Here is a 129,070-nt window from a genome sequence, read left to right as displayed (position 1 = left end):
CTCTCTCTCTCTCTCTCTCTCTCCTCTCTGCTCTCTGTCTCTCTCTCTCTCTCTCTCTCTCTCTCTCTCTCTCTCTCTCTCTCAATTCAATTCAATTCAATTCAATTCAATAGCTTTATTAGCATGACCATAGTTACATACAGTATTGCCAAAGCTCTGTATAGTTGCAACATATACACACAAAAAGTTTTTTACAAGGAATACAGATTAATTTCATTCATATAATACATTAATACAAAATAGAATATGATATATATATACATAAGATGTGAGACCTGGTGTATCAGCTCAGTCCGATTCCCTCAAACTGTGGCAGGCAGAGACAAACTGTCCCGCAACAATGCAGCTCTCTTTATATTCCCCGAGAAGTCTTTTTAGATTTTCATTTTTAAATATTTGAGGATGCTTATGATTGAGTTTTGGGAAGAATTGTTTCCGTATAGGTTCAAAAGTTAGGCATTGTGTGAGGAAGTGCTGCTCTTGTCTCCAAAGCAGTTCCTCCACACTCTCTGTCTCTGTGATTTCATTATGCTCACAGTGTTTCTAGGTCTGTGTGTCAGTGGCGCTGCAGACAGAAGAGAGATTAGCTTTGCAGTGTTTGAGAAAAATCATCTTCACACATGTGCATGAATTCACAGTCCGGTCCAGTTCAGCCTGGTTTGAATTAACCACACACAGGACACAAAATAAACCACATGCTGTCGACGAAGAAATAGGATATCTTCACTTTATTGATACAGGAAAAGCACCTGTGTTTTATGTATGGCCTCACCGCTTTCTATCAGTGAAACCAGAGGATAAGAAGAGTTGTAACCACAGTGAAAGTGGCTATATAGATGTAGGTCACAAGAGGTGGAGGTGACTCTCTGGGAGTCTGGCACTCTGGGTGTTGCCTATGACTTGTGTCTAAACTAATAGATGACTGTAAGAAGGGAATTGATAGATTACCTGTCCGGAAGTAGTTATGGTTTGGTCCCTGTTATGTCTCTTAGTTGGCAGAATTTCACAAAAAGGTTAAGAAGAAATGAATAGACAGTTAGCCAGTTGGCTTAGGATCAGCTATTGCTGCAGATCAAGCATCATCTGAAGTATATGCTTGATTGTTTTCAAGGATTTTCTAAACATTTTTCTATTGTGTATTATTTTTTTCATACGGAGGGTCAGGTACGCATGCTCTGTGTAAGAGATTCCCTTCTTGGGTCCTATCCCTCACGCTGGCCTGCCTCCGAGTGCGCACCCCATGGCCGGCTCTAGATTTATTTTTGCAAGCAAAGTAGTTGAGCTCATGTCCAACTTTCGTAATAATGCTCCAGTTTATTGCCCAGCGAAGGTACCTATAGGGTACCACTGCACCCTATGGATATCACACGAGGCTCCCATCAGTCTGAAGGCTGGAGAAGTCATTTCCAGCCTGCCATAAAGAGTGTGACAACATTCAGCTCGGCTCTACAGAGTTGTGCTTCGGTCCCTTTTAACAAGGATTCTGGGAGGTGCGGCCAATCTCCAAACTCTCTCCAGATATGGGTTTATTTGTTTGTTTGCCCCCAGAGTGTGCACTGAAAAATGTAATGCACTGCCAGAGATCGTACTGCTTGCTTTCCCCCCCACTTTCCTGTCCTCCTGTTACTCTTTTCCCCCTCTGTCCTTCATTCCCGTGTGTAGGGAGGCCTGAGTAATGAGGAGCAGCCTATCTGTTTGGCCTGCACATCTCTCTCTCTCCCTCTCTCTCCCCTCCCTCCCATGTCCTCCCATGCTAATTTGACCTACAAATTCTGACCAAGTGTGACAAACAAGAGCGTTGTTGAACTCCGGCCAAACAGCTTCCTCCTGCATGGGATACCGTCCTCCTGTCTGTGTTTTCCCTCCCTCCTTGTTGTACTCTTCACATTTCTCCCTTTTTCACATCTGATTCTATAACCTAGATCCCTAGCAGGAATCCAGACACGAATCACCAGTGACATTTATTTCCTGTGTCTAACAAAAGCATTTAGCTTTTGTGCTCTGGGCCCAGCTGTTGTGTTTGTGTAACCCAGTTGGAAAGCGTGGGATGGGGAACCAACGCTTCTTCTGCAGCTGTCCAGTCCTCAACATGGTGAGGGGAATTGTTTCGAGGCGTTCATAAGAGTTTTGTTTGTTAGACCCGAATGTTTCTTATGCGTCTCGATTTGCACTTATTTTCCTCTTGCAGTCTCAAGTCTTTGCACTGAGCTCAGAGTCGTCTCTCCAAGTGAGAGCGGTTGTGGAGGGGGAAATAAATCTCAGTTCTTTTTGTTGCGTCAAACCTGGGCACAAGCAATGAGAAGTTTTTTTTTTTAAATGTGGTAAACTGCTCCACATTGCTTGTCTGGCTTATTGCCATTACCCTTGACAACATCTTAAACACATTTACACACACACACACATCGCACACTACACATGAATACTCCTCCAGGGGTTTTGTGTACAGCCGGCCACATAAAACCAGACCAGCTTTTGGCCTGTTCCTCAACCAGTGATTACAGGACTTAAGTCATTACAGAGGCATTACACCATTACTCTTCACTCTTGTCTGCCTGTTTTTTTATATTTTTGTGTTATTCTTCCACTATAGCTGCTCGTTCTCAACATTTCTCACCCATTCTGCTGCCTTCCTCCACTTGTGTCTGTATAACCAAGCCACCAACCACGCTGTTTTTTTTCTATCTTGGGAAAGAAACCCAGCTGGTTGTTTTTTTTGTTTTTTTTTCAGAAGACCTAATTTTCCTCAGAGAGGTCTGTTTTAACTTAGTTAGACCCACGTGACATTACAACTTTCCTTTTAAGATCTGTTGCCAAAGTGGGATTTTACAAGATAACATCTCTTTGCATGTCACCACTGTATTTAAAAACTGGCTGTCTGTCATCATTCCTATCATGTGGCAGAATTAATTTAAACTTGTGCATACACTAACACGCTCTCTTATTTTTCCATCTCCTGACATCGCATTGCTTGAACCTTGAATGTTAGTGTGAGCCTTGCGATGCTTTTTTCTTTTGAGGTAGTGATGCTCTGTGATTGCTGCGTTTGGAGGATTTGTTGTGCAGCCACATATATGCATAAGTGGATTTAGTGAGGTTCTCAATGATGAAAAATAAAATAGAATCGTGCTGGGTACATGCATAGCAGCAGACTGGAGCATGCCAAAGAAAGTGCCACCACTTTTCTCTAAAGTCGGTTTGTTTACCTTTTTTCTACTTGATGACAGGGTTTATATGGAAAGTGGCAAAGCAGGGAGAAATGTGTGACCCGTGCAAAAGGTCATGTTTTGTATTTCAACCTGGCATTTCACACATCACAGTATATATATAATGAGGCCAAAACAGACCATCCTTTTCTTTGCCTTCTGATAAATCCTGAGCCCATTTGCTGCATTTTTCTAACCACAAAGCCTTGTTTTTATTCTTCCTTCCTTACTCTCTGTTTTCACCGGATGAATTTGACCAGCATTTCCTGTAAGAGAATGAAATCTAAATTCTGCTCTTCCTCTTTCATTGTTAGATTGTTTGTACATTTTTTTTTTCTCAGAGAGGGGGAAGCAAACGCCGAGGCTTTTGTCCCTATTGATGCCGTTTCCTCCAGAGCAGGCAGACACACACACACACACACACACACACACATTACACATACACATACACATACACATACACATACACGTGCAGCGGCCTGCCTGATGACAACGGCCTTCCTGTTAATGGAGGTGTCACTATATTTTCAGGCTGTTTTCTCTCCTGCTTAATTTGATCCTTGAGTACATTTCCATTCCCACAATGCAACCTGCCCCTTACCTCAACTGCTTTGTTCAGACAGAAATACCTCCCAGTGCTGCAGGGGAACTGTGAAAGTAGGTTGTGGCAGAGGGCCATTATGTTCATTTAAAGAGCCAAAGCACGATGACACAAATTGCAAATCTTCTGAAATAATTTGGTGTGACAGTGATGACAAACAGGATGGGTTTAATGTCACCCAACATATGGCATGTCTAGACAAACTCATACACACCGTTTTTTATTCCGTTGAGGTTGAAATAAGTTCATGCTTCCCCTTGTGGTTCTGTCCAGAGGTCATTTAAAGTTGTTTTGCAAGCTTTTAATGAAACAGAATAGGCTTAAAGAAGAAGAGACAGACACAAAAACAGTACTCTACAGAGAGAGTCAAGTTCAGAGAGGGAGCTCACAGTGGAAGTGAAGTTCCTGCTCTTTGTGTTAACCAGGAGAGACCCTCAGCCTTGTGGTACCCCCCCCTAGAGTGAATTTTAAGAGGGTCAACTTTAACAAGAGCCGTATTGATTCTCTGTGTTTGAGGGAGGAGAGGGTGTCTGTTTTTGAATAGTAGGATGAGGACAAGCAGGCGCTGCTTTTTGTCTCCATGTTTAAGCCTCCATTCAGCCAAGACACAGGGGGCAACGTTTGGTGGTCTGGACTCCAAGGGGTCTGCACACTTTTTCACAATACATTTTATTGGGCAACAGTTGCATAAGGAACCCATTGTTTCAATTTCCCCCCAAAAATATATAATTTAGAAAAAGAAAATGTGTTTTCTTTGTCCAGGTTTATGTAGTGCTGCTTACATTTACGTCACAAACACGGCTGGTTTAGCAGGGTCCCTGGGAAAGTGAGTATAACAGCGGTTATTGAGTTAGGCTTAGAGCTGAAGCAATTAGTCTAATATTTCATTAGTACGTTGACAGAAACTGAAGGTCATTCAGTACGACAGCCCTAGTGGCAGCACTTGTACTAGTCACACGTGGCTGATGTCTGCACATGGTTGGCTAGGCTACAGAGAAATACTTTAACATGAATAACGGTGACCTAAGCCAACAGTTATTTTCTTTGATTAAAGGTCACCTAGTATGCCGAATCCACTTTTTCAAGTCTTTTCTACATCAACATGTGTCCCCTCTGTGAAAAGAGACTCTGAAAGTTTCAGGAAAAAAGATTCTCTCTCTTTTTGTCCTGATCCATTATATAAAAACCTGTCTGAAAATCAGCTGATCAGATTTTGGCCAATTTATGATGTCAACACGATTTTTTTGGCTTGTGTAACCATTAGCCAATCACCAACCAAGGTAACCCCCCCCACCACCTTATCACCTGAATCTCCTCCTAGAGCACCATTGTGTTCTTTTTAACCAAATCTCTCTCAGAGGGGCGTGGGGAGTGGCTCCTTATTTTCATCTAAAGTAACAGACAGAGAATCAGCACTTTTGAAACAGGGCTGAAACAGAGGGGATTATGGGTAATGCTGCAATGATCTGTTTGGTGTTTGGAGCCAAACACTTCAGAGACATGTTTTGTATATATCTGAGACCTATAATATATTGATGAAAAACTGTGTAATAGGGGACCTTTAGTATATATATTTATATATATATATATATATTTATTTTTAGCTGGAATCACAGAACATTTGACATTTCTGCTTCTACTTATTGGGATCAAATGATCAGCTATCCTTTCAGCACTAGCAGGTTTGTCAAGAAACGGATGAAATGTAAAATGATTCCAGTAACCTGAATGCAAAAAATGTAACTAATACTTTGCATGACAGTAAGAAGCAGTCTGCAATGAGCCTAAAGCTGAATGGATTATTCTATAATTTAGTCAATGGACACAGCTTGTAAATTGTAAATAATTGCAGTTTTTTCTTTGTCTTCTGTGAAACTAAATTGTGTTTTAAACTTATTGGGCAAACCAAGACATTTGATTAAGTCCTTATCTTGAGTTGCCCTTCAACCCTAGATCATTTTATAAACACTTTTGCAGGCAGTTGATAGGTTAAACGACTAATTCATCTTAGCTGTAGCCCTAAAATAACTTGTGTTTCTACTGCATGTACTCTGGCTTTCTAAATCAAAGTAATTCTTGTGACTTATGGTACTCATTTCAAGTCTCTAACCTTGGTGTTGTTTTTATTTGCGTTATCCCTTGGTCTCTGTGGTCAGATAAGACATTGGTCTCTGTGTGAATTCCCTGTGTCCGTGTTTAACATTTGCCTTTTCTCAGAGAAATCTCAAGGCTGTTGAATATTAACACACTCAGGTTCACACACTCCCAAAAACAACCCAAATCTTTTTCAGGTTGCTTTCACAAGGCCGGGGACTTTCTGGAGAGCTTTTAACAGCATCCAACGTAAACCTCTTCCCACCGCTTTGTAAACCTAGAGTATACACGGGCTAAGCTCCAGGTTCTCGCTTCTCCTGTCAGTCGTTTGTAGTCACACACATGGGAGGTATGTTCAATGATTCCCGTGGAGGTCGTTGTATCTTTGAAAGCGTTCCTCCCCTCTCCTCTGTGTACTTACCCACCAGTATCCTGAGCCCAGGGGCTAGGGGAGTCGACCCCCACTGATCCCCAAGGTGTTTTGGTTCTGCAGGGGAATGTGCTGTGTCTCAGGTCTGGTCCAGATCAGGTTGTTTGGCCCCCCCCTCAAGGCATGTGTTACATTTGGATGGAGCTTTTGGATTGCTGACAGGGCCTTCAAGGTTCAAGGCTTTTATTTGTCATACGTACGTAGCTACAGTGTAGTTATGTCGATGAAAATCTTAGGTCACAGGCTCCTCCAACAGGGCAACACAATAAAACAGAACAAATTGTGCATGTAAATACAAAAATAATTGTGAAATAGTGCAATAAGAGTCTATATACAAGTGATTGGAATATGATATATTGTATGTCCCAAGGCACTCATTCTGATGAAGTTTCCAGTGTTAAACAATGGAAACATAACAATAGAGAAGAATGATCATGTTTCCATTTGCCTGACCTCATACCAGTCACATGTCCACACACTGAAAGTGCTAAAGTCACTGCTGAGCTATAATAACGACAATAAGGGGAGATCACCCATAATGCTCACCATTCACAATGTGTCGTGTGCAGAAAGGTGTTTCATTATTCGTCAGTTCTTATCACAATACAAAGATATTTCACTTCTTAAACGTTAATGTGAAGATAAGTATCTGTAAATACTCCGCCTCTGTGATGCCGTGGAAAAACAGGTTGGCTGCCACTTCTTCCCCGGGAACTTATAATAGGCTGGTTGGATGTTTGTCAGCTCTAAAAGTGAATTGGGTCCATATTTCGCCCCTAGCACCAGTTATGTTGCCAAATATAGAGCTGGAATAATTAATCAACCACACACTAAAGCTGCAGCCTGCAAAATCCCCATAAAGTGGAATCATCACCTCAATAAAACGGCAACATCTGAACAGTACAACCTTGATGTTGGTAGGATTTATAATAATGTTGTATTAAGTTTGGTGTTGTTTTGTCCTTACTACAACTAATTTCTTACTGCAAACATTTGGAAACACTCACTTTTCACAGATTTGTTTTGCACTAGTTTAAAGTGGACCTATCATGCTATATTTGAATAATATAGTGTAGGACCATACCTATATAAGGCATATTTATACTTTTTTTTTTTTTCAAAATACCAAACAGATCATGCATTTTAGCCATGCCTCATTTTGCTCAATTTGACATTTTTTAGATCTGTTTTTAGCAAGGGCTGTGAGAACAGCACCATCTACTGGCCTGGCATATGTACTACAGTGTCTCCAGCGCTTTCGAACAGCAATGGCCGTGGTTGTCTCCTCCTGATTGGTGGAGTTGGCCCAATAGCCGTAGCGCCACCGTCCTGACGTCAGGACAGTGTTCAAATCTGGATCAGTTTTTATCAGATCCGTTGCAGCCCCTTTTTTAGAGATTTGGGCATGGAGGAAAATAGAGAGGGTTGTGTTTTCTGACACTTGGTGAGTTCCCTGGAACACCGGGGACACATATTCATGTACAAAAGACGTACAAAGGTGCATTTTGCATGATGGGTCCCCTTTAACTTCTCACATAGAAAAAGGCAGACTTGTGCTAATAATCTGCAGCCTCTCAGTTGAAGACACACAGAGAATGAAAACAAGACCCTCAATTGATTATTTTCAGTGGGACTCTCCTGGATCCCCGTCTCACCACCTGGCTTTTATGCAAGGTTTATTTTCCTGACCCAGTCGCTTTTCAAAGTCTTGTTACTCTCACATTTGATTCTCTCACACACATTCTGCAAAGTTGTTTACCCAGAGTATTAACTGACCTCCCTGCTCCTTAGCCAAACACCTCAGCAGGAAGCAACATTACCTCCCCAACACTGGCCCGCTGCCACAGCATTGTAATGGAGAAACCTTGGCGTAAATCTACACTCATGTCAAAACTAAAAACACAATGCATGTTAGATCAAGGACATCGGCTTACACTGGAAACACCCAACAGCCATGAGAGCAACTACTTTTTTAATAAAACACTTTCACATGTGTTTGCAGGTATCAAAGTCAAAGTCAACTTTATTGTCAATCTTCCAGTTTGTGTGGACAGACAGAGAGATCGCAATACTGTTTCCCACAATCCCGAATATAAAAACAAATGTATATAAAATATAAAAATATGTGTGCAAATATGTATATATATATATACACAGTCAAAGACACATTTTTACATGTGCACACATTAAGACCTAAATAAAAACACAACAATCAACATATACAACATAACGGTCACTTCAATATTTTGAGAATGTGCATTAGTGCAGATTGTCCATCGAATGTGCATTATTGTCCATGGCAGCGTAAAAAGTGTCTGGTGCTGGATCTGAGTGTGTGGGAGTTATAGTCCAGTGGGGGCAGGGGCGGAGAGGGGGCAGATTTCAGCCTCCTGACAGCCTGGTGGAAAAACTATTGCCATGAACTGATTGATTGATTGATTGAATTAGCATCCAGCGCAGTGGGCTGTGCGTTGATCGTCAGATCAAGGGTGGCGTTGGGGAACTCCAGTTCGAAACCCGCCCTCGCCGCCACTGCGTCAGGCCGTTGTGTCCTTGGGCAAGACACTTCACTCGAATTTGCTCCTGTGGGTACTGTCCACAGTACATGACCGTTACATGTATGATATGTGTGTAATGTGTACTTGTAAAGCATTTTTGTAAAGCACCTTGAATTGCCTTTTGTTGAAAGGTGCTATATAAATAAACTTGCCTTGCCTTGATGACTTCGAGGTGTGAAGATGGGCAGAGTGGCGCAGTGGGCTGTGCGTTGATCATCAGATCAAGGGGGCGTTGGGGAACACCAGTTCGAAACCCGCTGCGTCTGTAAAGCCGCTATGTTACGGCTTACACTTCACCTGAATTTGCTCCTGTGGGTACTGTCCACAGTACATGACCGTTACATGTATGATATGTGTGTATTGTGTATTGTGTATTTGTAAAGCGCTTTGAGCATCTGGAAAAGTGCTATAATAAATGTAAGGAATTATTCATTATGAATTACTATGAACTCCCAGTTATTAATTCATAGTCAGTCTTTGTTTGTGTGTTTCTGATTTAGTGTGTTAATGTTCCTCAGATGTTCCAGGACCTGGGTGTGTTGGTGCTGTCCGGAGCCTCTGAGGGCTACAACGTGTGTCTATTTGCTTACGGACAAACAGGATCTGGAAAGACGTACACCATGATGGGGACACCGGTGAGGAATCACTGCACGGCATTATGTACATATCTCACAATGCACATTCAATACAAAGCAACTGTTACACAAATTGTAAAAACATGCTCTGCTGCAAATAGGCAAATGTGAATATTCTGTAATTATTAGGTAAGGTAAGTTACATTTATTTATATAGCACATTTTCAGACACAGAGGCAAGTGCTTTACATCATTATTAACACTTAATAAGAAAGACATGAGAAAGGAACACAGTAAATAAACATAATGGAATAACAGATTCATAAAACCCATGCTTAAAAGAGATACAGAATAGTTTAAAAACAACATTGTAAATACGGTAGGTGCCAAAAGTAGTGTCATCGACTTAAAATAACTCGGTGTTGGTGAAGACCTCAGGTTTTCTGCGACCTAATTCTACATGGAAACTGTCAAAACGTATCTGTACACTCACTTTCTGTTTCTTTGTATCATCTCAGGACTCCATTGGCTTGACTCCTCGGATCTGTCAGGTAAGATAAGATAAGATAAGATAAGACTTTATTCATCCCGAAGGAAATTGTTGTGCCAGAGTTACAAAAATACCCTTCATTAGATTGTTTGATCAATGTAAAGAGCACCAGGGTTGGGTGAGAATTCAAGTTATTTCCAACCGGTAACTGTCAGCCCAACAACTGACGTTCCTTTTCACCTCCGTTTTCACATTCGATCGTACAGCCACCACTATAGCCTATTCTTATAGTGCTTTTTTTCAGGCATAAGGGCGCTGGGGAGCCCTCTGTTCTTCCTGAAAATCTTCCACTGCAAAAATAAGTCAGAGCATCATGAAAAAGATGCTTGGTGCAGCACTTTTTCTATATACGCTCTCTCCTCAATGGTTACAATTGATAAAAAGATGCTGGCACACAGAAAATAAATGCTATTTGGACACCTTTCCAATTACCCTGTTGTGTGAAAGACTCTTTGGAAATGATTCTAACAAGAACATGCATAATATGGCCAAACTCCAGCTGCCCGTTCCTATTTGCCCTTGAGTTGAATTCAGCTTTTTCAGGTTATTTTATACCGAGTTACATTTTTTTGCAGGAAGACCATTGAATTAGCTTATTAAAATGACAATCATATAAAGATCCCCAGGCGATGGACAAAGCCAATCACCAAAAGGCCAAATATCAATCAAATCGCCGAACCCTGGTGAGCTCACTAATAACTGAACTACTTGAATATTTGATGTTTTAGTGTCAAGTAAATTTCAACTTTTCTGACAGGGTCTCTTTAGGTCTGAAGACACTTTTCCTGATGAGCAAAACTCAAGCAGAGTGGAGATCAGGTACTGATGTTCATTAAAATGTTTATTTTTAATTACTGCATTTTTTTATTGGTTTTCCCTGTGTTGACATTCAAATTTCACGAGTACTTGCTGCAAAGCTTCAGGCAAAACAATGCAAATCAGAAACTGGATTTTCTTGTCAGTGTTGGATGGATCAATTCACTTCTTGTAGGCAATGAGGGCAGATTTGATACCTTACCTACCATTCATCAGAAAGTAAAATGCTTTGTTTTAAAGATTTGAATACTATTGTGTACATCATGTAGTCTATGTTTCTGGGTCATTTGGTTGGCAAAAGCAGACAATGTACTGTAACCATGACTACGACCCGGTTCTCATAAAGCCAGGGTCCATTGAGTTATTTTGACCCCCCCCCGCTTCTTTGTCTCTCTGTACTTTCAACTTCCACTAAAGGCTAAATGCCAGGAAGGTAAAGTTGTTTTGGAAAATGCCACATGATGGATTTCCAAAAACAACAAACATGATGTGATATGACATAGGTTGCTGACATGAAATGATCCTCATTGACATGTCGTCTTATCCCTGCAGCTTCCTGGAGATCTATAACGAGCGTGTGCGAGACCTGCTGAGAGGAGGCGAGCAGAAGAAGAGATCCTCCCTGAGAGTGAGAGAACACCCTGAGAAAGGACCGTATGTACAAGGTGAGTGTTTGTGCCATCTGCACATGTACTTTGTAAAGTGGGAGATGGCAAAGACAGACTGTCATTCCCAGGAGTAAACTCTGCTGGACTTTAAAAAGCACACTTTATTTGCCTTTCCCATTACTATATGATCCATAAAATGATGATTCTCCCAATACAACGCTTGCAGTAGAATCACCATCACACTTTCCCACACATTTTGCACTGTAAAAGACAAGTACCTGTACACCTCCATACAGGATATGCACTTACAGTACACAGGGAAATACAAAGGCATCATTAAACACAAAGCAAGTCAAAATAATGAATTGTGATTTAAATTAATTTCATTTGCAATTGCACAAAAATATTGAGCTCAAAATTAACAGATTAATTACGCTTTTTGACTTTTTCTGTCTGTCTTACTGATTAATACTCAACTACACAAGGCTTTCAAATCCCTTTACCTCAGTCAAAGGAGAATTAACCTAAGAAACTAAGATAACAAAGCTGTGCACAGGAAAAAATAAATATTCTTGCAGCAACTGTATGTCTAAGACATCAATTAGGACTGCATACTTGAGTATTATGGTCTGGCCGTGAGCTTTATGAAATATCCATTTATCATTTAAGAAGTGTATACAAACACTCAGCAGGATCATATAGTTGGGGCATTTGTCTAAAGCACTTAGCTTTGAAGGGTCTGAAGATGAGATTGGAAATGAAAGCTTAAAGGTCCCCTATTATACTGTTTTTCATCAATATATTATGGGTCTCAGATATATACAGAACATGTCTCTGAAGTGTTTGGCTCCAAACACCAAACAGATCATTGCAGCATTACCCATAATCCCCTCTGTTTCAGCCCTGTTTCAAAAGTGCTGATTCTCTGTCTGTTACTTTAGATGAAAATAAGGAGCCACTCCCCACGCCCCTCTGAGAGATATTTGGTTAAAAATAACACATGTAGTAGTATTAGTAGTATAGTAGTATTCGTTTATTTGTCCCCGAGGGGAAAATGGGTTGCAGCACATCACAAAGGCATTTCAAAAGATAAGACAATACGTCACTGACAACAACATACACAGATTAAAACAAACAGACATAAGAAAACCAGATATCGGCAGACATGACAAGGGGCCTAGGCCCTCACAATGGTGCTCTAGGAGGAGATTCAGGTGATAAGGTGTGGGGGGGGGGGGTTACCTTGGTTGGTGATTGGCTAATGGTTACACAAGCCAAAACATCGTTATGACATCATAAAGTGTCCAAAATCTGATCAGCTCGTTTTCAGACAGGTTTTTATATAAATGGATCAGGACAAAAAGAGAGAGAATCTTTTTTCCTGAAACTTCCAGAATCTCTTCTATCACATGTTTGTGTATAAAAGACATGAAAAAGTGGATTTTGCAGAATAGGTCCCCTTTAAATCTTCTTCTCCCTACACTATCATAAACACTCAGGCACATCATTTTGTCAAATTATGGACTTGGACTTGTAACATGGTGTGCAGTATTTTGAGTAATGCTCGTGTCTTGTAAGTTTAGTTTACAAGTCACTGTGGTATGTGGTCAGGGATGGGATATGTTCCTCTCGTCCAGAAGCGTCCGTCCTGGCTCTACACCCACACTGTAGCTTGTCTCTCTCTCTTTTTTATTTCTTCCCATGTCTCTTTATCCGCTTTTTTTCCCTCTCCCTCTCATCCGCCCCCATCTCTATGTATAAAGCCCTGCATCCACTCATTGTCAGTTGCACGAGAAATCCCAGTTGACCAGAGGAAGTGAAGTCATTTCCTGGTGGCTCAGAGGAGAACACTCAGGACCCATTTAGGCCTTAACTCCTCCATCAACACATGGCCATCAAACAGGGTTTCACTGCCACTCAATTCTGCTAACGTAATTCAAATATTTGTGTGCAATGTTCATATTTAAAACAAGGAATAAGTAACCCACATGTTCCAGCACAATGAGGCTCTGTGGTAATGGGAGAGAGGATGCGTTTAACAGCCTGTTAAATTGATGTGATTCACGCATGGAAGCAGAACATTGTTGCTGGTTCTTTTTCAACGCTGTGGGAAAATGTTACAGATCAAGCGTGACAAAGCATTGATGAGACATTTCCTGTTTTGTCTTTTCACATTTCTATCTCCCTGTTTTATCCAAATGTGTTTTTCATGTTTGCTGAAGTATTATCAGTGTCGGGTCCCTTTCAGTTTCATGTTTTGTTTGGGAGATATCTCTACAATCTGCTTGTGTCACATAGTGGTTCAAGGTTCTTTATTGTCAAACTGACATAGCTACAGAGCAATTATGTAGTTGAAAATCTTATGTCACAGGCTTCTCCAACAATGCAACAAGATCTCTGCATTTGATCCATCCTAGTGTTAGGAGCAGTGAGCAGCCATTAGGTTGGCGCTCGGGGAGCGGTGTGGGGACAGCACCTTGCTCAGGGGCACCTCGGTAGTTACTTGGTCGTTCCGAGATTCGAACCGGTAACCTTCCGGTTCCCAGGCCGAGTCCCTACGGACTGAGCCACCACCGCCCTACATAGTGAACCTTTATTTATTTTGTTTATTTACTACTTTTGGTGTATCCTTATTACAATGGCAGACAAGCCTAACCAACACATTTGAAACATACTGTATATCCTATTTTATCTTTTTAGATTCATACTTTTCAATTTCTTTAAGAAGATTCTGTAAAATGCAGTTTTTCTAACTCTGAAAACGTTGTTTTATATGCATCTTGATACACAATGTTACACTTAGAAGGAGTTTTCCATCACATTTCCCCTCTAGAAATCAAGTCAAACAATAAACATTGAGGTTGTTTTAAAAACGTAACTCTCTTGGCCTATGTGCTTTTAGTTTTCTCAACGTTTTGTTTCTCTTTTTGTTTCCATCAGACCTGTCACAGCACGTTGTCTCGGACTGCAAGCAGGCCATGGATCTTTTGGAGGAAGGCATCGCCAACCGGATCACCGCGGCAACCCACAACCACGACGCCAGCAGCCGGTCCCACGCCATCTTCACCATCCAGTACACACAGGTCCTCCTCTCGCTTACATAGAGCTATCAGTTAATAATCAATCTGCTAATAGTTTTGCCAAATAGTGCTCCTTTGGGTGCAGATCATATTTTTAGTATCTGTTTTCAGGTGAAATGTTTATCAATATTTGTAGATTCCAGTCTGAATACTCTCGCCCTTTCTCCACAGGCGATCCTTGAAAATAACCTTCCTTCAGAAACTGTCAGCAAGATTAACCTGGTGGATCTGGCTGGGAGGTAAACTGTTATTTCCTTTGTTGTGTTATTTTCTCAACATGCTTTCAGTCAAAGTCATTGACTAAACTGCCCCCTAGTGGATAGTTGCTACTGCCCTTAGGTTTTAAAAAAATCTTCACTTCCACATTTATTTTTGGGATAATAATAATAATAATACATTTATAAAGCGCTTTTCCTGGTGCTCAAAGCGCTTACAAGCAAGTAAAACAAAATAACAACAACAGTAGAAAGTGCTAAGCTAGGTGGAATAAGGGTTAGGGTTAGGGATAGTGGTGGTCTAATGGATAGTGAGGTGGGCTGAAGGTTGTGAGTTCGAATCCCACCAGGAACATCACCACTAGTGTGCCCTTGAGTAAGGCACTTGGTCCTTAGTTACTCCAGGGAGAATGTCCTTGTAATTGGTCATTGTAAGTTGCTTTGGATAAAAGCGTCAGCTAAATGAAATGTAATGTAATGTTAGTTGATTAGGAGTTGAAGGCAAGAGTGAAAAGGTGAGTTTTGAGGGATTGTTTGAATGATGTGAGAGTGTTGGCGGATCTGACGTGGCTGGGGAGGGAGTTCCAGAGTGGGGGGGAGGCTGCTGCGAAGGCCCTGTCACCCCAGGTCCGGAGCTTTGTCCTGATGGGCTGCGGTAGGTTAGCTTCAGCAGACCTGAGGCGACGGGTGGGGGTGTGTCGTTGGATGAGGTCACAGAGGTAGGGGGGAGGGGGGGCAAGGTTGTTGAGGGCTTTGAAAGTGAAAAGTAATATTTTAAAGTCAATGCGGTGTTTGATGGGGAGCCAGTGGAGGTCATGGAGGACAGGGGTGATGTGGTCGGGTGGAGGTGAGCAAGCGGGCAGCTGAGTTTTGGACATATTGAAGTTTTTTTAGTATGAATGCAGCTGATCCAAAATAGTAATAATATAATAATAATAATAATAGTAATAATGTTTCTTTAATCATTGTGACTGACATGAACCTCATGTTGTGTTTGTGTTGTGTTTCTCAGTGAGAGAGCAGACCCTCACTACTGCAGGGACAGACTCACAGAGGGCTCCAACATCAACAAGTCTCTGGTCACTTTGGGTATCGTCATATCTGCTCTTGGTAAATTCACATACTACTTATGATTTACATTTGAAGTTCAAGTGACGCTGTCTGGAAAACAAAGCAGTTCTTACTCCGAAATGAATCTAGCGTTGACCTCCAAAATTCTTTATACTTTTCCTTGATCTCGACAGTATTCACTTCTCTTCTGTGACACGCTCTTCTTAAATCCCCTCATCCTTTGTTCCTCCTACTCCCTCTGTCTCCGCAGCCCAGAACTCCCAGATGTCCAGCAGCTGCCAGAGTATCAACAGCATGGCCTCTGAGGGCGATGGCAGCACAGGGGGAAGCCACAGCAGCTCCCTGTCTGGAGGAGGGGGAGGAGGAGGAGGGAGGAGGCACTGCTTCATCCCATACAGAGACTCAGTCCTCACCTGGCTACTGAAAGACAGCCTGGGCGGCAACTCCAAAACCATCATGATTGCAAGTGAGTACAAGAGATTTTTTGAATTGTTATTGTTATTTTATTATATCGGACCCAGTGTGATTTCAGAGAAAATGCAACACATCAATTATAAAAGGATAGTTGTATTATGACAAGCAGAAACCTGAGCAAATCCAATTAATTTAAATATCTGTGTTTATTAGGATCATAAGTTGTTTTGTTAAAGTAGAGGCTTGTATGTGAAAATTATTTCAAATATAATCAGTACAACTTACTTTGGAGTAAATTAATTAACTTAAGTTTAAGTCGGTTTTGATTCCATTACCCTTAAATGAGTGACTTAACACATAGTAAGAGTGTATGGAGTACAAGAGATGTAACTATTGTAAAAGGACCTTGGCTTTGATTTTTCAATCTCAAAACAAAAAATGTATTTAAAGTAAAAAATGAAAGGAATAATCGATAGTGAAAATTCAATTGTACAAATAATGTTAATAAAAGGCGAGAAATGTCTGCATACAATGTCTGAAAGGTGTTTTTTGTAATGTTTTTGTCTCAATCTTATTACATGTGATTAATGTGTGTTCTAATTTCTATGTGTAACTTTTGCTTGTGAATTTCTGTGTGTGTGTGTGTGTTTGTGTTGCAGCGGTCTCTCCCTCTGCTAACAGCTACAACGAGACCCTTAGCACCCTGCGCTATGCTGCACATGCCAGAAATATTGTCAACAAGCCCCGGGTTAATGAGGTCAGTGGCTGTTAATAGTGCGGTGCCAACACTCAATGTTTGATATAAAAGCTTTCAGCAGGTTAATGTGTGCTGTGCTCTGTGTGCAGGATGCCAGTGTTCGGCTGATCAGGGAGCTGAGAGAGGAGATTGACAGGCTGAAGAGCATGCTGCTCAGCTTTGAAATGGTATGGAGGCTTTTTATCGTTACAGTATAGCACTTACTCTCCAGGGGATAAACCCACTCCCTTTCTTAGTACTGTAAGGCTTTCAATAAGAGAGATTCCCACATTACACGTTTTTTTTAGCGATGGCTTAATACAGTTCTTTGTGTCTTTGTGAGACTTTTCTTCCCCTGGGTGGTAACGATTGAATTGAATTGTGACACTTGTGACATTTCCCTAAGGCGCAGTATTTTTTACTGATCATTTTTCTCCCTCTTGACTGACAGCAACGTAATCCCAGTCCATCCCTGAGCGATGAGAGGGATGGAAATCTCTCTGACATCGTGCTACAGAACGAACTGAAGGTAACACAGGGTGGACATGCATGGTTTCATCCACTGACAGATACAGTCGTCCGTGACGCATCATCGTGTGACACTCATTTCACTATAAAGAAGTACAGGGCAACATATAATAGGAAGGCTGGGGACAGTGCGCCCCACATAAAGCCTCTCTCCACAATGACTACACCATCTTAACCATCACTTCCTATAAGTCTGTCATCACAAATGCCTGTACGTCCAAGCATTGTTATCTAGCAGGTGACATTGACATTGATTTCAAACCCTAGTCAATTCACAAGGTTTAAGACATGTGAAAGGTGCATGATAAACACTTAGAGCAGGGGTGTCAAACTCAAATACACAGTGGGCCAAAATAAAAAAATCGGTACTAGTCGAGGGCCGGACTGGTTCAATGTTTATTGCAAAACTTATTGAAATGAACTTCTTGCACATATTAAACCTGGAACTAACAAAGCTTAAATGATTGCCTATAAAAACAACATTAAACATGAAATAATCAGTTGCATTCATTTCTTATGGCTCTATCTGCAGCTTTTCCTCAGTCATTTCTTATGATTACATTTTTCCACAGGCCAACAACAGCTTCAACAAAACTATTTCCCTCAAAGAAAAAACCAAACATGCCCTGTTGTTGTGAGAAACAAAGTGCAGAAGGAAACATGTAAACTCAGTGTGCTGCTCTGTGATGCTAGTTCAAGCCAGATACTTGGCATCTCATCTTGGGTGCAAGTTCATCAATGTTTGGGGTCAGGCTCTGAGCTGAGGAGACCCTCAGGATTGAGTGAAGGTGTGCGTGCAATATACCGGCGGGCCAGATCTAAAAGTAATTAGAAATTATCCTGCGGGCCGAAATGAAATCCACCAAGGGCCTGATTTGGCCCCCGGGCCTTAAGTTTGACACATGTGACTTAAAGGACCAGTTTACACAAGCTATGTTGAACACATTTTCCAACTCAATATGTTTCTTTGTAGAAAATGTTAAAAAAAAAGAAGGTCTGTGGATTGTCTAGGACGTCTTTTCCTAAAAAATAAACCACACAAAAGAACCATCACATAAGCTCCGGTTCAATTTCCTCTGCTGTATTGGTATGGCAGCAGATGTCTCAGCAGTGAATATCACAAACACTTTGGGTAGGAATAATTGTGGATCTTCCTCTGACACATTGTCACTGTTTGTTTTACTTTGAAACCTCTCTGGAAATGTAAGGGAAATATTGCGGTTTAAACTGTAAACATGTATTATGTAACACAGTTAGATATTGTAAATTACAATACAGTTTATCCTATTTTTTTTATACAGGTACAATGACATGAGTAGAGCTACTCCTTTTTTTTTAAGGTGCCATCAAAAATACAAAAAAACAAACAAGAGACGTACAACATTCAGGAGAAGACAACATACAAACAACAAGCATTCATACTTCAATATGCAGAACAAGTTAAAGTGCAGGAATTGATTGGTTTAAGTAAAATAAATAGGTTTGAATGTGTATTAAAAAATATATATATATATATATATATATATATACATATTATTTCCTTGACCACAGATATTTACCCCCCTGGTTTTAACCTCCTCTCGTAATCTCCTTAATCCCCCTCCCCTACACACACCACAACACAGACTATATCACCCCTTGCTGCTAAATACCAATCAACTATGTGCAATATATATATATGCCGTTAATAACTGTGTAATTTATAACTGGCTGCTAATCCTTAGAACCGTTACAAGGTGTGTTGTTTTGCATTTTGTATCTTGTAAATTGTGTAACTTGCTGTAGTTAAATACCATCAAACTATGTGCTATATGTGCAATATATACATTTTATAAAACGGACAAGTAAAATCAAGCAATCTGATTGGTTCTTAGCCGTGGTATACTGAGCGTATACCACGGGTAGAATTGTAAGTTACTTTTCACAACAACTCAGTATCCCTCCGCGTCTGAGATAAACAGTATACAGTTGGGCTGAAAAGCAAACTGCCTGCTTCACGTCGGGCCGAACCACGCCCCTTAGCTGTGATATAATGAGCATATACCACGGCCTGTCGTGAGCTATTGCTTAAATATACATATGCCATTAATAACTGTGTAATATATACCTGGCTGCTAAATCCTAAGAACTGTTACAGGCTTTGTATTTTGGAAAGTATTTTTTTTTTATATAATATTTTTATTATATCATAACTTAGTACTTTTTTCTTAACATAGGTAACATTAAGCTGTCTGTGGCTCTTTCCTGCTGTAACGATGCTAATAAACTAATAAAGGTATTCTGATTCTGATTCTAATCCCCATCCTCCTCAGGTGGAGCAGCTGACGAAGGACTGGTCGGAGAGCTGGAGAGACAAGAAGGAGCTGCTGGAGCAGTACAGCGTGGACATCAACCGAGACCGGGCAGGATTCCTCATCAACTCCCTCCGACCGCACCTGGTGACTCTCGATGGGGACGTCCTCAGCACCGGGGTCGTCTTCTATCACCTCAGGGTAACAGGAAAACAAAGACAAGTCGATGTGTTCGGCCCCTTCTGTGTGTCTTTTTGAATTGTGTGCAGTGCAGTGTGAATATTACAATGTAATTATTAGCTATCAAAATTGCTAGTATACGTGTAGCACTTAATATAAATATTAATAGTGTTATGCATGCTTGCTGCATTCGATGGTATTAAATGTGTACTTTCACCCGGTCTCTCTCTTTGTACGTTTCCTTTCATCCCCACAGACGCATGACTTGTTTGAACTACATCACGCAAACTCCCACAAACTGACATTCTTTCCATTTGCTCTACTTTTCTCCAACTCTGAAGTTACTGGTTTGTCAGCTGCCTTGACTAAAACCATCTCTTTTCTTTCTACTAGATTCTTCCCCCTCCTCCTCCGCCTCCTAATATTTCTCTTTGTACTGCTAGAAAAACTCTTGAGAAAAGGTGCGTTTCTTCTGTATTATTCAAAATAACCTCAAACTGGTGTGTGTGTGTGTGTGTGTGTGTGTGTGTGTGTGTGTGTGTGTGTGTGTGTGTGTGTGTGTGTGTGTGTGTGTGTGTGTGTGTGTGTGTGTGTGTGTGTGTGTGTGTGTGTGTGGTGTGTGTGTGTGTGTGTGTGTGTGTGTGTGTGTGTGTGTGTGTGTGTGTGTGTGTGTGTGTGTGTGTGTGTGTGTGTGTGTGTGTGTGTGTGTGTGTGTGTGTGTGTGTGTGTGTGTGTGTGTGTGTGTGTGTGTGTGTGTGTGTGTGTGTGTGTGTGTGTGTGTGTGTGTGTGTGTGTGTGTGTGTGTGTGTGTGTGTGTTCTTAGTTCTGAGGCTAGGACTCGGGGAGCTTAAGCCGTCCTGATTCTGACAATGACAAGCATACCCTTAGGCCTGACAATTACACTGCTTCCTGCATTTGAAGAGGGGAAGCCACCTGGGAACACATGTGGTCCTGACATATAAGAAAGCCTTTAATCCCATTAGATAAGAATTCAAAGTAAACAAATTATATTTTTTCTGTCAGCTTCGGGGGAGATTAAAAGTGAAAGGACAATAGTTATCTGAATCATTGTGTAAAAGTCCTGTCATTATAACCACTTGTGTTTTGAGCCCATTTAGCTAATATCAACAATGCACAATAGTTATTTTGTTTATGTAGATTTTGAATATATGTTTAGACAATGCTTTTTTTTCTTACAGGAAGGAGTTACCCACATAGGACCTCAGGAACAGTATAAAGAACCACAAATAGGTATTATTAATTCATTCCTTGTCCATGTTTCTCCATCCAGCTTCCTTTTCAAACTGTATAACCAGACTATTTTGAATGAATTGTTTCACATTACCATCTTACAGCAACACTGTCTTATCGCAGAGTAGAAATGCAGCATACTGGATGCTGTAGAGACAAAACATGCTTTGAATGTTCACTTTTAATTAAATGCTGCATGTTGTGCTGAATATATTTAGCAGTACAGTAGCTACATCTGTAAAGCTTTCTCAATCCGTAAGTGCAATTGTGTTTCTTGTGCGCTTTGCTTGTAGTTCTGCAGGGAAGTGCCAGCTGTGAGATTGAAAACCACGGAGGTGTGGTGACACTCAGGCCGCTGCCCGGCTGCGTCTGCCTGCTCAACGACAGAGAGGTCACTGAGCCCTGCAGACTGGCTCAAGGTCAGCTCCACAGTTTGTTCCCACTGCATTTTGAGTCAAAGCACACAGCAAAAGGGAGCTGTCGCAAGTTTTTTTATTATATCTGATCTAAGCCTGTGAACTTGCATACCACTTTTATTTGGCTCATAATAAACACACATTTTTATGTTATCATCCTAATGCAGCTATCGTCACACTCGTGCCTTTGGAAGATTAGCTCAGTTATGGCATGTTTAAGAGGGAAGAAGATAACTTGTTTTTGTGTTGCCAAGAACACAAGTCCCAGAATTCCCTTCAAAATGGCGCATTTATCTGTCACTGCATGGCAATAGCAGACTGTTATTTCAAACTACCACATAGACGGGTCTGTAATGAGTGTATATTAATTAATTGAATCATTGCAAAACATGTATCGAAACTGCATACACAATTATATAGCAGATAGAAAAACAGCTGATTGCGTCATTGACACAAACATTCAGTGATGCGCAAAATCAGACCTAAGCAGACTTGACACTGAGCATTAAGGCTGTCGTGTAATAAGTGCACTATGTTAAATATCACATATAGGTTAATGTACAATTATATACACACACTGAACAGATAACATATAGGGGTTAATGGATAATGTTATACTGCATATGCATGCATATTTAAAGGGGCACGGATAGATTCCTTCCAAGGGTAAACATATAAACACGCACTGCTACACTGCAGCCATACACACCCTGTCCTCGGCTTGCAGCTACAGGATGAGCACAGCTTCAGATGTCTCTCTGTCTCCAGGGACGGTGATCACCTTGGGAGGAGAGCATAAGTTCCGCTTCAACCACCCGGCGGAGGCAGCCGTCCTCCGGGAACGCAGACGGGTGGGTGCTGCTCCTCTGACAATACAAATGATGCTGTGGTTAAGATGGCAATCTGGATAATATTAATGATAAGCAGATGAATGAGAGGCAGCAGTAGATGATAATGTGAAGCTCTTGATACATAATATAGGGCGCTCAACATAGGGAAGTGGCCTGTGTGGGTGTGTGTGAATGTTTATCACTCCTGATTAGCAGGTGAAACCTTGTATGGTAGCCCGTGTGTGTGTGTTGGTAAGATTGGAAAAGCCAATTTCAATTAACATAATTGTTTCTGATAAAAAAATTACCTGTTTAAAGGAGAGGTGTCATGCTTTTCCGGTTATTACCCGTCCCCTTGTGTGTTATGAAGGTTTTTATGCATGTAAACGGTGTGCAGAGTCAAAACCCTCAAAGTACACCCTATAGCGAGTAAAACTCTAACACAGAAAATACCTCCCCAAAACGCCTCGTTGGAGATACGTCATTGTCCATTTGATTCTTCCGGGACAGCATGATGTCAAGCTGTACCCGGAACGAAATGGACCAATCCGTGGAGCCGTTACGTTACGTCCGCGGAGCCGTTACGTTAAGCCCCCGCTGATTGGTCCAAATTGACCAATCCACGGACTTCCTCACACACACATCTGTGTGCAGGGAGCAGGCAGCTCAGCTGATTTCTCCTCCCTGGCTGCAGGCTGATAACAGACAGTTGGGATCGCGGCGAAATTCTCTCTGCAGACCCATTCTCACAGCGTTTATCAACCTTTTTCTTACTCAATATCAAGCCACACTTATTGTTTTTACTTCGGATGTGAGTTTGTGTGTGCTCGGGATGAGTTTGGCTGTGTTTCACTATGTATCCTAAACAAGGAAACAACACCTCCACGGAGCTCAGCGCGATTCACAACGTCCCGACCAATCAGAGCACACTGTGCTCACAGGGAGGGTGGGGGCTGGAGCTATTGGAGCTACAACGAGCCGTTAAAGGCAGAGAGTGAAATTCAGTGAATACACGTAGTTTACAGAGATGCTGTATGAGAAACCAATGTGAGTTTGGAAAAATGCACAGTATAAATCTATTTTAGTAGACCTCAACAATGGAATTATGATCAGTGGAAATGGCCATGACACCTCTCCTTTAAAAGATTTAGCTGGAACATTATTATTTTTTCATTTCTGGTGAATATTAAAGTTGATATTTTCTTTGCTATTTTTAGGCAAGTGAAGGTGGGATGAGCTGCACCTACATTGATCTATGTCCCTTGACCCCTGACCAAAGGTAAACGCTGCATCCAGAAATACAAAAACAAATGTATCACTCTGTTACTGTATGTGTATTGTGAGAGCTTATTCTGCCAACTCACAGCACACATATTTGATAACAGATACATGTGGTTTGAAATGTTCACGCTTCAGAAATGGGTCAATGCTTCAAACGTATTCAGTTGGTTATTTGGCATGTGTTTGCATTTGCCACCATCATGGTGAAGAATCCCAGTTAGCTTTTTACAGTGCGAGTCAGTTGTTGCTTGGTAACTGCTAAGACCCTGAACTGAAAACCAGCAACAGTAGCATTTACTTTAAACCTGCCACCACCTAACTATTTAATTCTAGACATGAAATTGTTCCAAGGTGAGGTGAGGTTACAATTCTTCCACTATCAGGTTCTCACTTTATATTCTCACCTGGATCTATGTGTCTGTGTTATAGTGTTGAAGAAGAGAATCTCCAAGGCCAGCTGGGTGCCTGTCTCTCCCCCAGCGAGGAGCCCGCTGCCAGGCAGAGTGTGCAGGAGCAGCAGAGCTACGTGGAGAGCTTGCGTCAGGAGATTCAGGCAGAACAAAGACGGGCTGAGAGAGAGCTGGAGAGGGAGCAGGCCCTCCTCCGACAGCAGCACACTGAGAGTAAGTCGTCTCTACACACTCTCAAAGAAAGTTATTGCACACACAGAAACCTGTCAGCTTTTTGAAGTTCAAGATAGTTTTAAAGCAACTGGATAGTTTTGGTGGATATATTTTGTGCAGGTTTAAAGGTCCCCTCTTTTTCATCAATATATTATAGGTCTCGGATATCTACAAAACATGTCTCTGAAGTGTTTGGCTCCAAACACCAAACAGATCTTTGCAGCATCCCATAATCCCCTCTGTTTCAGCCAGGGGCGTCGCCTGGACCTGAAAACATTCGGGGCTTAGCCCACAGTGGCGGCGGCACTACAGTGGCATTTTTTACTGCAACACTCCTCACACGCACACACACAGTACACCCGCGACTGTTACAATGAAGGCTCGATAATCAGCTCACGGCATATAGGCAGGGGTAAAGTGGTATTTTTTATGAGTCGGGGGCTCACCTCCTCGAGGGGGGTCCGGGGGGATGCTCCCCCGGGAAGATTTTTTTTTAAATATTGAAGTTAAATGCATCAATCTGGTGCACTTTGAGAGCAAAATGAAGAGATCTATGGATACCTCTCTCAACACCCATATGAAGCAGAACTGTAAACAGATGTACTTTTTCTTTATGGATATTTTACTAATCACTCCCTTTTTAAACTCTATTCTTGTTTTACTGCCATATAGTATTTCATGACTGTTTTTCCTTTATTCTCTTTTTTTTAATAACTATAATGATCATATGAAGGTGTGCCGCGGAAATAATCTTTTGAATAATTTGTGACCAAACCGTTTGAGACCCACTGAGATAACTTAGACTAAAGTTATGTATCTCAACACTCGAAGAGTCCTTTAGCTCACCTGAGTCTCTCAGTCTGAGAGGAGAGGACTCTCCTCCAGCTTCTTGTGGAACAAACAGCTCCTTATGTCCGTTAGTGCAGCTAGCTAACCAGATGCTAACAACACGGTCCATGCTGACACCGGTCCCTCCCTCCCCCTCTCTCCCTCTCTCTCTCTCTCTCTCACATGCGCTATTGCCACACACACACAGAGCGGAGCTTGAATGACACACGTTTATTTCCATGCAACTCTCTGATTGGTCTGGTGTCATGCCTCTGTTGCATTCACTGAACACGGGAAATTACAGTGGTGCCGTCCTCTCGTGTCATGATGAGGTTCACGTAAAGCACGGTTAATGTATTATATTATTGAGGGAGAATTGTCCGGGGCTACAGAAAAAACATTCGGGGCTAAAGCCCCGGATGCCCAGGCCAGGCGACGCCACTGGTTTCAGCCCTGTTTCCAAAGTGCTGATTCTCTGTCTGTTACTTTAGATGAAAATAAGGAGCCCCTCCCCACGCCCCTCTGAGAGATATTTGGTTAAAAAGAACACAATGGTGCTCTAGGAGGAGATTCAGGTGATAAGGGGGGGGGGGGGGGGGTTACCTTGGTTGGTGATTGGCTAATGGTTACACAAGCCAAAACATCGTTATGACATCATAAAGTGGCCAAAATCTGATCAGCTCATTTTCAGACAGGTTGTTATATAAATGGATCAGGACAAAAAGAGAGAATCTTTTTTCCTGAAACTTTCAGAATCTCTTTACACAGAGGGGACACATGTTGATGTAGAAGAGACATGAAGAAGTGGATTTTGCATAATAGGTGACCTTTTAAAATATCCACCACTTATGGTTCCCTTCTGTTGATCTTTACCCAACAGTCCAGCAGTGGATTTTGCAGGAGAAGCAGCACCTAACAACTGTTGAGCAGAAAGTCACCCAAGAGTCTGGGGTACAGGCAGATCTGATCCCTGCATCCCTCCTGGAGCGAGTGGCAAGTCAGGCGTTTCGTGATCAGGAGGATCAGACAGGATACCGTCTGTCTCACGTGGTTCGGGCGAGGAAGAAGTCGATGCAGGAGGAACTGCTGAAGCATCACGCCCTCTGCCGTGCCGAAAGCCGAATCCGAAGGAAAAAGTTACACTACCAGCTGGAGAGGATTGCACGCAAGCGGCATATGTTGGAAGCTAAGAAGGAATTGCAACGGCTGGAAAAGTCTCTGCCTCCAGGACCAGAGAGCCCCGAGTCTCCTGAGCTGGTGACCCCCACAAAGCTCACGGAGAGAGAGTTTGTCCCTCGTAGACACTCATTCTCCGCAGACCTTCTTTCCCGGCTTTACCCCCAGAACACACCGATCTTCAGGTAAACGCATAAAACATGTGACGTGTGTCAATTGCATGGATGGAAATGAGCTGACTTTTTTGCTTAACTAATGTTGGCTATTGTACTTTGAAAATTATTGTGGACGTTTTTGGCTTTTGAAGGGTTGAACAGTTTGGAAAAAGTATATATATAAAAAAGCGACTTTTTGGTTTTTTAATTGCGATATTTGAGGTAATGATAGTTTTTGCATCATAAGTCACATTCATTTTTCTTTTTCTTTTTTAGTATTGACTTTTTACTTAAAGTGGACCTATCATGCTATATTTGAATAATATAGTATAGGACCATACCTATATAAGGCATATTTATACTTTTTTTTTTTCAAAATACCAAACAGATCATGCATTTTAGCCATGCCTCATTTTGCTCAATTTGACATTTTTTAGATCTGTTTTAGCAAGGGCAGATTCAGTGAGAACAGCACCACCTACAGGCCTGGCATATGTACTACAGCATCTCCAGCGCTTTCGAACGGCAATGGCCGTGGCTGTCTCCTCCTGATTGGTGGAGTTGGCCCAATAGCCGTAGCGCCACCGTCCTGACGTCAGGACAGTGTTCAAATCTGGATCAGTTTTTATCAGATCCGTTGCAGCCCCTTTTTTTTTAGAGATTTGGGTATGGAGGAAAATAGAGAGGGTTGTGTTTCCTGACACTTGGTGAGTTCCCTGGAACACCGGGGACACATATTCATGTATAAAAGACGTACAAAAGTGCATTTTGCATGATAGGTCCCCTTTAAGTCTGTAGAGTTCTATTCCGACATTTTGCCTTACACCTTATTGTGTATCCTGTGATTTTGATATTACCATAGTCCAACTGTAATAAAATTACAATAAATGTGTTGGCCCTAAATATTTTAGATATTAAAACAAAAGAAAAACATTTAAAAACATTTTTTTTCTTTCCTCAACAGACACTTCCTCAAGAGAAACAGATCCACAGAACTGATGCCGAATTCCTTCACAACCTCTGACTCCAGTAGCCACCAGGAGTGGGTTTCTGATGAACGCCTTCCCCGGGAAAGATCCCAGAGTTGTTCTGGTAAACTCTTCTCAGGACAAAGTCAAGCCTGCCGGAGTAGAGTAGGTTCCTCTGAAAACCTCATGCTAACACCCAAAGAGGGGCCCCAAGCTCAGCGCTGCAGGGAACGACCAGAAAGAAAACCTCTTTTGCCAAACCGAGACCTGAATTTTAAGAACAGATCGGATCAACTCTCAACGTTTTCTCTTAAGTCGCCACTTGGAACTACAGTGCAGCCCAGCAGCAAAGAAAATATACAAGAACCCAAAACACGCAAAATGAGCTCTCAGACTGTCCCGTGCATGAATGCAGTAACTCAACCCCATGCCGGTAACAGCGGACTAGAAACCATCAAGAAGACTTTCTCTCACTCTGTGGGGCCCAGGTTAAAAACAGCTCTTTCCAAAGTGTTCAGAAAACCAACATCAGGTGTGAATGGAGCACAAGGCCACAAACGTCCGGGGAGGATAGCGAGCAAGTTTCACTGGAGTCAAAGAAGAGACAAGAGCCTAAAAGATGCGAAGAGCAGAAGCAAATGTGCCGTTAAAACAGCTGTCTCATGCGAGGAGCTTGACCAAAAAACTCAGTTTGAAGACATCAAAAAGAAGCGCTGGCATAGTGCAGAGGCTCTGATGAGCAAGACCAGCAGGTGGATAGAGACACAGCAGGGACTGATGCAATGGGAGGAAGAGCAAGAGGACAGAGATGAAGTGACGTCAGACTGTGAGAGCCTTTTCTCTCTCGATTCGCTGTCCTCTGCTTATGTGACGGCCCTCACAGAGCAGCTGAGACACGAGGAAGCAGCTCAGAGCGAACCAGAGAGCGAAGACAGTCAGATGTCTAGAGATTCATTAGCTGTGGACAGCAGTGGGAAATACAAAACTGCGGAAAAACGTAGCGAAACAGTAGTGCCAACAAACTCATTTGTGACATATTCAACCATGAAGCTAAATAAAAATGCAGGAATCAGTTTGGATCGAGACGACCGTCATAAACCTCAGGTAATCCCAGCAGAGACGTACTCTCCAAAATTAAGACTGGGAGCTACGAGAAAGCCTCCTTCCCACAGCCCATTAGTAGCAGATTCCAGAGGCAGAGACACTGTACACAAATTGATTGAGGACTTTGGGAACATGCAGACCACTTCCACTGTTAGCCCACGCTCCCTGAGCAGCTGGCGTGTGACGGAGCCAGAAAACATGCTGGCACTCACTGATGCCTGGTCCTCCACTGATGCAGCAGACAGTCCCAGGATTCATCCAGATGCTCTGCCTTTCCAAAGTAAATTGATTTTTAAAGGTGAAGAGAGCAGTAGCAGTCCCAGTCCAACCAGCCTAAACCAGCGCGGATCTAGAAGCTGTAGCTCACCATCCACCAGCACTGAGAGTGTGAATGTAACAGTGCTAAAACATGGTCTTGAAGTTGCAATTAGCACATCAGAAACATTGGATTTGAAAGACTCTTGGATACTAACAACACCAGATGAAGCACTAGGAGCTTATGAGAGGCAATCAGAGGAAGAAATATCCCAAATCGCAAAGTCAGTCATAGATACTCCTGACTACAGGTGCATCAAAAGTCCAGCCACCTTATTAACCTTAAACCAAACCACTTGTTTGTCACCCTCTGAGATCCAGTACACCAAAAAACAAGCATCACAAGTAAATAAGGTATTTAACGATGTACCTGAGACGGTGTCCTCTGACCTTGAATCACGTGTGTCAGGTGGTCCTACGAACCGAGGTCAAATATTGAGCAATTTATCGAACGCTGCAGATGCCTTCAAACCATCCATCGAAGATAAGGTACTATGCAGTTTTGATGGTGCTGAAAAGCTGACAAATGTTCAGCAATATGAGTTTGGGAACACCAAATACGTGTCTTTTACAAGGGACACACTGTTGGATGAGGCTGGAACCAAAGTCACTGAGCAGCACATTTCACTACAGCAGGAACTCGTTAAATCTGCTTGTAAAAATTCCAGGAAGAGGAACAAAGACGAAAAGGAGGCTTTCATCGGCAGCCTGAAAATTCCAAAAAGGAGCGACGGCGGAGAGCTCGTCACTTTCTGCTCCGCTCCAGTTGGCAGCCAGGATGATTCTTGGCCTGATGACAATAATAACACCAGTGACTCAAACGGGGAACAGTCTGCCGCGGAAGCTGACAGCCCCGGATTTGATTCTGTTTGTATTGATGGCAGCTTAATCCAAGAGACAATGGCTTCAGAGGCGTCGCCAGTTTCTGATCCCATGAGCAGGAAACTTGGACGTGTCTTTGAGGACTCTGAATGTCGTGACAAGAGTCCACAGAGAGGTAGCTCAGCGGGGGAGAGGGAAGTAGTTGAAAAGAAAGATGTATCAATACCAACAAATACCAAAGGTGGGGAATCACAAATAGATAACCCCAGGAAACATCAAGAAAGTACAAAACACATATGCAAGTCAGATGCTATTTGTAGCGCCATTGACCTGAGAATCTCAGAAGTGGTCAAAGAACACATGAAATTGTCTTTGATTGGCAGCGATGATCGCGGGAAGAGTAGGACTCAAAACACGAAGGTCTTGTCATTCACTGCATGTCATGTTGGCTGTAATACTGATGAAAATAGATGGATAGAAAGAGAGAGTAGAGATGAAGTGAGTGAGGAGGTGAAAGAAGGAGCCATCCTTAACAGATGCCTTTCACTGGAAAGGATGGTGAGTGAAAACATGATGGACAAAAGTGGACAGCTTGCATCAGAACTGCCAGCTGAATTGAAGATTTGCCATGAGAGCAACAGGCTCAAATCTAGTATAGGAACACAGAAGATCGACCATGCTCATAATTTGTCTGATGTGACATCCAACAAGCCAGCCATGGATCCTTATGTTTTCCAAAAGTCCTCTTCCGATAACAGCATGCTATCAAATCTGGCAATGAATGGCCATGGAGGGTCTGAGCACTCTTGCAACCCGGCCTTGCAGCCAATTGGTTCGTCCTCAATGAGTAATTCCTCTATTCATTCTCAAGGCAACATTGTGGAAAAAGATGCTTTGTGTCAAGAAATGAATAATTCAGCGAAACAAAAAGTACCATCCCAACTTAATCCGGTCATCGGTACTACATGCTTGAATCAAGTGGACACTCAGAGCTGTTATAGTGTAAATGATGTCCGTATGGGAGCCTCAATCACCGTTGAAGACAAACACAGTCGTTCGCACAAACAGAACTTGCAAGGGACCATACAAGAACAATTGCAAAATAGTCCAGACTCATCTGAAGCCATTCAATTATTATCGGATGGTCGAAGTCAATTAAAACCTGACAAACGCAACAGCAGCCAGAACACATCCACTAATGAGCTTTCCTCTATGAAATTGCTGGCTGTTTCTCCTGGCTGTAATGGAGATGGTGAAACAGTCAACCCGACAGGAGTCAAACCACGTTTAACAGCAGAGGACGAGATCATCTGTCCACACACTCATGCAAGTAACCTGTCTCAGACGTGTGTGGTCAACATGAACTATAACAACAAATTGCAAAATGTAACACTATGCAAACAAGATATTGTAGCGAAAAATGACAAAGAGACAGGATCTAAATATGAACTAAGAATGTCTGGTTCTATGCAGCCTCAACAAAATGTACCAAAGGGGGTTGCCATCCGAAGTAAAAGCTGCCATGGATCTTTTATGTCCAACCAGGTGGAGCTAAAAACACCTGGTGATGAAAAAGATAATTCTGCTCTCATGTCTAAAAAGGCCAAATCGAAGCGGTTCAGAAAGACTAAGATCCAGACCTATCCCACCTCTTCCTCTGAGTCCTCTCCTAAATCGTCAGATGGGGATGAGGAGGATGATACATCTGCCAGACAGCCTCACAGCCGGCTCTCCTCTAAATGGGTAAAGCTTGGTAATGGAAAACAGGAAATCCATCAGAGTACAGGTGAAGATGCAGATTTCTCTACTGCTGTGTGTGTCAGTAAATTTCAAATGCAGGCTGGTTTGGCTGGAACTCAGGGTAAAAGTGAAGTAATAGCGAGTAGAGACTACATCCAAAAAACACACTCTTTACCCCCTCGAGCAATGTCACAGAGGACAAATGCAGAACAAATCATCCCAAAGAAAAGTGACCCGCAGCAGGACTCCTCTATGCATTTTGCCTCCAGTGACATCAACCCTTTTGTTCACCAGTGGCAAGGCGGTGACTCGGACCAACACTGTTATAAGAACCCAGCTTTCGGAAGTGCCGCTGACCTCTCCTGTAAATCTCCACTTCTGAACAGCACTGAGAAACGTATAACGAGATGCTGCAGTGTGGAGAATGGATTGAATGGGCAGAACTCGCCTTTCTATTCCCATCTGAGCACTTACGCCACCAACAAGGGGCTCTCCAGTACGCTCAGCAGTATCGAAGATTACAAGGAACAGGAAAGCGAAACATCTCAGCTATCGCCCCGTCAACAAGCTCCCGCTGATATTCACAATCATCTAGCCAATCTTTCAGTGAGCGGCAATTCTTCGAGTAACGATGTTCAAAATGGTTTCAACTCCACTCGGGTGGAGGAAATGATGGTTGTGCACTCGTCTGAGCAAGAGTGCCAGACAAGCAAAACACACGCCCACAGAAGAAGAACATGTGAGCACAGCACTCAAACCGAGCGTGGCCTTCAGACAGTAAATATTGTTCCAAAGAGAAGAGAGCGGCACAAAAGAAGTTACACTGATGAACCTGCAAAAACCAAAGACATTAAAGAATCTCCAACATGGGCCAGTATGGAAAGCATGTCGGCTCACCTCTCAAAGCTGATCGACAGCACCTCCGACCTGCTGGGGGACGTCCAGGAAATGAGAACAGGCGAAGCCCTCAAGTCCAGTCTGCGGAGGAGTGTTAACGTGTCAGATATCAGCCTCTCTTACAGCGAGTCTAATGGCCACATACAGAGAGACTGCTCGACTCAAACAGCCGTAGATATTGGGATCCAAACGGAGAGGTGTTCAGCAGCAGCAGCAGCAGCAGCAGCAGCAGAGAGGGAAATCGCTGCTCATCAAACGCCAAGTGAAAGGTCCAAATCTCATGAAGTCAATGTCATTGTCAAAGTGATCGGTTCTGAGGTTTTCAGTGTTTCCCAAGACAGAAATGTGCACTGTGCTGTGAAGAGAACAGATGAAAAGATGCAGAGCATGCCTGACCTGAGCGCTAACACCTCTGCTGCAGCACAAAGGTCCGCCTCACACTCGGAGAATGCCCCTCAGAAAACGTCTCCTTTAAAGTCCGCGGGTGAAAGTCAAAGACATGTAAGATCTGCTTTCTCTAGAAGCTCAAAGCTAAACACGCCCGAGGCACTCTGCCACAAAGGTGCTGCGATATCTGAAGTCTCAAACAGATTATCGAAAAACGGCTGCCAAGGAAATCACAGTCCCTCTTTGAGAAATGACCCACTGCTTTCTATAAAGAAACAAGCAACATACACAGACCGGGCATCATCCCCCATACGCACTGTGGGAACAAGATTACATTTGAAACCGAAGGGAAAGCAATCAACACTAAATAAACACCCTAGTTCTGAGAAAGATAACCTTACTTTGTCTTCTAGCAAACAATCTGCTCGCACGACTGTTTCACAAAATGGTCAAACGCGCAGACAGGATTGCGATGTTTCCTCTTGGAAATCAGAATCTGTATCACTAGAGAAGGTGAGTGAAATGAGCGGCTTAAGCCCTAAAAGCTCAGATAAGTGTTCTTTGAGTGTTATTTCATCACGGGGTAGATATTCAGACACTGACAGGAGAGATGTTTCCTATGAAGACTCCAAATGGCAGATGAGATCTCACCAGTGGAAGACGTCTGCATTAACAAAAGACTCAGCAATGCCGAACAACATCTCTCCCATTTTAAGACCCACTGATATGCACAAACAAGCTCAAGCTACACATGGAAAAACATCAAGAGCTGCAGTGGACTCTTTAGATATTTGCCATGATTCTTACAACCTATCACAGGTCAGTTACAGGACTGATGAACTTCAGGAGGATGATGCGTTGTCACTGGCACCCAGCGAGTGCAACACAGACATCCTTGTAAACATCAAACCGATCACCAGCCTGTCCACGTCTCATCCCCACCCGATAGCCCCAGAAGACCTGCCAATGCACAATAAGTTCACTAACTGGTCCGGCATCAGCCTACGACAATCAAAGCACTCCAACAAACCGGCCACGTGTCTTACCAAAGAGCACTTAAAGAGCAGAAACTGCGCTGAGTGGGGCGAGATGGAGAGCTTCGGCTCAAATGAAGAGTCCATGGTGCAGAGCGACAGAAGGACGAGAGAGATAGAGAGGCTGCGACAGGAGAGGGAGCAGGTGATGGCGACGGTCAGCCTCAACATGAAGCAGACCCCGCTGACTGTGGAGCTGACGGAGGCAAAGCTGCACTACGGCCTGGGAGAGACAGACACGATGTTAAAAATGTTGTCCCCGAGGAACAGAGAAGAGATGGAGCCACCAGCTTCTGAGAACACCAAACAGCAGCTGTATGAAAGGTATGGATACATCTACTTCAAATAGTCTTTGTGATAACATTGCTTGAGTTTCTTCAAAAACGTTTTAAAAGAATCATAATGTTTATTTTCCACAACCATTTTGTAATTTAACAAAATAGGTATCATGTCTTATAGTTTAAAAGCGGTTAAACAATGAAACTGATTTAGATTAGATGAGGAAATATCTGATCAATGTTAACAAGAATACAAATCAGAACACAAATCAATGCTAGCTTTTAAAACCTGTTGTTTCTACAAATCGTTGTGGGTTGTAAATGAACAGGTAGTGTCATCTTAGTCCTCGAAATGACATAAATTAAATGCACATTTTGGAAAAAGCTTCATCAAAAATGTCTATAATGTTTTTTTACCTCAAAATGCATTCTTGTCGTTATTATATTTCTGTGAATCTCTCCTCTCAGACACCGCAGGAGTATTGAGGGTTTGAGGCAGGACAGGGAGGAACGTCTCCATATTTCCCGCAGAGCTCGCAGTCTGAGTCCAAGCAAACATCCTCGCTCCTCCCCACCAGAGGCCGTCTCCACCAAGGTGTCTGCCGCCATGCCCAGTCAGCGTAAAGAGTCCCTGCAACAGAGCACTCTACCAGAGCCTCCAAAAGCAGAGGGCCAGTGTCCGTCTGACATTGAGCAGCTGTTGCGTGACTACGGCCGAGCCCGAGAGGAAGCCAGGACGGAGATTGCGAAGGCACGAGAACGACTGCGAGAAAGAACTGAGCAGGAGAAGAGGAGGCTTCAGCAGCAGGCCGTTTCTCAGGAAGCCAAGGTCAGTTTTTGTGTCTTTACACTCGTAACATGTAGCTTTATTGGCAGAAATAATAATGTTATCATGTTAATATGAGATTCTGCCCATTTGGCAATAAATGAGGGAGAAAATAATTAAATATGAATGATTCAGTTTCATTTACGACACCACGGTATTTAAAAAATGTCAACGTCCCATCTCCGCTGTGTGTGGCAGGATGACTCGAGGCACCGGACCAGAGTCAGTAACAGCACCCTGTGCACCGGATCCAGCCTGAGCCTTTCCTCTGGACCAACGTCCGGGTACAACAGCGGCAACACCGCACAGCTGCTGCCCGGCAACAGGCCTCTTCTGACGGGACAGGTTGGTACACTTAAATCTTAAAGGGGACCTATTCTGCAAAATCCACTTTTTCATGTCTCTTCTACATCAACATGTGTCCCCTCTGTGTAAAGAGACTCTGAACGTTTCAGGAAAAAAGATTCTCTCACTTTTTGTCCTGATCCATTTATATAAAAACCTGTCTGAAAATGAGCTGATCAGATTTTGGCCACTTTATGATGTCATAACGATTTTTTGGCTTGTGTAACCATTAGCCAATCACCAACCAAGGTAACCCCCCCCCACTTTATCACCTGAATCTCCTCCTAGAGCACCATTAGGCGCGTTCACACCGGAGTACTTTTCCCCGTACTTTTCCCGTTTAGTTCCGTAAGTACCCCTTATGTCGCGTTCACACCAAAAAGAGTACTTAGTGCCGGGAACTTTTACCCCCATTTTTAGTGCTGGGCGAATTCTATTGGCTGGGCGAATTGCAAACCACGCCCCGTAAAACTCTGAAAAGTTTTTTGAAGCCGCCATTGTATTTGCTGGCATTAGCATTATTAGCATTAGCCCCGCGCACCAACGGAGAGAGAATAACTTATGGCAACACAAAAAAAAAACGCCCCCCCCCTTATCACCTGAATCTCCTCCTAGAGCACCATTGTGTTCTTTTTAACCAAATCTCTCTCAGAGGGGCGTGGGGAGGGGCTCCTTATTTTCATCTAAAGTAACAGACAGAGAATCAGCACTTTGGAAACAGGGCTGAAACAGAGGGGATTATGGGATGCTGCAATGATCTGTTTGGAGTTTGGAGCCAAACACTTCAGAGACATGTTTTGTATATATCTGAGACCTATAATATATTGATGAAAAACAGTATAATAGGGGACCTTTAAATGTTAAATACTTAGTCTTAACCCTAAAGTAACTGTTAAGAGAACATCTTGGATTGTTATTACACTGCAAGTACCTTCTTTGAGGTTTTGTCGTCATTTTCTTTTTGAATGAGCTGCAGATAAATGTGACATTATTGATTTCCTTCAGATCACAGCGGTACAGGATGAAGAGCTGAAGGTCCGGACACGTCCTCCTATATGTGGTCCTCAGAGTGTGAAGTCACAGAGAGCCTGGCTGTCTGCCCATGGTAAGGACTGGACTATGATCATAACACCCAATTTCACTATTCACTCTTCCACTCTTGATTCACAAAGACTTTGGAGATCCTTTCCAAAGTCTTTATCCCCCGTCTGTGACTCGTGCATCCCTTAACACTGTACATTCTCTGTATTGAACTTCCATGTTAACATCCACGTCTTTTCTAGATGTTCGTCTTGAGCCTCCTGTCAGCGGGTTTGATCCCCTCATGACTTCATCTCCATCCCCCACATCTACACGTCAACGCACCGCTTCTTTTGGCTCATCCTCTTCCATATCCTCAACCTATCAAGACATCACATCCGGTCTCCTCGGTCGAGCTCTGGCTGAGGTAACACAGACTTACATTTAAAGTGGACCTATCATGCTATATTTGAATAATATAGTGTAGGGCCATACCTATATAAGGCATATTTATACTTTTTTTTTTTTCAAAATACCAAACAGATCATGCATTTTAGCCATGCCTCATTTTGCTCAATTTGACATTTTTTAGATCTGTTTTAGCAAGGGCAGATTCAGTGAGAACAGCACCATCTAGAGGCCTGGCATATGTACTACAGCGTCTCCAGCGCTTTCGAACGGCAATGGCCGTGGCTGTCTCCTCCTGATTGGTGGAGTTGGCCCAATAGCCGTAGCGCCACCGTCTTGACGTCAGGACAGTGTTCAAATCTGGATCAGTTTTTATCAGATCCGTTGCAGCCCCTTTTTTAGAGATTTGGGTATGGAGGAAAATAGAGAGGGTTGTGTTTTCTGACACTTGGTGAGTTCCCTGGAACACCGGGGACACATATTCATGTATAAAAGACGTACAAAAGTGCATTTTGCATGATAGGTCCCCTTTAAATGACTTCTTTGTGCTTTGGATTTCACTGTAATTGGTTAATCTTTATAATGATTGCCCCTTTTTTTGACTACTCTCTCAGATGTTTGCATCAGGTTGAATTGTAAATGTGTTTCTCGACAGGTGCGACTAGCTTCCTCTGGAGATTTGAGCAACCTGCTAATGGGCAAGGCCACGGCAGGCTGGAGGTATGATCAGTCATTCTCTTTGATAGACTCATCTAGAGTCAGATTCAGAATCGCCTTACTTTTCTAAATGTACAATGTAGGCTAGGATTTGAGTTGATGATACAGCGCAGTGAAACAAAACAAGAAAGTTTAAAGGTTTATTTAAAGAAAGTTTAGTACATTAATTATATATAATAAAGAATGATAAGAGTGCTATGTTAAGCTGGTTACTTTTGGGCCTCATGTTAACACTTATGTTGTGTTCGGGTCTCCCGTGACCCGTTTCAAGTTAAAATTATATAATAACTACGCTCTAGTTTTTTTTATGGGACCAAGGCTTCATGATATCCTCCACAGCAGCTATATCAACACTACAAAACTGATTTTGAAATGTTTAGCCAAGTCTGAAGGTCTCTAAAAGAAAAAGTGTATAATTTGGTGTTCGGGTCTGGGGAGACCCAGCAGAATTGTTTTGGGTGACTCGAGGTCAAATTTGGCCCAATCAAGATTCATCTTTGACTTTAGAGACCCCTCCCCCTTCATCAACTGTAACAATAATTGTTCGCAACACGCACCTGGTCTCCCCTCCCCCCACGGGAACTCCACCTTTCTCAAAGAATATGTACACTAACACTTGAACCTGAACTCACATATGCACGTGTGCAATATGTGGTGTAATGTGTTTTGGGGCCATAACGTTAAATTACAACAGGATTGTACGGTTATGAATGCATTATAAGTTAGTTATGATGTAGTTAAAACAATATTGGATGATAGTCATTTTTTTGTTGTGTTTTGGACTGAGATAAATCATGGGTCAAAATTGACCCGCGAACACCATGAACAGTAACAGCTTTTGAACACAACACAAGGGTTAAGAAGGCCATTGCAGAGGGTGTGTGGTGGATGGTGGGGAAGAGTAAATGCCTTAGAAGAAAATAAGTCAAGGACTGTCTCTATCGAGAATAATCAGCTGCAAAGTCGAGGAATTAATAAAGATCTCAAATCACAAACATCATTCATTTTCAAGTGTTTTTACTCCGTGTTTATATAGGCACCAGGGAGAAGAAAGAGGGGTCCAGGCTTTCTACAAGCCCTCCGCCAGCCCGTCTGTGCACAGTTTCCTGGCGGTCGGGGAGCTGGACAGACCCCTGCTCAGTCTGTGGAAGATAATCCGCCAGCTGTCGAGGAGCCACATGTTCCATCAGTCCGTGCGCTCTGTGTGGACTCGACCACTAGATGACAGCACTCAGCTGGGTGAGCGCACTGTCTGCTCTGTCAAAATCCACACATGGTACAGTACGGGTGGAGCAATGTATCAGAGTCAATTAAGTCAAGAGCTACACTTAAAGGTAGGGTAGGTAAGAATGTAGAAACCAGCTCGAGTGCGCTAGAATTTGAAAAAATCTGCCCCTTCCTTCAGACTTCCTTACAGAGCCCCTCCTCCAACACACACGAACGCGCACATGACCAATGAGGGCACGAGATAAGTTTGTGCACGAGATGGAAGGCTGACAGGCAGGTAGGCCATCCAGTTATTTTAGCCGGGCCGGCTCAGATGATTGGTCGTGCTTTTTACAGCGCTACGACTTCCACAGATGACATTTTTTTTATGTATTTATTGTCAAAGCATTTCATGTATTCATTGCTATCGGGATGTTAAGAGCATTCCATGGAATATAACAAAAAGTGTTTCTGAAGTGAATTACCTACCCCACCTTTAAGTGCACATTTAGAGTAGATGTACTTTACCTCATTATCTTTGTGTTATGCCACTTTAAATGTCTATTCCGCTACAACTCTGCAGGCCTTACGCCACATTTATCTGACAAATATAGTAACTTAACTTCTTTGTAAAAAACATACAGTATTTTAAGGGATTATTAATCTAAATTATTGAATAAACCACATCTCATCCATCTACAAAAGTAACATTCTGCTTAAAGGTTAATTGATCATTGTAATAGTTAATTATATAATATATATGTACAGTAATTTTTTCACTTTAAGAACATTTTGCACATTTATACTCATACTGTTCCCTAGGTAACAATATGTCTCAGTGCCTTCACTTGTTAAGGAGTTTATTTGCATAGTAGAAATACTACCTTTACTGAGTTAATATATCTGACCACTCCTCCCCTAGTTAGTACAGCGTTGCTTAAATGTGAGATGATGCATGTTAATAATGTTGTGAGTACATTTCTTACATCCCAGTAGATTTGTATAATCAGTAGACATTAAACAGTAAGATAACACACTCCTCAAGAAAGTGTGAAATAAGTTATTTTGCAATGGGAGAATCTCTGAAGCATGTGAGGAAATAGTCAACCTTGCAGATCATATTTGTGTCGTTGCAAGAATACGAATATAGAAAAGTATTTACAAGTTTGTTTTTGCTGCCAAACTATTTATATTTTTGCAAGCTGTTTCTGTACGTATTTTTGCTCCAAGTCTTGCGTCTGCATGCATTAGCTATGAATAGTACAGTAGAGTACAGTCCCATTCATCACTGACTACTGTGTTGTTAAGCATGTCGTACTCTACTCTCACACCTGCGCTACAGTATGATGCATTAAATACGTTTGAAGCATCATCGCCCTCTCCTACGTCACCTACTCTGCTCTCATTAAAAGTAGTATTTGTGTTTACACAGTGACGCAGATTATATCATAAGAGATAAGAGCCTTTTCTCTGAAGTTGTGAAATAAATTCCTTTTTCTAACCTTGTTAAGCAATAACTTGTTATTCCATTGCCTTGGTTCTTTTATATTTCCTTTATTTGAAGGTTTCATCACTTATTTTCCACACATTCTGACCCTTCTCTCTGTGTTACTGTTCAGTTTATGTACTAACAGATCCGTCCTCCTGCCACCTCAGCCAGCCGCGGGACTTCTGCTGCATCAGCACTGAATCCAAACAGGTAAGCACAGCTGCAAAATAAACCAGCCGTCCCTATGATTACTGCTGGTCGCACTTGTTCAATATCCACTCAGTGTTTGCAGCATAGTTGTACAGAAAAATCACGCTTCACTTTAAGGGATAACATTCTATTAAGTGTCATATTAGTGTGGCTGGAACACAGGATACAGTGCTGTCTTTTTTGAATGAAGAACAATTCATGATAAATAGCGTAGCATTGAGTTTGTCATCCACAACATGTAGAAAATACTCTTTAAGCAGTACTCGTGCCCCTTAAAAAAACAATACCCCTGAGGCGGAGGGTGACTCAGCTGCTGGTTATCAGTGTCAGATTCTCTTGGCTGATCAAAAGGCTGCGCTGCCTGTTTTATTGATGATTTTTTATATTGCTATCTGCCTCAGGGTGGCTTGTGCGTGCTGGCAATGCAGTCCGTGTTCGAGGAGTCTCTGCCTCGACCCAGTGTGGACGCCGTTCGGGGGGAGATGATGCCCAGCTGCTGGGTCCTGCAGCCAATTACACGTAACGGACAGGAAGCCACCAGGGTCATCTACCTGCTGCAGGTGAGCGATGCTAGCTATAAACTAATCTGCAGGCTGATATGTGTGTTGGGCTCGCTAGCAACATCTGCACATTTGAAGAGATGGATAGATAGATAGATAGATAGATAGATAGATGGTCTTCGTTAATGTCTCAACACTTGTATGGAAATGTTTCAGACACAGGTTTTTTCTAAATTAACATTAACTCCAGGCAAACCTCCGAAGAGCGGATGTGAAAGTGCTGTGCAGGAATTAAACTGGTATTATCTGGTAGATTAATTATTATTTATTCAACAAACTTGCAATTCATGGTTTTTTGTATGGCAATAAGATTAAGTGCAAGAGCATTTGTTCCCCAGACTCCAGCTAAGAGAAGCAAATCAGACATCAGTACTCTACACCCACATGATAATTCCACTTCTGCAGGCTGGACATTTGCCAGAACAAAAAACAATCACAGATGTTCCTGCTCAAAAATAGAATGAGTTCTTCCTTGGGCCTTGTTGCATCCTCCCACCAAGTTTAATGAAAATCGGGCCAATCTTTTCATGTAATCCTGCTGACTAACAAACTGAAGTGAAATCTAACCTCCTAGGATGCGGAGGTAATGGAAATCTGATACACATCAAACAGCTAATAACCTCACAGCCCAGTAGTTTGTGAATTGCAATTTATAAGAGGTCAGGAGTCCTATATATTAGCACATTGGGATTGCTAGCACCTTGGGATTTTGCTTTTAGCAATGAAAGGTGATTTACAAATCAAATGTAATATTATTATTATATACTGTAACACATTAAAGGAAAGGGAACATCTGAAAAGCATAATAGGGCCGATTCAAGATGACCATATAGGCTCAATTTGAAAGGTCCCCTATTATACTGTTTTTCATCAATATATTACAGGTCTCAGATATATACAGAACATGTCTCTGAAGTGTTTGGCTCCAAACACCAAACAGATCTTTGCAGCATCCCATAATCCCCTCTGTTTCAGCCCTGTTTCCAAAGTGCTGATTCTCTGTCTGTTACTTTAGATGAAAATAAGGAGCCCCTCCCCACGCCCCTCTGAGAGATATTTGGTTAAAAAGAACACATTGGTGCTCTAGGAGGAGATTCAGGTGATAAGGGGGGGGGGGGGGGGTTACCTTGGTTGGTGATTGGCTAATGGTTACACAAGCCAAAAAAACGTTATGACATCATAAAGTGGCCAAAATCTGATCAGCTCATTTTCAGACAGGTTTTTATATAAATGGATCAGGACAAAAAGAGAGAGAATCTTTTTTCCTGAAACTTTCAGAGTCTCTTTACACAGAGGGGACACATGGTGATGTAGAAGAGACATGAAGAAGAGGGGACACATGTTGATGTAGAAGAGACATGAAGAAGAGGGGACACATGGTGATGTAGAAGAGACATGAAGAAGAGGGGACACATGTTGATGTAGAAGAGACATGAAGAAGAGGGGACACATGTTGATGTAGAAGAGACATGAAGAAGAGGGGACACATGTTGATGTAGAAGAGACATGAAAAAGTGGATTTTGCATAATAGGTCCCCTTTAAGTGAAGTGAATCTTTGCCGTATCATTTTGTTGTTCTCCAGGTGGACCTAGGGACTCCATCTTTCCCCCCCCGCCTGTTGAACACTGTTGCCAGGAGACATGCAGCTGTCGTCGCTGATCTGGATGTTTTCCTCACAAAATCCACAGGACTCATGAAGACGCCTCAGCAGTGAGCACTTCGACTAAAACCGTCTCCAGCTTGGAGTTAGTCTGACTTTTACATTTGCACCTGAGATTTGTTTACTTGACTTGTTCTGGTATACTCTAAAAGCACTGTTAATGTATATTGATGCCCAGTTACAAAGTTGAAGCAGCTTTTTTTTATATGAAGGTATTTTTTATAAAATATTGAAACTGTATTTTTGTATTTGTAATGTACATAAAAGCTTGTAACAATCATACACCTATTTGACCAAAGATAGATTAGAAGCCAAAAAGAAAGAACTTTGCAGGACACATTTAATGTACTGCATTTAGATTTAGACAGCTTTTTTTAATTAATTATCCAAGGCTACAAAGTTGATCCAACTTTTCAACATCATTTATGTGCTGAAATAGTTTTATAATAATCTAATAGGTATCAGCCCTTAATGCCTGTTTGCAATATGGAGTCTTGATTTCTACCATATTGTAAGGTGGACATCCACATTTTTGTAAACAAAGTCACAGCTAGACAACCTTTAAATTGAAGTTAAAGAGTCGGTCAACACATAATCTAAGGTTACACTGATTTGATGTTCATTTACAACTCAAGTGTGATTTGGCTAGTGTTTACTTTCTATGTATCGCTATAAGATAGATGAATACATATGCTTTCTGTCAGCATAGATGCATGATGAAGGGGATTTGTCAGATATGATAATGAAATTAACGGTGAATGACTGAGACGTACTTACAAGGGGAAGTATTTGAAGGTCAGTTTATATCCTATTATTGTCAAGGGAAGGAAAACCACATCCAAACATATGAAGGAAATATTTGCAAACTTTGTTTAACCCTGATTTGTTACAGTACAGTATATGTATTTATTTCCTCAAGCATATTCAACCACTCACAAAAGATTATTTTATTGCAGGAAATAACCATTTTATTGTCCTTCATCTGTTTTTGTAGCAAAAGGATTAAGGCAAATGTATTTAAGGGACCGGAACATATTAAGGGGGAGAAGAGGTCAGAAAAATGTGAGAGGAGGGGGAAAAGTAAGATACTCTGAGCAGGGCGAATATTTATTTCACTGTTTTTATATATGCCTCTAAAATGAATAGTTACAATAAAAAGACAGCTTTTAAAAAAATCTAACAAAACATTGAGAACCCTGGGGGCGTGCCTTTCTTCCTTGACAATATATGTAAATATATATATTCACACCCCCTTCTCATTTCCCCATATCTTTCCTACAGTCCCTAAGCTATGTGTTGAACAGTAAGGTGGTGTATTGAAGGAATCCTAATAACCATTTTTCTTACTCTTTATCCGTTATATTTAATGTATGTGTTTGTCTGCACATTTGAAACCACTCGACCAAACTCACTGCAAAAACAAGTCATAAAACAGTTTTGTGCCTAAGAAGTGGGTTAGAAAAAGAAACCAAAGCTCTCTGGTTCATTCTGTGTCCTTCAGCAAGAATAATCCAGAGAAAAAGATAAGAGAATCCAGGAATGATGCTCTACAACGGACTGTACCCTCCTTTAACTTCATTGTGAAAGCCGCATTAAGATATGACCGCAATATGGTACCTGAATCTGTAAAAGCTGAGTTTAACGCCCTTTTTGTTTCTGAAGTCTATTTATTTTGTTCCTCTTGCCTTCTGTTTGAGAAATGCTGTTGAATGTGTTTTATAATAGTGATGGAGTTTTTATTTTTGTTATGAGCACAGCATGGTGCTGTGTTTACAGCTGCTTGCACAAAACCCTTAATGCATTTATTGACGTTACGTGTTTGAAACGTGTTTTTGTTTGTAGTTAAATGCTATGCAGACGCTGATCGAAGGCAGCACTGTTCACTGGGTCAGCTGTACCCAGATATGAAGCCATATTATATACAGTAGTCTGAGGTGGAGGACCGTTTTGGCAGCGCTCAGTTTGATACCAAAGATGTTCCCAAGGCAACCAAAGACAAAGACACAAGTACTGAGGACACGCAGGGAAGGATGACTTTTTGTAATTATGTTTTTTTATATGTTCCCAAGTGCTCAATTCATTTTGTAAAAAGCATGTTATTTATGTTTTGACTTTGTGTTGTAAATGTATTTTATTATAAACGCCTTGCTTCCTGTTGCTAAGTGTTTTTAACGAATACAATATTTAAAATGAATTGTTGTGTTTCTCTTTTTGTATCCATCTTTCTGTGTGAATAATTCTCCTTAAGTGTCAACAGTATATCAGAATCTTGAATCCCTTAATTTAATCATTTGCAATTAGTGTAAGTAGGCCTGGGTATTGAGCCCCTGTGTCTTTAGTGCTGATTTAAAGTGTCTGAAGCTCAGAGTATCGAAAACTGTCTATTACCCAAAGCTGACATTGCATGCTTGCTAAGATTCATCCTCTTCTTTCCAATTTGACATCTTTGCAGTGTTTAATTAACATGAAAATGCAGAAAGAAAACACATTATGCCTCTGAAATGTTTATATTTTTGTTCTATATAGTGATACTGTAAATATCCAATCTATTTTAAGAAGTGATAACTTAAAGTGGACCTACAGTATCATGCTATATTCAAATGATATATTGTAGGGCCATACCTATATAAGGTATATTTATACGTTTCTGTTTTCAAAATACCAAACAGATCATGCATTTTAGCCATGCCTCATTTCGCTCTATGTGCTGTTTGCTGTCTACGGGTCTGATTCTGCTGACCACGCCCCCCTGCAGGAGAGGTGAGCCGTGCTCTGATCAGCTGCTGGGCTGTCAGAAGAGGGGGAGAAAAATAGATCTCCGTCCTCCGTGTTTTATTATATAGAGTCGTTATTCATTTGTTTTAAAGCTCAATAAATAACAAAGACGACCTTTGACCGGCACTTTTCTAATTTTGTCCGGAAGATTTAAACTTTAACGGACATCTTGACCGGCGAAAGAAACTGAAACTGAAACTCTGCCGCACGGTCCCCTCGTTCCTTGGAAGAGGCGGAGAGGTGGGTGTTTGTCATCTGCTGGTGGACTAACCGGAGATAATTACAGTGCTTGCCTCGACGGGGAGGGATTGCATTGAATTAAAGGCAGCGGGAGCAAACGCTTGCCTCGAGGAGGGAGGAAAAAAAGCCACAGCGGAGAATAAACATAAGGGTAACCATGGTAACTATGGGCGGGAAGTCTTCTTCGCTGCTTTTGTGGCAGACTACAGCGCCACTTACAGGCCTGGCATATGTACTACAGCGTCTCCAGCGCTTTCGAGCGGCAATGGCCGGCCGTGGCCCAACCCCACATTCCCCTGATAGGTGGAGAGTTGGCCCAATAGCCATAACGCCACTTCTGTGACGACATAGAAGTGTTCAAATCTGGATCAGTCTGTACAGTATCAGATCCGTTGCAGCCCCTTTTTTAGAGATTTGGGTATGGAGGAAAATAGAGAGGGTTGTGTTTTCTGACACTTGGTGAGTTCCCTGGAACACCGGGGACACATATTCATGTATAAAAGACGTACAAAAGTGCATTTTGCATGATAGGTCCCCTTTAAGGAGCCTGCAATGCATCCTCTGGAAACTTGTCACAAGCTTTTAAGCACAAAGTGTGGAGAAGTATTTTTGTGTTTTGATTATTTTTCCCATGTTTCATCAGTCCAGTGAAGTACATCTAAATATATTAAAAGTACTTTTGCTTTCCCCCACTGATTATCCGACAGGTGTTTCCCCACTGTCTGTAATGGATGGGTATATTTTGTAATGTGAGGCTCTTTTCTCCAGGATCTGTCTGCCTACAGGCCTCTGCTCTGTGTTCAGCATGTGAATGGCACGCCAGAGGCAGCAGTGGAGGTGACAATTCTGAGAGGGTCTCGGTGGGTGTTGTGTGTGCGATTAGATCCCGGTGGGGCGGGGTGGACTGCATAGTATGTGTGTGGGGGTGGGTGGTGTACAAGAGATCACAAGTGTCTCTGCCATTTAGAGTCACCAGCTCTGTCAGGAATGTCCGTCCCCTGCGCGCACAGATCATGTACTGGATGCGCCCTCTTTATTTTTAACCCGGCAGGGTGGGTCAGACTCTGGCTCTCGGGAATGACCGTGGAGCGCGCGGCGCCTACAGCCCCTATTCCCTCGTCCCCCGTGCAGGACCTCCTCGCGCTGTGGAGACCTCCCCCCGCTCTGACCAGGACCCCCGCTGCTTCAATGGGATTATAATTGCTTTATTGGCAGGGAAGAAGACTCAACATAAACACTTTCGGACAAGACAACATCCAGAAGCAACAGTAAGTGCGCTGTTGTTAAATGAAGTTATTGATCTTTGGCCAAATACTTTCTGTTAGCGGTCACTGAAAGGCTCTCCTTCCATTAGCCTGCTATAGTGTTCCGTTGTTTAAAGTGGAGGCACAAGTTTCCTCCAAACCACCTGTTGGACCGGGCTGCCATGTTTGACCGTGACGTCGTTTCCAAAAAGCTTTTTTTTAAGAAATGTGCCATGGCTTTAAACATACTCCCGTTTCTTTGGTTTTACTTGAGTCACATTTTGAGTTATCAGTTTGTTATCTTTTAGTGCTTTGAGCAGAGAGTCGTTGAAAGTGCGCACAATGACGTCACTGCGCATGTCTGCGCGTGGAGAAGGTCGTTCTCCAAAAGTTATCTCTAATGCCAAGGAGTGGTGGAAACACTTTTGAGATACTTTACGAGAGTAAAATTGTCAGTAATACAATTTAAATACTTAATTATTTATAAAGTCCTGAATAGAAATTGCACTTGACAAAAAATAAAATACTTGTTGATACTTTTAAACTTTAAAGTATCAACAAGTATTTTATTTTTTGTCGAGTACTTTAAAGTTTAAAGTACTCAAAATGTACTTACTATATGTTAACTATTCCTCTTATTGTATTATTATTTTCAATGATGTATTTAGGTGTATGTAACATTTTAGATTTCCAGTTGTCCATGTTGGGGCTATTTTCTGTTTTTTAAGGACTTTTATATACTTTGGAATACTTAAGTGTACATTATCTTATAAAAACTGCTATGCATTTTTATGTAAAATGTAAACTGTGAAAGAGCTAGTTACTAAAGCTGGCAAAGGAATGTAATGTATAGATAGTACACTATTTCCCTTGAATGTAGCAGGAGAGTATGGCAGCATCAAAAGGAATACTGGCACCCTCAAATGTATACTTAGTTTCATGAGTAAAGTACTTTTACTGTTACATTTCATCACTGATAGTGAAGCACATACTTTCCATATTTTCACATCTGCTTCTCTTCTTCTTTCTTAAAGCACCTACTGTAACAATCTGTATTGCCTCGTTGATCGGAAACAGTCTGGTAGCTTATGAAATAACAAATAAATCAAATGTTCCTTGAGCATAAGAGACGCTCCCCTAAAAGGACAAGTGTGTGTGAGTGTGTGTCGCCATGTCTGGACGAACTGGTTTTTGTGTAAACACACTACAGGAATAGTTTACTATTGATTCCCTTATTACCAGGCTAAGTGTCGCTGCAGTCAAAACGATATTGACCACAACAAAGGAACCTTTTCTCTCACAGCTTGTGTACATAGCTGTATGGATTATGTTACAGAGTTGAATGCTCAGTTTTCCCCATGTCTCTTATTCTGTTAATGTACATCAGGAGTTAGGGCTGTGCGATAATGCCAAAAATCATAATCACGATTATATGGGTCAATAATTGATATCACGATTATTAAATACGATTATTCATTGACTTTGAAAAAATCCATTTATTGAACTTTAAAACAAATACAAATAATAATTTGAACAGTATCTTTTTAACTGTTGATTACCCTGAACGTATAATTCAACTGAAAAACCAATACAAAAATAAATGATACATTTAAATAAATAATATCAAAATAATAAATACCAATAAACAAGATCAACAAATATTTGGAGCGCACTTCCACAAGCTACTAAACATATATAAATATGATAAATACAAATAAATGAGACCAAAATGAATTAGATCAAATATGTTGCAGTGCACTGTCACAACCTAGCAAAGCAAAATAATTGTTTTTTTCGATTATGTTGTTTTCGTAATTGTGGCAGGCCAAAATCGTAATCGCGATTAAAATACGATTAATTGCACAGCCCTATCAGGAGTAGTTGGTTTGATGTTGTTTTGGCATTTTCAAAGAATTTAAGGGCAGCACATTTTGATATTGATCTCTGTCCACTTTGTGTTTATGTCTCAGATTTACTCTCTCCTGGACCTCAGTCAGGTTGCTGCTACAGTTTCACACACACTGTAGGTCACACATCTCCACCACACCCATCTCTTATTTCATCCCCTCCATCGGACTCTCTGTATAATGTGCTCACTCCCTTCCAGATAATGTGTTTGTGCAGAGTGCATGTTTCTGCACACAGGTTACTTACAGCTGGGAGCATTGTTCCCACTTTTATTATTCATCTCAGGTGCTGACTCGACGTTAACAGTGAACCTATTTGTTTAACAATGTCGGTTCTGAGTGTCAACAAAAGAGGCTGCAGTAGTCCATTAAAATCACAAGAAGTAGAAATGCATCGAATTACAAGTTTAATTTAACACCTGTGAAACAAGAAATGTTATTATTCTAACTCCAAAACCTTTTGTGAAATATTTTAATTCACACCTTTTTATAATTTCCCTCCAAACTTTATGTGCAGGGCTCCATCTACGGAAAATAACGGTATCTCTGAAGAACATCTATCTGACATTTTCATTATTCCCTTTTACTTTTATAAGACTTCTAGGAAATTAACCAGCCCTTCTTCGTCATCATCTCACAATGTGCAGCCACCAAAATGATGAAATAGCAGACCATGTGCTCAGGTCTTTATCTCGAGGTGATAGCAACAGCAACACGTTATTATTGGACTATAATTTCTATTATGGGCCAATAACAACTTAAACGTTTGTTATTTGTTCCACATCTACCAATACCTCATAGTGCTAACAACGTATAATATGAGTTATTTTAAGATTACATCCTTTAAAGGTGGGGTAGGTAAGTTTGAGAAACCGGCTCGAGATACACTTTTTGTTATATTCAATGGAATGCTCTTAACATCCCGATAGCAATGAATATCTTAAGTGCTTTGACAAAAAATCCATAACAAAATGTCATCTGTGGAAGCCGTAGTACTGTAAAAAGCACGACCAATCATTTTAGCTGGCCCGGCTAAAATAACTGGATGGCCTACCTGCCTGTCAGCCTTCCATCTGTGCACAAACTTATCTCGTGCCCTCATTGGTCATGTGCGCGTTCGTGTGTGTTGGAGGAGGGGCTCTATAAGGAAGTGGCAGATTTTCTCCGGTTGTGTATTTTCAAACGATCTCAAGCCGGTTTCTCAAACGTACCTACCCTACCTTTAAGTGTTGGTAATGTTATCTTTGTGGATTTCAGACATTCAGACGAATCAAACATTTTGATAATCAATTCATTATTTAAATAATTTTACAAGAAACCTTTTTACTACCTCTTTTCTACTTTTTTAAATCCATATTTCACATTTTATAGACTTACTAATTAGTCAGTTAATTAGTGCAGTACCTGAAGTCAATTCTTAAAAATGTAAAAAAGGATTATTGTGAAGACCAACAATCCAAAACTCAAAGACTTTCAGTTTAATAAGATAAAGAAAAGTAGAAAATTATCACGTTTTGCATTTTTTATGGAAATAATTTAAACCAATATCACAATATCTAAAGATTTTTTTCGATTGATAAACTAATTAATTTATAACCCAATGTTCAGTAGTGACTGTACTGAGATCTGCATGTGCACCAGGCAATGTACGCATTTGCATTTACACATACTCAGCACTCTAATTATAGCCTAGTGATTTAATCTTATCTTGGGACTTTTATTCGGCATTAAAGGAGCTCCTCGCTGACACGGTGACCCTCTCCTAGCTCTGTGTTTTCTTCAAGGACACCACAAGAGGACAGCTCACTATTGACACACACACACTTCCTGTGGCAGGCGCTGAACTCTCTGTCACAGGACTGTCTGTGAGGCCTGCCTTTAATACAGCTCTAAATGCTGCCTAGTAAACTCTCACTGTGTACAATCCCAGCTCACACACTTAATTTGTGTTTGGAGGCAATCAGCCCTTTGACATGATTAGAGTCTGCAAGGTTTCTGTAAACAGCTGACGGTTTGTGGATACGGCTTTGTACGGCGTGTAAAAAAGGGTTTGTGCAGTTTGAGTGTGTTGTGCGGTGGTCCTGTCCAGGTTGTGTGTGAGGTGATAAGGGGATCCCCGACGGTGGGTGGAGCGTCCCCGGGCCGATAAGAGCCCTCTGCACAGGACTGATACTGAGCAGCAGGAGGAGGGAGACCTGCAGGCTGCCATCATTGTGCTTCTTCTCTGAGGGCCTCTGTAGTGAAGCCATATCAGCAGGGATGGAAATTAACGGCATTTATCTCAAGTACTGCACTCACGTACAATTTTGAGTCCCTTGTACCTTAGTCAATTATTTCCATTTCCTGCTTAGTGTTCCACTATTCTATAACTATTGCTTTCTCCCACTGTACAATCATAAATATTAAGTAGAATAAATGCTAAATATTTGCCCTATTTCTACTTAAAGTGTTATTTATACTTTTCTATTTGATTTTACATGTGACTCAGACAGATAGACCAGGGTGCCGAGTATGCAGATAATGAGATACAGTACAGACAATTAAAGCAAAGTAAGAGATACAAATCAATTATACTAACAGTAAAATCTAAAATCCCAATAATAACAGCAGTTACAAAAATGTTGGGGAAAGCAAAATAATATATGATAATAAGGACATTAGCAGATAATAAGGACATTAGCAGCTGTCTGGACCAACGGCTTTGTGTGGTAGTCTAATTATAATATTAATGTCATCACTTAAATATCTCAAATATTAAAAAAAAACATGTCGTGTTCAGCAACTGTTGTAGTGCTACATGATGGCCCTGCAATGTTTTCTCTATTATTTTCACTTCAGTACCAATGCAAGTTGTATTTCCCGCCTCATTTGGCATCCCGCGCTTATTCTCAGAAAAAGAAAACACCAACGTAAACGCCCCAAACACACACTCACTGGCAGTTCAAACTACGTGAGCTGCATCATTCAACAGAAGACGTTTTCGTAATGTTCTGCAGTACAGAGGGGTTGCCCCCCCCCCCCCCCGCCTCCCCTGTGTGTCATGATAAGAGAGCTATGCTGCACACAGATAGAGAGCTATCTGAGCTGCTACCCTTCAACCCGCCATCACACACACAAAGAGCACACACACTGCAGTGACAGTTGAGCACAGTTACACACACAAAATGGAGATTGTAAGGGGCACAGGGGCTTAAAGGGAACATTTGAAAGCTACAGGCGAGATTTCGGTGTAAAAAAAATATACATAAACCACATCTGAGATCACAAAGATGTATTCAAATCTCATGCCAGGTAAAGTACAACCCCTTTCTCAATGGGGTTCATAAATTAAAACTCTACACCAAAATAAAAACCAACCTGCAGTGAGATGGTGAAGCTTACAGGGAAAGCTTGATTCACAAATCAGTCATCTTTACCCTGTTTTGTCCCTCGATTTGGGTAACAAATACACATTTTCATTATCAATAAATCTGCTTATTGTTTCTTGGTAATTGGTTGGTCTTTAAAACTGTGACAAATGTTCATAACAATGTTCTCAAATGCATTTTCTTCCACTTTTTGCATCGGCTTTTACATCACAACCCAACTGGAATAACCACTGAGTAGAGGTTAAAGGCCTCATGCTGCCATGTGGCTCATGTGTCAGAAAATGAATGTACAATTGCAATGAATTGTCATTTAGAGCAAGGATAAGCAATTACTTGATCAACAGAAACAAACGAGCGACTCATTTGATCATCTTATCATCTTTATAGTCAGTTTCCATCCTCTCAGATTTGAGGATTATATACTTTACCTTATGATGTTCGTCAGACAAAACATTACAATCAGATGTCACCTTACTCTGTGTGCAATTATAACAAGCTATTTCATACTCAAAAAGATTAACGATCGATCAAGAAATACACCACATCAATATGTGTTGTCAATGTTAGTTGCAGTCAGTGAGTCGCTCATTAATTGTTATTTGTATGGCCTAGATGGCTAATCATCCATTTCATCAAACCTCCACAAGTAAGATTAAGCAGATTGTGCCTAACATTATCTTTCTTATCAAAAAAAGTGGCATCTACTCCCTTCAGCCATCTTATTTCTAGTCTCGTACGTGTTGAACCCCAGGTAGTCATTATAATAAATCAAAACAACACCTTCACTGTCTGTCTTTCACCTCTGTTTCAGACGACCTCCAGTATTCCAGATCCATCCTGTCATTTCGTCCTCTGCACTCATCCCCCCCCCCCCCCCCAGCACACCTGAGGACACCGCTGGCCGTCCCCTCAGCCGCTCGCCAAGCTGGCCACCGCCATGACTTCCACCACAGACTTTGACAATGCGGAGATCTCGCAGCAGTACAGCCGCATCAACACCCGCTTCGCCATCACCGACGAGGAAATCGACAATGACAACTGCTCAGCGCGGCTGTTTGAGCGCTCGCGCATCAAGGCCCTCGCAGGTGAGTGTGTGCATAGTAAACAGGCTGTGTCCTTTCTCAGGCATTTGGGTGACACATTTTTGAGATGACGGTGTCTTTTTAGAAACAGTGAGCTATATTTAGTGTAACTATTGGGGGTTTGAATGTGCTTGAATGTGTAACTGACCTTAGTTTTGGTCAAAAATGCACACTCCAGGTGACCCTTGATTTTGTTTCAAAGCTCTCACATTCTGCAGGGTTGTTGTGTGTGTACATGTTACTCGTGGTGTCATGAACCTCCAGCAGCTGAGCCCTGAACCTCCACAAGTAACTGTGATCGCTTGCACATTCCCAGAATGGCCATCGTCTGAGCGAGTTGGACAGCTGCCCTGCATATCTTCCTCCCATAGCACAGATCTCTGGCATTTCGGGGCTAAGCTAGTAAGCAGGGTCTCCAGCTGTGGGTCTTGGGGTTTTTAAATAGCAGCATTTCTGTGGGGGAAGAACAGAGGGCCACACCGTGGTTGTTTCCGTAAAGCCTTAGACACAAGAGAGGTCAACGGCAAGGTGGAGAAACACAAGTTCAGCTCTGTGGAGAAGGGAATTATGGGTAACACTGGGAATCTTAAGGTATCTTCTGAAACTAGTGTGGATATGATAGCTGGGTTTCCATACTGACACCAAAATACAACGTTTTATTAATACCTAACTTTAGGAAATGTTAACTTTACAAACACTGTTTTGGATTTAGCAAATACTCTTAGGCCCCACTCACACGGGAACGTTTGCGTTTATGCACAGTATGCGTATTCAAAAAAGTCTTCCGTTCACATGCATTCGTTTCATTTAACGTGTCTGTTCAAACGAGGCCGCTGGAAACGCTGTAGTACATATGCCGGGACTGTAAGTGGCGCTGTAACTTCTGCCAAAATACACCAAAAGCAGCGAAGAAGAGCAGCCCAAGCAGCCCCGCCGCAATGTTGCCATGGCTACCCTTCTGTTTAAGCCCCGCGGTGTATTTAGCAACATGTAGTTCATGTAATTCTCCATGTCCACTTGTTGCTGATGGTTGTGGTAGAGGAGCTGTAGATTTTGCACTAATATCTGTAGCATGGTCAGTAGCAGTAGCACTAGCAGTAGCTACTGACAGGAGGAAGTGTGTGTGGCGATTGCTGGTATTCAGCGGGATATAGTCATTTCCTCAGCATATGGATAAATGCAACGGGGAAGTTAACTGAAAGAAACCGAATCTGTGGATATTGCATCGATCGACCGACCAAGAAGCACGTCTCAGAAAGAGAGATATTCTCTACAAACACCGGGTGAGATCGCACCTTTGTCAATATAATGGATCAATGCATGAAATCTGACTCTGTTTATTTTGTTTAAGGAGTATATTGGGCGTTAACAATTCTGGTTTGCCTTTTATAATATTATTTCATTCAAGAACCCCTTGTGCGTTTAATTAACACAGCTATTTTTGATAGTTGATACAGCAGTGAGCAGGAGAGGTGGGGCTATCGTTATTTTTTCAGGAAATATTCGTATAGAGGTGATTACACGGACTCGGTTGACCCCCCAGAGCGTTTTGTTTGCAAATCTATCCACCTTGGGACCCGTTATCGTTTGTGGGGTCAGTTTCTATCGGCCTCGTGTAAATAATAGGGCTATACGCACGCGAAACTATGCAGATACAAGCAGTTTTCTCCTCGTGTAAACGGCGCCTTAATGTCTCAACTCAAGCAGCCGTTTAAGAATGTTGCATAACAAAGGCAACATTTTGCAAACTTTTTATTTTAAGTTAACATCCTTACAGACGTCCTATTATGCTTTTTGGGGTTTTCCATTTAGGTTTTTGTGCATGTAAATGGTCTGTATAGGCTTAATCCCACACACTCCCCCCCCCCCATGCCTGAAACGCCTCCATTGGACTCCTTTGTTTACTTCAGTAACAGAGTGACATCACTACGTAACATGTGCTCTTTTATTGGCTTGTGCTCCAACACACAGTATTATAATGTTGGGGCGGGACATCTTTAAGTGGTTGACCAATCACAACAGAGCCGGCCAGCTAACCAATCAGAGCATCAGAGAGTCTGGTTTCAGACAGAGGGTGAAAAGAGGTGCTGCAAAATAAAGAGCTTTTTGAACATTAAAGCATGGAGACGTGTCCCAGTAAAGACACAACAGTGACCAGCTGTTGTAGATATTTACCCATACTCTTTTGAAAATGAAAAACTGCATTGACAAGTTGTTTTGAAATATTTGTTTGTTCACAAGGAACATTTTTCATGATCAAATCCTTGTCCTTCAAGATTTCAAAGCGATTTGATTCGATTGTTCCTGTGGTCTTCTGCGTGTTTGAATAGATCAGGTCCCAGAGTCTATTAACCACTCCGGGCAGAAAAAATGACCTTTGTGGAGAGGAAATTAATCTTTTGATTACAGCATGCTCAAAGACACTGTAGTACTTGAACTTTGTTTCTTGTCTTCCACTTACATGAAAGCTATACACTAGCTGGAGCGTTGTGTTCATGTGAATGCATTGTTTCCTGTCAATCACTTGGGACTCCTGTAGAAATGATACTTTTTTCTGGCAGATTTGCATCATCTCAGCTGCTCTGCAATGCCAGACATTGTCTCACTGCGTAACACAATTTAGCCATACATCACATTCTTCTAAAGGCAGAGGTGAGCAGAGGGGTATTAAGACAAGTAATGCTAGATGCCGCCAAATCATAAACACTTCCCTTTAAAGCTCATGAACATGAAGGAAGGACTTCCCAAAATGGGGTGATTGGGACCATCTGAGGTGGCACATGAATGCACCTTTGGGTTTTGCTATGTCTCCGCTCTCCGAGTGCCACTCTCTTTGTTCCTGTGTTCATTTGTTCAAAGAAGGAGGGGGAAGTTCTACCCCAGAGAGCAGAGCCTTTTCCCGCTGTAAATGGTTTATACCTTTATGTGAGTGTGCTTGATTTATATGAGGTAGGAATTACAGATTGTTATTACAATAAATGACTATTGCTGAAAAATTGCTGGTCATAAATACTATTAATTTAAGACTCAATACAATTTAAGCATTTACTTTACAGGAAGTTCAAGAACTGTCTGATTTGATACCAGTACACGATTCTACGAAGTCTGTGAAGACGGATTAAAGTATTGAGCTTTGATTTCCAGCCGATCTTCTGTGTGGCCAACATTTTAAAAGTTGTGTCCAGAGCGTTTATCGGGCAGCGCTCTCACCACTTTTGGTTCTGTCTCTTTCTGTCTCTTTAAGCGGTGAAGGCTTCTGTGTGGGGGTTTGTGATATTGTGTTAGAGTGCTGCTGCACTGATGTTTCTGTAATGCAATCAGTGTTTCCTGTCAGAGAGAGAGAATGAGAAAGAGAGAGTGGTAGAAGAAGGGAGGAAAGTCGTGAGAGAGGCAGGAGATGAGAGAGGCTGTGAATGACGCCCGCTGCTGATTTACAGCTTGTAAACTCAGAGATATGCACCCAGCGTGTTTGCTAAGCACATACATAACATATCGAATACCCGGTCATTTACTCTGCTCCTAACATACATGTAAAAGAAGGAAGGTGCGTTCCTAAGAGGTGGACAGTTTTATGTTGGATTATTGGCTCAGGAGATACACTTCACATTCAGTGATGCACCGACTGTGTGGGAGTGCTGGGCTGAGGGAGGGAGTCTTGCTCGCACGTGGACGTATTGAAAACATATCGTATGCATGGATGGGGCTAGAGAAACCAGTCTAAACCGAAAGCTGGCTGAGCCCCCGTGCCGCCTGCGAGTGGAGGCACGGCATCATCACGGCAGCAGTGAGGAGAGAGTGAGGAAGAAAGAAAGAAGAAGGAAGGAGGGAGGGAGGGAGGGAGGGAGTGAGTGAACACGAGAGGGATCTGGAAAGGAGGACAGAGAGCCAAGAGACAGAGAAGAGGAGAGACGTGGAGTGCCAAGCTCCTCTGCCGGCTCCAGGCGCTGTTGTTGTTGTCGTTTCGGGGTCAAGATGAGCAGCCCCTGCCTGCTGCGCGCCACCCCTTTAAGCCAACCCCGGCTCAGAGAGGTCAACATCAGCCTGAAGGCCAGCAGCAGGGAGACCCCCACCCCCCGGACCAGCAGCAGTGGGGGCACTAAGGAGGCTGCCAGCCGGCCCTACACCCTAATGGAGAAAGAGCCCCCTGTCCGGGTCGGCATGAGCATCAGCCGGAGCAGGAGCACCCCCCCGGTCCACCGGGCCCAGAGAGCTGAGAGCAGGAAGACCTCCAGGGGGGGCAGCAGCATCAACAGGAAGCAGCAGGACCCCGACCCCAACAAACTGGAGAGGAACGGCACAGTCCTGCATGTCCCGCTCTCCGTGGCTCCAGCGGGACCCCCCACCTTCTCCTCGTCCTCTTCCTCATCCTCCTCCTGTACCCCCAGACGTCAGCGGGCCTCTCACCCCCACCACCCCCCCGCCCTCCTCTCCACCTCCTCATCCTCCTCGGCTAAAAGTATGAAGCGGGCGCGCTGGCTGAGTTACAGCACCTCCAACATCTGCTTCAACTCCATCCTGGATGGACGCTTCAGGCAGCTGCAAGGTAACAGGGGTCCTGATGGAGGTGGGTGTGTGTGTGCGTGTGCGTGTGCGTGTGTGTGTGTGTGTGTGTGTGTGTGTGTGTGTGTGTGTGTGTGTGTGTGTGTGTGTGTGTGTGTGGTGTGTGTGTGTGTGTGTGTGTGTGGGTGTGCTTGTGGGACGGGATCACAGGGAGGTTTGAGGTTAGTTTGCGAACCTGTTTTGAGAACTGTGAAAAGTGTGAGCCTCTGAAGCGGCGGCCCTTTCATTGAACGTATAGGGGTGGTAATTTATTTATTTTTCAGGAAGCTGTGGCTCTGCCCCAATTGTTCACTGACTTGGCTTTGAATAATTCATGAGCAAACTCCTAAAAAGGTTGTGATGTGTTTCCCTCCAAAGGTAGTGTTATGTGCTCCCTTGTGAGCTCCATTTTCTTTATAATAACAATATTTTAGCTTGTCGCCTATTCTCCATATGGCCCTAACCTTTCACAAACTGTTCCCAAGAACAAAGCATAAGTATTTTTCTGTACCTCCCTTCATCCTGCTGTATGAAGGCGTAGGCGGTGTTAAAAGATAATCAATTTCTCTGGCGGTTTTACTTCTCCCTGCCCGAGTTATTACGGTTTTAAGAGAGAGGTTTGCCGTCACTGTGGATTTTTGTTAGCTTGCACTATGCTCTCCAACCCCCTGATGACAGGAGTGCATTAGTGAGAGCAGGAAAATGGAGGAGACGTTGCAGGAACAGAGAGGGAAACATGCTTTTTTTTTTTCTTCCTCTGCTGGATTTAAAGTATAGACTGATTGTGAAGACTGCAGAGTCAACTGTTACGTGAAGCAGCAAACTTCCGAAGCTTTCCCAAATTAGAGTGGTTGTGCGGAGCCAAGTGTATCGATCCACCAACTGCATTTCATGGGATTCTTTTTACTTTTTATTTACCCGTTATTAGGGAGATCTGGTCAAGCCTGCAGAATGAGGTTAGACAGAATAACAATAACAAGTATTACATTGATTTGCATTTATTGATTTCAACCATTCGCCCATTTCCGTATGTCTTTCTTGGAATTTGACATACTCAGTGGCGAAGAGTATTTCTGCCATGCTTGCAGTAAATTCATTTTTTTCAAGTCCTTTCATGTTTTTTTGTGAGATGTTGACCTCTGACCTTTGACATTTTTGCCTTTTTCCGCCAAGTATGAACACATTTTCTTCCACTATAATTTACCGTTTCAATCTCTTAATGAGTTTTACCCTCAGATTATTCTGAATGTAGCTTTTACTCCTGTAATCCAACATTGCTCTAAACAGATATTGCATTTTTTTTATCAAAACCTGCTGCCTAGAATACCAATAATTCAACGTTGTTGTTGTTGACAGTCTGGTCCTTGAATGTATTGTGTTATGCTAATAGCGGCTAATGTATCATAGAGCAGCTAGCCTCAAGCGTTTTGAATTTTCAAACTTGAAGACTTCACACTTTCTCCCTACCTCACTTTCCGGCAGTGGCTCAGTCAGTAGGGGCTTGGACTGGGAGCCGTAGGGTCGCTGGTCCAAGTCCCCGACCAGACCTAAATATGGAGTGTGGACTGCTACTTGGAGAGGTCCCAGTTCACCTCCTGCCCTGCCGTGGTGCCCTTGAGCAAGGCACCGGACACCCCCCTTCCCCCCTCACTCCCATTGCTCCCCGGGCGCTGTACAATAGCTGCCCACTGCTCCTAGTACTAGACTCCTGGTACTAGGATGGGTTAAATGCAGAGGCCAAATTTCACTGTGTGTGCTGTGTGCTCTGCATGTGTGACCATTAAAGAGGGGTTCATCCCTCCCAATTCTATTCTATCTGTATGACTTGAGGCAGTTTGTAAGCAAAGCTCCATTTGATGCCACACAATGCTTTACACAACTTATTTTCATATTTGCAATAGTTCTCTTTTAAAACAGACATTAGTGGAGTCGCAATACCTGTATTTGCTTTGCTCTTTACAACATCTAGAAACCTTGACAGCCTCCAATGTTTGTAATCCAATGTTTGGCTTCTGCTGAATGTGAGTCCATTTAAAAAGCGGAGGTAATTCATCTAGTTATAAGAAAGCGTGCAAATAAGATGTTGCCACAATGTGTTACCAGAACACATGTTGGTGTCATGGCTGTTGGACAGGTAGCGCTGGCGGGGCCATGACTCGGGCCTGTGGCTGCACTGGTCCACATCCAGTAAGAGCTGACTGTGGGAAAAGACGTATCAGCTTGTATACAGGGAAAACCCATCAGCATAAATAAGTGATTGGGCCTTCACCGGAGTCAAAGAGTGGAGGAGAGATTACACAGTGAAGGCATGTGAAACAGAGAAATGTTTAGTAAAGTTGGCACTGATATGCAGGAGGATGAAGAAGCCGGGAAGTTGAAAATAATCGTTGAGGAGTGCAATGTGATGGAAAACTGTCAGAAAAGTTACTGCTGCACTTGTTCAGAAATATTTAATTCATGTTAAAAGACTTGGCAGCTTCTGTTACAGCACCACAAAGTACAACTGAAACATTAAACATACAGTAAAGTTGTGGTCAAGCCTTGTATGAACTATTAATACTGCTTTTGTATTTATGAACAGTACCTAAAGTGAAAGTGGTAAAAAGACAAGCTTCCTTTACAGCTTCAGTTCAACCGCAAAAAGTTTAGAAAAAGTGTGGCTTTCATTTAAATCATTTAAAGTCATATATAAGGACTGGTTGTACACCAAGTTTGATACACACACTTCATATAGATATATTTATTGATGTTTAACACACATTACTGGGTTAGTTTTTCTGACTTTAAAACCATTTTCTACTTTTCTACCAACTGCTGCTTGTTGTTCCATTTGACTTGCTATCAGTCAGGTTTCTTTATGTTGATGTCTTTATAGAAAGTCTCTTCATAAAGAAAGGAAATTCAATGGGTTCAGGAGAGTATTTTATACCACAAAAGTTATATATTTAACATATATTCATTGAACATTTTCAGGCAATTCAATTGAGAAACTTTTATATACTCAAAAAGATGGTAGAACCAAATAATTCAATATCAACAAAGAAATACTTCATATATGGTTTACAATGTGAATCTGATGATTAAGGAAGTAGAATAATCTACTGCGTGTTATTGAACCCAAATACGTTAACTGAACTGAACGAAGCTTGAAGATCTTGATATACCAATAATTACATCTCGAGTGGTATTCAATATTATTTCACTAATAGTTTACATGATTTTCTGCCCACCAAAGTTTGAGTTCAGACCATATAATCCAGACTTAAGGCTTTTTGAGCGCAGACACTGATGTCACATTGAGTTTGTTGAACTTCACATCTGGAGACGGCTCAGCGGGATGCACCCAGAAAACAAACCTCACTCCCCCCCCCCCCCCTCTATTATCCAATGCTTCCTAAAAGCCCGGGAGCATCACTGTGCACCGTGTCTCCTCTCAAGGGCTCTTCTTGTGAGACGATACAGGAGCTTGTAATTGTCCTCTTCTTCTGCCTCTACTGTAAGTCCTCTGCAGGCAGCACCCCAAATACTTCAGGAAGAATCTGTCACAGGTTTCACTGCATATCTTGTTGGATCTTTGTGTCCGTGCTGACAGATTGTGCTAAATCTACACTGACATTCCTGTTGGAGCTTTCAGTTACGTGCATGTTTTAATTGCCATTACTTTTTGATGCCGTGTTAATCCGTGACGACATAGCGTGCTGTTGTTCTGCTGAGGGGAGCAGAAAAAGCATGATTTATTTACTGTTCTCTGCTGCACCATGTGTTTTACATACAATAACCCCTGATTTCCTCTCTTTACTGATGCTGAGAGTATAGCTGCATTTTTTAGTCGGTGCTTACTAGGCCATTTTTAGAAACTGTATGTAATGTATCTTGTTCTGTTTTCCTGTTGGGTCTCTGTTAAACCTGAAAGCCTGCATCTCAAGTCCTGCTCTCCATTACTTCCTGTCTGATCTGTCTTGGCCTCCATATCCTCTTTTCTCTCTTCCTCATCTTCTTCACCTTTGCTCCAGTCTCTCCTCTTCTCATACTCTGTTTTGCTATCTTCGCTTGAACCTTTAAACAGAAATCTTTAACCTTTTCTCTCTCTCTGCCATCAGTTCCTTCCTTTCTCCCTCTTCTTCTCTTCCTCCTCTTGTTCCTCGCTTGTTCTCCACCGCCTCGGGGTCTGAATCATTTATCACACGAGTCATTAAGGATGCACTCCTTTGCACTCCATAGTTTGGAGTCATATTTGGGTTGAGGAATAAATAGGGCAAACTGTATCTGGCAGACCGAGGGGGAATTGGCCAAATTGTGCAGCATGACAGGAATGAGAGAGCAATGTCTCACCGGTGGTTGACCTGATAAACTTAAAGGAGATGTGCGTGTGTGTGTGTGTGTGTGTGTGTGTGTGTGTGTGCGTGTGTGTGTGTGTGTGTGTGGGTGTGTGGGTGTGGGTGTGGGTGTCAGTGTGTCGGTGTGTGTGTGTGTGTGTGTGTGTGTGTGTGTGTCTGCTGGGAGCTGTGGGTACAATCAAGATAACTGTAGCCAGGTTGTCTTGTCCTCCTTGCTCCAGATTATTCTAAAAAAAACTCTTCTAAGAGCTTCAGTTCAAAAACAAAACATCTACTAGGGCTGCCACTATGATTATGATGATTATTTTCACGATTTATTTGGTGTACTAAATGTCAGAAATAGTAAAAAAATGTCTAGGTTTTCAAGTGATATCTTCAAATATGAATAAAAGCCTTTTTCTGTCAATCAAACAATCAACTAATCGCTTTAATATCCAGGACCAAAAAACAATAGCATGTATAAATCTACATATTCTGGACACACTTTCCATCCTGCTTAATATTCTGTGATTAATAAGTGAAGGTTAAAATGCAGACACTTTATATGCATACTAAATGCAGATTCAAGCACACACCCACTCACAACTCCCCCGTTCCCCTTCACATTAAGTGTGTCCACAAACAGTATCAACAGAGAGGAGGACATCGGGTCACATATAATAATAATAATAATAATAATAAATGATATTTATATAGCGCCTTTCAAGGGACCCAAGGTCGCTGTACATGGTGGAGAAACAAAACAAACAGACAATCAAAGGGCAAACAGAAAATAAAGGAAGCCGGGGGACCAAGAAAGGGCTAGGGCCCGAAGGCCACGGTGAACAGGTGTGTTTTTAATGATGATTTGAAGATGTCCAGGGAGGCAGCATTACGGATCTCGGCAGGAAGTGCATTCCAGAGGGTGGGGGGCCGCAACACTGAACGCCCTGTCACCAACAGTTCTGAGGCGAGAGCGGGGGATGGAGAGCAGGCCCGTGTCTGAGGACCGCAGACTCCGAGAAAGGGGTGTAGGGATGGAGGAGGTCCGACCGGCAGCCAGTGTAGGTGGATGAGGGTCGGGGTGATATGTTGCCATGGCTTGGTGCGGGTGAGATATGCTAACATACGGTCCCAGAAAGATTGGTTTTATTTTAGCTGCTGAGTAGGAGGCATTTCTGCCATGCACTGAGATATGATTTTTAAGTGTGAGGAAGATGTGTCACAGCGTGGGCACATCTCATCCTCCCAAAACCTGTCCAAGTCTGACACCAGATCTCTGCTTCTCTCCGCCCGGTCGAGCCTGAGTTTTCAGACAGAATTTAAGTCAAGGAATCTCAGCATAAGTACTGTACACCTACACTTAACTCTGCAGCGACCTAGTTTACTTTTTATGTATGTGATGTTATTATGCAGAAGTACTTTGACTCAGCAAACAGGATGAGAAGACATAGATGGTTCAATTCAATCTTTTCCTCGAGGTGTATTTATTTGAGAGGTTTATTACCAAATTTGTAAGATCCCATACGATAATACCTTTTTGTTAAATCAAGTCTAAAATGTTTTTTCACAGCTGCACCATTTGCTACATCAACAAGGAGAACTGGAGCTGCTGTCATGCAAGGGAAAAAATCACACTCGAAAGTATTTTAAGATGTTTGAGCAGGAGTCAGAAATAACTCCCCTCCCCCGCTCCAATTATTTAGAACATTAACATTTAAATTCAGCTATTTTGTATTAATAATATAACGTTTTAGTACATTTTATAGGAGCTAAAATCAAAAAGAAAGAAAGTAAAACGCACATTATCATAAAGTAGGACTCACTCATAATGAGAAGTTTAATAATTTAACATTTGATTGCCTTTTGTGATAATAAGGAATATGTAACATTAGACACTGAGAAAACGGGTAGGTAACCAAACAGGTATTGATATAAGAAAAAGCATTTCATGAGGTCATTAGTACATAACAACAATCGTAGATGTATAATATTAAAACCTTCATATTATTATCAAAGTGAATGACTCCCATCCGCTAACTGTCCCATTGTTTTGTTATCATATCATATTTTAAACTTCATAGCATCTTCTAACATTAAACAAAGAACACAATTTGTTATATTTCACTATTTTAGTGGCATTTATTGATATGCTGTTCTAATTAAAATAACATTCACTTCACAGCTGTGTTGGACTAGATATTTGAAAGTGGCCTATTTGAACTTCTACCCACAATGACCCAAGTGTAACATTAAATCTGCTTTTGGCAGCAGGCCGCAGTGTGACGAGGTTTAATTGACTTTAATTGAAGTTTTAGTTTGGGACATTGATGGATTATTCAATAGGTCCAAGGAGAATGTTAACATTTCTCTATGGAGAGTCACATTTCTGTCAGGGTCTTTTAATATTGACCTGCCAATCCAATACAAGATTTTTAAATAATGTATTTCTTTATACAGTATAACAGCTGCACAGCATACTGAGGCTACAGTACCTGAAAATATGTGCTTCAAGAAAATACAGGTTACATCTCATGTGTTCTTTAATGGATGATTCCTATAATACTGTGAAGTGTGTTGAAGCGTTTTGCATATCATCTTCTTAGAGGAGTGTCAGTGTTGATCTGCTGTGGTGCAAACTAAATAAATGTATGCTTACAAGGTGCTAGTAACTATCTGAACCCCTGTTAATACAAGAATACATAGTTATATTCTAAATAAAATGTATGTTATTTAAAAGATTACTCTTTCTCTTTGTCTTAACAAGAATGTGCTCATTTAACTCTTAAAACGTAATGAAACTCAAATATGTAACGCCCTTTGCGGTGTTGAATAAATGACACATTGGTAAATGATGGCGAACCTCATTGATTTGCATTCTGCATTCTCTCAAGTCTCTCCCTCACATATTGTTTTTTGCTCTAATAGAAATTGTATTTTGTTGAAACAATGTTATTACGTTTGGAAACAATCTGTTTCAGAGGAAATAAAACTGCTTTTGTCCTGACCTGGTTTTTTATTGTACGCTGCTGTCACAGAAATAAAAGTCAGTCCTCCTCGGTCTATTTCTGCTCCTGCATTTAAATGTCCAGGGCCCATAGTCTCACTCTTGGTCCTTGGTTATGTAAACTATATATTTTTTAGGCTGATCTAATAGGATGGTAGAAAATGATGATGTCATGTTTTGCTGTAGACAAAGCTGACTAGCCAAAATACATAACTGAGTTAGCCCAGGCTGTATTTTCTCAGTAACATTCATAAACACAAGGCTTAACTCTGCACTGGAGATTAATTAAAACTTGTCTGTGTTCAGAGCAGATTCTACTTCATCAGAAGAGCCCTTTGGCAGGACTTTGGCATCTCCGCCATCTGAAGTGGTGCTGCTTCTTAGATGTGAAGTTATTTCATTATTCATGCAGCTCATGTTCTCTCTTAAACTTTGCGCTCCTGTCAGATGAGCGCGAGGCGGTTCAGAAGAAGACCTTCACTAAATGGGTCAACTCCATCCTGTCCCGGGTCGGCTGTCGAATCTCTGACCTCTACCTGGACCTGCGAGACGGACGCATGCTCATCAAACTGCTGGAGGTGCTGTCCGGAGAACGGCTGGTAAGAAGCTCCTTCGTTACCGTTTTATACTTATCTCTCCTTTGAACTCTTTGCATTATCCCTCTGTCGCTTTTGAACGCTCTTCCTCTAACTCTACTATAGCCAAAACCCACTAAGGGCCGGATGCGTATCCACTGCCTGGAGAACGTGGACAAGGCTCTGCAGTTCCTCAAAGAGCAGAGGGTCCACCTGGAGAACATGGGCTCCCACGACATCGTCGACGGCAACCATCGCCTCATCCTCGGCCTCATCTGGACCATCATCCTTCGCTTTCAGGTAAATTGAGACATCGGCCACGCTGAGTGCTCATATTTATCATATATATCATATTTTTATACTTTTTGCTGATTTAAAACACTGTATGACACATGTGTGTAATGTTGAGTCGTATCATAAAATGAAGTGCATTGATTTCAGGTTGTGTGTTATAGTAAAGCAATATTTCCGATAAAATACAGATACTGTAAGTCTATAGGCGCTTTCAAATCAAATCAAATCAAATCAGGTTTTATTTATAAAGCACATTTTAAAAGCGATTTTTGGTCGAGCCAAAGTGCTGTACATGTAATAAAAAACACATTACTACAAAACACAATAAACAACAATAAATTACAACAGATATAACTATAACAGATATAAAACACACGGAAAAGTCAGGAGTCATGCTCCGCTCTAATTAATCCGGCTTTCACACCGGAGTACTTTTCCCAGGAATAGTTCCGATAGTTCCTGGGATTTTGCGTTCACACCAAAAAGATCTGGAACTAGAACTTTCTTTGCGAACCTTTTCACCCCTTTCAGGGACTTTCTTGGGGAGAAAAAGGTTCAAATTTCTGATTGGCTGGGCGAATTACAAACCACGCCCCGTAAACCTCTGAAAAGCTTTTGTGAAGCCGCCATTTTATTTGCTCGCATTAGCATTATTAGCATTAGCATTAGCCCAGCGCACCAACGGAGAGAGACTAACTTACAGTATGGCAACACAAAAGAAAACATGGGAGCGGTGGAGTGATGAGGAGGTGTCGGCGCTTCTAGCGATTTACTCGGAAGGCTTCAGTAGAAGCTGCTGGGAGTCCCAGCAGCTTCTACTGAAGCCAGTCCCCAACTCCGGGGACTTCCAGCCAGGTACTTCGGGTGGCAGCGCCGTGAAGTTGTTTGCGGCCTGCCAGTAAACCCAAAGCAGAAGAAGAAGAATAAGTGACGTCAGCGGCTCCCTCTGGGACTTATTCCGGTGTAAACGCGATTTACTAGATAGTTCCAGGAAATAAAAGTTCCGGGGAAAAGTTCCGGGAACTATTCCTGGGAAAAGTACTTGGTGCGAAAGCGCCTTATGGGTATTGTTGTCTATATGCACATATTAGGTAAGTATGAGTCAATAGATTAGGAGTCAATACATAGTTTTTTACTACACAAGCCTAATAAAACTACATTTGCCAACTTACCTTGCAGAAGGAACCTATTTGTATCAAGAAATATTGACTCGAGGAAAGACAGGACATTTTCTTTCCAACAAATGTTTGCCCAAACATGTTACGCTTTAGAAATAGAGACCAAATCATTATTTTCTTTACCTCAGTTACAATCTGGTTCAACGTTCTTCTAATTATTAATTTGTGTTACCATGTCAGTTCTGGTCTCACTTTACTATGGAAACATACAGTAGATAATTATGTAAATAACATGTATTTGCCTTTAGTGTACAACATGCTGTTTTATAGACAAGTCTCTAAAGAACTGATTAGTGTTATTTGGGCGTGCAGCACAGAAGCATCGTGCAGCCTCGGGATGTTTTTGTCTCTTTACTCGAATTCAGGTTCAAAACATTATCATCTGTTGTAAGAAGCACATCGAAACATCAGAACACGTCTGTTTGACTCTTTTAACTTCCTGGAAGGGCATATATTTATTTTTAATTTGACAGCAACACTGTTATTTTTAGACACGTTACTTCAAACAATATGGCCTCCTGCAGTATTCAGGCTTTTTTCAAACAAAATGAAAGACTCAATCCTGCTGTATCTTTTCAGTCTGAATAAACCAAGGAGGACCAAAGCTGGCTAAATGTAGCCGTCTCTCAGGGCCTGTCAGATCAACCAATGCTCTAATTACTGGCCCACTGTGTGAGGAAATAGGGACTTCAGTAATGACTAACCATCCTTCTATTAACAGAATATAAATGGCTAGTAACATCGATGATATACCACATGAGATTGTACACAAACAAAAACCTCCTAGTATCTCTGTGAGCTATAATAAATTATGTATTTCCAAGGGGTTTTTGTGCCAAAAATGTTTCCCATCTGATGCATCCTATTAGCGACATGTTGCTATCACTGAGGTTTTGTTCTCTGCTGTGCATTGTTCTTGTTTGATCGCAAAGCTCGCAGTCATTAGTTACGTTTCATTATTTATCATGCAGCTGTGTGTGTTGTTTGTAATCAGATCCAGGACATTGTTGTGGAAACGGGCCAGGCGGACCAGAAGGAGACGCGCTCAGCCAAGGACGCTCTTCTTCTGTGGTGTCAGATGAAGACGACGGGGTAAGTGGGATGTTTAAACTTTACCATCGCCAAGCTGTTTTTAACATCTTTTGGGAATTAGTTTGGGAATCCATTAATCCGAACAGCTGTAAATATTTTAGTGGTTAGAAAAGTGTTTCACGTGTCTTCAAACCCAAAACATTTTTTAAAGCTTTTCATATTTTATTCTACGTCCTGTGAAACTCCACACATATATTGTTTTGGTTTCTAGGTTATTTTTTATATATTTAATTTGTTATATAAAGCATCTCTGAGTATCCTGAAAAGTGTTCTATAAATAAAATTAGTTCCTATTTTTAGTATTCACATTTTTATTGTCGAAAATGAGATTGCAAAAAGACACATTTGTCCGGTACAGACATAAACCGAGGTTTTGATCTTCTCATTTGAAAAGCATATAAGCTAATTTCCCAAAATGTGTTTAAGGTTTTTTGCAGTGTCATGATTTGTCCTATTTCAAGATCATTCCTCTACATTTTGTGATCTTTTGAGCAGATTACAAAGTGCCACTGGTCTGCTCAGGTCTGAAGCTGCAGAAATACCATCATCATATTGTCACATGTTTATAAAGCAGTTCCCAGATGTTGATTTAAAGCAGGAGCTTCTCAGCTATGTCCTTTATGTCCCAGTTAATGACGCCTCCTGTCCGTTGTTTTACAGATATCCCAATGTCAACATCAGAAACTTCACCACCAGCTGGAAGGACGGCATGGCCTTCAACGCTCTCATACACAAACACCGGTAAGGAGAGATGAATGGCTGAATCCACTCTCACCAGCTCTGAGATGTAAACACTCAGGAAACCGTCTGCTCAGTGTCTCTCCTCCTCATTCTGCTCCTTCCCTGTCTCATTTCCCTCTTTTGCTCTTTTACTCTCTCCATCTTTCTGTCTCAGGCCAGATTTGGTAGACTTTACCAAACTGAAAAAGTCAAACCCGTCGCACAACCTCCAGAGCGCCTTCAACGTGGCAGAGCAGCAGCTTGGCGTGCACAAACTGTTGGACCCTGAAGGCGAGTGACTGACGGAGGCAGTGCCTTCATGTAGAAATAAATGTTTATGAGCTTTAAGCCTGGTGGAAAAAAAGAGCTCAGGAGTAGAGATGGTGTCTGGCTTGGCTGTGACTGACTCGTCTGCCCTTTGTTTTGTAGATGTGTTCACAGAGAACCCAGATGAAAAGTCCATCATCACGTACGTAGTTGCATTTTACCACTACTTCTCCAAGATGAAGCAGCTCGCGGTCGAGGGAAAGAGAGTTGGAAAGGTGGGATGGAAAGATGACGCACACTTATGATGAATTTGTTAATGTTAGTTTGTTCCCTGATTAGCTTTGATGTCCTTCTTCAGGTTCTGGATCACGCCATCGAGACAGAGAAGATGATTGATAAATACGAGACGCTGTCCTCAGACCTGCTTACGTGGATCGAGCAGACCATCATCGTGCTGAACAACCGGAAGCTCGCCAACTCTCTGACGGGAGTCCAGCAGCAGCTCCAGGCCTTCAACACCTACCGCACGGTGGAGAAGCCACCCAAGTGAGTGGAGCCAACACACCTTCCCATTACATCTCACTGGTCTGTTTCAATCCCAATGCATTCTGTATATACATACTCTTCCAGTGTTGTTTAATCTGCAAAACTCACATTTATGATATTCTGCACAATTCATTCAATATCACAACAATAGCAATCAAGAACAAACTTAAAGTGAACCTATCATGCTATATTTAAATGATATATTGTAGGGCCATACCTATATAAGGTATATTCATACGTTTCTGTTTTCAAAATACCAAACAGATCATGCATTTTAGCCATGCCTCATTTCGCTCTATGTGCTGTTTGCTGTCTACGGGTCTGATCTCTGTGAGCTGCAGCTGACCACGCCCCCCTGCAGGAGAGGGGAGCCGTGCTCTGATCAAGTCAAGAGGGGGAGAAAAAGAGATCTCCGTCCTCCGTGTTTTATTATATAGAGTCGTTATTCATTTGTTTTAAAGCTCAATAAATAACAAAGAAGACCTTTGACCGGCACTTTTCTAATTTTGTCCGGAAGATTTAAACTTTAACGGACATCTTGACCGGCGAAACAAACTGAAACTGAAACTCTGCCGCACGGTCCCCTCGTTCCTTGGAAGAGGCGGAGAGGTGGGTGTTTGTCATCTGCTGGTGGACTAACCGGAGATAATTACAGTGCTTGCCTCGACGGGGAGGGATTGCATTGAATTAAAGCAGCGGGAGCAAACGCTTGCCTCGAGGAGGGAGAAAAAAAGCCACAGCGGAGAATAAACAGAAGGGTAACCATGGTAACTATGGGCGGGAAGTCTTCTTCGCTGCTTTTGTGGCAGACTACAGCGCCACTTACAGGCCTGGCATATGTACTACAGCGTCTCCAGCGCTTTCGAGTGGCAATGGCCGGCCGTGGCCCAACCCCACATTCCCCTGATAGGTGGAGAGTTGGCCCAATAGCCGTAGCGCCACTTCTGTGACGTCATAGAAGTGTTCAAATCTGGATCAGTTTGTATCAGATCCGTTGCAGCCCCTTTTTTAGAGATTTGGGTATGGAGGAAAATAGAGAGGGTTGTGTTTTTTGACACTTGGTGAGTTCCCTGGAACACCGGGGACACATATTCATGTATAAAAGACGTACAAAAGTGCATTTTCCATGATAGGTCCCCTTTCAACACAACCTCTGAGAAGCTGGAAATAATCATAATCATATAAAAAATCAAGTATCAACCCCAAACTTAAAATTGACCGGATCTTTTCTTTAATAACTTATTATATTTTTCACATAGCGCATAGAATACCAAACTGATACAGCAGAGGAGCACCTTTTTAGCAGTTTTACCTAAACTTACTGGCTGGGGTTAAGGCTTACATTTAGTATATTATCTAATATTTTCTTTTGTTTGATTTGTTTTTGGTAAGGCCTCTATCTACCTAAAAATCCAACATAAATGTACAGTTAAAATGAATGGAAATCAGCTATATATTGATCTTAAAAATAAATATTATTTCATATTAGAATACATATTGTAATTTCCGTATTCAGTGTAATCCAATCCATTCAAATTGTGTTTGTTCTCTTTCAGGTTCCAGGAGAAGGGGAACCTGGAGGTTCTGCTGTTCACCATCCAGAGTCGAATGAGAGCCAACAACCAGAGGGTGTACACGCCTAAAGAGGGAGCCCTGGTGGCTGATATCAACAGGGTGAGACGGATCATGTGTCTTCTTAATCTGATGAATCTTATTATTATTTTATCTATTAAGTGAGGCATCATTTGGTCCATGAAATATCAGGAAAATAACGAAAAATAGCCTATCAAATTAAACATGATAAGACACTTTTATTCAGAAAGATACATTTTATTAACTTATTAATTATGAACATATTGACTAACCAACCAGTTGACTTCATATAAAGAGTGTCTCTCTTTTGACCCCAGCATAAAGTCAGTGTTTTGAAGCCCAAGCATACACAACGGGTCACAATGCATTCACTCGGCAGATGCCAGTCCAGAGGCAACAATTAAACCACAAATGAATTGAATTATACTCGTTATACTATACTATAATGCAACTCAGTAAACTGTAAAAAAAACAAAAAACATGGGCTCTTTGAAGCAGTGACAGGCGGTTTTTACAATTAGCTTGACATTTCACAGACCAAACACATTGTAAAAAATACAATAATTAAGGCAATGACCAACAAAATAACCACACTAAAAACATCTTTAGTTACGGCCCTCTTATGTAATTGGATCATCAAACATTAACATACAGTATTGTTGAACTTAAAACTGAAATACCAACCAACTTCAGGAGTTGTTTTGTGACTGACCGATCCTCTAACATATTTATTGATGGGATAAAAGGAGCTCAAGCAAAGAATTTCATAAAAGTGAACAAATAAAGTGACTTTTACCACCTAAACTACAAACATCAACAAACATCCTCTCCTGATCTGCGCGCAGGCCTGGGAGCATCTGGAGGGGGCGGAGCACGAGCGGGAGCGCGTCCTGAGAGACGAGCTGATCCGACAGGAGAAGCTGGAGCAGATGGCCAGGAGATTCGACAGGAAGGCGGCCATGAGGGAGACCTGGCTGCTGGAGAACCAGAGGCTGGTGGCTCAGGTAACACATCCAAAAACAACACTGTAGGCATCATATCATCTTATTATCTGATATTTATTATGACGGGAATCTTGGAGAAGTTCTTAATCGCAACTAGACAATCTGATTGGATACAATGACATGTATAATAGTGCAGAGTTTTACAGTATTTTCATTCATTTAATGACACAGCAGGTTGTATGCACATGACTATTGATGATTCAACAGACGGCCGTTAAAAAAAGGAGATATGGCACCAAATAAAAAGTGACAAGGAACTTTTTTCTGCAGAAAGTTAGTCAGAGGAAATTAAAAATACATAATTTGGATGTTGTTGTAGAAGTATTTATATCCTTTCCCCTTACGTTTCTTTTGAAGTTGTTGATCTACTTATTTTGATGCACGCAGAGAAGTATGCACATGCCTGATATGTCCTGCCAGTTGTTTAACAGTATAAGACTGACCTACAGTTGGCAGTAATGCACCAAATGACACTGCAATGGGCCAGAAAAGGCAGGGCAGAAGAAGACAGCAAGCTAGTAAACATGGATCTAAACAATGCTGAGTTTGAATTAAGGTTTAATGAGAAAGGATACTCAATGATCACCCTCATTAGAGCTCAAGCATGCATGCTCTGCATTAAATGTAAACTTACCACAAGGTTTCTTGTTCTCTGAGCCCCTCTCCTCTCCTCTCCTCTCCTCTCCTCTCCTCTCCTCAGGATAACTTTGGTTATGACCTGCCAGCAGTGGAGGCAGCGAAGAAGAAGCACGATGCCATTGAGACGGATATCGCTGCGTATGAGGAGCGTGTTAAGGTCCTGGTGGACATCTCCAAGGTGCTGGAGTCTGAGAGGTACCACGACGCCAAACGCATCGACGTGCGGAAAGACAACATCCTGCGCATGTGGGACTACCTGCAGGAGCTGCTGAAGGCTCGCAGGGCGCGTCTGGAGAAGAACCTGATGCTGCAGAGGATCTTCCAGGAGATGCTGTACATCATCAGCTGGATGGACGACATGAAGGTACAACACATTCGTCACCTAATGACATTTATTCTATAGACTCCAAACTGATCAGATCACTGCCGTCTCTCTCTAGGCCCGCCTTCTGTCTCCTGACTTTGGGAAACACCTGCTGGAAGTGGAAGACCTGTTGCAGAAACACGCTCTGCTGGAGAACGACATCGCTCTGCAGGCAAACCGAGTGCAGAAGGCCAGCGCTGCGGCTCTTCAGTTCGCCAACGGAGACAGTAAGTGCAGGGGCTCATCAGACCCTTTCTACTGTTTTTGTTAGAGATGAGGACACTAAAGAGACCTTCTTCAGCCCACATATTAAGCTTAAATATGTATTCAGCACCTGAACAAATCTTTCTTTTGCATTGGGTAAGACAAATATTTATCATCAAATCCTTTGAATGTTGTTGTTTACATAACTTTTTGATCAGATATGTTCACCTATTTTGTCAAAGTTCATTTCAACCAATGCTCATATCATTATTATTATATATGTATTAGTGATTTGAATCCTGTTTGAAAAGGTTGACAAACAGTCCTTACATGTTATCCAATAAAATAATGTTTTTAACACCTGCATTCAAAGTACATTAGGTGCAATCAGTATATATTTTTTCTTATTTTAGAAAAGCTACTACATTTGAGAAACTTATATAAGGTTCAAATTGGTTCAGTAGATAAAATATTGAATATATGTAATGTTTATATTGACTCTCATTCCCCCTCCAGGCTACAAGCCGTGTGATCCTCAGGTGATCCGGGACAGGGTGCAGCACCTGGACCTGTGCTACCAGGAGCTCTGCGCGCTGGCGGCCCAGCGGAGGGCTCGCTTGGAGCAGTCCCGCCTCTTCTGGAACTTCCTGTGGGAGACGGCGGAGCTGGAGAGCTGGGTCCGAGAGAAGGAGCACCTCTTCTCCTCCCTGGATTACGGCAAGGACCTGACGAGTGTGCTGGTGCTGCAGAGCAAACACAGCGCCTTCGAGGACGAGCTCGGGGCCCGCCGTGCAAACCTGGACCAGGTCCAGGCCGAAGGACAGAAGATGATCGAGGCCGAGCACTACGGCTCCCCGAAGGTCCAAGAACGCATGGACGACATCAGGAGGCAATGGCAGCAGCTGGAGGAGCTGGCTGCGTTCCGGAAACAGAACCTCCAGGACACCCAGAGGTTCTTCCAGTTTCAGGGAGACGCAGATGAACTCAAGGCCTGGCTGCTGGGTGCAAAGAGGCAGATGAGCAGCGACGACGTGGGCCACGACGAGTACACCACCCAGAGGCTGCTGAAGAAGCACAGGGACCTGAAGAATGAGACGATAAAGAACGGAACCACCATAGATGCTCTGTCCAAACAGGCCAACGCGCTGCCGGAGGAGCTGCAGAACACGCCGGACATTCAGAGACGCCTGAAAGACATTAAGGACCTGTTCATGGAGCTCATGTCTCTGGCCGACCTGAGGCAGAACAAGCTGGATGACGCCATGTCCCTGTACACCATCTTCAGTGAGACAGACGCCTGCGAGCTGTGGATGGGGCAGAAGGAGACGTGGTTGGTGGGTTTGGAAGTGCCTAAGAAACTGGAGGATCTGGAAGTAGTACAGAATAGGTACACAAAACATTTTATTATAATTTCCTGAATGTCTTAATTTGATTTGATTCTGGAAACAATAGTTCTAACAAATGAATGTTGAAAAAAACTAATACAAAGCATATTGTTTTCAGGTCTGGTATCATAGTTTGTATGCATTGTACTTTGTTTATTCTAATCTACATTTCTCTTGTTTTCAGGTTGAGCATTCTTGCTCAAGATATGGCAAATGTTCAGTCGAGAGTTGATGACGTGAATAAAGCCGTGAAACAGCTCGAGGACAGCAGACACCCTCGCACCAGAGAGGTCAAGGAATGTCAGATGCGACTGAATAAGAGGTGCTTTGAATATATTTTCAATACATTTTACAAGTCTCTTATTTTTGTGTCAGCTTTTCCAAGCGGTCTTTCAGTGTTACACCTGATATGAATTACAAAAAAGGTTCTTATACAATGTGATTATTTCTTGGCAACGCCTTATTTGATAGAATTCCTTAGTTATCTTGAAGAAGTAGTATATCATATAATATACACTTTTTCTACAAAAAGTTTCCAATTATAATAAAGAAATTACATTATTTTATAAATGTTTCTTGATTTTACAGTACATTAAGCTGTCCTTCCACGGGATTTGCCACATCCCTAAAAAATAAATGATTATTTTAGGTTATTATTTGTATTTAGATTTTAATTGTCATGAGGGTATTTGAAGGGCTCATGGCAGGGTTTAAAACATACCCTAAAATCAGATTAAAGTGATGCAAAGGTCCATTAAATACCTGTTTTTCAGGTGGGAGGCCTTCAAGGCCATGGTGGAGGACAAGAAGAGGAAAGTGGATTCTGCCGCTAGTCTGAACAACTACGGGCTGGAGTGTGACGAGACAGAGTCCTGGATCAAAGACAAGACTCGGGTGATCGAGTCCACGGTGGACCTGGGCAACGACCTGGCAGCCGTCATGACCATCCAGAGGAAGCTGTTCGGCATGGAGAGAGATCTGGCCGCCATCGAAAACAAGCTCACCTTCCTGAGGAACGAGGCCGACCAGCTGGCTAAAGATCACCCGGAGAGCGCTGGAGACATCCTGGCCCGCAGAGGGGAGCTGGACGCAGCCTGGGACGCGCTGAGAAAGACTCTGAAAGACAGAGAGGACTCTTTGGGTGAGGTCAGCAAGTTACAGACCTTCCTCCAAGACATGGACGACTTCCAGTCCTGGCTTTTCAAGACCCAGAAGTCTGTGGCTTCAGAGGAAAGGCCCGCCACGCTGCCGGAGGCCGAGGAGCAGCTGAGCCTTCACGACGCTGTGCGAGAAGACATCAACAACCACGAGGAGGACTATCACCAAGTGAGGGACACCGGGACGCAGGTCACCCAGGGCCAGGAGGACGATCCTCAGTACCAGCAGCTGGAGCAGAGGCTCAACGGGCTGGACCGAGGGTGGGTCGAGCTGCAGAAGATGTGGGACAACCGGAAAGGTTTCCTGGACCAGGGTCTGGGCTTCCAGCAGTTCATGAGGGACTGCAAGGCTGTGGAGGCCATCCTCAACAACCAGGTACTGTACTCTGTGTTGGGAGGGGGTTAAAGATGACTAGTGACCCTTTTAATAATGTTTTACAAAATGCAATTCTTTAAGATTAATCAAAGTAGTCTTACTTTATATAGGTACTGTAGTGTCAACCCCACAAAACTTAGTAAACACTGTTAAATGTTGCCCTTATTTGATAATGTTACAGTAATAAACATAACATTCATATCTTTCCTTTTGATTTAATATAGTGTTGGAAGTTCAAAACATATTTATAATCACTTTGGCAAGTTATGGTATAAGTTGTAAAATGCTAATAAGCACTGTGACTTATATGATACGCATTTCTCAGTCACGATCGGTTGTTTTCGTGAACAACCAAATCTTGTGTCACGTTTCCTTTCATAGAGGATCGTCCAGTGTATCCTCAGCTAAAGGAGATTATAAAGAGATTATCATTGCTGTCATTTCCATACTTTCGTGGTCATTTCAATCCATAAGCAACCTTCCTAAGCAAAATTGACAATTCGACCGCAACCTGGGAGACATTACTTTGATGGTGTTGCACTCTTATTGGTCCCATCGTATTTATTGATCTGTGACAGTAACAAAATGAATGTTACAAAATAATTTATTTTGATGCAACCCATTTGTAATTAAACCCACATTCTGATTAGTAACTGTTATTGAATTACATGTTTTTCAAAAGTTTACAATAACATTTAAGTAGTGTAAGTAGTGACTCCCCGACACTGAGTGTACTGCATGTACATTAAAGATTATGACTCAAAATGGTCAGTCTTTGAGTCCTTGGTCTCATTTGGTGGGGGTTAGCCTTTTTTGTGATGGGGTTAGTGATGCAGGTAATTACAGGTAGAGGTATTTAAAAGATGTGGTATGCAGGAATGCAGCATGGTCAGTTACCTCACTGCCGGTCGTATGTCTCAAGGGTGTTCTGTCTTTTTCTTTCTCTACTTCGTGTTCAGGAGTACACATTGGCCCACATAGACAAGGCCGACACGTCGGCTGGGGCAGAGAAGGCTCTGAAGAAGCATGAGGACTTTGTGAGCACCATGGAGGCCAACGAGGACAAGATAGACGGCGCTCTGCAGGGCGGCCAGCGGCTGGTGGACAGCAGGAACCTGTACTCTGGGAAAGTGCAGGATAAAACTGACTCAATCCGAGACAGGTCAGTAGCGGTTTTTCTGTTTTCTGTTTGTTTCTTTTCCGCAGTCACTGTAACTTTTCACTGGTTTTGGTCAGTAGAAATTGTTGTCTATATTTAACAAACATTTCAAAAATCCCCCTTGACTATGTATATACTCGCATTTTAGACTCTGTTACTAACTGTATATCTGTAGACTTGGTATGTCTTAAATGTCCGGTTAGGATGTATTAGAACGAAATCTAAAATGAAAATTGTAAATAAGCCATCTGTATGTAAAAAACCACCTGTATGTAAATTGTAAATAAGCCATCTGTATGTCAAATATGTCTTATATGTCTTAAATGATATGATGAATTGGAAATGGGGGACCCTGATGTAAACAAGACGAAAGTCTTTCTCTGGTCTGCATCCCCTTAACAATTGTATGTTTTGAGCTGTACTGTACTGTACCCAATATACAAGCTGTTAATAAACTTTTCAATCAATCAAAACTGAATGCTCTTTAGTTAAGAGTAAAAACACTTTGCTGAGTGTGAGCAACAAGACTAATTTATCAGACAAATTACTCCTACTTAGAGCAAAGTGAAACTTCTAAGAGCATCTCTCAAGTGATCATATAATGAATCTAATTTCTATAAATATCTATATACATAATACGTATAGCCGCATTCAAACATATCACAAAAAATTGCCTGGACCTTAAACCAATGTTTATTTACTGTTATTAATCACTCTTATTACTTGTTTTTGTTTATTTATTTTTTTAAATGTCTATTACCAAAAGACCAAATACCAATCAGCTAACCTAACATATGCCCATAGTTCATTAACTCAAAAAATACTACTTTTACTCTCGGATGTACCATTAAAATTATGCCTTTTAAAATGATAACAATCCTTTTATTTATGCAAAATACTTAGTATCATCAGTAGAAATTAAGATGTAAAAATATCAACGACAATACATCAACAACAAACACTAGGGACTAATATTGTGAACTGTACAGCGTGATCTGTTATCTCCTCTTTACCAACTTTAGGGACCTGACTTTTATCATCACTTAAAGTGGACCTATTATGCTATATTTGAATAATATAGTGTAGGACCATACCTATATAAGGCATATTTATACTTTTTTTTTTTCAAAATACCAAACAGATCATGCATTTTAGCCATGCCTCATTTTGCTCAATTTGACATTTTTTAGCTCTGTTTTTGCAAGGGTTGATTCTGTGAGAACAGCACCATCTACTGGCCTGGCATATGTACTACAGCGTCTCCAGCGCTTTCGAACGGCAATGGCCGTGGCTGTCTCCTCCTGATTGGTGGAGTTGGCCCAATAGCCGTAGCGCCACTGTCCTGACGTCAGGACAGTGTTCAAATCTGGATCAGTTTTTATCAGATCCGTTGCAGCCCCTTTTTTAGAGATTTGGGTATGGAGGAAAATAGAGAGGGTTGTGTTTTCTGACACTTGGTGAGTTCCCTGGAACACCGGGGACACATATTCATGTATAAAAGACGTACAAAAGTGCATTTTGCATGATAGTCCAGTTTGAATCATACTGTACAGGCCTTGATTAATATCGCAAAATAGATCTGTTCCGTACATTTTTCTTCTTCAGAGTTTCTATCGCCTCTGCAGTAAAACAACTTCCTTATCGCTGTATCATTTTTGTGAACAAGAGGCATTACAGGTGGGGCACGGGAGCTTGTCCCATTAACTCCCACAATTCAGCACGGTAGACAGGCGCCCGCGATAATGGATATTGATCTTTAGTGAGAGCTCTTCTTCACGGTGCAGCAGAGACACTGATAACTCTTCTGGGTTACTGTGTCAGGTATTTTTCTGTGAGGGGGAGGAGCTCATGATAATAAATCATCCCTCTCAGTCATTCAGCGTTTCCTCCTGTTACGTCACTTACAGAAGTGTTGAATTACAAGAAACATCAGATCAGTCTTGGGTAGAATTGAAATGAAATTGCTTGTGTTTGACTTTCAGGCATAACAAGAATAAGAGGAGAGCCCAGGAGGTGTCAGAGAAGCTCAGAGACAACCGCGACCTGCAGCACTTCCTGCAAAACACCCAGGATGTGAGTTCACCGTCAGTTCACTGTTCCTGTAATCACTGGATAACATCAATTAGCACATTCATTATCAACTTCATTATATCTTCAATGAGAGCTGACACCACAGTGTTGATTACTGTACTCAATTGACGTTGTTTAAATCAACACAATGTGACTTTATTATTGTTATTTATATCTTCCCTATTTGGGATAGGGGTCCCATTTGGCTAATTGGTAAATGCTCTGTTTTCAAAAGATAAAGAAATAAATCCTTCTCAAAGAAAGTCACCCCTACACAAATCTAAAATGCTGACTTCCCAAAACTTTCCCAAGTTTTTTTTTAATATAGTGCATGCTTGAATCTTAGCTGTTGTTTTTCTGTTGTTGTTGCTAATCCTTCCTCTGTGTGCTTCAGCTGACTGTGTGGATCAACGAGAAGATGCTGACGGCTCAGGACACGTCGTACGATGAGGCCAGGAACCTCCACAGCAAGTGGCTGAAACACCAGGCCTTCATGGCTGAGCTGGCCTCCAACAAGGACTGGCTGGACAACGTGGACCAGGTTAGTAACGCGGTGTATGAGAGAAAGATTATGATATAAATCTACTTTTTATGACATGAATACCTGGACAATTGTGCTTAAAAGAACATGTATTGATAAAATATTGATATAGGGGATGGGGTTGAAGAAGTGATTCATAGTCAGAGTATAACCTACAGTAGATGGCGCTCAGCACATCTCAGTTTGGAGAGACAGAGGGAGCTGAGGCACTGAAGCAAAGCAATGTACTCCTGTGGACGGGCATATGAACAAAACATATTTTAGCAACCTAAAATACTCAAATAACAATTCAAATTCACGGTATACCTTGAATATTTTCGCAGCTTTAACTTGTTGTGCCTCAATCAGTTTGAATGTTATTGTGAGTTTGAATCAACCAAGGACACAAAACAACACAAACAAACTGACTGATCGAGGCAGTGGCACACCAGAAACCCCTGTTTTATCGAGATAATTTGATTGTTTTGTCAAAGTAGTTTGGTGGCTTTAGCAAGAGCATCATGAAGTTAGTTCCACGTCAGAAAGGACTGCACATGGCTAATCTTGTGTGCCAGTAGTCCTGTCTATCCCTCCAAACTCCATGCCAACTACCGTCTACTGTATGTAATACTTTGACTAAGTACCTTGTAAAACACGATAAAACGTCAAAGCAATACCTTTGATTTCTCCTTATTTGACAAACATTACTAGAAACTATTTTCTTCTTTTTTACTTCTTTGAAAGACTTCAGGTGATATTTGATCTCAAGTGTAGCATTTCTTAGTAACATCATCATCATCCCTCTTTGTTTTGCTGCATGCAGGAGGGTCAGGAGCTCATGGAGTCCAAACCTGAGCTGGAGCCCATCGTGAAGGAGCGTCTGGACAAACTTCACGAGCTGTGGGACACGCTGGAGTCCACCACCCAGGAGAAGGCTCGTCTGCTGTTTGATGCAAACCGCTCTGAGCTTTACGACCAGAGCCTCACGGACATGAAGACGTGGCTCGGGGGTCTGAAGCAGCAGCTGCAGAGCGGGGAGGAGGACGTCAAAGACCTGACGAAAGCCAACATCCTGCTCAAGAAGCATCAGGTCTGCGTCTCTGCAGAAAACACTACATATTAGATTTGTCCACAATACACATTCTTAATCAGGTGTAGTTCAATCTCACCGGAGCTCATGTGATTCTTTAGGATGAACTTTGAGCCAGTTTTTGTCATTTAGAGATGGAAAGCAAAATATATGCATACAAATGAGACAGTGGTCTGTAATGATTGTATGTTCAAAGAGAACAAATAATTACAAAGAACACAAACAAACAATAACAACGACCAAAGTAATCCCCTACATTCACTGCCAGTGAGCCTCATACACATAATTATTTACCAGGAACATTATTCAATGTAAAGTCTTAATGACAAAAAACATTTGACTTCTTGGTCAGAACAACTACTGTAGCACACCATAAGTCTTCTAAATGATATAACAGTTTGTGTAGCATTGGTCAAAGTTTCATGATATCAGCAGCTTGAAAACAGCGGCTAAGCAGGGTTTGAATTAAATAACAGCATGACAACTTGTGCTTGGTTTACCCTCCACTACATCCTGATTAGGCTTCTTGAAAGGCTATTCATCTTTGTTGCTGTAATGGTGTCTCTCCACGGCAGATGACGGAGAACCAGGTGCGTGAGCGGGCGCGGGAGCTGGAGGAGCTCCAGGAGGCGGTGAGGAAGCACGGGGGTGGCAGGGAGGAGCAGCCGGAGCTGGAGGCGGAGCAGCAGGCCCTGCAGAGCGGCTTCCAGCAGCTCCTCACCCCTCTGGCGCAGCGCAGGGGCAAGCTGGAGGCCGCCAAGGCCCAGCACCAGTTCTACAGAGACCTGGCCGACGAGCTCGTAAGCATGGACTTATATTTCTGTCATGTCTCGGAAGATTCTTTAAAGGTCACCTATTATGCAAAATCCACTTTTTCATGTCTTTTATTCATAAACATGTGTCCCCTCTGTGTAAAGAGACTCTGAAAGTTTCAGGAGAAAAGATTCTCTCACTTTTTGTCCTGATCCATTTATATAAAAACCTGTCTGAAAATGAGCTGATCAGATTTTGGCCACTTTATGATGTCATCACGATTTTTTGGCTTGTGTAACCATTAGCCAATCAGCAACCAAGTTAACCCCCCCCCACCTCATCACCTGAATCTCCTCCTAGAGCACCATTGTGTTCTTTTTAACCAAATATCTCTCAGAGGCGCGTGGGGAGGGGCTCCTTATTTTCATCTAAAGTAACAGACAGAGAATCAGCTCTTTTGAAACAGGGCTGAAACAGAGGGGATTATGGGATGCTGCAATGATCTGTTTGGTGTTTCAGCCAAACACTTCAGAGACATGTTTGTATATATCTGAGACCTATAATATATTGATGAAAAACAGTATGCTAGGGGACCTTTAAGTCTCTGTGCGCCCCTGTGTGTCACCAGGTCCTGATTGTGTCCACCTGTGCCCCCTCACCTCGTGTATATATTGTCCTAGTCTCCCTTTCTCTTGTGCCAGTTCGTCTTGTTGTGTCACGTAGACTACCAGCACCTATCGCCAAGCCAGGATCATTGTTCTGCCCAGTGCCTTTTTCCTCTATTGAGTGTTTTTGTTTTCCCACACCTTAAGTGACGTGCTTTCCTCTATTGAGTGATCTTTTGTTTGAAACCTTGTATACTGTGCCAAACCCAGTAAAGGACCTCATTTTGAAAACACCCTTCTGTGTCGAGTTGTGCGTTTGGGTTCATGCCTCAGAGTTTGGTTTTGACAATTTGAGAGCAAAATTAAACATTTAAACTCCCTGCTCTCACAAAATGATAGATAGCACATAAATTAAATAAGCGATGTGGGATTAATGTTGGCTTTTGAATGACAGCAAGAGAACACCTTTTGGGAAATATTGAAGACCGAACTTGAGAGGGGTTTCTTCCCCCAAAATGTTAACTTATTAATTTGAAAAGTAGGTTTTCAATTACAGTGTGTACACTTAGTATGCAGCATAGTAAGACCTCCAGCTCTTTCCATGAAATGGACTCTGCAGGTGGGTCTGTGTAAAAAAGCTTTAATCCCTTATTGGTTTCACCGCCTAAATCCACTTTAGTCAGATGGAGGAGATGGTTTAAAAAACGATATTTACTGTTTGAGATGTTGAAGACCTTCTTTAATTTTTGATACTGTGTGCACACTGTTAGATTCTGAATGTTCAGCTGTTCCTCAAAGGAAACCAGTCTCTACTTTTTACTCTTTGCCCTAATCTTGTATTTCTCCTCCTCTTCTCTCTCAGCTCTGGATTGAGGAGAGGATGCCCCTGGCAATGTCACAGGAGCACGGCCACAATCTTCAAACTGTGCAAATGCTGCTGAAAAAGAATCAGGTGAGGGTTTTTTCCCTGCAGGAAACCGTGCTGCTACTAAAAATTCTTACTTTCAACATTTCTTCCCATCTTTTATTAATCTGGAATTGTTTTCTGGATGTAGGTTTATAAAATGTCAGAAAATAATAGAAAATGCCGCTCTCAGTGTCCTGAAGCCTAACTCTTCCAAATTCCCCAGTTTATATATGGCCATAAATCATCCTACTTTAGAAGCTGGAGCAAGTGCTTGAAAATGTTTCATTCTTTTTTAATGAAAAAAATCCCGAAACAAAAAGCAAAAAAAACCATCTCCTTATATATAGTTTTTGTGGGATAAGACCTTTCCTCTACATAATATCAGCTGGTCTGAGGTATTTTTTAAGATATGGTTACATCACAAAAATCACAAGAAAGCTCTACGGCACTCGTTTTAAGCAATGAATTGTCTCCATTGTAATGTAATGGTAATTTAAGACCAAAACGCGTTCAGCATCAAGCTTTCATCAGGGAGTGAAGACTACGTTTGTTTGTTTCCATTTCCACAAAGGATTGATGTGTGAACTAAAATAGATGTTGCTGGGGAGGTTTAGAGACACTTGGCCACCATCATATCGTCTCCAATACACTCACTGTCTCTCTCTCTGCCCATCAGACGCTGCAGAGGGAGATCGAGGGCCACCAGCCTCGAGTGGAGGAGGTGTTGGAGCGAGGGAGGAGGATGTCGGCGGCCGCCAGCGCAGAGGGCCGACCGGAGGCTGAGCGAATCACAGAGCAGCTGAAGGACCTGGAGGAGGCGTGGGCCCGCCTCCAGGACGAGATGACCAATCGCAGAGAGAGGCTGAAGGGCTCCAGCTCCGCCCAGCACTACTACAACGACGCGGATGAGGCCGAGGCCTGGATCGGAGAGCAGGAGCTCTACATGATCGCTGACGAGAAGGCCAAGGTGAGGAGAGGAACGTGGTGGAACGCAAACCATTTTTTAACAATATTTTTATTGAAGTTTTCAAATATAACGAACATTACACATACATAAAACGGTCGGTCTAGGTGGCAGATACAGTGTACTGTACAATCAAATGAATAGGCATGTAAATAAACACAGGTCAGTATACAGATGATAAAGGGATAACAAAATACAGAAAATTCAAGAAATCTGAAAGAATATGACATGGAACGCAACATTACTTAAAGGGGACCTATCATGCAAAATGCACTTTTGTACGTCTTTTATACATGAATATGTGTCCCCGGTGTTCCAGGGAACTCACCAAGTGTCAGAAAACACAACCCTCTCTATTTTCCTCCATACCTAAATCTCTAAAAAAGGGGCTGCAACGGATCTGATAAAAACTGATCCAGATTTGAACACTGTCCTGACGTCAGGACGGTGGCGCTACGGCTATTGGGCCAACTCCACCAATCAGGAGGAGACAGCCACGGCCATTGCCGTTCGAAAGCGCTGGAGACGCTGTAGTACATATGCCAGGCCTGTAGGTGGTGCTGTTCTCACAGAATCAACCCTTGCAAAAACAGAGCTAACATTTTTCAAATTGAGCAAAATGAGGCATGGCTAAAATGCATGATCTGTTTGGTATTTTGAAAAAAAAAAGTATAAATATGCCTTATATAGGTATGGTCCTACACTATATTATTCAAATATAGCATGATAGGTCCACTTTAAGTACAATTTTTAGTTATTTGTAATTTAATATTTCAATTTCCTGCTACTTTCTGCTTCCACTCTTCCACATTTCAGAGTCGAATATTATACCTTTACTTTACTACATGTATTTGATCTAGTTACTTTGAATATCCAGTATAATTCTACACAATAAACATAATCAACAAATAATTTGTAGGTTAAGATAAAACTGTATTGACCCCTATATAGTAAAATGAGCCCCACCTTTACTAGCTGCTATTAAAGTGATGAGCACATTAATGCATTTACTATATTACAATAATATAATGTAAAATATTCTAAAGTGGGCAGAACGAGTACTTTTACTTTTTATACTTCATGTTCATTTTGATACTAATTATTCTAATATCTACTCAAGTATATATATATAATATCTACGCGTTATGAATTTAGGACTTTTACTTGTTATGGAGTATTTTAAGACTTCTTCCACCTCTGGGAGCAGAGCAGAGAACCGCAAATGTCTGAAATATATCATTTAAAAAAGGCACATCATGTTCAAGTAGCACTGTGTGCATTATCATGATGACATGGTTACAGTTTTTTTCAATTAAGTAGACACCATTTTTGAAAGTGGCCCCCCTCTATTGAGAGATAGTAGTATTTTGTTTTGCTTTGATGTGCATCCTTATCTTTTTCGCATAATTGTACTATTTTATTTCTACTCTCCTCATTACATTACATTTCATTTCAGCTGCACTCAAAAAAGCAATAATCCTGCAAGCTTCAAATAAATCAATCCTTAATTAGTGCTCTTCTTCCACTTTATTCCATGTGTGCAGGACGAGCAGAGTGCCATGCTGATGCTGAAGCGCCATTTGGTCCTGAAGCAGAACGTGGACGACTACGCCGACTCCATTCAGAGTCTGGCTGACCGAGCCCAGAGGATGTTGGCTGAGGACCATCCTGATGGGTTTGTGATGGATCATTTGTTGTAAACACTGAAAAAAAATGTAATCTGACGATGCTAATTCACTCATGTTGTCCCAGTCAGTTGTGGTTCTGGATGATAAGAGAGACAAGCATGTAAAGTGTGATAATTCATGTGTCCTAATCACACGCCTCATCTAGAGTAAACCCAAATCCAATCTCTTTACCATTTTCTCATTTTCCCCTCGTCCTCTATGCATCTCATTCCCCTCCATCCTCTCCCTCTGCTCTGTCTGCAGAGAGGAGATCATCAGGCGACAGGGTCAGGTGGATAAGCAGTACGCGGGGCTGAAGGAGCTGGCGGAGGACCGCAGGCTGAAGCTGGACCACACCTACCACCACTTCCTGCTGAGCCGAGAGGTGGAGTACCTGGAGCAGTGGATCTCAGAGAAAGACGTGGTGGCCTCCTCGCAGGAGATGGGCCAGGACCTGGACCACGTCACGGTATTCATCACACACACATGAGGGAAATATCAACATTTTAGCAAATACAGAGGGAGAAACTTAACGAGACACTGGCCACAAAATAAAGTTCACTAGGACTTCATTTGTGCCAGCATGCAAGAAACCTTCAGGATCATATTTCACTCAAATTTGCTTTTTATCATATAGATATAAAAGAAAGTGCAAACGTTTCTCTGTTAAAGCAAGAAAAGGATATTAATACTTCTACTGTATATCAAGCAGTTGGTTTGATCTATTTGATTGTTTTATATATATTTATAAATCATTTTAAATTATTTTGTTGCATCATTCTCAAATTGTTACTGTTTACAATGTGTCTTATTATCAGCCTTAAGTTGCACTTGTATAAAAGATGCTATACTAATACATTTTGATTGATTGATAAACTGTAGTTGAGGTGCTCATACACACATTTAGGTGCGAGGCTCACTGACTAGAGTTCTTACATCAAAGGGGAACTCAAAATCAAAACAAGCAACGAGCAAATTATAGAAATGTTTCATAAACCACAAAAGAACATTATATTTTTCTTGTATATTTTAATTAATTTAGGTGTAAAGTGATCTGTTCTTGTTAACGGATACTAAATGTTATTATTTTCCCTTAATCCCGAACGTGCACAATTTACAAAATGCAAATCCATCTTCCATACTAGTACTTCTTTATGAGCATTTCTGTCTTTTCCCTTCAGCGTCTGAGGGATAAGTTCAGGGAGTTTGCGCGGGAGACGGGGATGGCGGGTCAGGACCGAGTGGACATGGTGAACGAGACGATAGACGACCTGATCGAGGCGGGCCACGCCGAGGCGGCCACCATGGCGGAGTGGAAGGACGCCATCAACGAGAGCTGGGCCGATCTGCTGGAGCTCATCGACACGCGCTCCCAGCTCCTCACCACATCCTACGAGCTGCTCAAGTACGGACAAAAATATGAAAAAATGCACCAGAAAAAACAAGTTATCTGCATTGATCATATCGGGATTTTGTTTCTAAACCTGCAATACAACATCAGAATCAGAATACCTTTATTAGTCCCACAGAGGGGGACATTTACATTGTTACAGCAGAAAAGAGCCAAAGACAGCTTAAAAAAAACGACATATATATGTTAATAATTTAGTTTTTGGGAGAAGGGGTGGGATTAAATAAGTGTAAACTTTTCAGATGTGTAATTAAGTAGATCATTTGTTTATATAACTTAGAATTCATATTTTTGTATATGAATTTGACACTGCTTAATTTGGTATTGTATAATAATTCTCATGTTACTTTCTTTTTGAAAGTGGCCCCCCCCTCTATTGAGAGCTAGTAGTATTTTGTTTTGCTTTGATGTGCATCCTTATCTTTTTCGCATAATTGTACTATTTTATTTCTACTCTCCTCATTACATTACATTTCATTTCAGCTGCACTCAAAAAAGCAATAATCCTGCAAGCTTCAAATAAATCAATCCTTAATTAGTGCTTGTTACATTTTTGTATTATTGTTTTACACATTTGAAATAAATCTAATCAAATAAAAGAAAATGTTACCTAAGTAGCATGCATAAAAGAAAAAGTTACACAATTTACAAAAAACAAATCCTGTAATAGTTCTGAGGATTTAGCAGCCAGGTATATATCGCACAGTTATTAACGGCATATATATATATATATATATATATTGCACATATTGCACATAGTTGGTGGTTAACAACAAGGAGTGTTACAGTCTGTGTTGTTGTGTGTGGGGGTCTGCTAGGAGCCGTGCTGGTTATATAGTCTGTGTTGTTGTGTGTGTGTGTGGGGGGGGTCTATTAGGGGCCGTGCTGGTTATATAGTCTGACCGCTGCAGGAAGGAAGGACCTGCGGTATCTCTCCGTGAAGAGGTTTAAACATATGATGAAACACACAGAGGAGCCTGAGAGATTGATTTTTGTTTTCAGGTACTATGATGATGGAAAGGAGTTAGTGGCTCAGATCCACGACAAGCAGAAAGAGCTGCCTGAAGATGTGGGAGAGGACTTCAGTAAAGCCGAGTCCTTCCACAGGATGCACGCCGCCTTCGAGAGAGACATCACTGCTCTCGGCAAACAGGTGAGGATCGGGCCTTTTAATCTGAGGGAACCCAGCAGGCAGGAGAGGAGGCACACTTTGAGGATGTAAACCTGGTGGGAGGAGAGAGTAATGCAACACTTAAGTCATCAATGGTCCAATGTTTGTTTTCTTACATTTTTTCCAGCCTCTTAATCCTATTGCTCTAGGCTGAACCATCATATGATCTGATTAAAAAAACTAAAGCTGCAGTAATCAATATTTCTTCAGCATCACCCTACACTGCAGTTTTCCCTCTGATCTATCCCTTACATATCTTTGAGTAACACTTGTGAAAGTTGCATATTGGGCCAAGTTTTTGATCCAAACTAGTTCTGATGTCACACAATCCTGCTCTTGTGTTCACATGATAAACTCAAATGTATTCTGAGTAATGAGAAAACTCTCCTGCCTTCAGCAGTTTAATGTGAAACAGCCTTTTAGTGTCATCTCTGGAGATACAGTACTCTGCACAGTGAATGTCAAACATCCATCTAAAGTAGCGAAAACCAAAACACTAGAGGACGACTTTAACTTCATTGATTTGACTCCTGCTTCGTCCTCCTTCCTCCAGGTTCAACACTTCCAGGAGACCGCCTCACGGCTGCATGCCCAGTACGCAGGCAGCCAGGCGGACACCATCCAGGCCACAGAGCGAGAGGTGCTGGAGGCCTGGAGGGGCCTGCTGGACGCCTGCGATGGCCGCCGAGCACAGCTGGTCGACACCGCTGAGAAGTTCCGCTTCTTCACCACGGTGCGAGACCTGATGGCGTGGATGGAGAGCATCATCCAGCAGATAGACACTCAGGAGAAACCCAGGTGAGACCCAGTGCTCGGACAATGGCTTCACAGCTTTGTTACAGGTCAACAATGTGACACAATTACTGGACATAAAAAACACACTGTTTTCACACACACATGTAAATAATATGTATATGACCAAATATGTATGTTCATTTGAATTCAATTCTTATTTTATAGTTATTTTATCATTTTAAATTGAAAACTAAACTGAATTTCCCCACGGGGATTAGTAAAGGTCCATCCATCTTATCTTATCTTATCTTATCTTATCTTATTAGATGCATTCAGTACATTTTATATACATTTTTATTTCTGCTAATTCCAAAAGAGCAAGGGGAAGCATCTGATTTCTGATTCACACAGATGGAAAAACAAACCTGAAACCATGCCCTTTGAGTGTTTGAGTTTTTTTATTCACATCATTTTAAAAAAGTCAATAGAAATGTCGAATTTATTTTTTTGTGGGTGGAGAGAAATAAAAAAAGCCCTCCAACCAAAACCATACCTGAGTTAAATACATATTTACGAGTATTTATGAGTACTTTTTTTATACATATTCTTTTTCGATTTTTGTTTGTTGCGTCATAGTATGTCAATATAATTTCTCTTAAGACATTTACATTTTTTAGCTTTGGAAAAATATCTCTTTATGAGACTTTTTATTTTACTGGTAGGATTGATATAACACAACTACATTAAACAACACTGAAATCTTGCCTGGTAACAACCTTTGCAGTTCCAGTCCCTACCAACAGAGGTAGATAAACTTCAAGCATTACTGTACATGTTATGACTTTCTATCCTCCCCTCCTCTGCATCAGGGATGTCTCGTCCGTGGAGCTCCTGCAGAAGTACCACCAGGGGATCCGCTCGGAGATCGAGGCCAGGGGAGGCAAATTCACCGACTGCATAGACCTGGGGAAAGCCCTGCTGACGCGAAAGCACCGAGACTCTGCTGAGGTGAGGCTTCGGCAGCACAGACAGCTTCTTTTCATCCTCAGCTGGGCCTTAAATGGCTGCTTTCATTAGATTTAATTACTTTTCTGGGAGAGATTGTTCTTGTCTGGCACAATGGAACCAATTGGATTGCCACGAAAGAAAAATTTCCACTCATCTTTCATTCATCAGGGGGACTATAAGGCACACTCTAATTAGAAATGGAAAAGCCAAAGAATTTTAATGAGCAATTGACCCGGGCCTGAATTTAATGTGCCGTTAATTACTTCACAATACTAGTTCTTAGAGGATAATAGCCGGTCTCTGTGCTGAGTTGTTTAATATTACTGATATGTAACTGCGACTGTATAACTGCTTGTGCCAGATCAAAGAGAAGATGGTGCAGCTGATAGACAAAAGGAAGGAGATGATGTTCAAGTGGGATGACAGATGGGACTGGCTCAGACTCTGTGAGTAAAAATACACCAACCTCCACCCGAAAAACAAATCCTGAACATGAATAATCTCACACATCTATGGTAAACTGCCAAATGCCATGACACTAACAAATGTGAAAGCTCATAAACAGTATATACACACATTTACACATGTAATAGCACTGCCACAAATACAAAGATGTTCTATGATTGTGTTTCAATACAATATGTATTTTCTCTTACACCGAGAGATTCAACTCACTTAACTTTGGAATCAGAGTTTAATTTATTACATTTTAATACAGCTTTCTGTTCTGTGAACGTCAGGTTGAAGTCTAGAGAAGTGTTGCTACATTTACAGAAAAGGAGTGTAATATATTTCTGACAATGTCCTCCCGTTCTTAAATGTTCTCCACGTCTTGACATGTTTTCCCCTCAGTTTCAAAGAATAAGTGCTCTACCTTTTAAAAAAATGATCTCACTTTTTAATAGAAGTCTGCCTTCCAAAAGGTTTTGTAATGTTACTTTTAAAAATGGCTACACAGTGCAATTTTCAGCCCGTAACATGAACTTTCAACTACATTTTCCCATTATAAACGCCCCCATAAAATAGTCTTTAAGTCCAAAATATATTGATATATTCATGTGACTGTATGAACAGTATGGTTCAAATTATGGCCAGCATTAATATTCATGGATACTTTCTTTTGAAATTGCTTGACTGTAAGGGCTACACTGTTAGCGCTCTCTTAAAGGTCCCCTATTACACTGTTTTTCCTCAATATATTATAGGTCTCAGATATATACAAAACATGTCTCTGAAGTGTTTGGCTCCAAACACCAAACAGATCATTGCAGCATCCCATAATCCCCTCTGTTTCAGCCCTGTTTCCAAAGTGCTGATTCTCTGTCTGTTACTTTAGATGAAAATAAGGAGCCACTCCCCACGCCCCTCTGAGAGATATTTGGGTAAAAAGAACACAATGGTGCTCTAGGAGGAGATTCAGGTGATAAGGGGGGGGGGTTACCTTGGTTGCTGATTGGCTAATGGTTACACAAGCCAAAAAATCGTTATGACATCATAAAGTGGCCAAAATCTGATCTCATTTTCAGACAGGTTTTTATATAAATGGATCAGTACAAAAAGTGAGAGAATCTTTTTTCCTGAAACTTTCAGAATCTCTTTCCACAGAGGGGACACATGTCGATGAAGAAGAGACATGAAAAAGTGGATTTTTCATAATAGGTGACCTTTAATGATGTCTTGCAGTGCTGGAGGTGTGTCAGTTTGCGCGGGACGCCTCGGTGGCCGAGGCCTGGCTCATCGCTCAGGAGCCCTACGTGTCCAGCAGAGACCTCGGACACACTGTGGACGAGGTGGAGAAACTCATCAAGAGGCACGAGGCCTTCGAGAAGTCCACCGCCACTTGGGAAGAGCGCTTCTCCGCACTAGAACGCCTCACTACGGTATGCACGAACAACACAATGGAAAAATCTTACCTAAAGAGTTACACTACAACTTTAACTACAAATATTAGGTTCATGAGACTGAGGATGGTAATGTGTGATATAATCTTACTTAATTGATTAAAACTGATTAAAAAATTAACTGATTTCAATTCACTTATGTGTTGCAGATGGAGTTGTTGGATTTGAGGAATCAGCAACAGGAGATGGAGAGGTTCATTCAAGAAGAGAAACTCTCTGATAAGGACAGCAGGTACACACACTCACAAATGTATAGAGATATATTTATATACTGTACATCATAGGTTCTCAAAGTGTTTATGACTGCATGCCAATGTAGAGTATATTGACAAACATAGGACCACACAGAAAAATGATTACACACTTCAATTAGAAAATGTGAAAAAGTCCTAGTAAAGTTTGTTGGAAAAGTTCATATATGTAGGAAAATGAACCATAAAATGTAAACAAATAAATAATAAAAGACACAGGATAGTATGTTGAAACAAGTCATAAAAAAGCATAGCATAGTATATTTTGGTTGCAGTGTAGTATGTCGAAAAAGGTCATAGTATAGCAGGTCAACAAAAGTCATATTGTTAAAATGTCATAGACAATATTATTATAGTATGTCATCAAAATAATTTAAAAAAGTTTCAAGTATGTATAAATAAAACATGTATTGGTATAGTATGAAGACACTCAGTTTGAGGCTGTAGCAGAGTAATGCATTACATGTTAGCCATTGAAGGACAAAGAAATGGACTGGGTATGATTAAAATTAAAAAACCCAGATTTAATGTCACATGTCCTTTGAGAAACGATGTGCTCCTTTGCATTTAGGAATACACACATGCATACAAACAATCCTCACAAACATCCTAAAAAAGTACAAGCTGTTCTGTTACATTTTCTTCCTGCACACATTGTTGCTTGGCTGCTTAAAAGTCTCTCCTCCTCCGACCCCATGCCGCTCTCTTCCCTCCAGGAGAGAAGACACAGGTTTTGTAGAAGACTCTTCACAGCTCTGCACCATTGAGGATCAGACTCTGGTTAGTAACTACCCTCACTCTGCTCCTCTACCTGTTGGGAGCATGTTTAAGCAAATACAATCAGCCTTTCTTCTCCTTTATTTTAAATACCTACTTTACTTACTTGCTATTAAAGAAAAGAAATGTGACTGTGTTCAGACCCTATTTCAGCACTTTGTAAAGATAAACACGGATTCATACATCACTGCTTCCCCTCCATTCATGTTTTGTTCTGCCTTCTTCCCCTTCTCCATCAGTCTGGTTTTGGTGCAGTCGAGCCCATCACTTTCACTTTTCACTTTTTAGAGGCTTCATTGATTTCAGGCACATCAATTACAGAGAAAAACATGCATGTACATGTTACTGTTTTTAAAAAAACAACACAATTATACCCCTATTACATCAAAATGTTTAGTTTTTTTCAACAACAATTCATTTAAAGTGCATCCATCAGTTCTTTTGTTAAAAATATGTCATCAATTCTCCACATGATTTTAATTGCGGCATCCTTAAACTCCACTCTGTCCCTGAGAATGTAGTCACGGACCATTGTGAGGCCAACCTTTACCACTGACTGTGCGGACATGTAGCATTTCTTAAAGGCGGTTAAGTTCCTTCCAAATTCCTTCTTTCAAGCAATTCATTACAGCCTTTTTTGTTTCTGCCTTCTTCCCCTTCTCCATCAGTCTGGTTTCGGTGCAGTTGAGCCCAGTTCAGGTCAGCTGGAGGAGACGGCCGGTGACTCCACGGTGCCCATCGAGTCCGATATGAGGGAGAGTGGTTCTCTGGAGCTGGACCCCTCTGTGTCAGCAGCGATGGAGCCAGAGAGGGCGGCCACCATGCCCCTGGAGACCCTCAGAGCCCAGACGGTGCTGCAGGAGGGCATGCTGGGACGCAAACACGATGTGGATGGCTCAGGAAAGAGGGCTTCAAATAGGTAAGAGCATAGGAAAAACTGTTTTTGCATTTTTGCGCATTTACCAAATGTTTAATAGTCTTTACATCAATACCCATTCCAGACATTCAGTTCTGTGAAATAGGAAAATATATTACCACACAGGAAAAGTTACCAACTTTCTTTATTCATCACAGTTAAGTCTGTATAGGGAGGCTGTGGCTCAGTGGAATAGTGCGCTGAATTTAGTGCGCTGAACTTTGAATCAAGGGATAGCAAGTTCCAGTCCCACTGCAGTCAGCATGTCGTTGTGTCCCTGGGCAAGACACTTCACCCCAAATTGCTCCTGTGGGGATTGTCCACAGTACTGAATGTATGTAAGTCGCTTTGGATAAAAGCGTCTAACAAGTGACATGTAATGTATTCTTTCTTTCTTTCATTATTCTTTAAGCTAAGCTACATATCAAACACACAATCAATATGCAGTTAAACAGCTATACCAAGCAGCAACAATAAGTACAGAGGTTTCTACATTCCTATATATTTAATTTGGGAGGGATTAAACAACTCAAGCAAGTTTCAAGAGTTCTCTTTAGATTTCCGTATTCTAAAGAAATGAACATATTTAAAAAATAAACTCCTAGAAATATACAACTGTATTATAGCTGGTAAACAGTTTTTGAAAACTCTTTCAGTTTCAAGGTTTTTTAGTTTTTGCACATCAGCAATAACAAAATATGAACCATCTACTTTTCAAGTTGATTAAACAGGGGATAAAAGTCAGTTTGTTAACTAGCAAGCAACAAAATAAATCTAGCTAACAAACACTATTTACAGTTGTTACAGAGTAAAGAGCTGCTATCATTATTTTTAATTACAAAATGTAAGTCTTAAAGTCAAAGTCAACTTTAATGTCAATCTTTCAGTTTGTGTGTACAGACAGAGAGATCGAAATAACGTTTCCAACAATCCCGAATACAACAGCAAATTATACAAATATACACATATGTATACAAATATGTATAACATATGTATATCATATATACAATCAACAGACACATTTACATTATGCACACATTAAGATAAAAACACAACAATCAAATAACACTTCAATATCTATATGGAGTTAATGTGATGTTGTTGTTACTCTTAGCTACCTGAAATGATCAGTATAACACCCTCTTCCTCATCTTCCTCCTCCTCCTCGCAGGTCATGGACCACCTTGTTCTTTGTGCTGAAGCCAGAGCAGCTCTCAGCCTATAAGGATATGAAGACTTACAGCCATGGCATCACGTACCACGGAGAGAACCCTCTGTTCCTCAGTGACGCCAGCTGGGAGATCCTCAACATCTACAAGAAAAAGAAGAACATCTGCAAACTACGGTGAGAACCCTTTTCCTTCTGCCGGTTTTTATTTAAGGAATAGTATGACATATTGGGGAAATGTTCATTTGGGTTAGATGAGAAGTGTTTTGTTTTTGAGGGGGAATTATGTTCTCTCAGTCAAAAAATAGTCCCGCACGTGACCTCCTGTAAAACCACAACCGGTCTGTAGTCTGTATGCTAAGCTAAGCTAAGCTAAGCTAGAAGCTAATTGCTTCCAAAGGAGGGTTACTGCTGGTTTGAAACAAACATTAGGGATGTTTTTTCAATGATTATAAAGTAAGTTAGAGCGTCATAGGTTAGATCACTGAAATAAAATGTGTTTTTGGAAACTAGTTTACTATTCATGGTTCACTAAATGTCCAAATAGAAGTTCAAATAAAGCACTTTTCTTTCTGTATTTCACCGCACAACAACGTTTAATTTTCTTTCCTCTCTCAGCCTTTCAGACGGCAGTGAGTATTTGTTCCAGTGTAAAGACGAGGTGAGTTTTTAACCGTGAATGGATCAATAACTTATAACAGCTTTTCGTGAATAGCATGAGACTGGACTTGGCATGTGATTATATTATCTTTGACCTCATGTACTGTAAATAAATAGTTACAGGGTATAATCAATCCTGCAGACCATACATTCATATCTACATTTAGTTTTAAGAGCTATATTAGTTTGACATGTGTCACTAATTAAGTAAGTGTTTGACTTTAATGAGGTTATTCACATTTACATCCTGTAAGCGAAACTACCCAAGAGGGAACATTACAAGTGATAATAATCCACAGCAAGCTTGTTTTTATCTATATCAATCTAAATGTGTGAACCCTCTCCACTTGTTCATTCAAATAGACCAAGAGACAAAAACACACACTGCCCCTCCGGAGGTGGACTTCCCTCGCCTCTAAGCCTCTGTGTTTGCGTTTCATTTCAGGAGGAGCTCCAGCGTTGGAGCCAGGCCATGCAGAGGGCCGTCCAGCCCCTGGCAGCGGAGGAGGCGTCGGGGTCCTCGGGGGCCAAAACCCACAGCCTGCCCCCTCCCTCCTCCTCAGCTGCCCTGCCTGAGCCCAGCGCCGCCAAAAAAGAAAAGAAGTTCGGTCTCGCTGGCAAGAAGAAGTAAAGGAAGATGGGAGGCCAAAGGGAGGGGGGGAGGTTGTCATGGCAACCTGGAAAGAGAAAGTAGTATTTGTGTACAATCGGTCGAAGCCAGCTTTTTAATCACTAGGTTTTTTTAATATTATTTAGCGAGAATTATTGTAGTTTAGGTTAAAGCCATCACTATTTTGCCTGTATTTAAGCGTACTGTTGCAAAGGTCCACTTTTTTCTTTGTGTTCTTTATAACAAAATGCCAAATTCAAAGCAATTCAATTAAAGCACAGGAATGCTCCTTTTACACTCAACCAAAGAATGTTTGTTAAACTTTTATTTTGTTGCTTTTGCTGCAATTTTTAGCTTCAGTTCGGCAAGCTTTGATATAGCCATGTACAAAATGAAGGCCTGTAATGAACAAAGGGTGACTCAAGAGTACTGAGGAGTACTTTAATCATCCTGCCTTATACAATGGTTGTGAACTGTAATACTGTGCTATTTGAATTTGGAGCACTAAAGCTTGAGTGAGTTTAACAAGCTTTAGAAAGCTTTGTAAATGCGTTGTGAGGACTCGGTGATGAGTTAAGCGCAGTGCTGTACAGTGCACACACACACTAAGTGTCATTGCAGGCATGCAAAGTAAATGCTCTATGCACTGTGAAGAGGTTGACTGTTGAGATTTTTAATTGATGACATACGAGCAGTCATGAGGCGCCACTATCGGCTCTGAATACAGATCTGGTCCGGTTGTATTCTCAGCTGAACTGTGGCGGTAGTTATTTCTGTGAACTTGAAATATATTCAACACTTGTGTATTGAACCCTAAATTTCATATCTATTCATATATACAGTATATATATATATATCTACAGATGCATGAAGTATGTTTTACATTAGTTTGATATGGTGCTATTGTGATATTCTTGAACCTTCAGTCAAGAGCAACTTGACCCGCCTTATTTGTCTTTGACTTTGGCTTGTAAAGTCACACATATGGAAATGTGTTCTGTGAGCGTATATCTGAGGGTGTTTCATAGGAGAGCACATTGGATTGTGAAAAGTGAAGTCTGGTTCAATCTGACACGCAAACCCAAAACAACTGAGTTGTTTGCGCTCACAGAGACATAGATATTAAACAAAACAAAACCACTCCCATATATAGATTTAAGTTAGTTAAACAAAATTATTTCCGACTTATTTTGACTTATTTAAACTTCATTTTAGAAGAACATTTTTGCCTAAATAAGCTTGTTTTAATTTGTTCTTTAACTTTATGAAACACCCCTCTGATCTCACAAAACTACATCTTATTTGCCAGATAATGTTGTGGGTCAAATTAAAGCCATTGAAACTAGTTGCTCTTGTTAGGGCGGTAAAGGAGACTGGACCGTTATTCAAAAAGGTTTTCCGTTACAAGCCAAAGTCTAGGACAAGCTGTAGGTCAGATGAATCTCGACTGCTTTTCCAAACCACACAACAGGACCAGGCATGCTCTCTATCTGAAGCGATGATCAAACAGTAGCAGTGTGGAGCTGAGGGAATGTGTCTTTCAAATGAATGTAAAGGAGGAGAAGGAAGGGAGAATTAGGTACGTTTCAACAATAAAGCCATTATAGAATAAGACATTCTTATTGATATGCATACACAGGGAATACAGAGTATGTACAGAATGTGAAACTGCATTTATAATGTCCATTTGTCACACACACACACACACACACACACACACACACACACACACACACACACACACACACACACACACACACACACACACACACACACACTCCCACTGCCGTCTTGCCTTGTACTGTGGGCTCTGTCCCTGAACTACGACCCAACTCAAGTGACCTCAAAGGAACGATGGAAGTCAGGTGAAGAAAGATTAAAGACTGTTCAGCTCCAGAGGACATATGGTAGCACCACAATGATCTCTGTCCAACATATTTACATTTTTGATGTTCTTGTGGCCGCCTAAACAGGGAATACAGATATGTTCCTGTGTGCAGAGGGCCAGAGGAATATCACTCCTATGATGTACTGCTACTAGTACCAGTACTCCCATTTCTGTTATAAACGCACCTCTAAATGTTATGGGAAACTTGCATCACATGTACTAGATCTTGTTTTAATCTGTCACTATATCTACAGTAACTCAGATTCTGACACTTCCTACTCCGTCTCCTCCTCCATCCACTTTTATTCCTCCACTCCTGCCTTTTCTGTTCAGTGGTTTTTAATCTGCATTTTGTACTCTCTAGCTATGTAAAATATCCCAAAATGTTGGAAATATCAAATACATTTTGAGAGAATAAACTTTAAAATAAACTCCTTGAAACTATACGTGTTTGGGTTTATTTGACTGTCCCTTTTTTGAGTTTTAAAATTCATGTCCAGTGCTTGCCGGTTTCATTCTAAATGTTAATACAAAAAAGGTGTAATAAAATGAATTTCAGAATAGATTTATTGAATACAAACAAGGCAGGTGTGAAACAAAAGGCATTTTTTTTATCTGTTAACCAAGCTAATTTCAGATAAGACGAGCTGCATGTGAACATAATCAGAAATGGACAAAACGGGTGGATTTACATTCCAGTGGCTGTTGGTAAAACAATGAATAAACAGCCCGGAGACAGCGAGTCCGCCTCGGGCGACTCTAATTAGATCTCAGCTGACAAGTTACAGGCTGAACACTTACAGCAGGGGTGGGGAACCTTTTTCCTCTCAAGGGCCATTTCCATTTTTACAACATCCTCCGAGGGCCGTACAAATGATTGAACTCAACGTCTGCTTAAAAAAACTAAAATCACAGCCCATTCATTTCGCCTTTCTTTCATGCTGTGCAAAGGAAAAGCAACCTCTTAATCCAGATATTTTACCATGACTCGCGTATGCATGCACGTGCACGGTTGTGGCATGACCACCAAAACAGAAAGATATTGGACACAAGATGTGTGCAAATGTATTTAGTTTCATATCCATGTGAACATGATTTAAGTGGGGGTGGGACCTAACCTCCTCTAGGGGGGTCCGGGGGGCGTGCACCCCGGAGCAACATTAAGAGATCTATGGATACATCTCTCAACACCCATATGAAACAGAACTGTAAGCAGATTTTATTTTTCTTTATGGATATTTTACAAATCACTCTCCTTTCAAACTGTATTCTTGTTTATTAATAACAGCTTTTTTTTACTGTCATATAGTATTTTATACTAGTTTTTCCTTTATTCTCTTATTTTTTTATAACTATAATGATCATATAAAGATGTGCCTTTACCTCACTTGGTTGTAGAAAAAGCTTCTTATATTCGTTAGCATAGCTAGCTAACCAGATGCTAATAACAACAAAGTTATTGACTGTATGATCAGTATGACAGATGAACAGATCGCCACTGGGCTTTCAACTAAAGACACAGCCACGCAAAAACTACGGCATGTGTACGGCTCCTTATGGGTACTGCAATTTGTGAAGTCCCGGTGTTGTGTGCTCTGGTATATCCTCCTGGGACCCAGCCGGACCCAGCCCATTGAAAATGTACACTGTAGTGGACATTTTGTTAACATGCATCTCCTTTTACTCTTTTGAGGTCATCTATCAATCTCTGATGTACTGTACAGAGGACATCCTGGGCTTTCCAGTGATATGTCATTGGTTAAAATTGCATGCTGGGAAGTTCCTCTTTCTTTTCATCCAAAATGGCTGACATACCAAAAACAAAATGTTATAGAAGCATCAGGAGAAGTCAAATATTGTTGAATAATTGTTATTTTTAACATGAAAATCAAATATGTTCTTGTTTATTAACATGTGAGGAACTATATAATTAGTTCTGAAAGCAATTAAATCATTCAAGTTTTGAAATAACAGCTCTTTTATAAATGTCCATTCTAGTGGACGTCAGGACCATCTTCATGGACTTAATGACTCAATATTGTTGCAGGAGACGGAACTGAAGCAGACATTTTCTGTAACAGATAGTTCAGGGAGATTCAGATTTTGAACTCTCAGATGATGAGAGAGATGAGGATTTCAGACCTGGGATAGAAGTGGGTCAAGAAGGAGTATGGCGCAGTGGAGTAGTGCGTTGGTGTTAGGATCAGGGGAGCACAGGTTCAAACCCCACTGCAGTCAGCATGTCGTTGTGTCCCTGCTACCTTTTATAATTCAATCAAATAGCCCTGTTTTGACTAATGATTTATATGTGTACACATATCACTTAAATTATTCAATACATCCTTTGTACTGAAGTATTCAAAAGTAAAAATTACATGTTTAATATCAATTATTTGCTGTGGCCAATTGTTTTCATTGCATTTACAGACCCTTGTATCTCTCTGATACCACCCAATGAATGACTTGCTTGTAGAACCACGCTACACAAAGCAACACCTATAAAAACCTAAGCATAGACATTTAAAAAAAGGGGCTACTGTATCGACATTTTAAAATTATATTTAAAGAAAAGGCCCTAACAAAACAGCAGGGCTCTATTTCAGTATTAACTATAGAAAAAAAGACAGCAACAGCTGACATCAAATCTTTGCTGAGCTTAAGGATAATCATAAATAAATAACATAGTGAAAATAAATATATTGCAATGCTCAGTACAGCAGCATCCAACAGTCTCTAATCCTTGGATATTACATGTCACTGCATGCATGCACGGAGCAGCTGTAGCGCGGAGATCATCATATAATGATGTCTTTTATTACTTAAAGCTCCCATGTCATGCTTTTCCGGTTATTACCCGTCCCCTTGTGTGTTATGAAGGTTTTTATGCATGTAAACGGTGTGCAGAGTCAAAACCCTCAAAGTACACCCTGTAGCGAGTAAAACTCTAACACAGAAAATACCTCCCCAAAACGCCTCGTTGGAGATACGTCACTGCCCATTTGATTCTTCCGGGTACCGCCTGATGTCATGCGGTACCCGGAACGAAATGGACCAATCCCGAAGAGCTATGGCCACACCAGCAGCGGCGTGTTCCTCCTCCAGAGGTTCGAAGAACCGGCATTTCACAGACGAAAGCTTCCAAAACATTGCCCAGTTTGAGGCCGGATATGCACAGCTTGTTTGGACCGTTTGGAGCAGGGGAAGATCCGGGTATACAACCTGTAAGTTTGCATTGTTATTTGTGTATTTATCAAACAAGACTGTTTAAATGTGTAAACCAGGGTTGCCAACTTTGGGTACCTGGCTGGAGTGAGATTTTCATATCATGGGTTTAATTCGGTTTAATTACACATATGCGCACGAAATGACTGCTATCGTGTCAGCAGCGGGACCTTAGCATATAGGATATATATACAATATATACAAATACACAATAATGGACACAGACTATAAAGGGCACACAGTTTCATTCACTAATGAAAGTCAAACATGTTTGTTTCCACTGTTTTATTGTGTGCCTGTCGCGATAAGCAATTAATTGACTTATCGTACGATAAATAAAAATGAACTCGATAACTTTTCTGACCTCGATAAATTGCCATTTACATGAGGATGTGACAAGCAGTTTGAAAGGATGTACTTGAATAATTATTATATATTATCATTATGTCAGTGGTCTAAAATGGTCATACAACGGTGCCGACAATATTATCGCTTATCGCAATAATTTCCGGGAAAATGTATCCAACTAAATTAATTATCGTGAGAGGCCTATACATGAAACACACACACACAAACAAATCTACAGACTTACTCCAAACTGCCAAATATATTAATTAACACACTCTCACTCTCATATACTCTTTGACTCTATTTTGGCCTAGTAGAACAATAAGCAGCAGACTTTTACTTTTTTATCATTTCTACTGGATCTTAGATCTGCGCATGCGCTTCAGAGTATTTTTGTTGGGTAATCTATGGTAGGGCTAACCCTTGTGGTGGGGCTCAAGTCAGTATTTGCAATGTAATTACATACATACATCCCCCCGACAGTGAAACGCCACGCGTGAGGTTTAGATTATTTCCCTGTCTCAATCCAAATTGAACTGTATGAAATAAAAAGGCACATTTGTCTTGTAGGAAATAAAAAGGGCGACCTGGAGCCAATCCTGCAATTTCCCCACAAATGAAAGAGTTGACATGCTGAAAACCCAACCCCTGCAGGGGGGTCTGGGGGGATTCTCCCCCAGGAGAATTTTTTAAATACTAACATAAAATACACATTCTGGTACTCTCTTGAGAAGAAAAATAAATAAATCTATTACTACACATTTAAAAAAATGAATGCCATATTAGTTTTGTGTTACTTTGTTCTGAAAGCTGAACCTGCTGCTCCTCACAGAAGAGGCTGTGTGAATTACTTTACATTGTGGATAAGGGTGGATAGCCCCCATTGTTCTGTGTGTCAAAATGAAAGACAGCCCACACACCTATCAATCATCAAACCGTGGGGTCTTATTTCATTACGTGTTGATTTCTATCAACACGTAATGTTGTATCGATGTATAGAGATGTACTACCGCAAAAGTATTCTCCGTCGGGACTTCCTGCAACAACACCACGCCGTTATCGTGATTCTGATTGGCCAGAAGACATTATCAAAGATGTTCTATTGAGAAGACGATCACTACGTGACAAAAGTTTTCAAAACCGTTTCTAGTCTTCGTATTCTTATTTTTGGCGTGAGAATAGTTTGGGCAGCGTGAGAGCGTGAGATTGAGAGTGAAAGCGTGTGTCACACGCCAGATGCGTGAGAGTTGGCAACCCTGGTGTAAACTGTGTTGGACTGCTAAGCCATTGACACAGTGCTAACTGTGCTAACTAAGTTGCTAGAGTTTCCATATATCAACTCTAATATCAGCAGATGGCCTTGCATACATGTATCTCATAGCAGGAGAATGTCTGCATTCACACACAAAATACCTATTGACAGTATACTCCGGGTGATTTGCCGTGCGGTCAGTCGCGAAACGTAATTACATTATAGCTGGCGTAGCGTGTATGCAACCGATCTAACACACGGAGCTAGAGCTAGATTTGGTCGGAAAAACATTTTTGTGATGCTACGTTGCTAGCGTTTAAATATATCAACTACAATGTCAGCAGATGGCCTTACATGTTTGTCATGGCAGGAGAATGTCTGCAGTCACACACACGGAATACTCATACAGTATAGTCCGGGTGATTTACCGTACATTGTGACAGTACATATACTGCATGTAGCTAACGAGGCTAGCTGTATGCTAGTGCAAAACAATGTATTCATGCAAGTTACATTGTATGGTAGCAGAATACCCGTATACGATTGCAATTATAAACACGTTATTGCTAGCCTAATATGAACCACTAGCTTTTGTTCATAGTAGTTTTATTACACTGCATTATAGTTGCCTTTCCTCCAAGCTAACGTTCATATCGTGTTAGCTACCAAGGTAAACAAAGCTAGGTTAGCATATTAGCAGGCAAGCTGTTCATTACACAACTACTACTAACGAATCTAAAACAACTAAGTTTCTCTAATATTTTGTGATTTGCATTTGATTTCGTCCAGCCAGATCCTGGCGGACAATCCATGACGGGGACGGGACTTCTACTACTACTGAGGCCTCGTGCTAAAAGGCACCGCACAGCACCGGCTGTGCGCAGGCAAGATGCGAGGAGGAATGGATGATATACCGTGTGTATATATGTATATTTATGTTCATTTTGTACATTTCTAAAAATAAAGTTTAATGGAAATACTTAGTAGGCCTATCCTTTCTTCCCTGAATTCATATATTAGCAAACCATGATTTGATTTCTCATCAAACAGTAGTAGTTTATTACAGGTAAAAATAACTTACTCTTTGTTATGTCGGCTCGTAGGCCACAACGGAAAGGCAAGGAGACATACACGAGTTTACAAAACCACGGCACATTTATTGTGGTAAATGCAGAGATAGGTGGTCGAGGGGAGAGGGTCGCTCAGTTCGTCCTTCTGCAGCCGCTTTGGAGAGAGACTCCGGGCCGCTGGGATTAATAGCACCGGCTACGGAGGTGTCCGTGATCGCGCTGATTACCCTCTTCAGCTCCACCCCACCGTAAGCCCTGCAACACACCTGCACAAAGGCCCTGGGGCCGTCACACTCTTCTATAACAACAGTTGTAGATTCAGTTCGGTTAGTTAGTATAAAATATCAGCTGTACCATTACACTGATGTTCCCCGAAAAAAGCGGGCGGAGCCTCTCTGGTGGTTGACTAATCAGAACAGAGTGGCCGAGCTGACCAATCGGAGCACACTAGGCTCACAGGGAGGGGGGGGCAAGAGCTCCAACGAGTCGTTTAGTGGAGAAAGTGAATACTACTGAATACACATGCTTGACAGAGATGCTGTATGCGAAACCAATGTGAGTTTGGAAAATTGCACAGTATAAATCTATTTTAGTATACCTCAACAATGTAATTATGATCAGTGGAAATGGCCATGACATGGGCCCTTTAACAAAAAAAAACGGCTCGTTCGCGGGCGCGAGCCGGCTCCCGTCGTTCACTTAAAAGAGCCGGCTCTTTGAGCCGGCTCGTTCGCGACCGACACATCACTAACTTGAACAAGGGTTTATTGAAAGTAAATGACAGCGTCACGGCAGGTTATTTCCATCCAAATTGCATTTCAACCGGTCCACTAACGACTTGATTCAAACAGTTGTCCATTTGTTTCAACACCGCTATTAATTAGAGGATTAGGGCCACATGTGGTTTTTTATTTTGATCAGACTTTAATCGCAGAACTAATACAAAAAGTTCACTATTGGTCAGATCTTACAGAAATACTCACATGTGGCCCTTATGCTCTTCCGTAGTTAAGTAACTGGTAACAACTCTTGTCAAATGAACGTAACAGAGTACGTTTTAACCTCAAAGAGACACAAAACGTCTACAAGAAGATGCTAAATGACCAAAAGTAGATGCAAAACTACTAAACAAGACACAAAATATCCGTACGTTTTATTAATGCAAAACTGTATCTTGCCAAATCTTCGTCACGCAATACCTGACAGTATTCAAAGTAATAAAGCTCATTGGTGTGTGGACAGCCCTCCTAATGGAAAGTCTCAACATGGATCGTACATGTTTTTATCTCTTAATCTGCTCTGAATCATTTTATTGAATATCTTTTTTTGTGTGTCCCTGCAGAGGTCATCTGAGCAGCTGCACAGACGTTCACACTTTATTGGAGAGCTGTGCTTTCTCCGTGAGTTCCTGCAGCTCGGCCATGTTTCTGCACACTGAAATGTAAGCGTGAGCAATGCATGCAAGTCAGCATCACTTTTTCTCTGTGTGTGTGTGGCACAAATACTGGGCATGTTATATACTGCTTCCTTTCAGTACAGAACATATACAGTAATAACCACTATCCAAAAACCAGTACAGTAGATGTAGACAGTGGAGATGATGGAGAGTGTGTGAAGTAAGAGGAATAGCTCTTCTTACAATCATGTTAGCCATATGCTTTTTCTTATTCCTGATGTGTCTAAGTACTTTTCCTTCCTTAGTTTGCCACTTTTAAATTAGATTAGCGCTATGAAGTTAGCACACAAGAGTTCAATTGTACCTGTGTAAATTCCTCTCCTACCTGTTGATTTTGTGACGTATAGCAATCACATATTTCAAAGCTGCTAAGGAACTTAGTTTCCAAAGACTTTGCTTCAGTTTTAGTGAGTGTTGTTTAAGAGAATTCGATGCACAGAGACTTTATTGCACTCACAGTCTTCTCTGTTTGATATCGCGCGCAATCGCTTTACAAAGCAACGTTAGGAGGCGTAGAGTTTAAGTGAGTTTATTATAAGAAAAGCATATATAAAAATCAAATGTATCCAATCCTAAATATCCGATTGCTTGTAACTATCACGTGTTAAGAGTTGATACTATGCCGCTTCTCTGCCTTGTTTTTCACTTACGTTGTTGTTGACTGTAAGCATAAAAACTAATAAATAAACACTTTAAAACATGATGGAGAAAAGCTGCTTCTTCAGTGCATGAATGCTGTGCTCAGTGCTCGTCTCTCAGTGTTTGTGTCGAGGCAGTAAAGGGTGAACAGGAGATGGAGAGAGAGGCTGGATCGTCTGCAGCAGCCGTCTGGTTTCCTCCGTCTGATCATGAACCGTCCGGAGCTGATCCTCCACCTCACCGCCAGACAACAGAGAGGAGAAGTCTCCATCTGCAGGGGAAACACACAGAAGACTCACAACTCCTGGATCTCAAGGCCTGATAATGATTCATTTGTTAAGAATATCTACTATGATAAGATGGTGTAAATGGCTACAGTACTTTGAGTTGCTTTTGGTGGATCTTGTCCCCACTACTGTTTAAAATGCATCAAGAAATGTTAACTAAATAATGAGGACGCTTTTAGAAAGGTTGTTTCGCACAGCAGACAATGTAAAAATATAGGAGAAACACATTTACATCGTCTAAAAAAGTAACAGAGAAAAGGGGAAAACCCTAGCCTACTGATTATTAAAGGATTACCAAAAAAGCCAAAACAAGACAGAAGTAGGAATAACAAAAAGAGATGCAAAATGTCTGCCAAAGAGACGTAAAACAACCAAAAAGAGACCGGATATAACCATAAAGAGACACAAAAAGTCTAATAAGAGATGCAAAACGTCTACAAGAAGATGCAAAATGACCAAAAAGAAATGCAAAACTACTAAAAAGGGACAAAACAATTAACAAAATAACAAAAATGAAAGAAATTGACCACAAAAGGATGCAAAATGTCTATTAACAGTGCAAAACAACCAAAAAGAGACAGGATTAGAACACAGTAAAACACATGACAGTCCAAAAGAGATGCAAAACTTCAACACAAAGTAACACCCTAGGGTAGAACGAATACAAACCTGTCTTGAGGTTGGATATCGTCACTATGCCAAGCTGCTGGAACTTTAAATCTTTATTTTTGAGAAACACCGACAGGTACTCCAACATGGTGACGTAGTGAGGCTTCAGCAGCTGGACCGTCTCTCCTGGATAAACAGTATGAAGACACACAGTTTCATAAAATCAATCTGTTTACTATCAGGTAGTCATACTTTCACAGAACATTATGTACCTGTCATTTCCAGTCTGCTGATGACGGCCGCACTGTTGTACGATAACTGAGGATTTTGTGATTGTCCCGATAACTTCACAAGTCTGGAAACGTGCTCTGATGTTATCATGACCGACAACTCAGACTTAAGTGGATCTAAAAAGGTGAAGGATTATGGCAAATTACAAAACAGATAAAGGATGTCTTTTGAGTTTTATTCCACAGAGAAAGAGCAAAACAGAACAGACAAATACTAGTTTGAGTCCAGGTCCCTCACGTTGTGTCATGAGGTTTTGCAAGCATGACGTCAGATGCATTAAAGTGTCATCAGTCAGAGACGGAGACAGAAGAGCCCCGAGGAGTCCTGACAAACAGCGAGCCTCCATCACAGCCTGGATAAGAAAGACGAGATTATACACAGGCGCGTTGTGTATTTACTGCAGGCGTGTGACATTAAATCATGAGTTTGCTTTACCTGCTGACCCTCGCTGCAGCTGCTCAGGTCAGTGATGATCCTGCAGCTGTGTGTGATGATGACGGAGCTGCATGTGGGATGAAGAAGCAGCTGAAACACTTCCTCCAGCAGACCCTCGCTCACCAGGATGTCCTGCAAACAAACCAGGGAGATATTATCAAAACTGGGATAAAAACAGAGCAGTAAATTATGTTTTTGATTGGACATCTACTGATTACTAGTTCAATGTCATGTTAAAAGAAGGGATGTCCCCTCAGAAAATATCCTTGGACTTTGGAATTGCCTCTGTTTGAAGCTATTGCTCACATGGCTTGTTGGTTAGTAACTAAGGGAGACAAAATGATAACAAAAAGACATACAATAAGATGCAAAACCTGACCAAAAATAGATGTACTATTATATAGATGGATACAGAAACACAAAACAAAGGAGAGACCGAGAGAGAATACAACTAATTAGGAAAACCACATGTCTAGATGCAAAATCACCTAAATTACTAGAGAGACTGAAACAAGACACAAGACAACAAAAGTGAAAGAAATTACAAACACAAAGGGATGCATAATGTCTACAAAAGACTCAGAATGACCGAGAAAAGATGCAAAAACTATGACACAGACCAAAACAAGACACAAAACAACAACGAAAGAAAGAGAATATGATCCCAAAGGGGGACAATGTTCTACAAAGATATGCAAAACAACCAAAAAGTAACATAAAAAGTCCAAGAGAAACGAAACGACTGCACAGAGATGAAGAACCACCGAAATGAGACACAAAATGACAACAAAAAGTCACAAAGAGGCGAACAATGTCTACTAAGAGACACAAGACAACCAACATACAAACTCTAAAGAGGCATAGAATATGACGCAGAATGACCAAACAGAGACTAAAACAACAGAAAAGACAGGATATGACAAACAAGAGACAATAAACCATCACAAGGAGTCGCCAAAAATCTACAAAGATGATAAAAGAAATGTCTTGAATCTGTGGCTCTTGTTCTTAGGTAGGGGGCGTTCATGTCTGAAGCCCATTGTGTCGTTATTAATCCATGATCTAACCCCTTCACAGCTGACACACACCACTAATGTTTACCAATGATTATTATTAAGATCCCGCTGTGGAGGAAACCTCACTTTGTTCGGTGTGTGTGACGTCAGCGCAGACAGCAGTGTGACGGCTGACTCTCTCCACACAGCAGAGGACGTCTTCAGCAGTGACTGCAGAGGCAACAAGCAGTCCAGATCTATCAGCTGCTCCAGGATCAGATCTACAAACAACAACAACACACAGTCCAGCTCCATCAGCTGGTCCTGGATCAGATCTACACACAACAACACACAGTCCGGATCCATCAGCTGCTCCTGGATCAGATCGACACACAACAACACACAGTCCAGCTCCATCAGCTGCTCCTGGATCAGATCTACACACAACAACACACAGTCCAGATCCATCAGCTGCTCCTGGATCAGATCTACACACAACAACACACAGTCCAGCTCCATCACATAGCCATCAAGCGAGCCTCAAAATGGGCGCCACATCATGGCTACGGCATGCGGTGAAGACTCACAATTGGCTCAGATGTCTGGAGGGCTGCCTCGTTATCAGAGACGAGTTGAGGGCTCTACCATTAATGGTCATCTGAAGTTTGGTAATGTTTGGACCATTTACCATTGAGTTACGTTGACATCGTGTTTTATGGCGAGTTCGTGTTTCCATGGCAACAGCATATGATGAGATGATCAGATTTGACGTTGATGTTCAGGGCCAGAGCGTTAACTATCATGTGACGTTTGGTGCCATTTGGACTATGTACTTTTGACTTGTGACAACATTGAGTTTTATTGTTGTTTTATTGTTGTTTATTGTTGTTTTGTTTAGTTTGTACTGTTTCTGTTTCTGATTTTATGTAAAGCATCTTTGAGCACTAAGAAAAGCGCCATAACAATTAAATGTATTACTATAATTTGTATTATTGCGAGTTTGTGTTTCCATGGCAACACCATAAATCTAAACCAAACTATTTCAGTGACATCCTGACACACTGAAGCGATGACATCATTGGCTTTGATGAGTGTTCCGTCACAGAAGATCAGAGAGATCTGTGATGTCATGATGATGTCACAGGAGTCCGAAGGTAGATTGCAAGGGCTGTGATGTGCATTCACTCGTCACTCTTCACTCCAGAGCTGTAAGTGGTTAGACGCATTCAGACAACCTTCGCAGACTTCTACACAGAACACTTCTTCCAAAGAGAAATAGATTATTCTACCTACGCACAACACAAGTCTACAGACGGTGCCATGGATAGAAGAATCCCCCAGAACAACTGGGGAAACCCCAGGCCATTCGACCATGGAGCAGAAGCGGATCGAGCTTACAGGCAGGTCCACTGCAGAAATGGCCAGATATATGGCCTGGATGAGTATCGTTGGGCATTTCAGGAGGAGAGGACGAAATTTTGCCACAGTATGCGCAACCAAAAAGACAAGGTCAAACGTCTTGAGGAGCTCCTGGGCTACAGGAACAAAAAGCTGGTTGACACCAACATGGAGCATGAGGCAGAAATCTCCCGTCTGAATGGGAATATTGAAGATGCAGAGCTTCAACACAAAGAGCAGCTGGAAGACACAGTGTCACGGTATGAGACACAGCAACAGAAGCTCTCAGACCAACACAACGAGGCCAACCTGTTGACTTTAAACCTGCAGCAGAGAAGAGAGGAACAACTCCTTCAATGCGAGGAAAAGTTCACTAAGAGCCTGGCCGAAAATAACCTGAGCTGGCAGACGGACGTCAAACAGCTGAAAGAACAGATGAGAGAGCAGGAGGAGAAGTTCTCCAAAGACCTGGCTGAAAAACAGCTGAACTGGGAGCAGTTTGTCCAACGCAAGGAGACGGATGTCAAGCAGTTGGAAAACCAATTGGAAGAGCAGAAGAAGAAGTTCTCCAAAGACCTGGCTGAAAAACAGCTGAACTGGGAGCAGTTTGTCCAACGCAAAGAGACGGATGTCAAGCAGTTGGAAAACGATTTGCAAGAGCAGAAGAAGAAGCTCTCCAAAGACCTGGCTGAAAAACAGCTGAACTGGGAGCAGTTTGTCCAACGCAAAGAGACGGATGTCAAGCAGTTGGAAAACGATTTGCAAGAGCAGAAGAAGAAGCTCTCCAAAGACCTGGCTGAAAAACAGCTGAACTGGGAGCAGTTTGTCCAACGCAAAGAGACGGATGTCAAGCAGTTGGAAAACGATTTGCAAGAGCAGAAGAAGAAGCTCTCCAAAGACCTGGCTGAAAAACAGCTGAACTGGGAGCAGTTTGTCCAACGCAAAGAGACGGATGTCAAGCAGTTGGAAAACCAATTGGAAGAGCAGAAGAAGAAGTTCTCCAAAGACCTGGCCCAGAACCAGGAGAGCTGGGAGTCCAAGGTTAATTTGGTAGAGACCAAATTAAATGAGGTAACTCAGAAGAAGGACAACCTGGACCAGAAACACCAGAGCATGGAGACCAAGCTTCATCTGACGGAGACACAACTGAAACAGGTGGAGGAGCAGAGGGATGACCTGGCTCAGAGAAGACTGAGCTGGGCAACAACTGAGAAAAAGATGGAGGAGGAAAATAAACTTCTGGAAGACCTCTGTCTTCACATGAAGAATAAGAGCAGAGGTTTCTTCTCTCGCAGGAGAGGGGAGACTGAGGATAGAGACGTTGCCTTGCAGAAAATGATAAGCAAGATGCAAGAGAAGGAGATGAGGAAGAAAGCCAAAGACGCGAGAAACACCTCCTCAGAGAAGATGGAGAAGATGGAGGAAGCTTCTGGTGATTCAGCTCCAGCTCCAGCTGGACAACAGTAACTCCCTCCCTCCATTTCCCTCACCTCCTTCCTCCTACCTCACCCCCTCCCTCCTTCACTTTTTGCTCAGATAGGGTTTTCTCCTGGAGCTCAGGTTTTCCAGAAATCCATATTAATAAGGATTAAAAAAAACATTAACAATAAGTCCCTCCTCCATTTACCTCACCTCACTCCACCCTCCAAAGCGTCTTTGAATTCAAGAAAAGCGCTATATAAATATAATGTATTGTTGTGTCTTCCCCCTCATACGGTGTTCCTGAAGTGCAAGTCAAAACAACATTTCAGAAAACACTACAGCATTTCACATTTTACGGAAAGGGTATTCCTTTAAGGAGAACACTTCTTGTTTGTGATTGGACAGAGCCAGCCAGAGAAGCACTGCTGTGATTGGTTGTTTTTGCTGCCAGTTAAGAAATTACGCTTCGTGATTGGTCCGCACCCGGCCGACAGCACCACGTATTTCCTGTTTGGTACTGTTCAGCTGTTTCTTCACGAATTGTAAACTGAGTTGGAAAGAATGGAAGAAGAGATGGAACGAAGGATATACATACGATGCTATCCTCGACATGCTGTCAACCCATCACGACATCTACATGTCCCTTAGAACCAGGGGTGTAGTGCTTGTGACTACCCGATTTGCATCTTTGTCCGATTTGCATTGCGCAAGCGTGAGATGGTCTGCCTTATTGGACAGCTACATACGGCAACCCAAATAGGACACTTGGCAAAGCAGAAAAAGAAAACTAAAAAAACCAGACAACATTAATCTGAACGATATATATATATATATAATTCCAAAGCTGGTAAAGACCTTTCAAATGTAGCAATAATTGTCATATAAGAAAACTACTGATCTAATAACAGAGATGTGTTCTTCAATCAACATTTTTATGGAAAATCTTTTATGTAATTGTATTTAATTTGAAATAAAATGAAAGACATTCATAGTTAATGTAATTACATATAAATTATTAATGCCAAACATTTTTGCATACATTCACAGTAAATATTTCTTCAGTATGATAACTGTCTAACAGAAGTTAAATCAATTTCTCACTTATTCTAAGAATGTAATTAACCCAATAAAAGTATTTGTTAAATAATAGTGAAGTCACGTTGTAATAACAATAACTCTCTCTCTTGTTCAGATTAATGTTGCCGGGTTTTTTTATTATTTTTTTCTACTTTGCGAAACAAATGTCCTATTTGGGTTGCCGTATGTAGCTGTCCAATATGGCGGACCATCTCGCGCTTGCGCAATGCAAATCGGGCAGAGATGCAAATCGGGTAGTCACAGCTGCCGGAGCGCCGCTCCGGTTGTTAGCATCTGGTTAGCTAGCTATGCTAACGTACATAAGGAGTTGTTTCTACAACAAGGTGGAGGAGAGTCCTCTCCTGTCAGACTAAGAGGATCTTATAACTACAGCTCAGTGAGCTAAAGGACTCTGAGTGTTTAGATAGTTAACTTTAGTCTAAGCTATCTCAGTGGGTCTCAAACGGTTTGGTCACCATTTATGTAAACAAGTATTTCCAAAGCACACCTTTTTATTATCATTATAGTTATAAAAAATAAGAGAATAAATGAAAAACAGGTATGAAATAATTCCAACTCATACTATAGGACAGTAAAACTAAAATACAGTTTAAAAGGGGAGTGATTAGTAAGATATGCATAAAGAAAAGGTACTTCTGTTTACAGTACTGTTTCACTTGGGTGTTGTTGAGAGATGTATCAATAGATTTAGTCCCTAACTTTGCTCTCAAAGTGCAGCAGATTGATGCATTTAATTTCAACATTTAAAAAAATCATCTTCCCGGGGGAGCATGCCCCCGGACCCCCCTAGAGGATGTTAGGTCCACCACCCACAAAAAAAAGGGTCACATGGATAGAATTCTAAATACATTTGATATAGTAGCCTATGTCCATATGTTGCTTTTTTGTTGGTCATAGGTGCGCTCCTGCACTACACCCCTGCTTAGAACCCTGAAAGCGCAGTTTAAAGAGTTAGGACTGAGGAGACCTCACTTACTTTATTTATTTATTTTATTTTAACCTTTTATGTTTAAAGTGTGCTATATAAATCAAATGTATTATTATTATTACTGAGCTGTAGTTATAAGATCCTCTCAGTCTGAAAGGAGAGGACTCTCCTCCACCTTGTTGTAGAAACAACTCCTTATGTACGTTAGCATAGCTAGCTAACCAGATGCTAACAACCGGAGCGGCGCTCCGGCAGCACTACACCCCTGGTTCTAAGGGACATGTAGATGTCGTGATGGGTTGACAGCATGTCGAGGATAACATCGTATGTATATCCTTCGTTCCATCTCATCTTCCATTCTTTCCAACTCAGTTTACAATTTGTGAAGAAACAGCTGAACAGTACCAAACAGGAAATACGTGGTGCTGTTGGACGGGTGCAGACCAATCACAAAGCATAATTTCTTGACTGGCAGCAAAAACAACCAATCACAGCAACTTCTCTGGCTGGCTCTGTCCAATCACAAACAAGAAGTGTTCTCCCTAAAGGAATACCCTTTCGTAAAATGTGAAATGTTTAAGTGTTTTCTGAAATGTTGTTTTGACTTGCACTTCAGGAACACCGTATGAGGGGGAAGATACAACAATTATATTTATATAGCGCTTTTCTTGAACTCAAAGACGCTTTGGAGGGTGGAGTGAGGTGAGGTAAATGGAGGAGGGACTTTTTGCTGATGTTTTTTTTAATCCTTATTAATATGGATTTCTGGAAAACCTGAGGTCCAGAATACCCTATCTGATCCACTTTTGGGTTTTCTCCTGGAGCTCAGGTTCGCCCAATACAATTAGGATTTGATTTAAAAATAAAATACAAATTCAAATCTATCTTTGTACGCATGTGCCTCACTGTGTAAACATATACAGTATACATTATTTACTGTATACATTTTGGTTACTTAAGTACTTCTTTTTATTCATTGTATGTTTAATCAACACTTTCATAAATAAAACAACCCATGGTATGAAATATAAAAGTGTTTTTATATTTGTCTCACTGTACACATTCAATTCCATTATATATGTATATATTTTTTAAATGTGTTCATAGAAGCTGGTCAAATATTCTGGGACTTTAATACTCCAAATGTTGAGGTGAAGAGCGGAACATGTAATTGTATTGACTGAAACATGGAGTCACTCACCTCAATAGAGTCAAATAAAAACTGAAAATGTATATATGCCTTATGTGATGTGCTTTTGATTCAACAACACAAACATTTAAAACCTCACTTAAATAGAAATGCGTAATTATTATCTGCAAAACTTTGGTAAAAAAATCATCGCTGTCAGGGTTTCACTAACAAATAGTTTATTTATCTTGAGAAGTAGGAAGATTTCTAAACCCATTAAAGGTGGGGTAGGTAAGTTTGAGAAACCGGCTCGAGATACACTTTTTGTTATATTCCATGGAATGCTCTTAACATCCCGATAGCAATGAATATCTTAAGTGCTTTGACAAAAAATCCATACAAGAATTTCATCTGTGGAAGCCGTAGTACTGTAAAAAGCACGACCAATCATCTGAGCCGGCCCGGCTAAAATAACTGGATGGCCTACCTGCCTGTCAGCCTTCCATGTGTGCACAAACCTATCTCGTGCCCTCATTGGTCATGTGCGCGTTCGTGTGTGTTGGAGGAGGGGCTCTATAAGGAAGTGGCAGATCTTTTCCGGTTGTGTATTTTCAAATTCTAGCGCACTCGAGCTGGTTTCTCCAAAATGACCTACCCCACCTTTAACAGACACAAGTTAATGAAAACTCACATTTAAAATTACCTAATTATGGTATGGATAGGGTTTAGGGTTAGGGTTAGTACAAATTGTTCAGTATATCTAAAAGAATGCAATGTAATGTAATGTAATGTAAGAAAAACGTAACTGAGTAAAAAGTAAAATAGTTACCTGAGAGATGAAGTGATTTAGAAAAGTATAAAGATGAATAAGATGGAAATACTTAAGTACTTTTATTTTATACTTAAGTTTATCACTTGGGGAACACTGGAAAATATGATATTATAATATTATGATTTATAGCAAAGGCTCTAGATTACAAAGCGTTTATAATACAGTACATTATTGTATGCCGTAACGGCTGTGGGATTACATATGGTGGGTTTAAAGGGGACATTAAGTCTCTGAGTTTCTATATTACGGCTACACAGTTTATCATAGACAATTATGACTATTTTTGATTTCCATAAACTCTTTGGGGGACATGCCATTCATGTTACATAGCTTGGACTTCATCATGATTGACACCAAACGTAAAGACTTCGACACAATTCTGTTGTAATGTAGATGTTTTGAGGCATGGACCGGTGATTACATGTGAAATTTGGTAGCGATCGGACCGTGTCCATTGGTGTCACAGCAATATCGTGTTTCGGCACCTCAGATTTGGAGATGAGCTGTTCAGGGCCGAAGCATTAACCATCATGTGACGTTTGGGGCCGTTTGGAGCATGTCAGCTGGCGTTAGGAGATAATCACCTTCCATGGAAAGGGATCACATAGCCATCAGGCGAGAGTCAAAATGGGCGCCACTAACTTTGCATCTGCCAGGTCTTGAGATGCTACTGTCAAGATTTGAAGATGATTGGATAAAATCCCTAGGAGGAGTTTGTTGTTAAAGTACGGTGCACTTTTCTGTCCCCAGAGTCAGAACTAAACATGGAGAAGTTCAGTTATTGTGCTCCAAGTATCTGGAACAAACTCCCAGAAACCTGCCGGTCGGCTGCAACTCTGTCTACTTTTAAATCCAGCCTGAAGACTTTTCTTTTTGACGCTGCTTTTAATTGAACTATTCATCTCTTACACTGCACTGTAACTTTTATTCATGTATTTTATATCTGTGTTATTCTATATTAGCTTGTTTTGTTTGACAAGATCTTTGAATTGCCACTTTGGCAACACTTTGAATTGCCTTGTGTTGAAAGGTGCTATATAAATAAACTTGCCTTGCTCGAAAAACACTCACACTCACACACACAACATGTCACAGTCCACGCAAAATATAAATATTATGGGAAATTAAAAAAGTTACTTTAGTTAAAAGTACTATCTTCAATGGTAAAAATGTATTTAAAATACATTTTCTCACATCTAGTATAGACACTTTTGAGTTTGCATCTTCATGGTTACATGCACTTATTGTTATTTCAATGGATAAAAGCATCAGCAAAATGAAATGGGAAAATATTTACCATTCTGTGAGAGAGTATGTAGGCATCTGCACGCCTGCATCGAGTTCTAAACAACAACAAAACTGAATTTTTAATCATACATTTTTGTGAACTTACCTTCAAACTCACCTCTACAGTCGATAGATAGATAGATAGATAGTTAGGTAGGTAGGTACTTTATTAATCCCAAATTGGGAAATTATTTTTGTTACAGGACCAGTGTGCTCAACATTAAAATGCAAATACTCAAAAGTGGAAAAGAGTTAACAATTAAAATTAAAATTAAAAATAGTATATCAATCACTATAAACAATATACAAAATTAAAATGTTCTTTAAAAAAGGTAAACAAATACTGCAGTAGCATGAATATAGGCTTATAATATACTGTATATACATATGATAGATTCAAAAGATTCAAAGGTTTATTATCATATGTACAAAGCTACAGTGTAGAAATGGCAATGAAATTCTATTTTATCTGTTTTATTGTGTTGCGTGTGACCTCAGATTTTCATTGATATATCTACACTGTAGCTATGTACACATGACAATAAAGCCTTGAATCTTGAGGAAGGAGAAACTCAACGTTACATTTTGCACGGAGGAGGAGGCGAGCGTCAGCAGGGACTTCAACAGGAAGTGACTCCCCATGCTCAGCAGCTTCGGGTGGAGCTCCCGAGCAGAAGAGATGTTGCAGAGGGCGAAGCAGCTGTAGAACTGGACCTCTGAGTCTGAGCCCTGCAGCAGCAGAACCAGAACCGGGAAACCCCCCGCATCACCCAGCAGCCTCCTGGACCAATCTGGAGAGAGAGAGAGGAGCATAACACCAGAAAAAAACATCTGCTTTTGTTAAATATGTGAGGATTTAAAGGTCACCTATTATGCAAAATCCTCTTCTTCATGTCTCTTATACATCAACATGTGTCCCCTCTTCTTCATGTCTCTTCTACATCAACATGTGTCCCCTCTGTGGAAAGAGACTCTGAAAGTTTCAGGAAAAAAGATTCTCTCTCTTTTTGTCCTGATCCATTTTATATAAAAACCTGTCTGAAAATGAGCTGATCAGATTTTGGCCACTTTATGATGTCATAACGATGTTTTGGCTTGTGTAACCATTAGCCAATCAGCAACCAAGGTAGCCCCCCCCCACCTTATCACCTGAATCTCCTCCTAGAGCACCTTTGTGTTCTTTTTAACCAATCATCTCTCAGAGGGGCGTGGGGAGTGGCTCCTAATTTTCATCTAAAGTAACAGACAGAGAATCAGCACTTTTGAAACAGGGCTGAAACAGAGGGGATTATGGGATGCTGTAATGATCTGTTTGGTATTTGGAGCCAAACACTTCAGAGACATGTTTGTATAGTTCTGAGACCTATAATATATTGATGAAAAACAGTATAATAGGGGACCTTTAAAGGAAGTGACCCTACCTGAGTGTGTGAGGTGCAGCAGAGCCCAGGAGGCCACCTGCTGCTCTCGAGGGTCGTAGGATTTGGCTAAAGCCAGCAGAGGCTTCACTCCCTCCAACATGACAGCCTCTCATGTTAAACTTTCAAAAGTCAAAGTGAACTTTATTGTCAATCTTTCAGTTTGTGTGTACAGACAGAGAGATCAAAATACCGTTTCCCACAATCCCGAATACAAAAACAAATATATATAAAAATATGTAACAGCCAGACACCGAGAGAATAATTATTATTAAACAATTTAAAGACCTTAAATCCTTCTGCACCCACCTGAGGAGGCGAGGAGGCAGACGCAGGCGCAGGAGTGGCTCTGAGCGCTGGAGTCTCCGGACCGGAACCAGCATCCCCATCTCAACCACAGAGGCTCTGCACACTGACACCATATTACAGTATATGCACGGTTATTATGACCCTATTCATTGGATCAATTTAAGATGTGATTGTGGATAACAATTAGATTTTAAAACAGCAATATTAAAAACATGATTCCATTAGAGCAGGGGTGGGCAATTATTTTTTACAAGGGGCCACTTCAGAAACTCGAGCTGTGTTGGGGGGCCGAATCAAAAATAAGTTGAACTTAATTCTGCTCAATATACCAATACTGAAAAGGTGTTTTACAGTATGTTAAAGATAAGAAATGAATCAGCTTTATACAAAAAGAAATGAGTGCTTTGGATTTTTGTTTTTCAGTTAATTTTACTTGTTCAGTGAGAAAAATCCAGTCTGTCTTGGAGTGCACAAGTGCACGGAAATCTGGTTCAATGTCTGAGGTGGATATGCGAAGGACAGCTGAGAGGTGATCATCAGGGATAGAGGATCTGTATCTGGATTTGTTGAACTTCATCACTGAGAATGTCTGTTCACATATGTAGGTAGATCCAAAGAGGACCCTCATCTTCTGAGCACGTCTCCTGATGTGTGGAAAGTTCTCCTCTTTCAGGGAAAAGTCAAACTCAGGCAGTGAGACTGACCTAAAGTGCTCTGACAGAAGTGTGTCAGACTGCAGGTCAATGAGTTCAAGCTGAACATCACTGGGTGCATCATCCACATGGCATGTAAATGGGGAAAAGATCATGTTCATTTCATTCTCAACTGTTTTGAAGTCTTTAAATCGCCTTGAAAACTCACCATGCAGTGCTTCTAACATGGATGAGTACCTCTGGAGGTGATCAGCTGATGGTGTGGCTTCCTTCAGTGTTGGCAAGTGCGTGAGAATGTTGTCCTCCATTTGGCTTGAGAGAAGCTGCAGCTTTCTCATGAAAGCCTTCACTGCACTGTACATGTCATGCACAAAAAGGCCCTTGCCTTGCAGTTTGACATTTAGTTCACTCATTAGTGCAGTCACATCTACAGCAAAACCAAGGTCTGCCATCCAGTCTGCATCTGAAAGCTGTGGGATGTCGTTTCCTTTCTTCACACAGAAGTCTTGAATTTCTTCTCTCAGGTCCCATACTCTTTTCAGCACTTTGCCCAGGCTGAGCCACCTGACAGCTGCATGGTAAGGTATGTCACGATGTTCAGTCTCACTTTCCTCCAAAAGTGCAACAAACTGTCTGTGATTCAATGCTCTTGCCCTGATGAAGTTAACTATTTTAGTTACAACATCAACAACATGGTTAATTTGTAACACTGACTTACACAACACTTCCTGATGTATAATACAATGCAAAAATACCTATTTCTGCTCAGGGTTAATTTCTGTCACTTTATCCTGCATTCTCTTCAATAGTCCAACATTTTTCCCTGTCAGATTTGGACAACCATCTGTTGTCACGCCTGCCAGCTTGTCCCATTTCAGTCCCAACTTTTTTACACACATGCATTTACCTCCGTGAACAAATCACTCGCTGTTGTTGTCCCTTTCATTGACTGCATGGCTGCCAGCTCCTCCGTGATTTTGAAGTCTGTAGTTATCCCACGTAGGAAGATGAGTAGCTGGGCAGTGTCACGTACATCGCAGCTCTCATCCAAAGCCAAGGAAAAAAAGTCAAAGTTGACCGCTCTGTTCTGCAGCTGAAGCTCCAGATTTCCCGCGATGTCCTCAATTCTCCTCGTAACAGTGCGTCGGGAGAGCGGCACTTTCTCAAATGCCTCCTTTTTCTCCGGGCATATTAGTGTCCAACAAACACTCCTTAATGAACTCTCCCTCCGAAAACGGTTAACTTTTAAGACATAACTCGTCTTGACAGCTGCATCTCTGGATGTGGAATGTTTTGTGAAAATGTGTTGTTGGCTTTGCAGCTTAGCTAGCAAAGCATCCGACCCCTTTGCCCGCTCTTCCTCAGACAGGTTCTTGTATTTATTTGCGTGTTTGGTAGCATAGTGGCGACTCAAATTGTACTCCTTGAACACAGCGACCTGCGCACCACAAACTAAACACACAGCTTTACCTTTCACTTCTGTAAATAAATACTTAGCGGTCCATGTCTTGTTGAAAACGCGGCATTCACTATCGATCTTTCTTTTTTTTCCCTTAGCGGACATTTCGAGGACTAGCCGGCCAGCATCACTCGTAGCTGTTCAAGGCATAAGCGTTTACGTAAATAAATTTAAAAAAAAGCAGCGCCCTTTTCAAAATAAAAGCAACACAGTTAGAAAAGTATTTACGCCATGCAAGCAATACAGCTGTGTTGCTTTTATTTTGAAAAGGTTGCTGTTTTTTTTCATTATGTTATAATTTATGATCAACCTCACACGGGCCGGCCAAGGCCGGCCAACGGGCCGGATGTGGCCCGCGGGCCGTAAAATGCCCACCCCTGCATTAGAGGGACATCTCTAAGATGTTGACCAATAACAACAGAGCCGGCCAGCTAACCAATCAGAGCAGACATGTCACAGTAGAGACACTACATACTGATATACACCTGAACATCAGCAGGAGAGGACTCTTTAAAGTAGAGACACTACATACTGATATACACCTGAACATCAGCAGGAGAGGACTCTTTAAAGTAGAGACACTACATACTGATATACAACTGAACATCAGCAGGAGAGGACTCTTTAAAGTAAAGACACTACATACTGATATACACCTGAACATCAGCAGGAGAGGACTCTTTAAAGTAAAGACACTACATACTGATATACACCTGAACATCAGCAGGAGAGGACTCTTTAAAGTAGAGACACTACATACTGATATACACCTGAACATCAGCAGAAGAGGACTCTTTAAAGTAGAGAGGACCAGGGGCGTCGCCTGGACCTGAAAACATTCGGGGCTTAGCCCACAGTGGCGGCGGCACTACAGTGGCATTTTTTACTGCAACACTCCCCACACGCACACACACAATACACCCGCGACTGTTACAATGAAGGCTCGATAATCAGCTCACGGCATATAGGCAGGGGTAAAGTGGTATTTGTTATGAGTGGGGGGCGGACCTCACCTCCTCTAGGGGGGGTCCGGGGGGATGCTCCCCCGGGAAGACTTTCTTTTAAATATTGAAGTTAAATGCATCAATCTGGTGCACTTTGAGAGCAAAATGAAGAGATCTATGGATACCTCTCTCAACACCCATATGAAGCAGAACTGTAAACAGATGTACTTTTTCTTTATGGATATTTTACTAATCACTCCCCTTTTAAACTCTATTCTTGTTTTACTGCCATATAGTATTTCATAACTGTTTTTCCTTTATTCTCTTATTTTTTTTATAACTATAATGATCATATGAAGGTGTGCCGCGGAAACAATCTTTTGAATAATTTGTGACCAAACCGTTTGAGACCCACTGAGATAACTTAGACTAAAGTTAAGTATCTAAACACTCAGAGAGTCCTTTAGCTCACCTGAGTCTCTCAGTCTGAGAGGAGAGGACTCTCCTCCAGCTTGTTGTGGAACAAACAGCTCCTTATGTCCGTTAGTGCAGCTAGCTAACCAGATGCTAACAATACGGTCCCTGCTGGCACCGGGCACCGGGCACCGGGCACCGGGCACCGGGCACCGGGCACCGGGCACCGGTCCCTCCCTCCCCCTCTCTCCCTCTCTCTCTCTCTATCACACTAAATGCGCTATTGCCACACACACACACAGAGCCGAGCTTGAATGACACAAGCACACGTTTATTTCCATGCAACTCTCTGATTGGTCTGGTGTCATGCCTCTGTTGCATTCACTGAACACGGGAAATTACAGTGCTGCCGTCCTCTCGTGTCATGATGAGGTTCACGTAAAGCACGGTTAATGTATTATATTATTGAGGGAGAATTGTCCGGGGCTACAGAAAAAACATTCGGGGCTAAAGCCCCGGATGCCCAGGCCAGGCGACGCCACTGGAGAGGACTCTTTAAAACACCTTGTGATTTCGTATCTCTTACCGTTGTTCTTCACTAACAGATTGACTAAAGACAGAGAGATGGTTTTCTGAACATCCAGGTCAGATGATAGCAGTAAGTTCATGACCGGCTCCAACAATGCGTCTGGTAGAGGAGACTTCACTGAAACACACAGAACAGGAAACACTGGTTATTGTGGGTGAAGAAGCAGCGTTTTTGGGATACTAGTACTGTGAATAACGGCACTTAAAACCTGTTAAGCCCCAAAGACCCCGTCGGCGGGTCCTTTTTTCACAAATTAAATTAAAAAATATATTTATTTTTTTAATTTAAATTTTTTTAATTTAATCTTTTAATTTTAATTTTGTTTTCTTTGGATGGAATGAATACCTATGGTGATAATTCAATGTAATACACAATTTTTATAGTCTGGTACCTGAAAAAGGTCAAATGGCACTGATGGAACCAGATGTGCCCAAAGCTTATTCCGCCTGGACTTATTTTTGCTAAACCTCTCTAAAAAGGTCAAATTTCACTTGTTTTGCCTCAATCTTGATACAGGGTACTTATTATATGTTATACTTTGGATTCCTAAAGCTTTTAGTCTACCATCCCATCATTCAAGGGTGGTTTTCACCAGTGGCGACTGGTCATTAGGGGCAGGTGGGGCACAGCCCCACCTAGTGTCAGCAGAAAGTATTACAAATAATGATTACAAAAATGCAAAAAAAAAAATATATATATAAAATATATTTTAAGATCATGTTTAATCATCTGATTCGTCTGTACATTGCTGTTTTAGTCTGTGTTCTTCTAATTAGTGTGTCTACAGTCACAGTGTGTGCCTATTGAGCTGTTTAGAGCCATGTGGGACAAAACCTGATTATGCCCCTTCCTCTCGCTGTGAAGAGAACGTGACTGTAAAAACTACACTGCGCATGCTCAGAGTATTTTGTAATGTAATGTGTGTGGCAAAAAAATAATGACCAGAGGGGCACGGAGCTACCATCCCCACCATACGTCATCTCAAATCATTCAGAGCTGATTGGCTGTAAGTACGTGTGCCGCGAAAAGTGTGCTGTGTGAAGAGGAGACGAGAGAGCTGCAGTGGCGCGTCCTAAAACCAGGAAGTAAGCACAAAAAAGCAATGAGATTTCTCCCGAGGATTTTAGAAAATAGCTCGAAATAAGATCTGTAGGAAACGTACCTGTTAGATAAATGCACGTTTTGATTAGCCGGATAACATCCACATGTCTACCCTACTTTTATAATTTTTTTATCATAAATCTATGGATTAGATTTATGATAGACTTTTGAAACTACAAGAAGATAAGGAGGACTTTTACAAAAAAGTAATAGAAATGTTTGTCCAGAAGGATAGGCAAATGGACTTCATCTTCAAGTCAAGGTAAGACCGCCATTTTATTGAAAATGGGATCTTACTAAGAGAGAACAATTCAATATTTAAATGATAAAATTACATTTTTTGGGTATCCTTTTGTTGAACTGTCTGTTTAAAATTAATCGAAGCATCAGACAAAAAAAGCTTTTGAAAATAATATTATATTTTGGTTTAGGTCAAAATATAATATTTGTAAACCTGAAGAGTCAGTGCCAGTGCCTCACCAGCCATGAACCTCACTGCACGTCACTGCAGAAGCTTATATATAGACATCTAAGTTTTTTGTGCCCCACCACTTTTGTACATATAAAAACGCCACTGGTTTTCACTATAAGTCATGTTTTTTCTTTAGGCGGAGGTAAGAATTTACCTTTTTTTGCTATGTTCCATCTGAATTTACTCTGACTGAGAAAAATCTGTATTGATTCTGACACTTCTACATCCAACTCACAGATGTAACCTTGCTTTGATAAAATAAATTATTCATATAACCCTTTTAGAAGTTAAGTTGTAGTCATTTGTTTTGGGCATGTCATTTTCGAGCCTGAAACCTGAAAAACAGGCTCGGGGCTTAACAGGTTAAGCCCACACATGCAGGGAATTATCTGCCAACCCTAGAAAGAAAATTACAGTTGATAATTTGCATAATAACCGCGCTGTCCGTTAGAGCTTATCTCTGCAGAGGAGAGCAAACACACGTCTCATTACCTGCTCCACTTATCTGTAGACCATTGCTATAAAGAAGAAGATAGTGAAGCAACATACAAATCTGTTTGGATTCTTTACTCACAGTGATGACTGAGCTGTAGATAAAACATGGCCGCTGTCTTCTGCAGCTCAATGTCCTCTGAAGCTGAGAGTCGGCTCAGAGTCTGAAGACTTTCCTCATCATGGAGCTGAAGTTCCTCATCTATAGGAAGCAGAGGGGGGACAAATACTCAGATCCTGTACTTGAGTAAAATAGAAGTACTCAGATCCTGTACTTGAGTAAAATAGAAGTACTCAGATCCTGCACTTGAGTAAAATAGAAGTACTCAGATCCTGTACTTGAGTAAAATAGAAGTACTCAGATCCTGTACTTGAGTAGAAGTAGAAGTACTCAGATCTTGTACTTGAGTAAAAGTAGAAGTACTCAGATCTTGTACTTGAGTAAAAGTAGAAGTACTCAGATCTTGTACTTGAGTAAAAGTAGAAGTACTCAGATCTTGTACTTGAGTAAAAGTAGAAGTACTCAGATCTTGTACTTGAGTAAAAGTAGAAGTACCAGAGTGTAGGAATACTCTGTTACAGTAAAAGTCCTGTATTCAAAATGTTACTCAAGCAAAAGTAGAAAAGTATTATCATCAAAATATAGTTAAAGTAGCGACAGTAAAAGTAATCATTGTGCAGATTGGTCCATTTCAGAATAATATATATGATATGTTTTATAATTATATAAAGTGTTATTAAAGCTGGATTTGAGTATGTTAGATAACTATAGTGTTTTCTGACTTTTGTATATTTTTACATTGTGCATTTCTACATTGTTCTCTAGAAATACCCCACAGATATAGATATCTTTCTATCGTATGTGTGTAGTTAGTGTGCAATGCCTGTTTACATGCTATAACAAAGAAAACGTTCCCAAGATTTGGATAAAAAAAAGTATATCTGATCTAATATCAAGTATCTACTCCCTGGGCAAGACACTTCACCCCAAATTGCTCCTGTGGGGATTGTCCACAGTATTGAGGTAAGTCGCTTTGGATAAAAGCGTCTAACATGTCATGTAATGTAATGTAAAAGAAGAAGGGGGGAAAAGATGCAGGATGCTCCATGAGTAGTATGTCTTATTGTTGATTTTATTTATCCATAAAACTAGTCAAGATGACCCTACACAGCCCGTGCCGACTGGAGTCCAATGAGGTACTTTCCCAGTACATCGACTACAAAGTCTTTGAAGATCTGGAAAGATTCACCAAAAACCAAACTAGTTTTTTAGTGACCAAATAAACAGCAATGTTCAGATCAATTACTTATTTATGTTTTAAATAAAGGTGAATGTATTATTGTATTAATATCACTCTATAACCATAATACGTTACATAGTCTATCTGTTCATTTTGGCTGTCTTTTCAAACAAAAATGGTCCTGATGTCCTCTACATTTAAAAATCAAATTACATTCAAAAAGTCTAAATTGCAAGATGTTTTTTTTAACCCTAAATAGGTAGGAAATACAAAATAAACAAGATAGGAAAAAATAAAATGTCCTCGGGTCCCAGGAGGATATTACAGGAATGAAAACGGGGAAAACTAGTGACGGGCCGGCTACGGGGAAAACTAGTGACGGCTACGGACGGCTGGGATGTGGTGTGATGAGGGTGTTTGGGGTGGCCAATAGGGTGGACACCCCCCACCTCCGCCACTGAGGATAAGCAGCCATAAGAAAATCATAAAATCACCATCACCAATCAATAATAAAATGTGTATTTCATTTCATCTTTATTTCGAACAGATTAAAAAAACAAATATGTGGATAACAGAATACCGTATTGTTAGAATACAGTATTTATCAATATTCATAATAATATTCATATATTCAACAAAATGTTCATATTAATATTCAACATAATATTATAATAAATCATGTGTCCGAAAGGGAGCAGGAATATCTCATTACATGCCAGAGAATCACCCGCTGAGGCTGTCGGAAAATGACAAAATGTTTCAGTCTTAATTGAAAACGTGCATTTAATGCTTATAATTCCCACCCCTTACTTACTGCTGATCAATGATGATCCTTTAAATCATTTCTGCAAGTTATTCCTTCTTACATATTTACATAAATTTACAATCATTTCTCATCTTCATCACCTTTCTTCATTCTCATAGTTTTCCAAAAAAGTGTTTCTGTACATCCTTTCCACTCATATATCATACTTGATGTCTGCAAACCTTTTTTACACATATTGGTGCACATTGTAGCATAAACCACAAATATCAGCAAAAGAGGCAAAGTCAAAACAAGGTTCATTTTAATTATTTATTTAGGTGCAAAACGCTCTAAGGTCTCATTCAAACCTAATAGTCCGCTTCTCTGGTGCGCACCAGACGACAGTTTGTTTCCTTTTTCAGAAGGTTCGGTTTGCGTTCACACGGGCAAAACTCAAACGGACTATACACTTTAAACACAAGTCATGTGCACATTTACTACGCCACTGAACATACTTACATTTAAATGTGTACTGCCTGGAATCAGCCATTTCCTCCAAAGATTTTGGAAATTGGTCTGTGCGCAAAGCATTGTGGGGATTTTAAGACCGCGGAGGATACACATGTGCATCCTCGAAATTTCCCACAACGAAGGACTCCGGCCTCGGGAGAATTCCAAGGATCCTGGACATTGGAACAGTCCTTCGGCGGGACTCGATGACGGAGCATCCTTGAAATAGTGGCTCTGGAGGATCCTTCCTTGACATTGAGAAACACCCCATGTGCATTTAAGAGATTGGGACGTCCTTCAACATGGCGTGTCTTGATCGATTTCCGGGTCAAGTCCCGAGGAGGGGAGGAGAGAGGAGTCAAGGAGGGACATTGACAACGTTATCAAACACCTGTGTGTGTAAGCCCAGAGATCAAAGGTTACCATGGTGACGACGTTATCAAACACCTGTGTACTTGAGTCCAGAGATCAAATGTTTCCATGGAGATCTGCTGTGAAAGGAGAGCCTTTCCATTGTTCTGAATGAGAAATTAGGCGCTTTCACACCGCAGTACTTTTCCCACAAAGGTTCATCAGAACTTAGTTCATGAGAACTCTTTAGTTCTCATGAACTAAGTACAGATCGCGTTCACACCGGAATAAGTCCCTGAGGGAGGATTAGGGAAACGAAGCCGCTGACGTCACTTCTTCTTCTGCTTTGGGTTTACTGGCAGGCCGCAAACAACTTCACGGCGTATACTGCCACCCGAAGTCCCCGGCCGGAAGTCTCCGGAGTTGGGGACTGGCTTCAGTAGAAGCTGCTGGGACTCCCAGCAACTTCTACTGAAGCCTTCCGAGTAAATCGCCAGAACGCCGACACCTCCTCTCCACCGCTCCCATGTTTTCTTTTGTGTTGCCATAAGTTAGTCTCTCTGCGTTTGTGCGCTGGGCGAATGCTAATGCTAATAATGCTAATGCGAGGATAATAAAATGGCGGCTTCACAAAACTTTTTGGGAGTTTTATGGGGCGTGGTCTGCAATCCGCCCAGCCAATCAGAAATAGGAACCTTTTTCTCCCACGAAAGTCCCTGCTCTCTAGCAGGGACGGAAAAGGGGGTAAAAAGGTTCTGATGTACTAATTTTAGTTCCAGATTTTTTTGGTGTGAACGCAACATTTCGGAACTATATCGGAACTAAAGTGGGAAAAGTACTGCGGTGTGAACGCGGCTATAGAGTATTACTTTATCTTTAGCCAATTTCTCACAGTGAGGCCTTAATAGAGCCCGCCAGGACTTATTCTGCTTCCCCCTAAACCTCGTTCATTTAAAGGTGGGGTAGGTAAGTTTGAGAAACCGGCTCGAGATCGCTAGAATTTGAAAATACTAGGGCTGTCAAGTTAACGCGTTAATAACGCGTTAACGCAAAAAAAAATTAACGCCACTAATT

General features: G+C 41.4%; 3 protein-coding genes across 4 annotated transcripts; 2 read left to right on the top strand and 1 right to left on the bottom strand.

Annotated features, from left to right (window-relative positions):
* Positions 1 to 9,405: 9,405 nt before the first annotated feature.
* LOC117493833 (stAR-related lipid transfer protein 9-like) lies at positions 9,406 to 44,691 on the top strand (the record flags this gene model as incomplete). Its single annotated transcript, XM_034144404.1, is given in 28 exon segments — positions 9,406 to 9,521; positions 9,980 to 10,012; positions 10,769 to 10,830; positions 11,380 to 11,492; positions 14,376 to 14,518; positions 14,687 to 14,754; positions 15,743 to 15,840; positions 16,052 to 16,267; positions 16,875 to 16,972; positions 17,062 to 17,139; positions 17,403 to 17,480; positions 19,792 to 19,971; positions 21,150 to 21,201; positions 21,495 to 21,620; positions 22,386 to 22,468; positions 23,665 to 23,726; positions 24,158 to 24,351; positions 26,060 to 26,540; positions 27,475 to 34,101; positions 34,524 to 34,884; positions 35,080 to 35,226; positions 36,232 to 36,331; positions 36,510 to 36,673; positions 37,310 to 37,374; positions 38,408 to 38,610; positions 40,197 to 40,276; positions 40,678 to 40,836; positions 42,420 to 44,691. Coding segments are annotated over 28 exon segments (10,319 nt in total), but the record flags the coding sequence as incomplete, so codon positions are not given.
* Positions 44,692 to 46,456: 1,765 nt separating this feature from the next.
* On the top strand, positions 46,457 to 99,046 carry sptb (spectrin, beta, erythrocytic). 2 transcript variants are annotated; one of them, XM_034144380.1, is made up of 37 exons: positions 46,457 to 46,780; positions 52,843 to 53,116; positions 65,423 to 65,574; positions 65,677 to 65,850; positions 68,017 to 68,114; positions 68,775 to 68,855; positions 69,010 to 69,125; positions 69,264 to 69,376; positions 69,460 to 69,647; positions 71,204 to 71,321; positions 72,086 to 72,244; positions 72,945 to 73,247; positions 73,324 to 73,474; positions 73,968 to 74,838; positions 75,021 to 75,158; positions 75,610 to 76,369; positions 77,329 to 77,531; positions 79,511 to 79,601; positions 79,993 to 80,139; positions 80,942 to 81,208; positions 81,784 to 82,008; positions 83,429 to 83,518; positions 84,150 to 84,440; positions 85,982 to 86,112; positions 86,369 to 86,573; positions 87,286 to 87,509; positions 88,518 to 88,668; positions 89,240 to 89,484; positions 90,291 to 90,429; positions 90,791 to 90,875; positions 92,113 to 92,309; positions 92,480 to 92,562; positions 93,298 to 93,361; positions 94,027 to 94,277; positions 95,446 to 95,619; positions 96,061 to 96,103; positions 96,548 to 99,046. In XM_034144380.1, exons 2-37 carry the CDS (start codon positions 52,969 to 52,971, stop codon positions 96,731 to 96,733), a joined length of 7,062 nt encoding a protein of 2,353 aa, XP_034000271.1. In that variant the 5' UTR covers positions 46,457 to 46,780; positions 52,843 to 52,968; the 3' UTR covers positions 96,734 to 99,046. The 2 variants fall into 2 exon arrangements, with proteins under 2 accessions (XP_034000271.1, XP_034000272.1); XM_034144381.1 differs by lacking the exons at positions 46,457 to 46,780; positions 52,843 to 53,116 and adding an exon at positions 57,020 to 57,656.
* A 7,463-nt stretch (positions 99,047 to 106,509) lies between these two features.
* LOC117493828 (vacuolar protein 8-like) lies at positions 106,510 to 126,363 on the bottom strand. The gene is given in 14 exon segments (XM_034144399.1): positions 106,510 to 106,858; positions 107,544 to 107,669; positions 107,756 to 107,890; positions 108,012 to 108,126; positions 108,210 to 108,341; positions 109,352 to 109,485; positions 117,309 to 117,354; positions 117,881 to 118,089; positions 118,720 to 118,827; positions 119,026 to 119,087; positions 119,089 to 119,128; positions 123,082 to 123,201; positions 125,232 to 125,351; positions 126,318 to 126,363. Coding segments are annotated over 14 exon segments (1,548 nt in total). The 3' UTR covers positions 106,510 to 106,703.
* Positions 126,364 to 129,070: the final 2,707 nt, after the last annotated feature.

This window comes from Trematomus bernacchii, unplaced genomic scaffold (genome assembly GCF_902827165.1).
Source record: "Trematomus bernacchii unplaced genomic scaffold, fTreBer1.1, whole genome shotgun sequence".
Taxonomy (NCBI): domain Eukaryota; kingdom Metazoa; phylum Chordata; class Actinopteri; order Perciformes; family Nototheniidae; genus Trematomus; species Trematomus bernacchii.
This window is presented reverse-complemented; position numbering and strand designations above follow the sequence as displayed.

Excerpts from the sequence above, each read along its gene's own strand:
- sptb (XM_034144381.1), top strand. The coding sequence starts at position 57,086 with ATGAGCAGCCCCTGCCTGCTGCGCGCCACCCCTTTAAGCCAACCCCGG. Across the intron at positions 89,485-90,290 it reads GACACTCAGGAGAAACCCAG|GGATGTCTCGTCCGTGGAGC; the intron begins GTGAGACCCAGT and ends CCTCTGCATCAG. Across the intron at positions 92,310-92,479 it reads CACTAGAACGCCTCACTACG|ATGGAGTTGTTGGATTTGAG; the intron begins GTATGCACGAAC and ends TATGTGTTGCAG.